The following is a 143,804-nucleotide window of genomic DNA, read 5'->3' on the forward strand; positions in this document are numbered from 1 at the left end:
ATCAATAAAATACTTAATATAGTATAAATATATACAAATGTAATCGCACTTGTAGTTATAACAACAAAAGTAAATCAAATACGCTATTACAGCATATAGCAAACTTTGGATTAATCTTATTTTTCCTACATACCAAACCAAAAGAGACCTCACTACTACTACTAATGAAATGCTGAGTTTAGGTTAATGGGAGGGGGTTGTTAAGTACCCCAATAAAATGTAGAAATGCCTTTGGTACCATTAGATTTGGGGCTCCAGCTTTAATTTATTATAATTCTGAGTTGTTGGGTCCATTGCTGGACTTGTTCTATTTATTTTGAAACTTTCTAGTTAAAGAACAAGAAAACCCCAACCAATAATTACAAAAACTAGACATAATTTATCCCTCCTCCCACATGTCTGCGTAAATTCCTCTATATATATGTAACCATATGTTAGGGCATTTGTTATCTATATACTATGACACCGGTGAAAATATGTCCTGTTATACAATCATAATAAAAACATGTAGTAATCCGACCTAGATCTGAACTGATGATCCTATTTGAAAACTCGTGATATTTAGTGCATCCAACACCCCCAAATATCATTCAGTTCATTGTAGGAATAACCCTGATGATCCACTATTTTTAATTAAATAATCCATTTTATTTTTGTTAAAAATTAAATTACCTATTACCGTTCCGTAACTTTTTATCTTTAAAAGAACTTAATAATGATTTATTTGGTTCTTCGACTTTACAAAAAAAATTATTTTAACTTTCTATTTAATTTTTTTTGTCTCTTTTAACCATTGAACTTGTATTACTTGTCAAATCACCCCATAGTTAGTAACCTTTGTAATTTGTGCTATCTCATTGTAAAAGTAATATGAAACATGCAAGTTAAGCTAGCTACGGTGTTGTTCGAATATTGAATAATAATAATGTTACGCTCATCTCAAATTTGATATGAGTGTTTGGAAGAAGTGACACGGAAGTGGTCACTTCATTGGCCAAATTTGGAAAGAAAAAACACAGAGAACACATAGGAATTGTTTAGGCAGTTCGATTTTCATACATTTGCGAAACCTAGCTTAGTGAGAAATATTCACTCTCTTCAATAGCCACAACAAGTGATTCTAACCTATCACACAATCCATGTTGATTCATCTCACTTTTGAACCTTAAAGAAGAATACTCTCACCACTATGAACTCAGCAAGTAAAACCAAAAACACAATCGATTTTACTAACAAATTGCCCTTTAAGAAAAGTTTCTTCACTTGAACAATATAAGTTGTAACACCCTGGATTTTGGGGTTAGAAGTTTTGTGATTTGTACATAAGGTCAGTGGCTAGGTCAGGCATTTGAAGTCGGTTCTACGTTTTAGTGTCAGAATGGGTCTGCTGGTCTGGTTGTGTGTTAGTTTAGCTTGGGGTTTTGGGTTCGAGTCCTCATGTGTGTAATTTAGGGAAATAATTTTAGTCTAATTTTGTTTTTGGGTTTTAAAATACTTATTTATTTTTTTATTGTTTTTGGAAAAGGAGAGTGATTTTTGAAACTTCTCAAAAATTTAGTTTCACATTCTTTTACTTTCTCTTCTACATTTTTCTTTTCTCTTTCTTTCTCTTTTCTCATTCTACTTTACTCTTATTTAGGATTTCAAATAAAATCTTGACATTTTCTCTGCCATTGAATTCTCTACTTTAATTTTCATTGTTGATGTTTGGGTAGTCCAAGAAATCGACCGGAGGTAAGTGGTGTTTTTGGTTTTGTAGAGCAATTTTTGGTTATTCATTTGTGTTAGATTGGTATGATGATAATATTGGTATTTTTGGGTAGTCGAGTTTTAGAATTGTGTTAAGGAGGCGATTTAGTCCGGTTCTGGTGCTAGAGAATCTTGTTAAGGTGTGTTTCTAAACCTGTGGTAATTAGGGATCTTTTTGTGGCTGCTAACTCATGATTTTTCAGTAATTCTAGTGTGATTCCATGACCACACAGGCGTGTATTTTAGGACACACAGCCGTGTTTGGTGGGCACACAAGCGTATGAGACCTTCATACGATCGTGTTTGTCCTGCACCCTAATTTAATGCACACGGATAGAGAGTTACATGGCTTATTCTGTAATACCCCATACCCGTACCTGAGACCGGGATAGGATACGAGGCATTACCAAGATTTTCAGAATAATTTCAATTAATTTATATTATTTAGTATTCATTTTCATGTTTCATGTAACATCCTTCAAATATTCAATTCAAACATCATATAAAATACTATACAATATTTAAATTGTCATATTTACATGCTCATTCAAGATATACGAACCTACCTGACTAAATTGCAGAAATACCAAGATTTAGGGGCATATTGGTAATTTACTATTTTCCCAAATTTCACCCAATCTTAAATTGATAATTTCATTCAATTTATTAATTTAGATAATAAAACAATTCATTCCATTCAATTTAGTCATCTTTGACATTTTTACAAAATTGCCCCCTAAAGTTTTACTTTTATTCAATTTAGTCCATGAGCTTAAAAGTTGCAAATTAGCCATGCTAACTGAATATTCATATATATTTTCCTCATCCTCCTCTCCATTCCACATCCTTAATGTACATATCATGCTTACAAGTAAAGTTATCAATAATTTCACTATTGACTTATATGTATATTCAAAGCTATCCATCTGTGTCATAGTCACTAAATTATTTATATCTGGAGCTATGGAACTCCAAATTAAGATTCGCTAATTTTCCCTGAAACTATACTCATATATATTCTTACCATAAAATTTTCAGAATTTTTGGTTTAGCCAATATGTACAGTTTATTCTTTAAATTTTCCCCTGATCTGCTGTCTAACAGTTCTGACCCTTCTTCACTAAAAATTAATTATCTCCTCGTTTATTTCTATTGAAAATAGACTCATTAAGGATTCTAAAAATATAAATTTAAGCCCCTACTTATTTTTATCCAATTTTTGATGATTTTCCAAAGTCAGAACAGGGGAACCCGAAATCATTCTAACATTGTCTCACAAAAGTTATTGTATCTCATGATTTACAATTACATTGCTTACATAATTTCTTTTATAAGAAACTAGGCTCAATAAGCTTTAATTTCATATTTTATTCATCCTCTAATTAGATTTCTACAATTTTTGGTGATTTTTCAAAGTTAAACTACTGCTGCTGCCCAAAACAGTTTTAGTGCAAAATGTTGACTTCCATTTTACCCCAAATTTCATAATTCATACAATTCAGTCATTGCTCAATTAACCCCTCAATTAAGATAATTTTCTCAATTAATACTTTTTCTAGACATTATAAGTTATTTCATAACTATTGAAATTCAAAATTTTCACATGAAACTCTAACTTCCAACTCATTTACAATTAGGTCCCAAACATTCACTTTTTATTCAATTCTTTCAAAAAAATCAGAATATAAACAATTTAAAGCTCTAATTCCATATTAAATCATCATATACTTCCAGCACTCATCCATAACAACTTCAAAAATTAGACATGGAATCAAAAACTAATGAAATAGTAAGTTGGACCCAATTGTAAAAGTCCAAAAACATAAAAATTTCAAGGAGAAAGGAAGAATTAAACTTACATGAAGCTAGAGTATGAAAACCAGCTTGAACCCTCCTCCATGGCTGTTTTTCAGCTGATGAATATGAAGAGAAATGAAGAGAATTCTAGATATTCCAATTTAGTCCCATTTTTATTTAGCCCATTTTGGCAATTTTCCAATTTTGCCCTTATTTCACCCATTTCCTGATTTTTCTCCGCTATTGCCGCCCAAAATATCTCCTTTGGGCTTATTTGCACTTTAGGTCATTCCTCATTTGACAATTGAGCTATTTAATTCTTTTAGCAACTTTTACACCCTTTTCAATTTAGTCCTTTTTATTTAATTAACCACCCAAACGTCAAAATTTTCTGACTAAATTTTATTACTACCTCACCAACACTCCATAAATATTTCTAAAAATATTTATGGCTCGATTTATGAAGTCGAGGTCTCGATACCTCATTCTCAACCCAATTTACATAATTAATTCTTTTAAATCACCAAATTCACTAATTCAAAAATGCTTTTATATTCACATTTGATTCATAGTATTAATTTATTAAATTTTTAACTCACCCATCGGATTTGGTGATCTCAAATCTCTATTCCCGATACCACTGAAAATTAGGATGTTACATATTCACACAGCCATGTCCCTGGGTCACACGGGCATATGCCTTAGCCACACAGCCGTGTGCCTCCTTTCACACAGGCATGCATATCGTTCACCTGGGCATGTGAACCTCCCACACAGCCGTGTGGCCCTATTTCGTAAATTTGTTACTCTGAGTTGTAAACTGACTTGTTCTAAATATCTGTGCATCCCACTGTCGATCAAGACTTTGTATCCAATTTAGATTTGTGTGTGTATTTGCAATTACCGGGAATACAACTAGTACTGCCACTTTTGATAAATGCGCGAGAGACGTTTACTCGTTAACGTATTTTGTGGGAAGTGTACAAACACAAATGGTTCTAAATCTTGTTGAATGATTATGTGCACATTTGATTCCATCAATCCGATGTATGATTGTTTGTATGTTGTTCTTGTGAGATTGTTTGCATACATGCATTTGCATAAACTAATGTTTGGGGTTGGTTGTGAAGAGAAGGAAGTTTGTATCCTGTTCTGATTTGGTAGTTTCAACTGCATTACATCAGTACGGCGGTTTATCGCACAGTACTGCACATATGTCAACTTTGCTGCATATTGATATTTGAGTGGCCTCATCCACATACGAGGTATGTAGGGTTGGATGGTCTTTTCAAGGTCCTATAGGGTGTGCATGTTTGGTTGAGCTTCATTAACTCTTATGGGAGATAGAGAGGTCTTTGGCTGGATGGGTGGGATTGTTTTCTGACATGTGACATATCATTTGAATCTGTGTACATATTGTTTGTCTGATTGTTGAAGGTTTTAGTACTATTGGGTATTAGCAATACTACTCTATTTCTGTGGTTAAGTATTGTATGTGCTTGAAATTTTGTAAGTGCGATTTATATGATCTTTGGTATGATTCGTATATATATATATATATATATATCTTACCGTATATAGGTTGGATCTTTAGTTACTTGTTTTCACTTCTGTTTAAACTCACATTGAGCTCGTGTAGGTTACCCTTTAGTTATTCCCTTTTTCAGGTACGCTTGTTTTGTGTAGCTGGATATAGCTTGCGTAGGTCTCGGAAGTGTCACTTTTTTTAAAACAGGCTATTAAGGTATCTTCTGTAAATCTAAATTTTTAATAAACGGTTTTGGACTGTAAATTCTGTTTTAAACATTGTGGTATGAATTTTGTGTTTTATGCACGTAAGCGTTATTTGGATTGATTTTTTAGTTATAAAGGGAATTTGATAACTGAGAATTTTTACGCAACTTAAATATTGTTTGATTTCTAGTTTGTTAAACTAAAATTTTTCTACGGCCACTTCGGTGATCAATGTAACCTCCGAGATTCGGTCAAACTTCGAGGCCGAGTTTTGGAGTGTTACATAAGTTATAAAAGCTCTCAGTAAAAAAACCTATAAGTCTCTTCCTTAAATAGAGTTTCATTCGAAACTTGCTAACTTAGAAGATTTATAACAAACTCATTAAAACTGTAATACAATAGAATAGTTACAATATAATAATAGAGAATAAAACAAATGTGGGCTATTGGCAACTAATCTCATAAAATTTCAATCCAATCCAAATGTCCATATTGTAATGGATTGTCTTGGGTGAGTTAATTTGATCCAACCATCCATGTGAGTTTCCCAAGTAATATTACCTTCATTGTTGGGGTTTAATATTCTCTAAATAATCAACACAATCCATTCAAATCATTCAATAAATAGGAAGTAACCACTTCCTTGACACTTAAAAATCAATTTCATATTTTCAATAACCACAATAACAAATTGTTTAAAATTTGTAAAAATATTCAAACAAATAAAAAAATAATATGAAGTATATATGGATTGACACGTAGGTTAACATGTTTAAGAAATTAAAGTTTCGGTCTATATTTCTGTTTAAGAAAAAGTAATTAGACTAGTTTTAAAAATTAAATACTCAAATTTAACTATTTTTAAAATGTTAGAAATAAAAATTGTTAAAAACTATAAACATTTTAAGGATTAAAATTGTGACTATTTGTTAAAGTACGTACATAAAAGTGTGGAATTGAGAAATTCAGATTAGATGGCAGTGAGCGAAGACGAAATAACTTGAAAGAAGGATGTGTTGTCCGCTTGTCTTTTCATTTCCTAATTTTCTTATACAATCTCATTTTCCAGGATTGGTTGTTTCCTTTGCCCATACATGCATTGTATTTTACGTACTACAAAATATCATTTTATAATCTATATGTTGTCTTTTGCTCAACGTATGAAGGAAAAGATTTGTATGAAGTATAGATATTATTGTTTTTTATAATTTATTGTTATATCAGTAATTTTATCTAGAATTTTAAAATTTTTATTTGAATTTATTTTTGTTTAGGATGAAAATATTAAAATTTAAGATGAAAATGTTGATGTAGCATTATACTATCGGAAAAAGGATATAAATAATGTGGCTTTACTATTTCATACAATCATTTCACATTTATGAATAAAGAAATTACATAATAATAAAAACAATATATTAATACACATCTTATTAATATTAAATATATGATTTGGTTAGGTTTTTTTATTTTTATTTTTAACTTTTACTCCTCTATCCATTTTAATATTTATTAATAAAATATATTTGTTAACTTTTCATCTTTAAATTTTGATTCTAGTCTGAATATATTCTAATTACAAACCGATAGCGCATTATGATTATTTGATTCTAATTTTAGTTGTTCAAACTTGTATTTGCAACGTTTTAGAAAAGAGAAAGAAAAAAAAAACATATTACTTTGCCTTTCTTTTCATTTTTTTACTAATATATTTGGAAATTTAAGAAAAAAATAGACATCAAATCAATGGCAAATCTTGACATTATGTTTTTGGGGTTAATTAAGATTTTCAGAACTTTTGGAAGGCTTAATAAATATTTTTAGAAGGCTTAACGAGAATTTTAAAAAATTTTGGGTGTCAAACTAACATTTTCAAGAAATTTAAGGAATTTAATGAACAAAATTTTGGGAGGCCAAGATCTCTGGTTCCAACAGTGCCATGCTCCAACATCAAATTGAATCCTAGTGTGTAACTCACATGTAAGTTCTTCCATAGAATTTATTGTAACGGAAGAAGTCTGCATTGAAGTTCGAGCCTTGTTAATCAAATTAGATTTTTTGGATGCTAAAGGTGCTTAATTTATTTTGGTCTCCATGGGGCATCTTTTTCTAACAATTACACAAGGGCTCTAAAAAGGAAGGTATCATGAAGATATAATTCGGAGCATAAGCCAACTCGTGGTCTAAGTGCTTAGATATGCAATGAAACTTACATTGGATATCTATTAGCTACGGCAAAGCCTACCTTTTTTTTTTAGCTCATTGTAGCAGGTTTTTAAAAAAAAAAAAAGGGATCAAATACGAAATAAATATATAAAAGCTTAGGAAAATACAACAGAACCCAAGACTTGCCTCGATGCCCCTGCATAGCAGGGGACGGGGAAAGCTTTGGGAGAGAGCGAGAGGTTATTGCAATTTGCCCAACGACACGCACGTCTCTGGCAGAGCCCATGTCATCGTAAAGTCCAAAATAAACGTCGAGACCACCACAACGTTGGTGAGAAAACCAAATGAAGAGGGAGCAACATCTAAGACAACGATAACAACATCCACAAAAAGTAGATTTGGTGATATTACGCCAAGTACCGTCGAGAAACGAAACCAGTGAGATCCCGAAGAGGTGCCATCATTAGACCACCATGAGAACAAAGGGTTCACCAAAATCAGAGGCAAAATACCAATGAAACTCCCAGAAGGAAAATGGAGCCCAGGTCCAATGAAGAGTGGAGGACCATGAGGAATCCATGAGACAAGTAAAAGGGGAGGAGGGCCTCAAACTTATCGTGCCGAAGATAAAAGGGAAGAAAAGGAAAGAAAGTAGGAAGGGAGGCCCGCAACGGTTGTTGCAAAGGCTGGTCGCGTTGACAGCGGTGACGAGGGATTATCCTTCCAGATAGGTGGTAGAGTAAAAAAAGAAGAAGAAGAGAGAGAATATAGCTTTTACCCTTAAGTAGCCCAAATTAAAGTGACGTAATAGTCAAAAATTTAATTTTATCTGTTGATTTGACATTTGATTACTTGATCACGTACTAAATTATTCTACTTTAAATTTTTACGATTAATTTTTATTTTGTATAAATAAAATTGTTGAGATAAAATCACAAAATCAAACTTCGAATAAACAAAAGTTGGCTTGTAAAGTCTACTTTTATATCTAAGAAAATAATAATCAACTAAATTTATGATTACCAAACATGTAAGATGCGATTACATGATTTAAACTCGTAAAATTCATAAGCAATTATATAAACCTATATTTATACATTCACATTTGATTAAATAATTACAAGTCTTTACGAAATATCAACCCTAAACAAACACAAATACTAAATCCCAAAATGAAAAAGTAAATACTTCATTATTCAGCCAACATTAATTAATTCAGGCCTAATTCAAGAATACTCTTCAAAAGTACTTAGAAAATAGAAAATAGAATTTTAATTTTAAAAAATTATTTTTAGATTAATTTTTATTTGAGAAATATTTTCTCTCAAAATTAATTTATTTAAAAATATTTTTATCCTAAAAAATTCTTTTATATCAAAAATATTTCTTAAAAACAGTACTAAACTCATCCTCAATTTCATACATTTTCACTCCTTTGAATAAATTCAGTGTAGCAATGCCTACAAAAACCAAAATCAAACCGAACCATACAGTACGTCCTATAAAGACAAACAAACGGTTGTGATTACGTATCAAGGCACCAATTAGTTGTTTGATTTGGTTCCAGTCATTTGTTTTGTATTGCCCCTAATTGTTTTACTTTTTATGCTGAGGTGTCCGCTTCTTTCAACTTTATTATCATTACACATGTTGCCTTTTTCCTCTAAAAAATATAAAATATAAAACAAAACAATTATTTTTCTTTAATAAAGCTTTGAATGAGGGGGTTATATTCCTTTAGAAATGATCTGACGGCGGTGGAATAAAATCATTCTATATCAACGGATGTGATGGATTTAATCTGGCGGGAAATTCAGGAAAGGGAAGTTGTGTTATCCCATACTGGATAAGACATCACCGACGGCCGGTACGCCTCTCCCGCCACATGGGTCCCGCTAATGTTTTTCTTTCCGGAATTCGTTACGGCTATTCGTTTAACCTGCGCTACGTTTTTATGACTTTTATCCGAGTTGGATCAGATTACCTGCTTAAGTTTGATGACATGGAAAAAAAAAAGACTCCGTCAAAATATTAGCCAGTTTTAAGTTTTAAATTCAATGCTTGAGTCGGATATAATCCGACCAATTTTTAAGTTTATGGTATATTAATTTTCATTTTATATTATTATAATATAAATAATAAAAGAATATTAAATTATTAATGTGTAAAATTTAAAAAAAACATATAAAGGAGTAAATGAATTTAGATTAATAATTTATTAATATGAATAAATTTAAATATTTATATTTCAATTGAGTTGTGCTTAAACAATTATATATATATATATATATATATGTTATTATCATATTGATACCGTATACATAGATCAAACGATCTAAACTTAATTCGATAATTTATGAAGACTTATATCATGATGGTGTTGTATTACTTTTTGTATATAATTTTTTCATAATTCATTAGATTAAAATATGCTATAAATCAGTGTACTATTTGTAAATTTAGAATTTAGTTTATGTACTTCCAATTTTAAGATTTTATTTTATTTTTTAGATTTTAAAATTTAGGTCAATTGTTAACATTGTTTTAGATTCATTATAACATTATTATTTTTAGTTTTATTGCTACTCTGGTGAATATTTTTATTTAAAAAATACTAATAAATTTAATAAAAATTAATAGACCAAAATTTTAAAATAAAAAATAAAAAAGTTTTAAACTTGTGAGATTATTATTTCATTGGTTTGGTTTACATTACAGGTTCCTTCCATTTGAATCTTTTCCTTTTCCTAAATCACATGTAATAATGTTATTTAGTTTTAGTTAAAGGATACCTTTTAATCCACCGTAAATTTGTAATTATGTGCCTAAAGAAACAAGTAGAATTAGAAACATCGGTTACTTAAAACTAAAGTTGTACTTGTTTGACATTGTGTAAGAAACAATTATTTTAGAATCAAGATTATGTTGTGCCTTCATTAACTTAATTATTTTTCAAGACTTTTTTATTTGGTAAGTCGTCTTCAAAATTAGTTAAATATTGATTAAAGTGTAATTAAATATATGGATTTCAAATTGGACAAACCTGTCATGTCCGAATTCCAGACCCCAAAAAGACACAAATATTAAATTGGCTCCAAAAACCCTTTTGCCTTTCTTTTTATTATTTTCAAATTTGAAATGTGAAACAAGGGTAAGACCGTCATTTCAGTTTTCCCGCAAACTCCATTTTGCCGCAAACCAAGCTGGCTTCTCTCTCCCTCTCTATGAAGCGCATGATTAAAGACAAACCTCTCGACCTTTTACGTGGCGTTGTATGATTGGTTCATTTCACGTCGTTGGGATTGACAACGTCACCAACCAATAAACAAACACCAGTCACTCTCAAATTTCTCTCACTAATGTAAACTGCTTCTTCATATGTGTTCTATCTTTATCCTTTGGCTGTTTCTCTCTCTAAACTGTGTTTTTTATCTCACCGAAATTCCTATATTTCGCCTTATTTTCCCTCTGTTTTGCTTACGAAAATCCGACATACGTATCCAGCGATGCATGACCTTCCGATCCATTGCAATTTCGGTCCTTAATGCTTCGGTTTTCGACCTTAGTTTGACCCCTGTTTGATTCACTGAGTTGGGCAATCATTTTAGTTTAGAAAAAAAGAGAAAGAAACATGCTGGAGGCAATGGAGAGTTCCGTCAATGGCGATGGTTTCTCCCAGTTACAGAGCTATGGAGACAGTAGCGAAGAAGAGCTGTCGGTATTACCCCGTCATACTAAGGTGGTCGTGACTGGCAATAACCGTACTAAATCGGTGCTCGTTGGTCTGCAAGGCGTGGTCAAGAAGGCTGTTGGACTTGGCGGGTGGCATTGGCTGGTAATTCCTTGGAATTTTTTTTCCGTTTTTCTAGAAATGGGAGGGGCCTGGAGTTTAGATTTTATCTGGGAATTGGAGGAACTTGAATTTCTTGTTTATAAAACTGGGGATTTTCATAGAGTTATATACGTGAACTCAAATTTGGTTTTATTTTTCAAGATAATGTGGATTCCATTTGAGGAATTTTGAAAGTTTAAAGGTTTTTATAATCAAATAAACCTTTTGCTTTTTGGCTAATTCAATGGTTATACATATTGTCTTGGTGGTTTTTGCGCATTGAATCCTTTTTAGCGTATTTAATAAATTTTATTTTCTAATGAAACTGGAAATTTAGTTGTCTCTTGTCTTAGTTTGGTTCAAGTTTGATGCTTATCCTTCCATCTAATAATAATAATAAGAATAATAATAATAAAAGGTTTCTTTATTTCTCAAAAATCGCAACTTCGGGTTCTCGGATGGTAGGTTTCGATTGCATGTAAGTTTCCGTCAATGGATCTGGCATGTTGATTTGTTTTAGGGATTGTACGATGCTGTTCTGATATTTGTAGAACGAGATTTGATTTCCTGGGGATTAATTTGTCCTTTCTTAAGAAAATAGATAAATTAGGAATTTATCTTATACTGAGCTTAGATTTTCAATTGCATGATTGTATTATTCATGTATTCTTGTTAGATTGATCTCAGAATGTTTCCCAACAAGAAACCCTTTTTTTTTCTTTGTTTTTCCATTGTTTCTTATGATTTTGGTTGCTGGAAACAATCATACTTTGATCTTGATTTTCTTTTTCTACTGTAGATGTGCTAGTGGATTGAAACACATTTTGACAGTGTCAATTCTAACTGATTATTTTAACAAAAACACTATTTTTTTTTTACTTCCGAAAATCTGGAAACTTGTCTCCATATGCGTCCCCTTATTGGACAATATTGGTAGATTAGGCATTCACCTTTTAGCTGATAGTGATATTTTGTTTCTCTACTCAATAAAACAACAGGTTCTTACCAATGGCATAGAAGTAAAACTACAGAGAAATGCCCTCAGTGTAATCGAAGCTCCTACTGGTAATGAAGAAGACGACGACATCGAATTTGAAAACGTGCAATGGAATGGATCAGACATGGGTGAGTTTGTTTTTTGACTTGTTTAATTCAAAATTTGCGTCTGCCTCTAAATTTTAGTTTCCTGTGTGAGTTTTTCAAGTCTAAAGCTTTCTTGTTGCCGTGTACTTTTCATTCAACTGTTAATTTGTTTAAAATTTCACTAGTAGGAAAGATATTTCTTTTACTTGTGCTGACTTTGGGGTACCGTCGATATTGTGCGTCTTGGGTCTTGTGTAAGACGTTTATATCTTGGAAGCAGAGTGCAGCAATTCTTAACGTTTTGATTGACTATTCTAATACCTAATACTTTTGGTGGTGTGATTTTGGATAATATTCTCTTTTGAGATGGAGTTCAGATTGTTGAATAGGATCCATTTCTGTTGCCACCTTTAGCTTTCACTATTTCTAAAAGCCTCAGTGTCTCATTTTCCTCATCTTTCTTCTTTTGGTCCCACTACACTTGGGTTTTTTTAATGTAGTTTGTTTGATCTTTCAATTTCCAGCATCTGATGACACTCAAAAGTCCCACAGATCAAGGCATAGAGCGCATAAATCGTCTGGGTCTTGTCACAAGACGATTAGTAGGTCTCTTTCTTGTGACTCGCAGTTGAAAGGGACTGTTTCTACATCGCGTGGGTCCATGGTAATTTTTTTTTTTAAAACTGTGCTTTCTTTTTATACAATCTTCAATCTTCGGGCGTATTGCAACATGATGTTAGCTATACATTATATTGTTTCCCCTGTAGAAAGTTGACCTCAGCAAACTAGAGATTGCTGCTTTATGGAGATATTGGCGACACTTCAATCTTGTAAGTTTTCCATGGAGAACTAATTAATTAGAACCATGGATGCTTGCCTGTACCACATTTACCGCCAAAGAAATAAATGGGTTAAATGTCATTTGTCTTTGGTATTGCTAGGTAGATACTATTCCCAATCCATCAAAAGAGCAACTAGTTGATGTCGTTCAAAGGCATTTCATGTCGCAGGTAACTTACTCAACCGCTCTTGCAGCTTCTCCTTCTTTTGACTTTGTTGCTTAAGACAACTGTGTTATAGTTTTTTCCACCTCGTGACTGAAAAGTAAGGACAATTTCTTATTACACCATGAAAATGCCATCTATTGTTGCAGCAAATGGATGAGCTGCAGGTAATTGTGGGATTTGTTCACGCAGCTAAGAGATTGAAGACGGTTTGTAAATGAGCTGGAGCATAATGATGGGATTCAGATGCCTCTGAGTTTGGTTGTCAACATCCCAAGGCCGCTAACAGAAATGCAGGTATCCTAATGACGTGTTCTGTTGTTGGTGATAACTGTGATGTATTTGTTGCTTGTTAATCATTTCGGGTATCTCTGTCTGTCAAGTAGGTTTAGTAATTCACCGAGTTATAGAGGTTCTTCCATTTTGGTAGACCGTAGACAAGTTTGTGTAGATATTTGATTCCAAAACTTGGTTACAATACAAGACCTCTTTCCTTTCTAAAGCTTGCCTCAATCTTCACCATACTGCTAACTTGGAGATGTGGATTTCTTTTTTTTGGGGAATGTATATTCTTCTTTCTTGCTTTGGCTGCTTCATATTGGTATTATTATTTTAATAAATAATTTATATTTTATTGATAAGCAATTGCTTAGTGGATTTAGTTTGAGCGGCCCAATTTCAAATCAATTTGGGTCTCGGCATGGTTTGCAAAATGGGTAATGGAAACCAACTTGGCCTAATTGATTAGAGTGAATTTTGGTTAAAAATATCTTCACATTAAAATGGGTTCTACACGCATGCATATTAGACTCTGAAATATTCAACAACAAACCCTTGCTTTAAAATTGGTTATGGTTCAAATACGATGTTAGTCCCTGTACTTGAATAGAATTTGAGATTTAATTTATTTATTTTAAAAGTTAAAATTAAGTTTTATTTTATTGATTTTAAAATCTTGGTTTAGTTGTTAAAATGAGAAGCATTTTTGTTAAAATTTGTCAATTTAAAACTGAGTTATCTTTTATATGATGAAACTTATGGTTGATGGTGACAAATTAATTATGGGGTTGAGATTTTAAATTTAAAAAATAGGAGATTGAATTTTAACTTCCAAAGTACAAGATTAAATTTGACTAATAACATATTTGAACCCTTAAAATTCTAGGAAAAGGAAAAGACTAAACAATAATTCAGGGTCTATAATTACATACAAGTAATTATATTGAACAAGTGTGTTTAAAATTTTCATTTTTAAATTACGGTCTTTATTAAAAGGAAACATATTCATATGTTCAACTAAATTAATTTAGCAGGGAGAAATTATTTTGATTGGTTATGATATTAGTGTTGTACTTAGAGATTTAGGTCATGTTTTTTAATTTTGAAAAATTCATGGTTAAATTCGGCTATTTGTAAGTAACTTTTAGCAATGACATAATTTAATGATTTTAATAACAACTTTTTTATAGGTATAGGGGCTAAAACTTAACTAATTATAGTGACTAAATTCATAGAGTAATAGCAGAATTAAGGGTATTTTTCTGTTTTATGATTTAGCTGCTCGTTTTAGACCTTTTAATTTGATAGTTCCAAGCTTGAACAGAAAAAGGCAAATGTAGGCGGCATCATGTCCAAAATTGTGGACAATCAGCTACCACTCAGACGTGTGTTGTTTAAATTAAATTAAAAGAGGTTTTCCCATTAATTGAGAAGTTTCAGCCTGTTTTAGTCAAAGATTCATTCTCAGATTCCACAATTCTAGGTCTTTCTTTGCGTCCAATCTTTGTCTTGTTTCTTGAAATTAACAAGTTTGTGTTGTCAGATTTATGGCCCCAGGTAGTTGGTCAAAAAGATGAAACCAATTTTCGCTATTATTCAACAAAAACTGCTTTTTTATTATTATTTTAATTCGATTGAATCAACTTCCTTCGATGGCAGTTTGTAATTAAATCAACAATCATGGAGAAGTGGGATAAAAATGATATAAAAAATCAGTCTCTCTTTGTTATAATGATTCATGCTGTAGAGTTAGAAGGGATTCAGAAAGATGAAAAGTGGGAATTTCTTAACAATTTGCATAAAGTGTTTGAACAAAAAATGATTATTTATTCATGCAGTGTAGGTATTAGTAATGGCAAGGATCATAATTGAAGGTGATGAAAGGAAAGAAATTGCGTGAGTATTATATTATATTCAAGCAACGATTATTTTAAATCAGCTTTTTCCCTTGATGGCGGTAAAGGAGTTGAAAAAGAGCCTTCACACTGCTCTCATTTTCTTTTATACCTCGCGTCATCAAGCATTTACATAAAGGCTTTTTCAGAAAGAGTTGCCCCCTCCCCTACTCTTATATCATGTTCAATACCAACATCTTCTAAATTGCATTATTATGCTTTGTTTCTTTTTAAATATTTTAATTAATTTTTTGTATAATAAAATTTGATTTTAGGGCGTTTAAAATTTTCAATTAAAATTTTATTTAATTTTTGTATATAGATATATTTATTATATGAGTGACATAAATATTCATTTTCAGATATCTTACATTTTCATTCACAAATCTATCCATGTTAAAAAGACAAAATGATGTGTATTAATTCTCTTATTTGCAAGTCATTAGAATATAGTTCATGCGTATCTTCCGGTAAAAGAATCATAGAGATTTATATATTAGAAATCAGATTGTATTTTGGTACTTCTACTAAAAAATTGGATAAAGTAATCATTGTACGTTAGACTAAAAAACAAATTGGTCTTTCTGATAAAAATTTTATCAATCTCTACTGTTAAAAATTGATTCTTGTGCATTAACATTTAGTACATGTGGCATGCCACATGTCACTATCTAGTTATTCTCTTGGCCATTCAAATTTTAAATAATACAAATGAATGAATTTTTTAATAAAAAAGAACAATTTACTTTTTAATCTAACATATAATGATTAATTGCTTATTTTTTGAATAAAGAGATGAGAATGCAATCTAACTTCAGTAGAAATAAAACAACAATTTACTTTTACCATATCTCCTTGTTTTGGATGATATGTTGCTAATGGTGATATACATAAATATATTAAGAAGTGTATTGGGCTAAAACAGTTGACAAGATATTTGACTTTAAATAAAAAAGATTGAATCAATCACCGAAATGGGACTTGCCTCAGAAACCACCATGCACGAGAATAAACACGCTTCGGATCCTAAAGGTATTGACATCCCCACCACAATTGTCCCCAAAGAATTATCTACAGTCCTTTTATAGATGACAACACGAAACTTGTATAAATGTTGGTGTTGGATATATTGTTGAACATAATTATGAAATTAACTGTATCTAATAATACTTATATTCTTCTAACGACATTTAAAAAGGGGGGGGGGGGGGGGCAGGAAGGCTTAAATTGCATCAAATGATGACAAGAGGAAGGGAAGTTTAAATTTGGTGGCCAAATGGAACGTCATATTTAAGCAGCCTATTGGATTAGAAAAGGATTCCAGCCTAACATCGCACGGATGCATGTTCTACCACTTGGGTGCCTACTTTTGCTTCCATCATCATCCCCACAAACAATGTCAAACCTCACTCGAGTCATTTTCGGATACGGATAAAATGATACTTGAAAAAACAAATGAACGTATTCATGGTTATAAATTCGACTACAGAAGCTGGGTTATGTGGCAGATTTGAGGGCAACTTGGCTGATACGCCAGTCCCTGTTACTGGAAGAATCGAATATCAAAACATCATTCTATTTTAGGCTCAATACTCTCTTTTATAGTTTGCTAACACGCATCGTGCCTGCCTTCTTCATGAGTTCAGAAGCTGATTCTCTCACAGCATTTTACCTCCAAATTAATTAGTATTACATTGTAACGAGTTTGAAATGGGGTAGTAGACTTCCCACTGCCACTAGCAGTAGTGCCCAAGAATCTCAACTACATCAGCTACTGATCTGATGTAATCATCAAATCCTAAAATTATTCTTCATTTTTTGTTCCAAGTTCCAACCCCCCCAAATTGCGGGGATTCTTAAATTCTTATTCAGTGATTAACACGAGATTCCTACCAGAGGGCTGCAATGATTCATGGATCCCTACATTAAGGCTAACTATGAATATCTAACCCACTTGCAGTAAGAATCTCCACATCCTCAGCCGCCCCACTGTCAATTTTTAAAAGTAAAAAAAGAAACAAATATCTACTGCAACGATAATAATTTAGTATCAGAAAGTTTCGTGAAAGAACTCTGCGCATACAAAGAAAGAAATAAAAGTGCATGTGTTTTGAAGCAAGAAGTTTTATTGGAAAAAGATTAATCAAGTTTCCACGCAAGCTTATTTAGCTGTCTAATTTTTTAAAAGCCAAAATACTGATATGTTGTTGTCTGATTGAGACATGGTCGGAATCATGATCTTCCATCCCCAATTTCAAATGTTTGGGTTCCATAACATGCATTACAATATGTGTTTTGGCTGGTTGAGATATATAACCTGGTGCTCCTGAAAAATATGAAACGAGGGTCCTAATCAATTAATAAGGGGCAAAACAGTGACCCTCTTTATCCACAATATACGCCTAGAATTTCCGAGAAACACTCGCCCAAGTTTCTGTCTCTCTCGTGCGATTTTGTGTGCAAATTGGCAAATTTGACAGGGCATGTGAATTTGTGAGGTTAATGTCTTCTTTCTAGTTCCACTCCCACCCAACACTCCAACAGGCTGTTGCCCTGCAATTCGTGGGTTTTCATTTTTTTTTCTCTTTTAACTTAATATTGTTCCAGCCTAAGTGAAATTAGGTAAAACCTTCTTAATAATATTAACTTCAATATTTAAATTTAATTTAAATACTGTGAAAGCAAATCCATCTTCACTTCTTACTTCTACTAATCACTTGAGGATACATTGAATTTTTTTCCTATATTTATAAAGAGAGAAGAAATAATGTTTTCATAATTACATCTGTGACCAAATTAATCAAATCATTAATTTTTTCTAAACACAATGTTACTTAAATCATAAATGTGTTTAATTCTCAATGTCTTTTAAATTAATGAATTATATGCCTTCTAAATCATAATTGAGATACTGGAAATTTGAAATTCAACCACTAAAATAAATATTAACAATTTTAATTCAAGTAAATAATATAATTAATCTGTAAGCATATATACAAAATCTAATTAAACAATAAATATATTAACAAAGTCCATAATTAATTAAGCAATAAAAAAATCTATATCTTGATGTGAATTTCTTTAAAACAAACTAAGTTGGTAACTTCATTCCAGCATTTTTTTTTAAGTCTTAAGCTTCACATCCAAATTTAGTGTAAAATATATTTATTCTATTGTTTTAAGAAGGTGTAATGATAAAATTTAGTCTCTAAATATTTATATTTTTGTCAATTTGATATTTATTCTATTTTTAATTAAATTTAAACATTAATCTTTTAGAATGAGTTAAATTATTTTTATTTAGCAGAAATTAGGATTAAAATATTCATTTTTAACAATGTTGGTGTGGCCAGTTGCGTAATAGTTCACGAGCACTTCACACTAACATGACAATATTTATTTTATGTTTTATATCAATAAATAATTTAAAATTATAAAATTTAAAAAACTTTAAAATTAAAAAAAATCACAATTAGACCTAAGCTTAATTTTTAAAAATTTTAAAAATATAATAATTCTATAAAGTTAAAAAAAATCAATATTGATAATGATTTTAAAGATAAAGTTATAAACAATTAGGCCCTTTTAATGGTAATGCTTAAAACTTTGAAACTTCAACTTCTTAAGTATAAGTCTCATTTTTTTATAAAATTATGTATGAATTCTCGATTTATATATTTTGAGTTTATATCTTATAGGGATTGAAATAAATATATTATCAATAAAATGATTATATATTAACTTAATAATAATTAGAATATTTTTGTAACTAATTAGATGTTTATTGTAAAAATTATTGAAGATAAAAATAGATAGAATAAGTAATTAAATAATTAAATACAAAATAATTAATTAATAAAGGGTAACATTATCCCTTTATTAAAAATTCATTTAATAAATCTTAGGAGGTTAGTATAATTTAATCAAATTTCATAGGCAAGTGGATATTTTAAGTTAACTGTGTTATTAGTCATTATATGGTAGGTAAATATTGAAAATTGTTACTATACTTTTTTTATTGATATTTATTATTATATTTTGAAATTATGAGTAAATTTTTATTCAACTCTTATGTGATTAAATTTTACCATTATACTTTGAATTTTATTAAAATTTTACGTCAAATTTAATTTTTTAAATTAAAACTTACCACTCAATATTAATTTTAATGATTTAAAATAAAGGTCTTTCAAATAAATTATTAACTAAATTAGAATTCCTATTTAATGAAATAAAACTCAAATATATATATATATATATATATTATAAAATAAAAATAGTTTATTTTATGAAATAATCATTTTATTTAATTTTAATATTATAATAATTAGCATATTATTGTTAAATATTAAAGTAAAATATAAAATTGTGTATTCAAATGATAGCAAAATTTAATAATTTTTTTATTTTAATCAATTAAATGTAGAGTTACAAAATTCAATATAAAGTTAAAGTATAGTGATGAATTTATCTCTAATTCATAAGGAAAATGAGAAATATCAAGTAAGTGAAGTAAAGTGGTAAATTTGCACATTTGATCCTATATTTTAGAAATGAATATTAAAATTTAAAATATTAAAATCATCATTGTTCATTAAAATAATAATAAATTTAAAGATATTCTTGAATACAATATATATATATATAAGGATTGTAAGAAAGCTTTTAACCACTTCTTAGTTAACAAGCCTTGGTAAAAATATATTCCTTTACTTTTCACAAATAAATATCAATTTTATGCAAAATTCCCCGTTGATTTAGTATTATTTTTAAACTATTAATTAGTATGTATTATTTTAATTAATTGGGATTTCAATTATAACTAAGAAACATAATATAAAAGATTCTCATTTTCGTAAGTTCATAATTTATCACAGGACCAAATTTAGCGTAGATTCTCTAAACATTCTCCTCAAACATTGGACTATAAATAAAGATCCTCTCACCCACCACCACCATCTCCCAGCTTCTCTCTTATACAAAACTCTCCTTTTCTATTCCTCATCAATGGCGCTCCGGAAAATTCTTGGGAAGCGTCCGTTGAGCTGTTATGGAATCACCTCATCGCTTGCCACCGTAGAGAACTCTCCGATCTCTCTCCATACCGCACCTCGCCGGGAGTACGTGGCCCTGCCCGATTCCGGTGAAAGAGGATTCTTCCGACGGTTCTTTCACCTGAGGCCTTTGGAACAGCCGTCGCCGGGATTTCCAAAGATCTTCTCGGTTCCTGTGGGTGAAAAGTTGATAGAAAAGCTTCGAGGCATAAACATTTCTGGAAATCAGCTTCGGTTGGAAGGAATAACTCAGCCTCGACCTCTACCAATGGATGCCAGGGCTAAGGTTTCTGTTGAAGATGCGAGGAAGCTATTGAGGGCTTCTCAAATCCAGAAGCTTAAAGCGAAGCTAAGAGAGATTCCAAAAAGTTCGATTTCTTATTACGAGTTTGTTCAGATCTGCCTTGATGGATGTGGAAATGAAGCTCAAGGTTTAGAACTAGCTAAATTGCTGGATCATTCGGGAAACGTCATCGTTTTAGGGAACGTCGTTTTCCTCCGCCCCGAAGAGGTATAAAATTTCTCTCCCTCCATTTTATTTATTTTAGGAATTATTCTTTAATATATTTTCAGTGACTGTGTCAATAAAAGCTTAAAAATAAATATAAATAATTCATTACTAGTCTTCCAAACTGTTTGGAGGAGTGCAATGCACGCGCTGTTGCGAAGTGGGTCTGGTTCAGCCGAATGGTCAGCTCCAGAGGACAGTCATAGTAAGCTAAACGAAGGCTTTTAAATGACCATTCTAATTTCTAAAACTCTAAAATTAGGTTCATGAATGACTAACCTAAAGCATGGGGGTATGAAATGAATATTGACTGAGTTTTATTCCCACAGTTGGCTAAATCAATGGAAAGCATGATTTCGGAATCGATGGCCCTCCCAGATGACCCAAGAAGAAAAGAGCTGGAAGAAATGGGGAAACAAAAGGCTGAAATAGACAAAAAGGCCAAGGCTCAGGTTCGTGGTGAGCTTTATTGTGGGCTGGGGTTCCTACTGCTTCAAACACTGGGATTCATGAGGCTTACGTTTTGGGAACTAAGTTGGGACGTGATGGAGCCCATATGCTTCTTCGTCACCTCCCTGCACTTTGCCTCTGCCTATGGTTTTTTCCTCACCACTTCCACCGAACCCTCCTTTGAAGGCTATTTTCAACGCCGTTTCAAAACTAAACAAAGGAAACTCATCAAGGCCCACAGCTTTGACATCGAAAAATACAATAAACTTCGTCAAGCCTTATATCCCAACATCTCTAATGCCTTGCCGAGCTTGGAGCGTTGCTCCTCTACCACCTTAAAACATGAAGACGAGGCATTCCTTTGACGCTCCTACAAAGGAAACTAATGGAGTTTTTTTCTTCTTCTTCTTCTAGCACTAGTTATATAATATTATGCGAAATAGAAAAAGGAACTGTGGATTCTATGATGTGGATCGCCAGTGACTTTGATATTTGAATCATAATTGTTCTTATCCAGTATCGATTCTTCTGACGATTGAGTACTATTAAGTAGAGTGCTGTAAAACCAAAATTAGCAAAGCAAGAAGCAAGATCCACATGCATAGTAGTCCTTAGATGTACAGCAATAGCCATCTGCTCGGCTACTATAGGTATATTATAGATGAACTAACTGGCTTTGTATTAGATCACGTGTCCTAGTTTTTGAGGGCGTGAGTTGATTTAGGTCTTTCTCCAATGATCTTCTAAATTGGTCCCAAGTCTTTTCTCAGGGAACTTTGTAAAGGGTAGTACTAGTATAAATTTCAAACGAGTAGCTTTTTTTTTTAAGAAAATAATAAATATTAATATAAATGTATTTCTTTTTGCTTTTATTATTTTTATATTATGTTTAAATCAGTTAAAATAAAATATCTAAAAATTCAACTTAAGCCTAAAAAGTTTTATTCATAAGTACTTTTATCATTCTACCTAACAACAAAAAAATGAATTTTCCTATAAACAAACAATGAAAAAAAACTAAAATGAAATGTTTAAATCATCTAAAAATCGAAGTTTTTGTAGTGAAAACAAAACCTATCAAATTAAAAGGTAATTTTTTGATGATTCTCTAAATGCTACTTGAATGAAAATGCATTACTAATATATCTATTTATAATGCTAAATCGTAATTTAATTTATATATAACTATAACACTAATTAATTGATACTTAGTTTAAAATAACAAATATGCACCCAAAATCTAAGTGATAATAATTGTAAAAATTGAATGTACAATTAGATTATTTATGTTTATCATTGTATAATAATTAATAATACATGCAATATTTATACATCAAACATGAATTGAGAGAAATTTTAAATGGACAATAATATTTTTATTGTTCATTATATTATATATTCGAATAATAATTATTAATGTATTACTAATTATTATGTGATAATAAAAATAATATTAATTAACTATTAGATCATTGAATGTATTTGAATAAATTAAGAATAATTAAACCCTTAAATAAATTATACATATATTATTGTTTAGCATATGTTAAAGCAATTTTTTTCACGTGCATTTTTAAATAAATTTATAAAATATTATTGGCATAAAATAAAAATAATTATAATTATTAGTGTTTTTATATAAAATATAAAATAATTTTAATTATTTTATTTTATTAATAATTTTCTGAACCATCATCAATATCTTTATTATTATGGATATTTAAAGTATTATGTAAACAATCCAACCATGTGTAACGGCTCAACTTTCAATGGTATTGAAAATGTAGTTTTAGAACCCTATTTTTGTAAATTGAGTCTGTAAATATAAATTAATAATAATTACATAATTAATATAAAAATATATTAAAGATTAGTCAAATAATTTTGTCAAATTAGTAGTTGAATAAGGTTCAAAGACTAAATTGTAAAACCCAATAACTATATATTTTTAATTGACAAAAAGCTTGAGGATCTATCTAGCAATTAACCTAATGTTCAAAATGGTGAACAAACCATTTTCCAATACGAATAAGTGGAGAGTGATGACATTTTCCATTATACAAATGATTAAGAGATAATTAAAGTAATTAAGGCATGATTAACTTAATTAAACTATGTTAATTAGTGATTAATCATGGTATACAAGTATAAGTTACTGCAGAAAAATGCATCATCTTTCTCTCCTTCACCATCCACCATTTTACAAACCAAATTTCGGCCAAGAAATAAATTGAAGGTAAATAAGTCATTTTTCATGTAATTTTTATAGATTTAGGGTCATGAGAACTTTATTTAGCTACCCATGAATCAATTTGATAAATTGTTTAAGTTTTAATGTTGCATGGTTTATTACTTGATGAATTATATTTGAAATTTATATATTTCAAGCTTAGATTGTAAAGTTAACTTAGCTTGTTCGTTAACTTGTTACATTAGGGACCAAATTGAATAAATGTAAAACATGTCATGAAATTATGTTAGGAATATAAAATATAACCAAATGAGAATAAATAAAATCAAATTTTAATACTGAAGCTAGGGATTGAAAGTTATGTCTATCCCACGTTTAGGGACTAAAATGAATAAAATGTAAAATATGTGGGAAAAATAAAAAAAATGGATTTACTAGGATCATGCATCTTATAATATTATATGATACTATTTGGTAATAATTTGCTAAACAAAATATTTATCTAGATCAATATTTGGATCAAATTGGAGTTAATAGAGGAAAAGCTAAATCTGCATATTAGTCTTTGAAGAATCTACTCATTTGTGTTTTGAATAAGTAAGTTCCTTTGGAACTTACATCTCATTTTGTATGATATGTGTACTTGTGTTTAATTTGATATATGTATGCTTGAGTATGCTTTAAAGTACTAGTGGATTAATAAATTAAATTGAAATGTTATGTGATGATTGACTATTACGCAATAATGCAAGGCATAAATGTGAAAATCTGAATGACTACAAGGTATAGAAATGAAGCATGTGATCATTTACAGGGTGTGATAAGTAAACGTGGATAATTACAAGGTATAACCGTGTGAAAATGATTGATTACAGGGATGATAATGAAATGTGTGTAATTAATGCCCATGTAAACTTGGCATACAATTAGCATGTCAATAGGGTCATATGCATGCTTGTACGGGATATGTGATTGTATGGAGATTATTATAAGTTATATTGACATCCAACATCTATTGTGGATCATCGAGCATTATATGTCTCTATGAAGACCTTGGTGTGGTGTAGTTCACTCGTGTATCCAACTCTGTTTTACTAAAGTTGTAATAACCTGAAAATTTCTATAGTAAGATATTATCCTTGATATAGAAAAATAAGGAAATAAGTGACAAAAAGAAAAGTTTTGAGTTATGACAATGTTGGGAAGTAAATTATGATATCTTGATCCAGGAAAGGACTAAATTGTAAAAATATGAAAAGTTTTGTTGCCTAAGAGTAAATACTTAAAACTTGAGGGGTTAAAGTGTAAATATGAAAATTTTGAACGGCCAATAGTAAATATTTTAAGGGTGGAATGATCTAGAAACTAAGGAAAATAGATGAATTAGGACCAAATTGAATAGGTGAAGAATTGTGAGGGACTAAATTGTAATTTTACCAAATTAAACGATGACTCAAGGATGGAATTTTAAAAGATAATAAAGGGAAAAATGGTCAATTGGAAGAGAGAGAAATCTAGAAAGTAATGATGATGTTGATGATATTTTATAATTATTTAATTGAGATAAATATTATTTTAATTTTAATGAGATATTTTATTATTTATTATTATTTTATTATTAATTTATTTAATATATAAGGAAGGAAAGATGAAGAATTTCTATCATTTTTTCATCCATGCAATTCATGTTAGAAGAAAGAAAGTTTTTTTTCTTTATAATTTGGTCCTTCCACCAAAAATCTACTATTTTCACTTAGAAATCAAAAGAATTTCCATAACTATCAAGAGAGAAAGATGACAAGTAGACCATGAGGAGCTATAATATCAAGTTAGATTCAAGAATTAGAAGCTGGAGGAGAGAGAAAATCAAGTTAAAGGTTGAAATCAATAAGACAAGGTAAGAACATCAAGATTTCAATATATTTTCAAATTTGATACTACTGAAAAAGCATGGAAATGATGTTAATGTAGAGTTTTCTCATATAACGTTTTATGTTCTTGATATGTTAGTGAAGAGAAAGTAATGAGAAATAGTGTAGAGAAAGAAAGTAAGGGTGTTATAAACATGGTAAATAAATATCTTGCACTAAAACAGTTTTGGACAGTAGCAGTAGGCTAACTTTGAAAAATCACCATAAATTTTGGAAATCGAATTAGAGGATGAAAAAAATAAGAAATTAAAGATTATTGAGTCAAGTTTCTTATAGAAGAAACTGTGTAAGCAAAGAAATTGTGAATTATGAGATATAATAAATTTTGTGAGACAAGATCAGAATTATTTCGGGTTCCCCTATTCTGACTTTGGAAAATCATAAAAAAATGGATAAAAATAATTAAGGGCTTAAATTTATATGTTTAAAATATTTAATGATATATTTTCAAGATAAATAAGCGAGAACATCATCTGAATCTCGTACGAGGAGATAATTAATTCTTAGAGAAGAAGGGTCAAAACTGTCAGACAGCAAAATAGGGGTAACTTTAAAAAATAAAATGTACTTATTGGCTAAATAAAAAATTATGAAAATTTTATGGTAATAATATATGTGAGTCTAGTTTCAGGGAAAATTATAATATCTTAATTTGGAGTTATTTATCTTAAGATAAAAATAATTTAGTGACTATGACACGGATGGATAGCTTTGAATATACATATAAGTAAATAGTGAAATTATAGATAATGTTACTTATAAGCATGTTATATACATTAAGGATGTGGAATGGAGAGGAGGAGGAGGAAAATATATATGAATATTCAGCTAATATGGTTAATTTGCATGTCATGTTTTAGGCTCAAGGACTAAATTGAATAAAAGTAAAACTTCAGCGAGTAATTTTGTAAACATGTCAAAAATGACCAAATTGAAGGGAATGAATTGTTTTATTATCTAAATTAATAAATTGAATGAAATTATTAATTTAAGATCGCGTGAAAATCTGGAAAATAATAAATTACTAAAATGCCCCTAAATCTTGGTATTTCTGCAATTTAGTCAGGTAAGTTCATATAACTTGAATGAGCATGTAAATATGTCAATTTAAATATTGTATTGTATTTTATATGATGTTTAAATTGAATATATGAAATGTATGGATGTTGAAATGAAAGAAATAATACATGTTCTAAAACTACTTGAAAGGGATAAAATCAGTTTGAATATTGGGTTCCGAATTGTAATAGGTGATTTCCCAAATGAAATAGTTCCTACATCTGTTACAGAAATAGATAACCCGGACGGTTAATATGACAAAAGCCTTCTCGAGAATATAAAGTGAATAGGATTCATCCCTGATTCACTATAATACCTCAAAGTGGATAGGATTTGTTCCTGATTCACTATGGTAATTTAAAGTGAATAGGATTTATTCCTAATTCACTACGGTAACTTAAGGCGGATAGGATTTGACCTGAAAAGGGTAATCCTGATTCGCTACGGTTACATAATATATGATTCATTATGGTAGCCTAAGGTGGATAGGATTTGACCTGAAAAAGGTAATCCTGATTCGCTACGGTTACACGATACATGATTCCTTATGATAACTTAAGATGGGTAGGATTTGACCTAAAAAGGTAATCTTGATTCACTACAGCTACATGAGATGTGACTCGAGAGAGTGCTTGATGATTAAAGTCCTAAGGGTCATTTCTGAATATGAATTGATTGAACATGGAAATGTACGCTTTGAGTTTACTGTTGAAAAATCCATCAGAACTCCAATGATTCAACGGATAGAATATTTGATATGATACGAAAATTATAATATGAAAAGGATGTTACATGAAACATGAAAATGAGTATTAAATGATATAAATTAATTGAAATTATTTTGAAAATTTCGATAATGCCTCAGATCCTATCCCGGTCTTGGGTACGAGTATAGGGTGGTACAAAAGTTCCATCGGGTGAAATATTATAATTGAAGTAAGAAACTTGAAAATGTGATGAAATAGATTTAGTAAACGAATTTGAAATGCATTGAAGTGAATTGTGTGTAATTGGTAGAATCTTATTGGTTGATAAGTTGATATGTCATTGAAATGAATTATGTTCAAATGGTATAACCTTATAGATTGATAATGGGATATTTCATTGAAATGTGTTAATTGTAATTGGTATAATCTTATGGATTGATGTTAGAATATGACATTGAGGTAAGCTATACGAAGGTGATTTAAATTGGTTATGTTTTTAATTTTGTTTATAATGTTTAAGGTGCATGAATGCTTGTTGCTCACCTTGTTGAAATTTTAATGTGTCATGTCCTAGTCAAACTAAGGTAGCTAATATGCTTGTATATGAACATGTTAAACATATTATTTTCCATTTGAACTTACTAAGCATTTATATGTTTATTCTAGTTGTTTTCTCTACTTGTAGATCATCATCTTGCGGAACTTATCAAACCGGTTTAGTGTGAAGCACACACTATCCACGAGATGATAGAATTATATTCATTTTGAGACCAAATATTTGTGACTAGAGGTGATCATGGGCTGGGCTGAGCTTCAACAAAATTTTAGACTTGTGTTCTAGGGTCGAGTGGGCCCACCCAAAAATGAGCCTAAAATTTTGCCCAAGCTCGACCCACTCATATTAATTTTTATAATATTATTTTCATGTAAAAATAAATTTAAAAATATAATATATCAAATGCACTAAAAACAATAAAATAAATGTTTCCCAACAGATTGAAAATAAATAAATAAAAATATACTTAAATAACACTAAAATAGATGTAACTTAACAAGCAAATGCCTCTAAAATAATAACAAAATTAACAATAAAATAATAATTATACAATATCCAAACAACAACAAAATAATAAAAATATAATAGTGAAATGACAACAAAACACATAAACAATTATTTATTTATTTATTTTGTAAATTCGAGTCGGGCCAAGTTTGGACAAAAAAAGCTTACCCGAGACCTAGTTAATTTAGAAAATTGATCTCATTTTTTGCCCAAACCCATTTTTTGAACTTATATTTTACTAAAACCTTCTAAAATTTTCGGATGGGTCTTCGGGTCGGGTGAAAGTTTCTTAGGAAAAAAGAAAAGAAAAGGGAGCTTAAAGAGAAATGGGCTTTGGAGCAGACTAAAGAGGAAATCGAGGTCCAAGGGGTTGATGGGCGGGCGCATACAATTCCACAAAATCAACAAATTTAGGCAGCTTTTTGTATTGAAGTTTTCAATTTATACGTTCACATCGGATAACCAGTGTTGGTTCTTTCTTAGCATTTGGACCAAGCAACATTAACATATGTTCTAAACCTCACCCACTTCTTATTTTTAAAGCAATATATATATATATATATATATATAAAATACACCCTCACAGTCTAACAGCTCACTTGCATATCATTATCCAGAGAAAAAGATGTTTGAACCCTTTCTACTGGGGCATGGAGTACAAAATTATTAGAGTTTGGTGCCCACTCCACATCGTTTTAGGAAGCTATGTAGCCATGTCCCATGCATATTGTGATATTTATTCATCATTATCCACTAACCCGACCCAAATCCAAATCCAAACCCTGCTCTGCTCTGCTCATTTTGTTTTCCCAATCCTGGACCTTAGCACTCACCACTCACCACTCACCCACCCTAACAAAGTACCCAACGTAATTCGATTAATGATTGCAAATATAGCTTTCTTTTGCAATTGGGCTATTCAGATAAATTAGACCTGCCTGTCTACCACTACCACTATACCGCCTGAAGCAGCATTCGGCTCTAGACTCGAGACCCAGCTAACACTTTTTGTTATCAAGAAAAAACAAACAGCTTTTTCTCTTTGGGAGCAAATCTAACGACTTGTATTGTGTCCAACTAATCCCACCAACTCTACTAGCTAAATTGAATCCCAACTTCACTTAATTATTTTCTAAAATTCAATATTTAATAAATTTTGTTCGAATTTCAATATTTATAATATTTTCCTATAACCCTTTCTCAGCCTAAAAAACCTAGTATTAGTTTCTAGTGGGTATTAGACCAAATATCAACCTTATTTGTCGGTTTCCATTCATTTTCAGTTCTTACTTTTTGAGTAGGTACGATTAGGTCATTGTTGTTGATGTTTGATTAACTAAATGTAATATTATTTTTGGTAATAGAATTATCAATATATATAATATTATTTGTCACAATATTTGGTGTTTTATATTATTTCTTTGATTTATTTAGTCGAAAATTCAAAATTTATTATTTTTATAGAAATCTATTCTATTTTTATTTTTACAGCACAACAATTTAAGTTTTATGATATTGATGATTTAATACATTTTTCTAGTAAAGTAGTTTAAATAAACTATGATTGACAAATAATAATAATTAGTTAGGACTTCTCTTTAATAAAAACATTTTGTATTAAATAATATTATTTGTTATCATTTAAATGTAAATTTGACCAAAATATAATAAATACAACGAAATATTAATTTTTCAACTTATAATAAAAATATATAATTGAAATATTACTTGAAAGTATATCAAAGAATGAGATAATTTAAATCATTAGAATTTATTCCTTTAAAAGTTTTATTATTATTTCATTTCGTATAAAGTAAAATGAATTGAAATCATTAAAAGTAAGAGGAAAATTGTCTAAAATCTCAATTTATATAAGATTACATAGAGAATATGTGGTTTTGATATTACTCCATATATCTCATCGTCTTAGCACTATCGGGAGCATAAGATTATCGTTACATGTAATCCTTGAAACCCAAGCAAGAACATATTATCTCCAATAATGTAAGATTATTCAATTAAATGATAATTCAAATTGATTTGATTCTTGATTTTTCCATACGAGTTTTGAATTTTAGACTTCTTTTAAGTTATTTTTATTATTTTAAATATTTGTTACATAAAAAATTAAATAAAAACAAAATTCAATTCAAATAAGTGTAAATTTTAAACATTTATTAAAAAAGACATAATAATTTATATAACCTTCTAACTTATAAAAAAGTTATTTTTACTGATTATTTAAATTTTTATCTTTTTAACCATTAAACTTATATTGTTTATAAAATTATTCTAAAATAAATAAAATGTGTTCCTTTAAAAAAAAACACTCAATTATACAAGCAATGTAATTTCGAATATATTGACTTTTCATGTAGGGCCTACAAATACAATGAACCCGATAAAAGGTCTTAATCCAGAATCTTTTTTAAATTAGAGTTGTGCTAATTAATTTATAAGCATGTTGGCCATTGGGGAATAATCTCCTTTGATAAGCATTCAAATCTTAACAAACATATATACTCCAATCCAAAAAAGAGCCTGCTCTGCTCAGCTTTTCCACCATTATTATTTATTACCTTCTGAATCAATTCACCAATCCAACGGTTTCTAGATGGCTTCCATGATCTCTTGTCATGTGACAGCCTTCCATCCTATAATTTCATCACTATAAGTTTTTCATAGTTGAGTGAAGGAGCTGGACTCCAACTTGTCTATATGTCTTAAATAACCAAAACTATATAATATAAACATCAAGTTGTAAGGAGCTCCTGACGTAATTAATGTCGGCAAAGAGGAAAACTGAAATTTAATGCTGTTCCGTTGTTTTCTAAGAATAAGGACCCCACTCCATGGAGTGAACTGAAAGCATTCTTCCATCTCACTGTAATGAATTAAAAATCCCAGATCTCTGGATTTGAATTACCTTTCTTAAATGATGGTATTCAATTTCTTGTAATTGCGAAATAAATGCAACGGCCATTTTACGGGACTAGTGTGCCAAAAAAAAAAAAAATTCTTAGATTAAATGACTTTCTTTTTATAGTTCTTCGGAAGAGCAATAAATAAGGTAGCAGTCGCTCCCAAAACCCAACAAAAGGCGTTTGGGCTAAAATTTGCTTGCCTTCATAATTAAAATACAAATCGTGAAAGATGCCATTATGGGTTAATAAATTTGTCTTCCAGGAAAATGATAAGAATAAGCTGAAAATTCAGTTCAACAGTGACCAACATAGACACGAATTTTGGGGGCCCCTTTTCCGTGTGGCGAATACTAAAAATGACGGTATGGATAAGTTAGCTTTACTTGTTTTGTTTGCCTTTAATAAAAAATCTCTTACTTGTTAATGATAAAGAAAATTACATAACGTGAGGAGTTACCAAGTTGTACAAATATAACCACTTGCTGTCTGATAAGCATGCATGAGAAAAACGTTGTTATTTTTATGAATTTATGCAGCCATTTTTTTTGGGTAATTGCCTTATTGGCTTATTAGTTGCTCTGTGTATGTAAGTACGTAATGATAGAATCATGGATGTTGATCAATTTTTATGACAAGCCGTACACAATAAGAAGTGCCATTTTCAATGCTTTTATTTATAAGCTTGATTTTGCTTGAATTGCGAATCAAACTCTCCCATTGACGAGTAATTTAAGAAATATATATATATATATATATAGAGAGAGAGAGAGAGAGAGAGAGAGAAAACACCTAAATTGTTATTTGTTACAATTTTAAACAAGTTATGAAAGTTAAAAAGTATATATTTCTATGAAATTGATTACAGTTAATTGAACATATATTATATTTATATTTATGATTATGATTATAGTTGTAAACTCATTAACAACATATTTATCACCACTTCATTTTCTTTTAAATAAATGGATCTACCTAAAATAAAAATAAGGATATATTTGCCACATATTATCCAGTCATCTAATTATGTCTCTTATCCAAACTGTAGGACCAAATATCTTCTGATAGATTGGCAACTAGATATAGGACACGCTGGCTTTAATATTAATTAATATATATGAGGGTATTTAATTTGAGATAATTTATTAATTAAATTAATCAGATATACCTATTTTCTTTATTAACTAATGTAGGAAAAGATTAAGCTATTGACTAATCATTTTATAATACAGAAAAGTTGCCAAGGCCATGCAATTTTATAATAAGCAAACCATGGAGGGCAAAAACAATTAATTTACCAGACGTCTACCTAAAATTACCATTTCCCCTTAATTTTATTTACAAAACTTGTGGAATATAATTCTGCCAGTCCCTATACTATTTAGACATTGTGGAAAACATTTAAACAAAGATAGTCCTTTTGTTGTTAATTTCATGAATTTATTTCTTTCTAGTTAAAAAATTATAAACTACAATTAATAATACTGCTTAATTATATTTAAATATTTATCATTAATTGGATTAATTGTTAATTTTAAAATCTCAAATATTCAAATTTAATAAAAAAATTATAAAGATTTTTATCAATTAGATTTGAACTTTCAAGCCTAAGACTTCCTTTAGCTTGTAGAAACATTGGTAGTTTTATTTTCTTGAAAAATGAAATACCATAAATTGGTTGAAAAATTATAAAAATAGTTTTAAGTAAATTAAAATATGTAAAAAATAGAAAATAATAAAATTATTTTTATTGTTTTCTTTTAAATATCAAATCTCTTACACTAGATAGAATCTATATAAATGTAGGAATTATTTTATTTTTTCTTATATTTCTATAGTATAAAAATAGGTAATAAACATGTTTTCTTATTTTATGTTTCAAATCAAATTTTATTATTATTTACCGGCTGTATTTTCAATTTTCAATTTCCAAGTAATAAAAATAAAAATATTTTTAGAAATGGAAAAGAATATTTTTCAAAATCAAACTAAACCTAAATTCTTGGAAAAAGAAATAGAAAGACTAAACCTTAAAAGCTAAAAGCCCAAAGTGTAGAAGGACTGAGAGCATATATAAACAATGAACAAAATAATAATAGAATAAAAAATGATCGTCTCTACCCACCCCCACCAACATCTGGTGATTTGTATATAATAATATATATCATTTCCTCTCCTCTCTCTTCATTTTCCTCTTTTTTTCTTCACTGTCACTGTTTCTCATCTCTCATAATAGAATAGAGAAAAACCCAGACACATGAGAAAGCCAGATAAAGAAAATTTAGAAATCTTGTCTTTCTAGCAGTGTTGATTCACTGCACTAGAATAATCCATTTTTTTGTTTTTTTAAAAAAATTGTAAGTTATTAATCATTATATTCCTTTCGATATTTTGTTTGTTTGGGCTTCTACAAATCGAAAGAGCTTCGTAAAATTGTTTTTTGTTGGGAAGGTTTTCGGATTGGATTTTGGTGTCGAAATGTGGATGGAAGGGTTGGTTTTATTGGTGGTAAACTCGATTGAAGAATCGATAGAGATTAGATGAGCTAGTGTCTACTTTTTAGATATTTAATGGAGCTCCTAATCCACTTTGGTTCAACAACCGTAGTCAGATTTGGTTTTAAGCTTCGATTTGCCGCCATTATATTCAAGGTAAAGTTCCCATTTCACTTTAATTTCTTTTTTGAAAAAAAAAAACTGTTTGAATAGTAAAAGGGTTGGAAGGTGTATGCTTTTGATTGTGGAAATAAATAAAAAATGTTGCAGAGCTTTTGGTGTCAAGGACAAATTAGTTCGACAAGGAAGAGATATTTCGAACATTACTGTTTATATGTATATCAAGAAAATTATTTGTTTGTTTCTTCGTATAAAGATGTTTCTTTTTGGTACTTCATAGTTTTATTTATATTTAGTTAATTCGTCGTAATTAGTTTCCCTTTTTGCTGCGCTTTCCTTTTCTGGAAGGTGTTTACTAAGGGTTAGTCGTTGGTAAAAATGTGAGCTCTTAGTTTAATGAAATCTGAAAAGTAGCTGGAACTCATACATTTACTGCTTTTTGCCATATCCCCAATTTATTACTTTTGAATTACTTGAAGTTGAAAGTTTTGGGGTCAACGTCACATCAAGCAAGTTAAATCGGAGCTCATGATTTGCAAAATATTAATTTCTGTGCTGGTATTAGCCACTCGTTGCTTTGTTTTAATTGATCCGTTGTTGCATAGAGTTCTTCGTTTTTAATTTTGGGGTTTCTTGTTTGTGCATTTCCCTTTAAACTCAAGCTTTTCTGGTTTCGACTGCAGATTTTATTGATATTCTTATGGTTTGAAGCTTCTACTGCAAAATTTAGGGAGAATCATCTGCAGTGGGAAGTCCCAGAAAGAGGAAGTAGTGAAAACATTGTCTCACATTCATGTATTCATGACCAGATAATTGAGCAGAGGACGCGACCAGGTCGTAATATTTACTCGGTTACCCCTCAGGTTTATGAACATTCCGATATCCCAGATCATGTCCACCACAAAGGAAGGTCGTTGCTTGGGGTTCCTGAATTGCTTGGGCATACAAAGGATGCTAAGCAACCTATAAGAATTTATTTAAATTATGATGCTGTTGGTCACTCACAGGATCGAGATTGTCGAAAAGTTGGGGACATTGTGAAGGTGGGTGCTATATGCTTCCTATAAATTCCATATTGCTGGTCTAGTCATGGCTGTGAATCTAATGTTGGATACTTGGTGTTTGTTTGTTCATTTCCAGCTTGGGGAGCCTCCTCTGAGTTTTCCTGGATTACCCTCCTGCAACCCCAATGGCGGTCCTCCGATTTATGGTGACTGTTGGTATAATTGCACTTTGGATGATATATCCGGGGAGGATAAACGTCATCGGCTTCGCGAGGTTTTACTTTGTATTTACAAATATGTTTTCTTTTCTTTGAGTTATGATTAATCAAATGCTGACTTTCAAAAGAAATTTTGTGAAGGCTCTAGGGCAGACAGCTGACTGGTTTAAGAGAGCCTTGGCTGTAGAGCCTGTGAAAGGGAATTTGAGATTGAGTGGATATTCTGCATGTGGACAAGATGGAGGTGTGCAACTTCCACGTGAATATATTGAAGGTATCTCATTGCAGTTCCATTTCTTTGTTCAGATTCTACTTTCATCTTGAATTTGGCCTCTAAGAGTATTTTCCTGTTAGGTTTGTTCTTTTGTATATGTTAAATCTTTAAATTTTCTTGCAGAGGGTGTTGTTGATGCGGACTTGGTCCTGCTTGTGACTACGAGACCTACCACTGGCAACACTTTGGCATGGGCGGTAGCATGTGAACGTGACCAATGGGGCCGTGCAATTGCTGGTAATTTCTTGTTTCTCCATCTCTAATCATGGAATATGTTGCTGTCATGTGCAGTAGAAATCTAAAATCAGAAGCAATTGCCAACTTCTGTTTTGTAGGCCATGTGAATGTTGCTCCTCGACATTTAACAGCTGAAGCAGAGACTTTACTTTCAGCTACTCTTATCCACGAGGTTTGATGATTTTATTTTCATTAGCATAGAAGGATAGAAGGAAATTTCATGTTCTAAACACCCTTCTAATCTTGTTCCAGGTTATGCATGTTCTTGGCTTTGACCCACATGCTTTTGCCCACTTTAGAGACGAGAGAAAAAGGAGGCGTAGTAAGGTAATTGCTTGACATCTACAATTAATATGCGCTTGATAAACTATTTGTGTGATAAACTTTCTCAAGTCAAAGCGCAAATCCTCAAGACTTGTTCTTTGCCTTTGAAAATGGAGTTTGACTTCATAGTTGTATGAATGCTTTTGAGACTCTGTTGCTTATGTCTTGTCACTACCAATAAGAAAAGCCTATGTTTCTTATTGTGTGAGTATTTCATGGATGTAATTTAGAACCTCACTATCACACGGTCATTTCCCTGCAATTTGCAGGTTACTGAACAGAGTATGGATGAAAAGCTTGGAAGGATGGTAACTCGTGTAGTGCTTCCACGTGTTGTCATGCACTCACGACATCATTATGGGGTATTGTTAACTTCTCAGTTGTGCTGAGTTTTGTGGCTTTAGATTACTGGAAAACAAAATAAGAAAATCAAACAATTAGTTGATAGTTTAATTGACAGGCATTCTCAGAAAATTTTACGGGCTTAGAGCTAGAAGATGGGGGAGGACGTGGTACATCAGGTATTGACTTCTGTCCCTGTTATTTTTGTCTCTTTCCACTTTATTGAGGTGCTGGTTTGGGATTTTTAACTCTTGGAAACCATCTAAAAACTAGTGTACAATACATAATATGGTTCTTAATTGAAGATGCAGCAGTTTGGTCCTAAATGCTTGAGTGATGACTTGGCTACAGGATCTCATTGGGAAAAGAGGCTTTTGATGAATGAAATAATGACAGGATCTGTGGATACAAGATCAGTGGTTTCAAAAATGACTTTGGCTTTGTTGGAGGATAGTGGATGGTATCAAGCTAACTATAGCATGGCAGATCATCTTGATTGGGGTCGCAACCAAGGAACTGATTTTATTACTTCTCCTTGCAATCTCTGGAAGGGGGCTTATCATTGCAACACAACCAATTTTTCTGGTTGTACATATAACAGGGAAGCAGAGGGTTACTGCCCGATTGTAACTTATAGTGGAGACCTACCTAAATGGGCTCGGTATTTTCCTCAGGCTAACAAGGGTATTTTTCTCATTTGGTTCTTTTTATCTGTCTCATTTATGTTTTGAGACTGTCTGAGCCCTAGAATTATTTGTGAAGATTGAAGAGTCACTGTATTGACATGAAATTTCGATTAGCTTGCACATAAAGAAAGTTATTTTTAATGTTGGTTTACATCAAAATGTACTTCCTAAACTGATGCTGATGTTCTTCATGCAACTCAAGTATGCTAGTCAATGAAATGGTTTCAAGATATGGGCATTTAGTGGAATACCATTAATGGTTATCAACATAGTTGGATTTTTAGTTTGGTCCGTGTAAGGTATATGAACTTCTATGTTTGACCTTTGCAGGTGGCCAGTCTTCTCTGGCTGATTATTGCACGTACTTTGTGGCTTACTCCGATGGATCTTGTACAGATACTAACAGTGCAAGGGCCCCAGACAGAATGTTAGGTGAAGTAAGAGGGAGTAACTCTAGGTGTGTTTTGACCTTATAAACTTCTGCAGGACATAAATTTTTCTTCTTACATGGGACACAGTTTGACCTAGTAAGGCAATGGCTGATGAATTTTCTTTTGTGATGAATAGGTGCATGGCTTCGTCCTTGGTACGTACTGGTTTTGTACGGGGTTCTATCACCCAAGGAAATGGTTGTTATCAGCACAGATGTGTAAATAACTCTTTAGAGGTATGGATTGGTGTTTGTGTAAAAAGCAGCCTTATAGCTTGAGAGTTATGACCTTTGTGGGCTGTCATTGTATTTTTTTCAAAATATAGTTCTTTGGCAAATGTTGATTTACTGCAATGTCCAAATTAAAACAAATCTTCTTTCAGTCATGCCATGGCTGAATGAAAATACCCTTTTTATTTATAACATTAAATGTTAAATTTCGAGCTTAAAAAAAAGAAGTTAAATTTGGCAAAGAAGCACTGGCTCATTGACGTTTATACTCTTTCCACCTCGGAGTTTATCATTAATTTTGTTAAATAATTGTTCTTTCTAGGTTGCTGTGGATGGTATTTGGAAGGCATGTCCTGAAGCTGGTGGACCAGTTCAGTTCCCTGGATTTAATGGTAATTTTGATCTTCTAACTTTTTAATCAATAAGATCCTATCTATATGCATTAGTAATTTCTTTTGATGTTTTATCTGTAGGAGAATTGATTTGTCCTGCTTACAAAGAACTCTGTAGCAATCGCCCTGTTTCTGTGTCAGAGCAATGTGCCAATTCTTGTAATTTTAATGGTGACTGTGTCAATGGAAAATGTCATTGCTTTCTTGGATTCCATGGTCATGATTGTAGTAAAAGTGAGCTCTCAAGGATCCATCTGTATTACATTATTTAGACATTGTGTTAGACAAAACTTCATATATGAACTCTCTTCCTAACTAATCCTTTTCAATAAATTGATCTTATTTTCCTTTGTCCTCTTGTCTTATAAATTCCAGGATCTTGCCCTAACGATTGCAATGGGCGTGGAAAGTGTCTGTCAAACGGAGTTTGTGAATGTGAAAATGGTCGTACCGGAGTTGATTGTTCTACAGGTAGTGTTATAAATATTTAAGTTGGAAAATATTCTTACAGTTACTGAATAGTTATTTATTTATGTAACTTTTGGAGTATGCATGTTTTATTCTATCCTATTAATGGTTTTCTGTAAGTTTCTGTGTTTGGGAGTAAACTTTGAGGGTTCTAGCTTGTGACATCGTTGCCTGGACCCTCTTTAAAGTGCGTTTATGTGCAGAATTAAGTGTACATATGAAAGATGCAGTCCTTGTTTTGAAGAAAAATAACTTTTAACTGTTGACTGCTGCTTCAACATACTAATGCATTCATAGATACCTTTTCATGCCTGCATGAGGGGATAAATACAGTCAGTTAATTACCTTTATTTTTCACTCATACTGTTTTACTTGGAATTTTATGCAGCTGTCTGCGATGAGCAATGCAGCCTACATGGGGGGGTCTGTGACAATGGAGTTTGTGAGTTCCGCTGTTCTGACTATGCAGGCTACACATGCCAGAACAGCTCCACACTCCTCTCCAGTCTTTCAGTATGCAAAAATGTGTTGGAGAGGGAGTTGTCTGGGCAACACTGTGCACCCAGTGAGGCAAGTATATTGCAGCAACTAGAAGAAGTTGTTGTCATGCCGAATTACTACCGTCTGTTCCCTGGCGGTGCTCAAAAATTATTTAATAATCTCTTTGGGAGCAGCTACTGTGATGCAGCTGCGAAGCAACTAGCCTGCTGGGTAAAGTTACTCATCCCTGCTCTTCTATTTCCAAGCATTTTTCTTTCGTAGTACCTATTTTCTCTCAGGAGCTAGACCCTAAAAAATGCTTAATCTATATGACACTAGATTTCTATCCAAAAATGTGATAATGATGGGGACAACAGATTACGAGTATGCCATTCAGCATGTCAGTCATATAATTTAGCATGTGGAGCTTCACTAGACTGCTCAGACCAAACACTTTTTAGTAGTGAGGAGGAAGGTAATGGCCAATGCACTGGCACTGGTGAGTTGAAGCTTTCATGGTTTAACTGGTTGCGAACTAGCTTATTTTCAAGCAATACATCTTTGGAAAGAACATCTATAGAATATAGTCAGTCATAGGCTCTAATTTTTGACTTGTAATTTTCTAGGATTCTAGCATGGTAAAGGTGGCACATAATACTGTGCCCCAGCTGTAGAGTTTGTTTGTGCTTGGCCCCAAAATCAATTAGAAAAATTGGACATCATTAGGCTTTGAAAGATCAAAGGCACTTGTAGAGAAAACAATACCCCACCCCCCCGGCCCCCCGGCCCCCCCAAAAAAAAAACCCTCATTTACCGTTGGCCGAAGGCCTTGAAAGGAAAGCAAAATTCTCATTAATTTTGTACTTATCTTAGTTTGTCCTTCACTTACGATGCGCAAAACTAGTTCATTTTAGTAATACAGGCGGTAATTGTTTCGTAATTTATTCAGAAAAAGGAAAAACAAGTACTCTTTTATTTGTTTCTAAAGCAAATTTATGGTTCTTCATTATGAAGGGCAAAAACGAGTGACGTAATAACCTTAAATTATGGTTTTAAACATTTTTAAAATTGGTTTCATCCATAAGTTTATCCGTTTAAAGTAAAACAATAAGTCGAGGTTTACTTGGATTCTCATTAAAAGCATAAGAACAACAACACTTTGTATTTGTCATATTTTCAAAAACCATACATCCTCCATAGAAGCTGTGGCTCACGCAAAGCTTATGACTTGTCTTCTTATTTCTCGGTTCTTTAATATTATCATTAGATTGGTGAATAATGCTTTTCATATTTATACACTAATTATTTTCTCACCAAACAAACCAAATCAAACCACAATCTTTATATCTACTCATAAATCGTTAATTAAAGGACCCAACTTATGCATCTATTCTAGACAGATGAAGCAAACTATCGGCTAAAATGTTTTAACTTTAAAACCTTGCAATCCAATCAGGTTTAAACGATAGAGTAATACGTAGTACCAAATAAAACATGGGTTATCAATCAAATCAAGATCATGTTCATCAGCTGGTTGGACAAAATGTGATCAGATAATCCGCCCCGGTGCAAGTCATGGTACTAGTGGCGTCATCGTAAGCATAACTGTAAGCCGTAGGGCATGCATTTTTGAACAATTGTGAGTACTTTGTCGGTGAGCAAGTCTGAGGCGTACCATGTGCGCCAGTGCAGCAATATTCCGGCGTGTTGAAGGCAGCACAGGCGCTTTTACAAGCGACGACAGAACCTGAGTCCGTCATCTGTAACTCGGCGGGGCAATTTGTGTTGAGGTCATTGACGCAACCTGCATATTGGCAAGTCCCTGTACCACCAACTGCCTTGACTGCTACGGCCATGTTGTAACCATCTACGAGACTAATGTCATAAAAGTCCTTATTGTCATGTCCATTAAGGGTGAACTCGATCAGGGAAACGGGTGGGATGCCACCGCCGTTGCACTTTAACGCGCCACCACAGTCACCGGTTACACATTTTCCTGAGCCAGAGTTGTCGAAATTGCAGCCAGTTCGACCCCAAAAGCGACCAGACCAACCAGGTGGAGGGTGGAGCCGGGATGATGAACCAGGAGCCAATGCAAAACCACCATCACCAAGGGGAGGGCCATTTGCGGTCAGGGAACCAGGCCATACTGTGAAACTACAACGATTTTCGAGTGTAAAGCTTGTTGCTGAAGAAAATATCGCCCCTGAAATCGTTGTTATAAGCAAAGTTCAGTCAATGTTATTTATTTGAATAAAAAATTTGAACCATCGACTAAGCATCGATTCTAAATACTCATCTTCAAGTGGAAAAGATAAAAGCTTTTATTACATAAACCATAAAATAAACAATGGAAAAGAAACAGAAAAGAATAATGTTCTAATGCAAATAAAGGGAATGCATTTACCAAATGAGAAGAAATTCAGTAGAAAAAGAAGATAAATCCCAAAGGAAATCGCCATTACTGCCTTGTGAAGAAGAAGAGGTTTGAGAAGAAAATGGGAAGGATTTAGAGTGACTTGATGCAAGGAGAATTGGGATGATGTGGGGGGAACTACATAGAATGTTATCGTATTTATAATAGGCCAGTTCGGGTTCTACTGCCCCCATAAATTTTGGTTGCAAATATATGAAGGTCGCCCTATCTTTTCGTGAACAAGATTAGATTTTTTTTGAAAAAAAAAACAAATTAACAAGATTTGATTTTTCAGTTTTGAAAGAATTATCAAAAACGTTACATTTTCTTTTACACATTAAAAGTTTTAACCCCATCTTTTCATGGTGGGTTGGGATAGTTCCAATTTGAATTTCCTACAGGCCTGGCCCTGGGCTTAACAGGTTGGGATCTTAACCGAGAATCAAGGTCCAAATCTTGAAAGAGTCATACAACATGTATATGTTCTTTCATTATCTTGGAAATCAATCAATAAAATTGCCTGAATTATTAGTAAATCTTTCCAAAATACTATCTTTACTTCATCTTTTTACTTTTTTCATTCACTGATTTAAGCATTAAAGTGAATCTTCATATACAAATAATTTAGATTTTAGAAAAAGAAATATCCAATGTTTTTATTATTGGGCATCATTAAGAGACAGTTTTAAACATACATAGGATGCAGAGAGAAAAAAGGGATTAAAGAGTGAGACGACTAGGTTGATTGGTGATCATGGTGTGCCGTGAAGCAACATAACATAAGAGATTTGATCTCACGCACGTGGCCAACATCAGCACAACCTCCCATTCTCAACACTCCCCACAATCCCCACGAGCTGCCTTTTCTATATTTTCCACCACCATTCCCTATTATCTTTCTTAATTAATCCATAATCACCCCCTCTTTAATCTCATTTTAACTCCACTCAAAATCCGTTTTTTTAATCATTATTATGGGACTTAATCATTGCATTTCCGGTAATATATTTCTTGGGTTTCGACTTTGTTCTCATTTTCCTTCAATCCAAACATGAAACACTTCTCTGCAGGTTTGTTTCCAATTTTGGCATATTGATACAGCTGATCGAAGCTTGTCTGATAATGCGGTGAATGGCAAACAACATCGAATCTAAATTTTTTGCAGACATTGCCATATTTGTTTTTGACAAGGAGACAGCAGAAGATACCTCCCTAAACCATAACCTCTTTTAGCACCATAATCATAATCCTAACCCTAACCCCAAGGGCTGAGATTAAAAACACATAACACGGAACAAACAAGTGATGCAATAATGGAGGTGGATGGGAACAGAGGAAAACCTAACACATGCAAAATAAAGTTGACAATAACCGGTAAAAGTGTCTCATTTGGCCACACCCTGATGATGAGAACTCAATAACCAACTTTTAATTACCTTTCAATCCACTTTGATTCAAAAATTTGACAATCAACTATTACTTAAAAAACAATAAAAACCCTTTTTCAAGGATATGAAATGTGTGAGAAACGATTTCATATTTGGTAGCTACGGATCGTATTATAACTAAAATAAATTCATGAGGATTCATTCATTTCCGTAAGAAGAAAATCCTGCTAAACCAAACCAACCCTTAACCTTCAAATTAATTAGGAAGCAATCAAGGCATCAGTTTTATACAGTAAACTCGTGAATGAATTGGATTGTTGCATGAAAATAGCGATTCTGGCAAACATCCTTGAAGCACAGGTAGGTAGAAATAATGAACGTAATCAATTTTCAAACTCTTTCTAAAATCCAATCGTACATTTGATACTTCCCCTGCTGCATGTTTAAGCAATATAAGGTTGATGACAGATTACTGCCATTCCTTTTAGGAGCCTAACTTTGCTTTCTATGTTCTGAATTCAATTCATTTGCATTCTTCAATTCTTACCAATTTTAAACATTTTTGACCTATTTTTTTTATTAGACTTAATTGTATCTTACGTAATTCATTCAACACATTCTAATCTAATCATTTAGTATCAATATTGTACCGATAATGATTTTTTTATTAGTTTTGTCATTAGCTTCAGCAACTCCAGTATCATGTTAGGCTTGTTTAAAATACGTGGGTGGATTAAATTGGTAATACTTATATTTACTTCATATATATATTTTTTTTAATTGTCAAATTCAAATTATCTATGTAATATATATATACAGGTTTACAAATTGATCTACATATTTTAAACATACTTCACATTGGTCTAAACCGATATTTAAAACTTAAATTGACAACTTAGCTAATAAAAAGATGATGAAACTTTTACAATTCAATTAAACATAATTAAAAAATATTTTACAAAGACCTTAGTGATGTAAAAGGATGAAGTGGATGCATTGGGGTTGGACCTAAAAATTTTAACAATGAATCCGGCCCGTGAGGCCTCCCATAGAAGTGGTTTTATTGGCACTGTAAAGGACCTATATGATAAAAATGAAGGTGGAGTCTTTTTTTCATAAACTACTTTGAGACACCCATCGCATGATTTGGCTGTTGATCATAGAGTTCTGCTTCGAGTACTAATTTTGTCCAAAGTACGTATGGGCTTCAATTGTTTTTTTCTTGTTCAAGTGGGCTTCAATTGTTGCTATCACTTATCAGTCATGTTTGAGATGTGGCCCCGTTTGATCGAAGAATCCTGCACTCATCTGATCCACCAGTTTCAAGATTTTTAATTTTTTATTGTGGCCCCATTTTGTTTGTAGGACTAAAGCTGTAAGTCGGGTTTTTTACTAAAATAGAACAAAAAAAAATAAAAAAATATCAAAATAATACAAAGTAAAAATTATGTACCAAAATAGTATATTTGGGGTGGTGCCGCCTATGGCAGAGACATGACCACACCATGTCAAATCAGAAATTATTGTAGCTGCCGATCAAATTGCGGTGCAGGACTAAAATGTAATAATATAAAGTATTTAGAGACCTGTTATGAATTGTTCCATTTATAATGCTGCTGAAAAAAGGGGGAAAGGGTGCCGCCTGACAGTGTGGCGGCACCAAACTTTAAATAGGGCTAATTTCCTTGTAAGCCCTCCTTATTTATTATTTTCTTTTTATTCCCCCTTCAACTCACTATATTATTTTTAAACAAGCCCTTAACCTATTTTTTAGTTAAATAAGCCCTTAACTTATAGTTTTTACTCATAAAAGCCCTTTATTTTAATATTAAAGTAAATATATGTAACACTCCTTACCCGAGACTGTTGCCAGAATCGAGCACGAGGCATTACTAAACTTATTCTATCCCTTAAATAGGTTTAAATTGTTTATTTAAGCATTTCGGAATGTGCTGCCATTCTGCGTCGTAGTCGCCTAAAAATTCATATCTTGAGTTCCGAAACTCAAAATTAAGATCCGTAAATTTTTCCTGAAACTAGACTCATATATCTATCTACTAATTTTTTTCATAGATTTTTGACTTGGCCAATTAGTACAGTTTATTAGTTAAAGTTTCCCCTGTTTCAAAACTCAACTGCACTAACCTCTTGTTACTACGAACCATGTTTATTCCTGTACAAAATTCATATCACTAAGCCGTTTGTTTCTCTTAAAACTAGACTCAACAAGGATTATAACCATATAAAGTATACCTTCTAATTAGTTTTGTACAATTTATGGTGAATTTCCAAAGTGGAAACAGGGGATCCAGAAATCGCTCTGACCCTGTTTCACTAAAACTCAGATATATCATAAAATATAATACTTTTACCTATTTTGCTTATTCCATAAGAAAATATATATAATAAGCTTTAATTTCATATATTATTCATCTTCAAACTATGTTTCTACAATTTTTAGTGATTTTTCAAAGTTACATCATTTCTGTTACTTGAATCTATTTTTAGGTTACTTTCACATTTTTCATAATTTTCATGTGATAATCACCATTCAATCATACATATTAATAAACATGCATATCATCGGCCATTTTATTAGCTAATCACTAGCAAGTATTTACACATCATTCATTGTTCATATTATACCAAAAGTAGCTAAGTTTCTATACATGCCATACCCAAAACAAAACGTCTAGTTATCTTGAGTTATTTCTTTGATAGTGTGATCGGCCTCCGACATTTCCTTCGATCCCGAGTGACTAGATAAGTACTATAAGAAGAAGAAAATAAAGAGATTAAGCACTAGGCTTAGTAAGCTTACAAGCAAATAAATCACAACATTCAACATAATGGATAATTATGCATAATATCATCTAACATCATAAATTTCTTTACTTCTCAATTTCTATCTTCTTCTTTATTCCCTTACCTTCTTTCTTACCTGACCTTTCCTTTTTCATAAGTATAATCTACTTTTCCTTTGCTGTTAATTCACTGTAATTTAACTAGTATCCTGACCCGTTGAACCACTCGGAATACTAAGGATACTAGGGTCGCTCTCGCTCATCAATATCCTGCCAATGCCATGTCTTTGACATGGACTTACATGAATTATTCCTGTCTCCAATGCCATATATAATATGGACTTACATGGCTCAATCCTGTCTCCAAAGCCATATTTCTAATATGGACTTACATGGCTCATTTCGTTCTGTCCTGTCAACCCTAATATCCTAACATTCCTAGGGTTCAACCGGGGCTTTCTAACACTTTTCCTCTGTCACTTCACCTTAAATTCGACTTTAAATATTTTCATAACATAAATATATAAATGCTGGAAATTGAAAATAATAATGTAAAATAAAAGAATATTGCATTTATTTACTGTAAACTTACCTTGATACAAAATGTGACTAAACCTTACAATTTAGTCCTTTACTTTTTCTTTTCCTCGTTCTTCTTTGGATTCTTGATCTATAATATAAAATATTTCTACTCATTAGCATTTATTTGATTTCTATTTCACTTCACAATTTATGCTGTTCAAAATTCGAAATTGCACTTTTACCCCAAAATTTACAGTTTTTACAATTTAGTCCCTGCTCAATTCACCCATCAATTGAACTAATTTTTATAAATTAACACTTTTATTTTATCATTATAAACTATTTCACAGCCTTTGATATTCTGAATTTCAACACCAACATCTAATTCACAATTTTGCTCACAATTAGGTCCTAAATACCATTTTCTATCAAAATGACTTAATAAAACAACCTTAATATGAAATTAGAACTTCAATTTCATAATAATTCATCATAAACTACCCTTACTCAGCCAGGGTAACTTCCAATTTCACCCACCAAATCAAAAACTAATGAATTAGATGATTGGACCTAATTGTAAAAGTTACAAAACATAAAATTACTAAGAAATAGTAAAAATTGAACTTACATGGTGCAAAAATATGAAAAACCAGCATAGGAGACCTGCTACGGCGTTTCGGCTGAGAAAGATGAAGAAATGTCTAGATTTTCAATTACATCATTTTTTAACTATTAACTTTTATGCTAATTCCAATTTTGTCCCTTGTTCACATTGTTTTCTTGCTTATTTCATACCCAAACCGTCCAGCCATTAACCTTTGGGTCTAATTGCTCTTTAAATCCATCTTTTAAATACTTAAGCTATTTACTCACAATTTAACAAATTTTGAGCTATTTTCGATTTAGTCTTTTTAATTAATTAGCTATCCAAACATCAAAATTTTCTAACGAAACTTTAATACTAACTCAATGACACTTCATAAATATTTATAAAAATATTTATAGCTCGATTTTCAAATTCGAGGTCTCGATACCTCGTTTTTGACCCGTCTGACCTAATAAATTATTTTAATTCACTAATTTCACCATTTCACAAATTCTTCTAAATTCTTACTTGACTCATAAATATTAAGTTACTATCTTGTTCAATCTTATTTGTCCGATTTAGTGATCTCAAATCACCATTTTTGACACCACTGAAAATTAGGCTGTTACATTCTACCTCGGATTTGTGGTTTCGCAACCACTGTTCCGTTTAGGCCCTATTTCGGGATGTTACAATATATTTTGAATTTCAAGCTTTTATCTTAAATTTTTTGTTGATGCAATAAAAATTATATACACTTTAACATCAACATAAAATCTAAAAAGTAATCAAAATTTTCGAAAGAGTAGTTAAGAATATCATGTATATAAGCACTCTCAAAAAATTTTAAAATTTTATTTTTATATAATAAACTATTCATATCAACCTAAAATGTGAATTAGTTTATATTTTTTAAATAGCTTTACTTTGGGTAAAATATATTTACTTTAATATTAAAATGAAGGGCTTTTATGAGTAAAAACCATAAGTTAAGGGCTTATTTAACGACAAAAATAGGTTAAGGGCTTGTTTAAAAATAATATAGTAATTTGAAGGGGAATAAAAAGAAAATAATAAATAAGGAGGGCTTGCAAGGAAATTAACCCTATTTAAAGTTTGTTGCAGCCACACTGTCAGGCGGCACCCTTTCCCTTTTTTTCAGTAGCATTATAAATGGAACAATTGCATAACAGGTCCCTAAATACTTTATATTATTACATTTTAGTCCTGCGCTAATTCCTGATTTGACATGGGGTGGTCATGCCTCTGCCATAGGCGGCACCACCCCAAATGTACCATTTTGGTACATAGTTTTTACTTTGTATTATTTTGATATTTTTTTTATTTTTTTTTTTGTCCTATTTTAGTAAAAAACCACTGTAAGTCATTAGGTTTCTCGGCTTAGAGTTTAGCGCTTCTTTTTTGTTTTTTTTCAAATAGATAATTTTGTTATAAAGCATTGCAATCAAGGAAAAGAGTACCAAGTTTCAAATACATTAAAATAAAATCCAAAACATACATATTAAAGAAAATTATATAAAAATTAAGCCATAGACAACAATGTTTGATCTTCAAGACATGCAAGCCATGATAATGTTGGAAAAAATAGATTTTTTTTAATGTTTTGAGATATATTTTCAATTAGTAAAGGTATATATTTGAATCATAAAATTATTATTTTATATTTTACTCCATGAGACCTTTACAATAGTATATCATATGCTCAAAATGGTTGAGTGATGAATGAGAAATTGAAGCTCAAAATAAGTCACTTGTGAATTATATTGAGGAAAATGGAAAGCTTAGTTCCACATTAGTTAGATATAAAGTGTAAAATATGTTTATATATGTGAATCAACTTATTAATTGTTAAATCACTAAATTAATGTTTTCTCTTGTGTGCAAGGGGATGCAAATCCAAATTGGGTGATGTGAAATGCTTGGATATTTTTCAAACTCTTCTCCAGTGTTAGACGAGTTCAATACTACTGAACGTTGATCACTGCAGCCGTGTTACTGCTGTGCTCATCATGTTGTTGTACCCTGGATGATAATCGATCGAGCATTTGTTTTACTAATGTTTTTACAATAGATAATTGGTCTTCACAAGCATTAATAGGCTACATTTCCTGAATTTGAACGTCTAAGCTCTCGATGGCGTCTTCATATAAGACAAAAACCGGGTCAATCATTACCAATATGAAACCTTATTATTAATTAATTATTTTTTCCATAAATTTTGACTTCTTTTAATTTTATGAGTGAAATTCCACATCTAAACAAAATGGGGACGTGTGCTTGAACTGAATCAAAACATACATTTGATGAGCTCTAAGCTCCTCATAATAGGGTCAGGCTTGCCTGGGTGTGTTTCCATCTTCCAAGCATTAAGTGACTATCAATTTACGGTTGAGTGACATAACATGGAGCAGTTTTTGTGCAAGTTGTTGCGGCTGAAATGGATAATCTTGGCCTAGGATTAACGAGTGCTTAATACTATTAAATTATTCAAAAATAAAATAGGCTATTTATTACACAGATTCGTATAATACTAAGAACCATTTGACATGAATCATGGTCCACGCTTATGTAAACTTTGGTGTGCTAGAAACTTCAGTCTCATGGTTGAAGAAGCTTCTCTATAAGTAGATGAAAATACACATATTTTATGCTTGCAGATAAAAATCAAACATTTATTTCTTTTAATGGATTAATTCAAAACGGGGAACACGCAAAATTTCAACTCCTATAAGATTTTAATTTATTCAAAAGGGTTAACGAGTTTGGACCCATTGTTCGTCCTGTTCCATAATTGTATTGAACTGAAACACGGTAGAACATATACCTTTTATAATACTTTTGGAATGACTTTGGATCCAAAAAATAGACAGATATGATTGAAGCATGTGCTGGGCAGCTCATTTGAGCCGACTTTTATGACCACTCTGGTCCGGAAGTTTGTCGGTGACCTTAGAATCTGCTTTTAAGTGTTTACCAAAGCTTAGGTTTAAGCGTTTGATTTAAACTTATATTAAAATTTGCATAATTATTTGATTAAAATGGAAATTCGAATCCTTTATTTTATGTTTTATCCCAACAATATCATATATCACTGCCTTGCGCTGCATGTTACATGCATATCCGTATTACAGCGGCATGTTACAGGGATGGATCGATAGTGTGATGAATGATGATGGCTATGATATGGGGGAATGACTACCCCCATTATTTCCCTAACTCAACTCAACCACTTCCAATTACTATGTTAAATCGTGTATACATTTATGCCAAAAGTTGGTGATGACAGGCAATTACTCATCCATCAATAAAGTTCAAAATCACTAAAAATTTGAGACACCACCTTAAAACAAAAAGGTATATAATCAAGTAATAAAATCTTAACCTTCCTTCTTTTTTTCTTTTTTTTTTTCCCAGTCGTGCGTGATAGCTGATAATATATATATATATATATAGCTTTTTAAATCAAATAGTATATCTATTTTAGCTACTTGTTTTGAATATAGATATACACATTCTTCAAGTCTTTGTAAGTATCAAGCAAGACTTTCATTAAAACAATACTGTAAGATTTAACTCTATGATGGCATCTCATATGCCAAGGTTCAAATCTATTCTCTTAAAAAATAAAATTGCAATGTACCAAAAAAGTTATGAAGATAGGTGATTTTCAATTAAGGATTCAATGTTTATTTTTGTGGGGATGGAAGGTAGCAAAAACATATAGAAGAGAGCATACTTGGTTACAAAGCATAATTGTTTTGCTGGTTGATGAACCATTGTTTTCTGGGACTGCGATTCTTTACCATATCTAAATACTTAAAATTTTCTTACAATGAAGAAGCATCAACAACCCTAGTATTGCTTTAATAGATTTTTATTTATTTCCTTTTTCTTAAACTTCAATCAAAATATATGTCCATGTCCATGCTTTCTTAAGTAAATACATTGAAAAGAAAAGCAATTTCATTTATTTAGACAATAATAAGGATTTATTTATAAAATACGAAATGTTTTCCATGTTAATTTTATAGTTTATTTTAGTTAATAAATATAATATATTTTATTAGCACTACATCTAATATTTATTAGGAAATTGAGATTTCATATTATTCACCAAATACCGTAATCAAACATAGCTATACAAACCTTTGCTTATTACTAAAAACATACAAATTTATAAACTATGATCAAAACCTCAATCAATTTGTTACCATCGGAGAGAAACTCTAATTCTTTACCAAAATGCAAAGCTTTCTTTATTGAGTGAAATGAGGAAATAGCATTTGAGAATTGATGGAAAAGGATGTAGGACCATAGTGTGGACCCTTTTGAATACATATATATAGAGAACAAAATTCAACGCATTATGCAAAGCAAAGCAAAATAATCTAGAATCAATGTGAACACAACAACTTCCCCTCAAAGAAAATTCTAAGACTAACCAGCCACCTTAAAAAGTCCCCTTCCGTAACCTCATTCTTCAGCCTTAGCCACCAATTTGCAGCTCACCCTTCCCTGTTTTCAAATCCTCTCCTGAAGTCCTTTACCGTACCATCCCTTTTTCACTAATGAGTAAACCACCACGCTTTGATTTGCTCCTTGTGTTACTCTTCACTGTCATTGCCTTGGCCTCTAATAGTGTCACCGTCGCTACACCAATAACCCAACAATTCAAAGAAGCCCCACAATTCTACAACTCTCCAGATTGTGCTGTGCCGGTTGATGAAGATGAATCAGACGGTGAAGCCTCCATTTTGTGCTCGGATCAAGCGGTTCATGTGGCAATGACTCTTGACACGGCTTACATCCGGGGATCCATGGCGGCTATTCTTTCGGTACTTCAACACTCCTCTTGCCCTCAGAACATCGCCTTCCATTTCATAGCCTCTGCCACGGCCAACGCGTCGTTTTTACGCGCCACCATCTCTTCCTCCTTCCCATACCTCAACTTCCGGGTCTACCCTTTTGATGACTCCTCTGTCTCGCGCCTCATTTCGACCTCCATCCGCTCAGCTCTGGATTGCCCTTTGAACTACGCTCGAAGCTACTTAGCCAATCTCCTTCCTCCATGCGTCCGCCGTGTCGTGTACCTTGACTCGGACCTCGTTCTCGTCGATGACATAGCTAAACTCGCCGCAACCCCACTTGGAGACGACTCAGTCTTGGCCGCACCAGAGCATTGCAATGCAAACTTCACCACCTATTTTACCCCGACGTTTTGGTCTAACCCTTCTTTATCCTTAACTTTTGCTAACCGCAAACCCTGTTACTTCAACACCGGAGTTATGGTAATCGAGCTTGATCGATGGAGAGAGGGAGACTACACCACAAAGATTGAAGAATGGATGGAGCTTCAGAAAAGAATAAGGATTTACGAATTGGGTTCTTTGCCACCATTTTTGTTAGTTTTCGCCGGAAATATAGTGCCGGTTGATCATAGATGGAACCAACATGGGCTCGGGGGAGATAATTTTAGAGGTTTGTGCAGAGATTTGCATCCTGGACCGGTTAGCCTTTTACATTGGAGTGGAAAAGGGAAACCTTGGGCGAGGCTTGATGCTAACAGACCCTGCCCTTTGGACGCTTTGTGGGCACCATATGATCTCCTGCAAACTCCATTCGCTTTAGATTCTTGATTGAATTGAAAGAAACGGGAAATGCTTGTTAATTTGCTGCTGGACTACAATTGGTTAGCTGCCAACTTTTCTGGGCAAGTGTTTGTTTGCTGAGAAAGTGACGGAATCATCAAGAAAGGGTGGAAGCGTAATGATGGGGAGAGAACAAGGGGGAGATGATAAAGTTGTTTGTTGTAGATTATAACAGGAATTATATTATACTGCATATAATCTTTTACACCTTGAACATGATGAAATTTTTTGTAAGAAGAATAAGGAGAAGAAAATCCAGAAAATGAGTTCCTGAAATCTTCATTTCGGATGTATGGTGATTACTGCAATCAAAATGTGTATAGCAAAAGAGCTGTTATCGGGCGTCTTGTGAATTTTCATGATTATTATTTTTTGTTTAATAAATATAAATATTGGCTTAATTTGTACATAATCAGTTTCTTGCTTTCTTTTTAATACTCCATGGTTTTCAATTTTCCTTTAGTACAAAGCATAATAAATAAGTTTTTATTCATAACATATATAAACAATCTATTCTTTTTTATTACATGTAGCAAAAAATTATGATTGCCAATTTCTGAAAAAAGACTCCATCTTTCTTCGACCTATATCCTGGGACATTAATGGATTTAATTCCAACTTTTGTTAAGCTTTAGTTGGGCAACGATAATTATATAAATAGAAATTTATATGTAATAATAATAATAATAAATGAAATTAAAATGCGATATGACATAAGAAGATAAATGATGGAATAGAATCCAATCCAACCAAAACCTTTCAAATCTAAAATTGAAATTGATAGTAAAACCAAAATCGGTGTTAATTGGGTATTTAAATGGGTGGAATTTGTCTTTTACGTGGAAATGGCTGGAAAGACATGTGCCAGCTGATGAGATTCTTTTAACCAATATGAATAAAGTATAGGGTTGACACTTCACAACTGCATATTATATAATGCATTCATTATAAGTGTTTCTTTTTTCACAAATTTTTTATTTCTATTTAATAAAAAAGGGAAATTTACCCTTATGATTAAGTTTTCCACCAAAATTTTCATTTGTTAATTAATTAGATAAAAATTACTAATTTAAGTGCATGCATTGGATAATTATATTCAAAGAAATGAGACCTCAGAATGATTATATTTAAAAAAAAAAAGAAAGAAAGAAAAACCAGTATTGGTCTACGGTTCAATTAATTAATTAATTAATTATGTGAATTAGAGGTTGGAAGCGATTCTGAAATGCCAGCATTCTTTGTTACGTTTTTTTTAGATTAATTTTGTGACATGGAAGAAAAGTAAAATGATTATTAGTATTATTTTTAAGAGAAGGGTGTCGGTAGATTAAGCATTTTGCGAGTACATGAAGGTCATTGGAGCTTCCTTGGTTACCACGTGGTAAAACTTGGAAAGTTGTGAAAATCTTACGGCTGGGATGAGGAAATTTTCAAAGCGTGTAGGTCCAGTTTTTCTGAAGCCGGCCTTGTACGGTTGATTTGATATGAAAGCGATTAGCGAGCATTAACCAATTTTTCTTTAAAATGATTTTGGAAACTGTTGCCTGTCGATTCAATTTTTGTTTCCTTTTTCTGAATTCGCTTCTTTTTTTAATTCCTTGATTTTAACGCGTTTTGTGTTTTATTATAAAAATATATATAGAAAATTTATTTTTAAAAAGTAATATTATTTTATAATAAAATATTTTTCTTTTGAAATTGATTCCATCATGACATATCCATGTTTCACTCTGCGTATTACACATAAATTACAGAAAAAGAAAATTAGGTTTTTGATGCCATGGCAGTCATTGGTGAAACTACTGCCGAACATGGTAGTTCACCATGTGACATTCAAATCAATTTTTTTAATTATTAACACGTAAATATATACACTTAAATACAATTTTAAACTTCAATAAATATTCAAATAAATATTTAAACTTTAATTAATAAGCAGCATTATTGAAATCTAAACTAAAAAAAAACATAATATAGAATATATACAAAAGTAACACAAACAAATGTACGAATATGTTAAATTGCACCCATTGAATATTAATTTAATTGATATCGAGATTGTTATTAGTACAATAAATCATAAATTCAAATGCACCAAAATATATTTTTATCTTATTTAAGGGTTGAGGAGAAGCTATGAGTAATTTTAGATATTATATAAAAAAACATATATAATAAAAATCTATAATAAATGTTTAAAATTCTTTTATATGAACACCTATTAAAGTTTAAAGACTTATTCGTGTAATATGAATATATTATATTAAGAAATCTATTAAGATATAAATTAAAGGTTAGTACTATTTTTGAATATAAGTTAAATATTAGGTTATTTGAGTATCAATTATTTATTTTTGAAGGCAAAGTATCAATTATTTATGGAATAAAAAGAAAAGTACCTTGTCAATTTATCAAATACTCCTCCTTAATTTTATTATGCATATTTTATTATTTCTATCAAATGTATATTTATGCTATTATTTAAGCTATTGACTGAGTTGATGTCACTCTTAACCCAGTCACCAACTCAGTTGAGTTGTACATATTTTATTTGTTATTATTAATCAATTTTAAACTGTACGTTTTATTATTTATTATATATTATTTTTAAACAAATACTTCACATTTATGTTCTATATTTATAGTTTCCATGTACATACATGTGTGATGAGATTTTTAATTTTTATTAACTTATCTGAAATGTAACACCCCTTACCCGTATTCGTCGCCGAAATAGGGTACGAGGCATTACCAGAGTTTACCGAATTAATTTTTTTCGTTAATACGAGTTAAATACTATTCATTTACTAAAACATGTCATGACGTCCTTTAGATGAGCCTCCAAAGCCCAAAACATACTTCGAGACCAAACCAGAATTAAATCAAAACCATAGGGAATTTTTCGCAAAATCCCAAAGTTTTTTTTTTTTGTTCAATATAACCCCTTTATAAATATCTAACCTTCCCTGCAAATTTTAAAACCGAGACCAATCCAACCAACCAATTTATATCAATCAATTTGATACCAAATTATACTTCTATTATAATCATACTATTTAACATATTCATCATTCTTTACTTTAATGTATATTCATTAAACAAGTCTTAGCATTTATATAATCATCAAACCTTATACATGCCATATAAATCAAAAAGGAAATTTACAAAAGCTACCGGAGATAATTTGGATAATGTGATCCTTTGTGTTGATCCGATCCTCCGTATACTTTCACGTCAATCTACAAGAGACATTGAATACACTCAAGTAAGCTTATAGAAGCTTAGTAAGTTCATAGGCATAAAACATAAATCTTACCAAATATTTATACACTTATACAATATACACAATTATTAAGTTCACCTGTCAACCACAGTCATCGGTGAGTTCCCTTGTATAAACTTACTACCACTTATGCATTTCCTTTAATTCTTTTGGGCCCATTTGTCACATATCATTCTTTAACCAAATTAGGGAACGGTTACGGAAAATTGAGTACTTCACTTTCACTTTGCCATAGTATAACTATGGTCTTGCGTATGATCACTTATCACTTTTTGAAGTCATAGTCCTGTCACGATCTTACACTGATCACATTTATCACTTGTCACTGATCAGATAAGTGTAGCTAAAACTACCACTTATCACTTATCACTTGTCACTGATCAGATAAGTGTAGCTAAAGCTACCACCTATCACTTGTCACTGATCAGAAGTACTCAAATCCGACGTTCCACTCAATTTGATCATTTATTCGATTTTTGGGTTGTTATTTTATTCTCTATTCATCAATAAATATATTTCATCATACATTATATATTTCATAAAATTAACATATAATCATTAAACTTCAACCATATGAACTTACCTGGGTCGATTTGCAAAATTTGTGAAAGTTCAGGGACTAATCAGCTACTTTTTCTTTTCCTCGACTTGCTTCGAGTTCTCGATCTATCATTGTAAAATCATTCACTTATCAGTATTGACTTCATCTTCAACCCGCTTATAAGTAATATTATCTATAATTTCATTATTTACTTATGTATATTCCAATGCTGTCCATCCGTGTCATAGTCACTAAATTATTTTTATCTTTTGCTACAGAACTCAAAATTAAGATCCGCTAATTTTTCATGAAACTAGACTCAATATCTTCTTACCATAAAAAATTCATGATTTTTGGTTGGGCCAATTAATACAGTTTATTCATTGAAGTCTCCCATGTTCTGCTGTCTGACAGTTCCAACCCTTCTTCACTAAAAATTAATTATCTCCTTGTACAGGATTCAAATGATTTTCCCGTTTGTTTCTCTTGAAAATAGACTCATTCAGGATTATAAACATATAAATTTAATCCCCTAATTATTTTTATTCAATTTTTTATGATTTTTCAAAGTCAGAACAGGGGAACCTGAATTCATTCTGATATTGTCTTACAAAATATATTATATTTCATGATTTACAATTCCGTTGCTTACACCGTTTCTTCTATAAGAAACTAGACTCGATAAGCTTTAATTTAATATTTTATTCATTCTATAATTCGATTTATACAATTTTTGGTGATTTTTCAAAGTTAGACTACTACTTCTGTCCAAAACTATTTTAGTGCAAATGTTGATTTCGATTTTTGCCCCAAATTTCACAGTTCATACAATTCAATCCTTGATCAATTAACCCGAAGCTAATTTTTCCCAATTAATGCTTTACCTAGACATTATAAGTTATTTCACAATTATTTAAATTCATAATTTCCACATAAAACCCTAACTTCAAACTCTTTCACCATTAAGTCCCAAACATTCACTTTCTATTCAATTCTTTCAATAAAATCAGCATATAAACAATTTAAAGCTCTAATTCCACGCTAAATAATCATATAATTCCAGAAAATATTCATAGAAACTTCCAATTTCTTTCATAAAATCAAAAACTAATGAATTCAATAAGTGGACCTAGTTGTAAAAGTCATAAAAACACAAAAATTTCAAGAAATAATCAAGAATTGAACTTACTTGCAGTAAAAATATGAAAAACCAGCTTAATAAAACCCTTCTATGGTGTTTTTTCTTATGAGAATGCAGAAAAATAATGAGAAATCTAGATAATTCCACTTTAGTCCTAGCTTTATTAAGTAAATTTTGCAATATTCTAATTTTGCCCTTAATTCATCAATTTTCCTGCTGATTTCATGCCCTTGCCGTCCAGCCCAAATAGACCTTGGGTTTATTTGCCTTTTAAACCCTCTTTTTTTTTAATCATTTAAGCTATTTAATCATTTCTCATAATTTTACATTTGTTACAATTTAGTCCTTTTTATTCAATTAACTATTGAAACTTTAAAATTTCTTGACGAAACTTTAATACTAACTTATTAACACTCCATAAATATTTATAAATATTTATGGCTCGTTTTAAAATTTTCAAACTCTCGATATCTTGTTTTCGATTCTAATTTTTTTAAATATTTATTTCTAGTACACTATTCGCTATTTCAAAAATTTTCCTAACTTCACATTTAATTTATATTCACTAAATTATTAATATTTTCTACTCATTTGTCGGATTTAGTGATCTCGAATCACTGTTCGACACCATTGAAAATTTAGGCTATTACATGAAATATCAAAATTTTATATAAATAAATAAATAATATGTTAACCATTATTATGATTTAGATATATCCTACTTGCCAAAATATGTTCATATTCTTAAATGAGATTAGTAAACATTTTATAACCTTTTAATTAAAATAACCAAGTTAGAATTATTACGAAATTATCATTTCATAATTAAAATAAGTATATTATTCAAAGGTATTATAACCTTTTAATTTTAAAAAAAGCCAATAAAAATATGAAAATGATGAGATTTGAAACCATACTAATTGAATTAACAAAATATTAAATTTACCACTCAACTAAAATTTTATTTTAATATATTTTATATAATTTTTACTAATAATTTTAATCTATTATTACTTTAATATCATTACATATTTTGTGTTGTTATGATTAATTAATTTTAAATTATATGTTTAATTGTTTATTGTACATTAAATCAATAAAATTTTTATTTCTAGTTTTCTATTATATATTTTGGGTTGATTTCTTTTTGTTTTATCTTCTAAAACAAAATTGGGATGTTTTGACACAATAATAATTGCATGAAAGTTTGTTTTTTTTTTTAAATATGAAAATTACACACATGACCAATCTTTGTCAAGGTAAAATCAAGGACAAGTTGGTGTGTCGTACAAGAATAAATGAGCTTTATTGCTAAATATCAATTATGGTGATGTAACCATGAATTCCCTTTCTCCATAAAGCAGTGGTGCTGCTCAACTTTGATTTTATAGCAATGTCATTCTAAAAGATTTTAACATTAATTACTTAAAAAAGAGAGAGAGAGAAACTTGGATCCACAAATTGTAATCTGCGTATAGAGAGTATTTGCTACACTGTTCGATACGGACCTCATTGAAAGAACTGTCTACACTCGGTATCTAATCGTCTTCGCCTTTTGTTAGATGAAGCGTTACATTTCAGCAATTCAATTTCAAGTTCCGTATTTGAATGAATTAAAAAAAAAAAAAAGATGATGTGTTACCAAATTCCAATGTATATATAAGCTGACTTCGGTTCTGATACAAAAAATTCTATATGACTTCATTTTCAAAGCTTGAAATGGACCTCCCTTACGTCTGATTGCCATTGAGCATGTTGGAAATGGACCTTCCGTGTGTCTGATTGCCATCACGAGTAAGATATAGTGGAAGCTCTAAAGCATTTCATGCACGTATCATCATCATCATCATCAGGGAATGCATGATATGCAACGAAAGCTTGAGTTTCCATCATAAAGAAGAAAACAAGGATGGCCAATCTTTAAAATCATTCCCATGATGAAAGCCATCCCGGTTAGTGCCTTAGTTGTGACTTCCGAGCTTCCATCAACATAGTTTCAAATGCGAAACATGAATTCTCTGATGCTTTAGGATCTGAGGACTCTATCAAGTCCATCCTGTTTGATGACGGCTTAAAATCAAGGAATGGATACACGAATTGCGTGAAGCTTGGTTATATCCATATATGTATCTCCACATTTCACATCATCCTAAGCAGCCAAAAGTTTCATAGCCTTCTCTTTCTCTTCTTGCTCACATAGGCCACTCACCAACGCAGAATTGGTGGCTAAAGATGGGGAAATCCCTTCTTCTATCATTTTTTCTGCCAAACTAGAGGCTTCAAAAGTTTTACCTACTTTAAGATATCCATCAATCAATGTATAATAGGTAACAACATTAGGAGCTAACCCCTTCAATGGGAGCTTATCGAAAAGTCTCCTTGCTCGATCTAGATTTCCTGATTTACACAGTCCATTAATTAGAGCATTGTAAGTAACAATGTTTGGTTTAAGATCCACTTTCAGCATCTCATCCCGTAACCTGAATGCTTCATTGACATCACCTGAGGCTGAATACCCATGAATCAAAGTGGTATATGTGAAATTGTCGGGATTGAATCCTCGTTGCAGTAAAGCTAAAAAAACCCTTCTAGCATCATCAACTTTCCCAGACTTGCACAATCCTGTAATAGCTATATTATACACCACATTGTTGGGCAGAGCAAAACATTTGGCATTTTCGTCAATAGTATTAGCAATATTCTGAATATTTACGCAACTAACATCGGCCCTCAGGCTATCCAAACCAAAGTGAGATAAAAGAGGATCAGTACCCACCATCTTCTGCAGGAGTATATTTGCATCATCTATCCTGCCAAGCCTGTATAGGCAACTGACTACTTTGCTGCAAATCTTTATGTTGGGTGCAAACCCTCTCTCAGTCATCTCAAAGAATATGCCAAAAGCTTTATTCGGGTTTCCTACATCACACCAACCAGAAATCAGAGCCCCATACGTAAAAAGATTAGGGGCTAGTCCCCTGGTATGCATTTCGGTAAGAAGATCCCCTAATTTACTCAGTTTTCTAGACTTGAAAATTCCACTAATAAGAGAATTATACATTCCAACTGTAGGAAGAATTGCTTCCCTTTCCATCTTATCTTTAAACTTAAAAGCTTCATCAATTTCTCCAATTCTACAGTACCCATCACTCAGGATTCTATATGTTATTCCATCTGGTAAGCACCCTAGTTCCATCATTTTTCCAAATATCTCTTTTGCATCATCCATTTTCCCAAATTTACACAGTCCATTAATCATTGTATTATAAATAACCCTATTTTTGGAAAAGCCCCATGCTAAAATACTTTTCCAAAATCCTAAAGCACTTTCAACATCTCCCATCTTGAAAAACACCCCAAGCAGTGTACAACAACCAACCTCATCAGGGGTCAACCCTTTTTTCAGCATCATACGCCAAAGGAACAAAGCATCATTAAAGGCACCTGCACAACATAAACCCTTGAGAAGGGTATTGTAAGTTAGAACACTTGGTTCAATTCCTTCTTGAAGCATTTCATCACAAAGCTTGAAAGCCTTGCTCATATGCCCCACCCTGCAATACCCGTCAACAAGAGTGTTATAACTAAATGAATCTGGCTTTATTTTCCAATCATCCATACACATAAAAATCCTCTCTGCTTCGTGAGTTTTACCGACCTTACAATACCCGTTGATCAATGAATTGCAAACAAACAAATTTGTCTTCAATCCCATTTTTAACATCTCTTCTCGAATCCTTACAGCATAATCAATTTTACCAACTTTACAGTAACCATCTAACAGCACACCATAAGCATAAGCATCTACCACCATCAACTCCTCTTCCATCTCTTTAATCACCTTCTCTGCTTCTTCCATCTCACTTTTTTTACAGTAACCTTTGACCAACATTGTATACGTTACGACATTCCTTGAAATCCCTTTTTCAATCATCAACTTCATCACCTTTTTCGCTCCCTCCATATCTCCCAAGCTAACAAACCCATCAATCAAACTATTATAACTAACCACATTCAACTCGAAACCTGAATTCTCCATTTCTTTCACAAACTCTACCGCTCTATTTACTCTCCCTTCCTTACAATACGCATTAGCAATAATGGAACACGTAAAAACATCTGGCACGATCCCAATCCTAATCATCTGCTCATAAATGAGTAAAGCCGTGTAACTTTCTCTATTCTTAACCAAATTACTCAGCAAAGAATTACATGACTTTAAACTAGGGACACTACCGTACTTCCCCATATTATCGAACACATTCAGAGCATCCTTGATCAATCCGTTTTCAGCAAAAATTTTCAGTAACATATCGAAAACCAAGGGTGAAAATCTAAATTCATCATAAACCCTGACGATTTCATTCCAAATTAAATAAGAAGAGCTATTGTTCTTACATGAAGCGACCAGTTCGGATAAATAAGCTCTGGTTTCATCGTACATGCGAGCTCGGGACAAGATGTGGACGATTTTGCAATACGAAGTGAGGTTGGGCCGGAACTTTTGTTGCCTGGAAGCTAATTTGAAAAAATACAAAGAGGCTTTTGGGTTTAATTTGAGGTTTTGGAGGACGGAATCGAGGAGGTCATCGGAGAAGTCGAAAGAGAGGTCGTTGAGGGCGTTGTAACGGCCTAGGATGAGGAGTCGGGTGATCCTGGGGAGGATTTCGGGTCGGGTGAGTTTGTATTCGTCCCGGAATTTCCAGAAGAGAGGAGAGGACACGTGGAAGGATTTGAGTGGGTGGTGGAGATGAGAAAGTAGAGGACGACGGTGGAGACGAGAGTGCCTGAACATTGGTTTAAAGTTTCTCAGTTACGGACTAATATCAGCATTTTCGGCCGCCGGCGATGAAACAAATATAGCATTCCGAGGTCATGGGTGATGCGCGATGACCGGGAATATGAACATTTTTGTAGCCAGCAAATTCTGCTTCTGTTTTCATGACTGGCATAGAGAAGATATTAGGCATTCGAGTTGGACACGGTAGTTGAAGACTTGGAAGTTGATTAGGTTCGGTTGGGCCGCTTGGCAGGCAATGCAATGGGCTTTTGGGTTCGGATATACGTTTGTTAAACTGAAAACTTAAGAATTTTCTGACAAACATATGGGCCGAAGTAAGAGTAAGTTTGTTTGTACTTTGTTGTTAGGGTAAACTGTTAAAATGGTCATTTTTGTTCGTTTCAAGTTACGTTTTAATTACTTATATTTGAAATGTTATATTTTAATCATTTACGTTATTATTTTGTTACAAAATGGTTACTCTACCGTTAAAATCTGTTACCTCACAAACGGTAGTCCAACGTGGCAGTTAAAATGAGTTTTAAATGCCAACGTGGATATCCAATCAAGTAAATTAATTAATTTTTTAATTAAATAAATTTAATTAATTGAATTTTCTAAATTAATTAAAGGAAAATGTTAATTTGGTTTCCCGAAATAATCAAAACTAGTCTAATCCCTAAATGCATCATATTAATCCTTGAACTAGAAAAAAAAAACCCTTGGTCTCCTACTTCTTTTAGTTTTTGTTTCTATTTTGATTGAAAAAACTATCCATTTTCATAGTCATCTTTGTTGAATTAAAACAGTAAAAATCCAATTGAGTACTCCATCAATCGGTTGGATTTCTTTATTCAAAATGGAAAAACAAAGAATCGATTCAATGGAGAGTCCAAGCATGATTTACAGTCAAAATTGAGTGCAAAAATAACTTAAAAAAAGTGACCATTTTGTAACAAAATGATAACATAAGTGACTAAAATATAACATTTCAAACATAAATGACTAAAATGTAACCTAAGACAAATAAAAGTGATTATTTTGGCAATTTACCCTTGTTGTTATCTTTTGTCTTGTTTCTGTCTAGCGGGAAACTCGGATGAATTTTGCATGGTTTGCCACGGCTTCCTCTAACAGGTTTCAATCCTGTACAAGGATTTTACCAAAGGCTAGTGACTGAATTTTCACACTTTCATTTTTTCTCGCATGGTTTGAGCAAGTACAATAGATTCATTTTAAGAGTTTAATGATTTTTAAAAAAAAAATAGAAATCTAATTAAAATTTTTACCAGATTAATAAATTTTTTTAAAAGTTTTAAGGGCTTAATTTATTTATTTTAAAAATTAAAGATATAATGAGAGTTTTAAAAATTTGTACAGAAACTGTTCTTAAACTCGCAAACAAAATTTGTGTTTTGCATATTTGTTGTTTGATTGGAGTAGAGATTTTGACTAATTCCTACTAGGCTCGACAAATAAACACCGCCCCCACACGCCCCATAAATTAGGCAAAAGTAATGGTCCTTGTAAGCTTCAATGATACTGAAACATAAATAAGATCTAATAACTGAAACATGAATAAGATTTGATATCCAAATCCCATGTCCCAGTCCACACGCTATCTGGAATCACGGGTTTGTTCTGGACTGTGGATCCAATCATATTTTGACATTGTATGAATACCGCTAACAAGAGTGTGTCCAGGAGCAGCATATTTTAAGTTACAACTTGGGACACTAAACTAATTTAAGTGGATCCTTTGAAAATGTGAAATTTGTTTTGTTTCTTTTTAACATAACATGAGGACTAGTTCTTGTACTTTTGCTAGTATGATTATTAAACTAATGAAGCAGCCTCAAAGAGTGGAAAGAAACAACTTTGTAGCTTTCTTAGGGCGTTGCCATTTGAGTCAACCAAACTCTGATTTATCTGTATTTTTTTATGATCCTTAAAACGCGTTTTATTCCAGCATTAATCCCTGCAGGCAGCAACTAGCAAGCATTCTTCAAGTTCCTTCTCTAACCAACAAACCATGTGCAACTTCACCATGAATCTGTTCCTTTTATGCTTCCTCATACTTGATGTTTTCATTGTATACATAAATGCTCAACAAAACTACTCAGGGAACTCAGCTTTGGAGTGCGATAACATTGATGATGAATCGGGCACTTCTTCAGCATTTCTTTACACTTGCAATGGCCAAGATCGAAATTGCCAAGCCTTTCTTATCTACAACGCTCAACCTCCTTTTAACTCAGTTCCCAGCATTTCGGTTCTCATGTCTTCGGACCCGGCTGAGATTGCTAGCATCAATAATGTAACTGAGGATGCAAAGTTCCCAACCGGGAAAGAGGTGATCATCCCTGTAAGCTGTTTTTGTTTAGGCCGGTATTATCAGGCAAACACCACGTTTAACATCTCAAACATCCATGGCACGTATTATACTGTAGGAACTGAGGCATACCAGGGATTAACCACATGCAGTTCCCTTATACGAGCTAATCCACAAAGTGAATACAAATTGGTTCCTGGAATTGAATTGAAAGTTCCACTTCGATGTGCATGTCCAACGAGTAATCAAACCGAGAGTGGAACAAAGTATCTACTGACTTTTTCTTTCAGCTTCGGGGATACTATTGCAGATATAAGTGATAGATTCAATGTGAGCAAAAACAGAATTGATGATGCAAATGGTTTGGAAGAGTTGCAACTTACTAACCCTTTCACAACAATCCTAATTCCTCTGCCAACAGCACCTTCAAGCTCCCAAACCATAATTCACAAGGATCAGCCACTTGATCCACCTCTTCCGTTTGAAGAATACTCGAAAAGCAGCAATGGATCGAAGCAGAAATTGTATGGAGTTGGAGTTGCAGCAGGTTGCTTTTTGCTTCTTCTTATCATCATCTTGTTCGCTGCTGTTAAGTTCAATAAGAAAGAGGATGGAGTTCTTCAAATTGGCAATGAAAGAAGTACAAATTATGTATTACCAGCTGACCTCCGTATCGAAATTGCGAGATTCGACCAAGGTTTAAGAGTGTTTACATTTAAGGAGATCAAGAAGGCTACATGGAATTTCAGTTCTAAGTATAGAATCAATGGTTCTGTCTATTCCGGCAGTTTTGATGGGAAGATCCTGGCTGTTAAAATAATGAGACAAAATGCATCCAAGGTGGTACAATTGCTGAAGAACATCAATCATTTCAATCTGATCAAGCTTCAAGGTGTATGTGAAAACCATGGAGTTTTCTATCTTCTTTTTGAGTATATGGAAAAAGGGTCTCTAAGGGATTGGCTTTGCAATCAAAGCACTGACGAGATTGGATGCTGGACGAGGAGGATTCAGATTGCTTTGGATGTTGCTAATGGGCTTCACTATCTTCACAGTTTCACCAAACCTGCCTATGTACATGGGGACATCAACAGCAGCAATATTCTGCTAAACGGTGGTTTAAGGGCCAAAATTGCAAACTTCAGCCTTGCAAGAGAAGTGGCGAGTGAAACGAGCAGTGTCACTTTTAGAACTCGGGTTACAGGGTCTAGAGGTTATCTGGCACCAGAGTTTGCACAGACAGGTCAGGTTACTTCCAAGATTGATGTCTTTGCTTTTGGGCTTGTGCTATTGGAACTGATCACCGGAAAACATGCCACCATTACGCTAGATAGAAGAGAAATACTGCTATCCAAAACCGTTGTTTCCATCATGGAAAAAGATAACGCAGAAGCTAAGAACTATTCCTTCATTGATCCTAGGCTTAACTGTGAGAGCCGGACAGAGTTGGCCCTGCGGATGGCTCAATTAAGTGTAGCCTGCTTGACAGAAGAACCAACAAAGACACCATGCATGGAGGAAGTAGTGTCAGTTCTGTCCAAAATTCGAGCAGATATATGTAAATAGGAGCCATTGTCAATTTACATGAAATGAAATTTCCTTACAATGAAATTGATTAAATAAATTTGTTCTCAAGGTGGGTCTAAAGACAAAAATAACTAATTATAAAAAAATGAAGAATAGCATTGAAAGCCACAAGGAATGAAAATTGGTAATGCTTCTAAAACTACACTTTAGAGATATCAAAATGATCGTATGTGCTCGGGCCTTCGGTTCTAAAAGGAAAAGGCCGAGCTTTATCTCTTCGAAAAAATGGAAACGTGTTTGAGAATTTGGGGCTTGGGATTTCAATGAGGGAACCTCCCTGTCATCCGAATATGTTCAAGGGTATTTCTAAGACCATATTTATAAACTGCCTGATGGCCTGCTCTGAAACCATCTCCATATACAGGGGAAGCATCTGATTCGATTTGGTGCTTGAAGAACTCCCCAAGCTTCCTCTCGAGTTGAGATCTTTTGCCCTTTTTTAATCTACTGCTCGAAGACGATGACGAAGTCCATGCACCGTTGCTGTCTGAAGCAGAGTCGAACTGGGTAAGTAACCACATGTGTGCTAATACCTGACAAATACCCTCCTCGACATCCTGACTAAGAGTCCGGAAACCTAACAGACAAACAGCATGTCTCACTGTTAGTGTCTACAAATGGAGAAATATAGCATATCCTTTTACTACTTATTATGACGGGAAATGGAATGCACCTTGAAGTCGCATCCATGCATGCATCATCTCATGGGCTAAGATTGACCCAGTCAATAACCTGCATATTCAAGATTTTCATGTTTGCATCAAATACATCAACCTTACTTAAAGTTGCAGTACTAAAAGCAATCAAAATTTGCATCAACTCCTACTGATATGCACGCTTTGTATAAGCGCAAGAAGGATTTGATAAATTAGAAAGATAAAGGAGAGGCTATAGGACTATAATTCTTTAATTCAGTCACCATTGACTGAATGAGAATAAACTCAAATGCAAAAGCAATTAAGGCAAATAAAACAATACCTTGGCAGGCCATAAAGAATGAGAATTGCAGTCACATCACATCGACGAGTTAATTTGTACGGCTCTGTTATCATGTCCGTAGAACGATTTCCTGTCCCCAATCTTGGTCGCCTTCGGATCTGATGATTTCAGGTTGAAGATAGTAAGAAACATTGAGAAATAGAAAAACGAACAATGAACATTTTGATGTTATCAAACATTAGCAAAGTAGAATTCCATATATTCTTACAGTGCTGACAGTTTGTTCCTCGGAAAGGCAGAGTCCTCTAGTCTCTGGCATATGATAATGGCCCTGCCCAAGATGAAGCTTTTAGAATGCAATCATATTAAGAAGAGTCAAATAACTTCTTGTGAGTATTCCCATCAAGCATTCAACATGAAATTTCCATGACATCTCTAGAAGCATGCTCACAGTGCTTCCATAGCAGTCAGACACAACTGAAAACAGATATTCTGCAGTAACATCTTATATAGCTAAGAAGAACAGTCCTAGAAAATACTTTTGATGTCGTTATTTCAGCATTTTTGTCCTTACATTCTTTTCTCCCTCTCTGGCATCATTCAAAGCTTGCCTTTCAACCAGGAGTAAGGGAACTTGCTGCTCCACTTTCATATCTAAGCTTTCATAAAATTCTTGTATATCCAGATAAAGGGGTTGGCATTGCTTAGTATCCATAACTGCAGAGTCCAGACACTCTAGGCAGAGCTTCCGCCCATCATTAAGGGCAACATATCCCGTGTCGTGTGGCTGCATATGATGAGCAAATGCGTCAAGCTTTTTCTCTTCTTCTCAGAAATAGTAGAAGGGTTTGGAAACTTAAATACGCTTAAAAAGATGTGCATGTTTTCATCATACTCACCTCCATTCGTTCGCAGCTACAGCATCGTGGAGTACCGTCATGCTCATGAGACGGGCAGTACTTTTGCATCCAAAAAGGATGTGCCCTATATTCAATAAGACCAGCAGGGTTTGTTGAAATCTGTCAAGAGATGAGTGAGCGCATAAGAGCATTAGAGTCACTTTTTTTTTTCCCTCTCTATTTCAATACTACTTAAAAACAGTACAGGATAGAGGATTTGGACATGCTATGCATACAGAGGTTTCCTGTATTTTGTAGTTCTTGTAATTCCCATTCTACTACTTCCAATCGTTAAAACTTGGAACTATATCCGAGGATATCAACCATAAACTACACTTCATTGAGGCTATATTACATGATATTGATAAGCATTTGTGTGACCAGATTTATTTAGCACTTGAAATTCATTATTAGGTAAGAAAAACTAAAAAAACATACTTGTGATTTGGCATTACCATAAGTTCATTATCAACATATATAATAAATGAACTGAAATATGCAGCAAATCACATGGCTTGAAAAATTCATGCATCGAATGAATTAAAAGCAATACAAATTTATAACAAAGCAAATATTAAACCAATGCAAGAAAAAAAGCTTACAAAGTGGTTGCAGACATCGCATTTTGGATGGTACTGCTCCTTGTAGCAAGATTTATGAAAACGGTAATTACCAGACATAGAGAACTGCAGAAGAAAGCATAAATCTAAATTAGCTTATTCATCAATCAAACATCTAGTGAAGGAACCACATATGGTAACATTGGTAGCCATCAAAATTTGTACCTCATAATCAGAAATTGGGAGATTGCAAGCATGGCAACGGAAACATTCTGGATGCCAAAATGCACTGAGGCAATTTAGAAATCTTCCACAACCAATCTCGGTATTGCAACCCGCACAAATCCTACTAAAAATAAATAAGTTCGTCAAGGGAGCAAAATGATATGGAATCTACGCTAGCAAATGTCTTTGCATGAAATGCAGCATAACTGATGCCAATGAAAGACAAAAGATAAATTAAGAGGCGCAATAATTCATATTTAAACCTTATTAAATGAGCTCGTATGAAATAGTTATAGTAGTTAATGGCATATTATTTACCTGTATCCCGTCGGAAAATGGACTGGCATAGGTTGATAAGTATTTACATTTTCGTATTGTGGAGGAGGTTCAAAATTCAAGCTTTCTTGTATAGCTCTTGCAAGTTGCTCATCATCCTCTAGTTGAGATTTATCATCTATCCAATAATTTAAGAAACTTAATAATTCGAATTATGACATGTTAGATAATAAGTAGGAAAGAAGATAAACATTTTATTGGGAACTTGTGGCTCATGCCATACGGTACAACTGAGAAGAACATTGACATAAAAACCAGGAAGACACACCTTTTACCCTTCTCCCCTTCTGACTTTCCTCGAGAAGAGATAGGGCAATAGCACGATCTATCCCTTCATTCTCATGCTCCCTCCAAGCATCCTACATCCAAGGTTGAGACAAAGTTATAACAGAAAATATATTAGAAGTGATAACTAAAGTAACTCAAATAATCCAATTGGTCAATTCCTTGATGCAACTACTGTTTTACAATCTAATTGGCCGCATATTTACTATGCAACTTTGCCAAGAGCCACTAAGTGATTTTATGCGCTTCACACCAGTGGCATTACAGGAAACAGGACGGGATAAAATCATAAAAAATAGTTGAGAACATAGAAAGGGAAACTGAAAACAGTAACAGATGTAAATACCCCTGAGCCTGAAGGTGCATAAAATTGACGATCCTCGGCATAATGTCCATGATAATGTCCCTCTGAAGATTTATGGGCACACCCCTTAAAAACTTTTTTAATCCAATTCATAATGCAGAATGTTATCTGCTCATAATCAATAAGATTTCCACCTGCAAATAGAACATACATTCAAACACAGATACGGCAAGATCTGCATAAATTTTTTTTAATGCAGTAAATATAAAATATAAGCCAAAATGAAGTTACACAATTCTTGCTAAGATAGATGAGATAAAAAATGGTTACTTCTAAGTTCTAATTGAAGAAATGAACAAAACTTGGCAGAAGATTCAGCATTCCAATATCAAACATTATTAAAGAAGCAAAAAAATATAATTGGAGAAATGCTAGTAACCGCTATTGTGTTGACTATTGAGCCAAAAGAATTAGTAAGGAATACGATCAAAGTGGATTAAAAGCAGCCAAGAACAGAAGAATACAAAAACAACAGGGGTTCATGCATAACGAACAATTGCCTACAAAAAGTTACATCAATTCAGCTGCATTTGTCTTCAATGCAAGTCAACCCAGGATCAATGATTGCAATCAAAATCACCCACCTGGCATTATTTAACCCCAGAATGTTTAAGCTAAAAACGAGTGAAAAAACGCATCAAATTTCTCGCTAGACCCAATTGCATATAAGGAGAGAGAGCCCAAAAAGAAAAACAGATTCTTTCCAGCTTAGGATGACCGCAAAATCCAGGACATGTAACGAGGGAATTGCAGGTATTTAAAGAACAAAAAGTGAAGAATCAAAACAAGTGGAGAAATGACTCACCTCAAACAAATCAATGACCAGCAGCAAAGGGTGGATGAAGACTGCAGAAGAGACCTATATCAGATAAGATCTCACGATTAACCAAAAAAAAGTTTCAAAATTTTCAGACCTATAAAGCTATTTATTCCCCTCTGACCCTTTTCCTCTTTTCTTTTCTTTAAAAAAAAAAATCTTTTTCGGTCTTTCTCTTTTGTGTATAAAAACGCAAAGGACAGGGAAGAACAGTGACGGCCTTTTTATTTCTTTGGCTCCAAAAAGAAGAATCTTACCACACCCAAGTCCCTCAAAGAAAAACTAAAGCAAATGAAAAAGAAAGACATGTCATTCGATACATCATTTAACACGGTGATTGGTGAGAACTAAGCTTAAGAAATATTGACAAAAAAAAAAAAAACTAAGCTTAAGAAAAGAGGTGTCTTCAAGTGTACGCAAATTCAAAGTCAAACATGCACACAAAGCGTACAAATTTGATGAGTTTTTGTCATAACCCCCAATGGATTGACGAAGATTCGTCAAACCCAATCGAGTATTTCACCTAATTTTTTTAATCCTAGTGATTAGAAACTTTATTTTTTACATGTAAGGTGCGGGTGCCTCTAATTCTTCCACTCGAAAAACCTCCCAAAAAAAGAAGCAAGCTTTCTTTGGGTGGCTTATGATGCTGAATTTGTAACATGGGTTTAAAGTGAATGCACCAAAAACAGATAAAAAGTTTGGAAGAGTGCACATTGTTTTTGGATTTCAATGAGACAGAGATCATTTATAGATAATAATAAAGAAAACATAAAAGTGCGAAAAGGATTAGTCTCTTTGGTAGAGATTCCAATCCCACTAGCTCTCAAAGAATATCTAAAGACTCCCAAAGTGATCGAAACTCCAATACTGAAACAACTTCTTTTCATCGTGTTTCTCTTTCTGTCATTAATCTCACTTATTTTTTTCTTGGTTAAATTTTAGAAACAGTTATTTCCCTGAAAATACTTAACAGTTTTATATGACTCACTAAAAAAAAGTATATTTTCCCCAGGTTGTATCATTAATGGAATAGCATGTGATTTCTGTTGATTAATATGCAATGATAGCTTCAAAAATATACAAAATTAGCTAGTAAGAACGTCAGCTTATAAGGGTAATGCCAAGGGCAATGATCATATAAACTTGATGATATCACATGCCTTTGTTCTTCAAAAATTTTTGACCGCACCAAATTTTAAAACAAGTGAACGGAAATGATATTCAAAACGAATGATTATGATAATCAAGTTAGGCCAGTGAATTTAAACACCATAAAAAAATGATTGAGGTTTCAAGCAGTGGTTGATAACAAATCATTGTCAACAAAGATGGCGTGGTTGAAACTATTGATAAGCTAATCTCTATTTCCCATTACCATTAACAATGTTTTTTTAGGTTTGGGTTTAAAGTTTACATGTAAGACAATTGTGAAATGTCCAAAAAAACATATGCTCCGCATGAGAAAGGGCAAATGGAAGGATCTAAGCTAAGAATGGAAAAAGTTTAAGCTGCCTTCTAGATATCTAGTACGGTAGTTGACCACTTCTCACATGTGGACTAAATGTTGTTAGGTTTCTAACTTTAATTTCCCAATATACATTGCTGGTGTGCTTTTATAAACGCGTAGTATAAAATAATCCAAGTCTTCATCATCTAAATTGACCGTTCTTCGATTGTGAATTATGGGCGGTGAATCATTTGGTTTTGCCAGGAACTTGCATGCTGACATGAAATGATACTGCAGGGAACTTACAGGTTCATCCATTTTCTCTGAAGGATCTAATATCCATTAGCTTGGCACTGCATTATGCTATGGCAGTGTTACCTTTGTTTACCCCACTAGGGAATTCGTAGTGGGTTATTATTTGCTAAGTTTGAAGCAAATGTGGGCTCTCACAGGCTTATGGTCTGAACTATAAATGTCATCAACTGGTTCATAACAGTGCAAGCTTGCACTGATTTCGTCAGGATCTTCTATCTTGAACAAGATTCGATCGGTCCATGACGGAACTCGAACTGTCAAAATTTTAATATTGCAGATGATCTATCATTTTGAAAGATTGAATCTAACAGAGACCATTATTCAGTTTATATTACCTTGTAACTTGTATCGTAGTTGCTACTTCCTATATTGAACTTATATGTTGGTTTGAATGTAAGTGTTCCTTCACAATATCCATTGAAAATCTGCCATCTCTGGGCCTCCTGAAGGAGTTGGTCTTTGCTTGTAAGCAGCTTCAAGGAATAAAACAGAGAAGTTCAGGCAAGAGCTATGATGAAAAGATAGATTGAGAATAAAATGGCAAGATGGAGCAGAGACCCGAGGAGGTTTCTTTGTATTAAGGTTCTAGCTGGATGTGTATCGATGCCTTGTAGCCTGTAATTGAGATCTCCCAACCAGATGGTGATTTGGGCGGGCCGGGCATAAGGGTTCCAATACTTTGCGAAGAGAGAGTGAGATATGTGCCTGCACTCTGAATTCCTTTCTTCTACATTTCGAGCATGAGCTGCTTAGAGGATAGTATGAATCGAATCACTACTGGCCCAAAATTTAAGGGCTTGGAATGAAAATTTGATATCTTTCTGGACCTAAAACGGGTTTTTACTATGTTAAATTACTATCACAAATCGGGTATGGAGAGTCGAAAATTTATCAAATCCCAAGAAATTAAAAATAGTGATAGTAATTAATTTTATTATTATAGTAATAAATTGAATAACCTAGAATTTAATCCCCAACATGTATTTGAATTCAAATACAATGATAATAATAGAATGAAAGTATAAAATGATTATTAATAACATAAAGTTACGTGTTTATGTAAAGAAATTTATTAAAATCATACTTGTATTAAATAATAAAGTATAATTATAATTTATATATTAATTTTAAATTTTATTAAAATTATTAAGTTAAAATTATATTATCTTCAAATTCATCAATGAAATATATTAAAATGATTTAATATTAAATAATTATTAAAATTATAGTTATGTTAAAATAATATAATAATTATAACTAAAAGGGTGGAATAGGGTAAAATGGAGATTATCGCTCTTCCACTAGGGGTGAGTTTATCCTACTAGAGGCCTTAAGCCTCAATCAAAATTTAATGCTCTCCACAGAGAGCGTATCAAACAACCTCACAAATGAACTTGTGATGAGATTAGAGGTAAGATAAGGCAAAATATTCTTAGAATCACAACGTATTAGAGGTTCAGTGGGATCGAAAGGGAGCTTAACGCTCTCTTTGAAGCACCACAATCATCTCTTTGAATGATTTTGGATTCATCCAGTGGAGGAAAGATTTCCACCACACCAGTGCTTGGATTTTTCACCGGAGCACTAGTTTTAAAAAATAAAAATAAAAAATCTAATGAGAATACTTTCCCACTTTAACCTTCGATCGGTTTTAAAAATTACATGTATTATAAAATAACTACAAATTTATTAATTATAAAAAAACAAATATATTATAAGTTTCATTATTTAAAAAACATAAGTTTTATTTTTAAAATAATCTAATTGATACATATTAACTTATTATCATAAACTAATTTTAATATATTTTAATATTCAATATTTAATATAATACATTTTAAAATATTATATAATAATTTGTTGCTTTTATTATATAAAATATATAGTTTTGAGCTTTATATAATTTAGTAAATATGTAAATTTGATTATTAGAAAATTTATATGAAATAATAGATATGTTAATAAAAAATATGTAAAATATAATTATTCATTTTACATAATAATTTAATTTGGTGTCATTATTAGTCATTTAATTTACAACCTCACTATTATAATTACATTTGAATTTAAGCACATATCATATAATTAATTTTAATCTCACCCTATAAAATTTAATTTAACTTTTACCATTATTTTTAATGTTATTGGAAACAATCTTATTGCCCATCTATATGAATGGAGCTAAGCTCCATTAAATCAAAGTAAATGGATTTGGATGTATTTCACATTTCATTTGTTTCATTATAATTGTAATTGTACCTACTCATAGATCGGATTATTTGTTTAAGTCCAAATGTCTGTCCGAAATTTGAGAGGATCCGGACAAAAATATTAGGCTTGAAAAATAAGTCTGGACAAAAAAATGATACCCTTTGGAGCTCGATCCATTTTTAATTTGTAATGTTTTTATATTATGTTATTTTTATATATTATGTAATTTATAACAAATAAAATTAAATCTATAATAATACTATAATATAAACATTAAAATATGTTAGTATAACTATATAGAAACTTTTAATAAATAAAATAACATAAAAATATTATTTATTTAAAAAAAGAATACAAGTGAGCTTAAAATGGGTTTGGGTTAACTATTTATAAATATGAATTGGTTTTGGCAAAATTTTAGGCCCATATTTTTAATAAACTTGGATAAGTATAAAATGTGTTAATATCATACCTAGAACCGACCCATAACCACTTCTAATTGTGCTATTATGGTTCTTATTTGTGCCTTTTATTTTGTTAGTTTCCTATATTTATCATAATTATTCATAATATTATATACTAGATTATGTTATATATGTATATATATATGCTGTGGATAGAAAAATTATGTAATAAATTTATTAAAATTAATATACAAATTAAATGCGGTTTTAAATGGAATGGTATGGTTGAGAAGATGGAGGTTTTTTGGATCAAGTTGAGAAGATGAAGTTGATGGTTTTTGGGTTTAAATTTCATATTGTTTATCACCGTGTATGTATCTTTTAGAATTGTAAAATTATAAAAGAAATAAATACTATTAAAATAATTGTATATTCAAAAATAAAGAATTTTTATGATTTCATAATTAAATAGAATTATCTTTGATACATTTATATTTGAATTAAGACTTGAATAATAATAGACACTAACTCAATTAACCATAAATGTAATAAAATGATATCTCTAGCATAACAAGCGTGAAAATACTGTTGGAGCATAGCCACCAACCCCTATCAACATGAGTGGTAAAATAGATCTGGAATTCTATGTTCTAATGTTGCCCATAATTGAATAAAAGAGGGAATAATACCGGAGAGATGGCAAGTAATAAACACCATCCTGAATCCTTTGTAGTTGATACGGATTGCCACGGCCCCTTTCTTTCTCCTCATCATTCCTCCGCAGCCTCCCATTGAATGTTTATCCACCTTCAGTTCTAAATTATGTCCGATTCCAGAAATAAGAATATCAATTACCCTCATCTAACATCTTATCTATCTTAATCTTGTATAACAATATAAAAATGAATGAACCTAACACCGGAAATGACAGTCTCTAACCTTTGATCAACAAGTCTGATTTCTTCGGTCCGAACACATACAGTTGCAGAGACTGCATGATTGCCTTCCTAACAAGCTGATACATATACAGCAGCTTCAAATGTCAGTTTATTTATTGATGTGTCGATGAAAATAAAACAAAAGATTTTGCATATGCTTACTCGTGTGTTTCAACTAGAGCATCCTGCAGCAATCGCGCAACATTGTTTCGAGGTACCTCTTGCAACCCGACAACAAGTAGGTCAAATCTCCGGTTGCTACCAACCAGCTCCACCAGATCTTCATATGAGACCTTAAAAGACGAGGATAGTATATATACTAATGAAATAGTAATTAATGTCGAAATATCTGCACTTATTGATTTGATTTTGCACCGTATATGTTGCTTTTTTTCTCCTTTCATTAATTCATAAGAATACACGATGTGATTCCAACCTGTCCATTCATGTTCCAAGTCACTATGCAAATGTAAAGGTCAGAATTTCTCAAGAATTCCCAAAGATTATCCGCCTCTACTGTCTTTATTCCTTCATGAGCTCGGTTGTTGAAAGAACCCAGAGATAGTTTTCTCTTGTAATTTGATCTTCTTCTGCAAAGCAAGGATATATCAGTAATCTCTTTTGTTTAAAAATAAGAAGTTCCATTTTACGTACTCTTTTCCAGCTTGAATTGTATTGAGATTTCCCATGTGTTGGTTAAGATTACCATCACCAGATGCAAGTACTGAAGACGATATGAATTTATGTGTGGACAAAAAAACTCAAAAATAAATGCGAGGGAGAGAAAGAGAGAGACAGCTATCTTGCTTGACTAGGGAACCATATGAGATGTAATGTATAAAGACAGAAACTTTTGGCTTTTTGGCCGTGAAGATTTGAAACCCCCTTCCCCCAAAAAAAGGTCAAAATATCTGAAATCTTATGCATGCATGGATCTCTTATCTGAAAGGCTCAATACCTTTTTCTGTACGAGTTAGGTTGGATGTATTTGACAATATCAGTTGACAACGACCGTACAACAATACCATATCTAACAAGCAAACCGTCGCAAAGACATGGATTGGTTGAAAAAACATATCTTAAACGTCTATACCTAATGAGCTGAAACTAGACTTTTAAGTGGGGGGTCACTGGTCACCCTAAAGCAGGCTCTCTGAATGCAGCTTTTTAATCGGTTTATCAACTTTCATTCTAATGAACCTTTTTTTTTTCTCTTGTTTGAACAATAATAGAACACAGTATAAAAAATATCACTAAGGGTTTTCTTTACGCTCATAGCTTGGATGCCCTCTTCTACCTACCAATTATCGGTTGTCATGTTTAATGGTATTTAAGCATGAGTCCAAGATATACCAAAAAAGAGCAGAGCCGTAATTAAAGTTGTTGTCAAAGTTATGATTTTCTTGCCAATCGATAGTTGAAAGGAAGGAACGAGAGGTCGATTGAGAGATGGGATTAAAACTGGAATTCAAGTAAACCTTTTGGGTTAAATTAAAACTTTGAAATTTCAACTGCTTACCCAACCCACCTGAGAATACTCTTACTAGGCCCAATTCAAGCCCGTCAAAGGTTATTTCGTCTCGTATACATGTACAAGAGTACGCCACGTCGCACAGCCCGCACCTACACCCACTGGGGTTTTGGGCTGCGGCTTCGAGCTTCCCCACAAGTTCTAAGTTCTAACCCATCTCTTCTGTAGCTCCGAACCAAGTAGCATCTGCTCCGACTTCCTTTTTCTTCCTGTTCTTTCCTCCATTTTTATCTCATTCCCTCTTCTCATCCTTTCCTTCTCTACCTTTTTTGTTCCATATCCATTTCTTCTTTTCCCATTACAACCGCAAAATATGAGCAACTACTTCAATTTAAGTTCCCATAAATAAAGTACCCCTTTTTTTGTTTTGCCATTTTTCTGATTTTCCATGTTTTCTTTCCCTTTTAGATTCTGTCTTGAAAAGTACCCTTTTTTTGTACTTTATAGAATATTTCAAATTCATGATTTTATTGACATTTAAACATTTTAGTCAAAGGATTGCTTAATTTGCGAACACGGGTTTATAGTTACTATTTAAAGTTTCAAACTTTATTCTGTCATGAATCATTGGAACAAATATCAGTCAAATGTACTTGTTTATATATTTTTTTCAGATTTCAGCTTGTAAATTATGCGGCGAATTCAGGTCGGCATGGAAAGCTTTTTATTTAGATGTGTTTATAATTTATAAAATTTAAATTAATAATAGTAAAAATTGATATTTGACCTAAAAATATAAAAATTTAATTTAATCTTTTAAAAATTATAAATATATAAATTTTAAGTTAACTATTATAAAATATATACAATTTAATTTCTCCAAAAGAAATTTCCATGGCTTCCCCTGAGTTTAACTATGCTTATAGGGCATTGAAAGGTAAAGCTTAAAATTGGCCAAATAACTAAACATTATAAGCAATGCAAATGGTAAGTGTTTTTTATTGTCTATATGTCGGCTCTTTTTCCTTATAAAATGTGTTGAACTTTCAGAAAAATGAAGTAGATTTCTCTTGCTGCTACGTTTCCATGTGTTGAACTTAGAATTTGATGCGCTTGAATAAATGAAGTAAATTTTGTGCAAGTTCTTTTACAGATATTGCATTTCTTTAAGGTGCCTAAGTATCTGTATTTAAAAAATAAATAAATAAATAAAACCACTCACGGTTGTGTTGTGCATTTGTGCTGGAGAATCCACATATGGTGACGCTGCCAATTTATGTTAGCTTGAAACTTTGGAACACTCTTGATTTGCGTCCAAGTTTAACAATTGAGGAAAGTGAGTATTAGCACCAGATTTACCCTCTTAAGATTTGCAATGGCTACCCTTTATAACGTCATGTGCCTCAGCTACATGACAATGTCCTTCAAAATTGTTCATCAGTTGGTTTAGTGATGTTTTCTCATTCTTGCTATCTTTAGGATATAGAGACTGCGTTTTGATCCTATCTCTTCAAATGACTGAATTCATAACTCGAAGAAGTGCAATTTGCTGTCATCACTGAGATTTAGAGGAAGCTAATCTGTTTTCTTGGCCTCTCATAGAATATATTTGCTTATGGTTGTTAATTATGTTTGTGCATGAGACTCCAATATGTTAGAAATATTACTAACGGCTGTAAGTATTATTTTGCTAACTTGCACAGAGAGAGCCACCAAGATTGCTTAGCAAAACAGAAGCAAAGCTAGATAAGATCAGCAACTTACTCGGATATGTTATTGATAAAATCTTGTCGAAATTTATCAATAAGGGATGCAGTAAGGACTAGTATTATGTCAAAGAAGTGAAGACACAAATGGGCTATGATACCGTATCTTGTGTTTGATGATCAGTGTCTTAATACACAAGGGTCCAATACACAAGTTCATACTTTCTTATCGAGACTTTTGGGAGTCACTGCCACTGATGGATTCTTTGTATATCAAGGAGCTGTATCAAAGATTTCATACTGGAAATATGGAAGGGCCAATGCTACAAGTCTCCATCTTGTTTATTTAATTGCCAGAATTTAATTCATTTGGAGCTATCTAATTGCTCTCTAAAACCTCTATTGACATTCAAAGGTTTCAAGAATTTGAGGAGCCTTGATCTTCAACATGTTACCATCATCCAGGATGTGTTTGAAAACCTCGTTTCTAACTGTTCCCTGCTTGAGAGATTGGCATTAATGAACTTCACTGGTGTCACACGTCTTGATGCACCTAATCTGCAATTCTTTGGCGTTAGTTGTATTTTTTAATGATGCTAGCTTTCGGCGTACATTCCATTTAGCTCTGGCCTCTATTGGTTTGTATGTAAATATCAATAATGATGAGAATGACACAGGAGAGCGTTCTAGTAGACTCAAATTCTTTGTTAATCTGCCCCATGTTAGAAGGCTGAGTCTGAGTTACTTCCTGAGTGTAATGGCTTATTGAACATCGCTGTTGAGTGCTAGCATGATAGGGTCTTATTGATATCAAACAAGTTTGTTGGTGTCCTGAGATGTTTCAATTGAGAGCCACCATTGTGTTTACTTTTATCATTTAGACACCTATATGCAGTTTTACAGCCTTTATGGGATTCTACAAGCACCAATGTCGATGCTTCTTTGCTGATTTAAAGAAACTCCATTCAAGTCCTCTAGCGTGTCCTTATGCCACCTGAATATATCTGTTTGTGGCTTTAATTTATACTGTTCTTCCTTTTTCCAATTCAGTATTCGGCTACTGGAAATATGCCAAGCAGGTTGCCTAACCCATGTGTAGATCTGATTTATCTATCCATTTGCATAGATTTTGATGATTTCAGGGAAAATGCAGCTGCTCTATGCCTCCTCAGAACTTGTTCAAATCTCCAAGAACTGGAAGTTCTGGTGAGTTTTGCTTTATTTACTCGCTTAGGTTTTTATGACGATCTACATAGTTGTATCACCAGCTTTTACATCGCATTAATGATTTTAGCTTGAACTGTTAAACTAAAAAGGTTAAATGTATGTTAAACTTCCTGATTTGGAAGTCGGTTAGCTATTTTAAAGCTCTCCTGTTTTATTTAGGCTCAACCAAAGGAGCAAACATCTGTGGAAAGATCCAATAACTTTTGGGAAGATGATCACTATGAGCTTGCTGTTTGGCCACCTGAGATTAGCAACGGTACCAGTTATCTCTGGTGTGAAATCAGAAATTGGATTTCATCAAGTTCTTGCTTTCCAGTTCTCTTGTGCTCGAGCGGTTGACTGTTAAATCTGCTTCCCTGGAAGGCGAAAGGGAGTTGATGAAGGAACTGCTTCGGTTCCGCCAAGCCTCAGTGTACACAGAAGTCATTTATTTGGAGCCATGATTATCTTAGTCATGGCTAACGTATCAAAGAAATACTGGAATATGTAAAGTATAATGCGAATTGATGTCTTGTTGTGTATATTATACCTTGTCAGGAAGAATTCTTGCAATTTATGATTATTATGATTGAATCCTTCAGTTCAAAGTGTGAATCTCAGAGTTTATTCTTTATTTTAGTGGACAAATTTAGTAAAGATCATGAGCTTTTTTGGTGATGGTTTAGAGTTTAAAGCATGAACCTGACGTAATTTGACCTTCTTTGACCCTACCTTGATGTACTCTGACGTTGACTGTATTGCAGTTTATTGTTCATAAACCCTTTAAATGCAGTTTATTGTTCATAAACCCTTCAAATGATGAAAATAGTCAAAAGGTTTTAATTTTATCTACTAAAGGTCCAACCAACTCAATTGCAGGAACTTCATTGGTTTAGGTTTTTAAAGCTGAAGAAGTGAATTAGGTGGCCTAAAGCATTTAGCATTCTAGAACAGGTTTGTTTCACCATCTAGTGTATTAAAGTGATCTCAGAATATGCAACTATCTATGCAAGCAATATAGATTTGAGGCTGATTCAATTCTACAAAAATGCTACCCAGAATCATCTTTTGCTTTGCAGTTGTTATAGCCATTGCGGTGGTTGTCCTATTGGCCTTGCTCTCACCGGTAAGCCACAGAAGTTCATCAAAGAACCCTTCCAGACCTTGGCTGGCCCTCTCCATGTACATTCAACACCCACACATCTCAAGGTCTAGTGTCCAACCTGTTGCCCAGTCAGATGCCGGAGCCTTCGTCTTTCACCGTGCCCTCACGGAGGGACCGAAGAACACGTCTCGAATAGTCGGGAAAGCCCAAGGCTTCATTATTCCGATTGAACATTTCGCCGATTCCGCATTCAACATAATTTATCTCACTTTCGAAACACCCAAGCTCAATGGGAGCCTGAGTATCCAGGCCAATAATGTGGAACACGAGGATAGGCAAGAACTAACAGTGGTTGGAGGAACAGGTTATTTTGCATTTGCACGTGGGCTTGCAGTGTTCATGCAGACTAAATCCCAATCATCTGAAGCTGATCCCACTTATCATGTAAAGCTTCAGCTTAGATTTCCCAATAGATCTCAGACCATTCCAGGGTGAGGCAGCAAAAGTAGAACCATCTGTTGGGCATGATCCTTGTTTTAAAAGATCCAAATTTACAATGATAAATTTTGAACTGCCTAAATTAAACAAAACCCAGCATAAGGAAGATGATTTCCAAGTCCAAGATCTGGTAAAAAGGACATGAACCAGGATTCAAAATGCTTAATAGTTGAGGAATGGTTGCAGCCCGTGGAAACGGAAGTTAGGCTTTAGAGTTAATTTTATTTTATGGAGTTTGAGTTTTGATACAATTAATATTTCCAGTTATTGGATTGGTTAGAGTTTGCAGTGTAATTAATACGAAATTATAGTGTTTAAATAATAAAAGAAGCAAAAGCTAATTATGTGTTTTTAAAAATGTTAAAGAGACCTTACTTCCAACCCGGTTTATACAGAGAAATCGGGCCGAGCCTCTCGGTTTATAATTTTCGTCCATAAATAGCCGGCTCATATTACTTTCCTTTCTTTTTCCTAATTTATTTTTTTATTTGGACTGTGTCTGGTAAAGAGCTAGTCAAGCAATTTTCACATTTTATCTCTTGCTTTATTTCTATCTATCTCTTGGAGATTCGGCAACTGGCGAGCTTCCGTCGGTTGAAGGAATACGAAATGGCAAAGTCGAGCGCGGACGATGAGGAGTTAAGGCGAGCTTGCGAGGCCGCAATCGAAGGCACGAAGCAGAAGATCGTGATGTCGATTCGCGTCGCTAAAAGCCGCGGGATCTGGGGTAAATCTGGCAGATTGGGTCGCAACATGGCTAAACCTAGAGTCCTTGCTCTCTCCGGTACGTCTTTTTCCACTTGCAATGTTTTCTTTACTTCAATTTAGAAAAACTGATAACCTTTTTACTTATTTTCGACTGAAAACTTGTTGATCATGCTAGAATCGTGTTAAATATGGACTAGTGAACTAATCTTTACGGTTGTAGAATTGTGAAAAACTGTTAGGTCGGTTCAAGTTCTAGGAGTATTAGCTATGCTTTGGAAAGGTTTTTGAATTAAAATAATATGATTGGATTTGAAGTGGCATGTCTCTTATTCGTCTTGTGGGGTTCTTGTTTAGAATAATACTGGATCCTTGTAGCCTTTTTTTGTTGCTTGTGCTTACGAAGAACTATCATTTGTGCAGTGAAATCAAAAGGTCAGGAAACTGAAGCTTTTCTGCGAGTTTTGAAGTATTCTTCAGGAGGAGTTCTTGAGGTAATTATCTCTTGTTATGATATTTCAGAAAACGTGTGTTAGGACAGGCAAGAATAAGTGCATAAACGTTATCCTATGAGTTTGTTATTCTTTATTGAGTAAGCCTTGTAATAGTGTTACTACGTGGTAGCTTACTACAGCTGAACTTGGAATGATGGGGGCAGTCGTCATGAGGTTGCATTTGGCTTAGCTGTAATAATTTCTTTACCTCGGCGGCTGTGCTGGCTTGTGTTACCAAAATTTGTTACCTAACTATGAATTGAGAATTGAATCATAAGATCCAAATCCTGGATCTTTTGCAATCTATTTCTCTAATTCTGATGATCCTTCTATTCACAAAAGAAGCATGGCATTCTAGAATAAAGAAAAAGTCAACAATGAATTGCAATTGATGAGAGGAAAAACTGGGAAGAAAAATAGTCACCAGAAAATAGCTGTGAAGTATGGATCTTAGAATCCAGACTTAAATATGTTTTGGGGCTTTTAATTTTTGTTCTCTTATAGAAGTTTAATGATATTATTTTTATTTTTGACCTTTTAAATTTTTATATCAATCTAGGTTTAATGTTTTTTAACCATGGTTATGTATTTATTTTTACATTTATGAAAACTAATTATATTTATTAGTAATTTATATTATTTTAATTAAGGTGAACTGTATGTATTTTCTGAAAACGTTGTGTTCCAATTAATTGTACTATGTATCTGTTAAGCAAACTAAAGAAGATTACCCATATCAAATTATGTTCCAAATAAGTTACGATTTATGTCCCTGTTCTTTGTACCAGACTGATCCATATACCTGGTACCATTGGTGCTGGCCCATTTATTTTTTGTTAGGCCTTGGTATTACAGTTGCCTGCCCCTCTGGCTTCATTATACTAATTTAGTTGATTATTATTCATCATACATCAGGCTTATATGTTACCAGAATGATATCAATGTGTGATTATTTGGCTTTTGCAGATATTAGTGTTGAATCAAGAGTCATAAGATGAAGAAAGTAGGATGTAGTGTTCTTCGTTGTTCTTATGGATCATATCTTTCCTTTTCTTACTTAAGTTTGCTTTTGATGAAAATAAAGATAAACATAATTTAAGCTAGCCATTTATCTACCTCTTCAAGTGAAACATGGAATAAATTTATACAATCACTTTTAGCATCACTGAGAAGAGAATGTTACTGGTATAAGCTTAAAGCAAAATTTGTTAATTTTTAGTTCAAAGGGCAGGGAACTATTTGATTAAGGATGAAGTTCTTAAGTCTTAACTGGTCGGTATTCTAGATTTATTGATTTTAAGATTATATTTTGGCATAAGAATTAATTGAAATTTTGCAGCCTGCAAAGTTATACAAGCTGAAGCATCTTTCAAAGGTGGAGGTTGTGACTAATGACCCTAGTGGATGCACTTTTACTTTGGTAACCCCTTTCTTGTGTTCTTTTTCTATTGGTTATTGAATTAAGATTTTGTGTTGAAAGCTGTATGTTGTTTGATCCTTGTCTATGTGATTTAGAGAAGCAACTGAGCAAAAGTAGAATACATTACTTCTTTTCTTTGCTCTCCTTGCACGGGGTATTTCTCCAACTTCTAACTGCACTTCTTATAGGGATTTGATAATCTCAGAAGCCAAAGTGTTGCTCCACCTCAGTGGACTATGCGCAATATTGATGACAGGTAATTGAAATATCTCTGGACTGAAGATATCACCCTTTTTCTGTTGGCCGTTTCTTTTGCCCCTTCTTTGGATCCTTTCTTTTGGTACTTCAACAAAAATGTTTATCTTCTTTTCTTAATTGTTCCTTAAATTTACTCTTTTCTTAATTGTTCCTTAAATTTATTCTTAAATATTTTTGCAGGAACCGCCTTTTATTATGTATCTTAAACATCTGCAAAGATGTACTGGGTTGTCTTCCCAAAGTTGTTGGTGTAGATATTGTGGAAATGGCTCTTTGGGCTAAGGTAAGCTAGATCATTTTATTCTTTCCAATTTCTTGACTCTTAAATTGATGCTAAATATTTTTTGTAAAGCAAATTAGAGGTCCTTCATGGAACTCAGAAAAGCTGTAATTATGCAGAGCGTAACATAAGCTTTTAGTTGCTGATAAAAGCTTAAGGATATTTTAACTTATTGGCCCTTGTGGATTGGTGGTCATTCTGAGGAGTATAATTTCATTTGTTAAGTCTGATTTTGCTTAGAATTTCTAGCAAATTTGTTTTCCCCTAAAATTTAAAATGCCCATGTCAATAGTTTTGTCAAATCTATCTTTTCTTTATTGGTTTGACTTGTATATTGTATCTAGGAAAATACACCCTCAGTCACTACTCAAAGAAATCTACAAGATGGACCAGTTGCAACTACAGTACCAGAAAGTGGCATGAAAGTGACTGTTGAAAAGGAACTCGTCTCTCAAGTAGAGGAAGAGGACATTGAGGCTCTCTTGGGCACGTATGTTCTTTTATTCTGTTCTAACGTTCTTCAGTGAATATCAAATGCCCATACCTATATGTTGCATTTGCATTTAATAATAATAATAATTATTCTTGAACCACCTGCCAAATTATTGAGATGGTTAGATCACAGCTAGTGTTATAGTTCTATCTACTTCTCTAGAAGGAGATAAGAAAGGGGGGGTATCCTAGCAGTAATATCTGCCATTTCTTGGTAATGGAGCCAAAAAATTTGAATATATGGGTTGGTCCTTGTAGTGGTCATAGTTCGTAGTTAGTATATGATTCTTGATTTCTTTTTCTTCATCTGTTTCATTGCATAATTGAAAAGGCAATATACCATTTATTGTGTTTGGTAATTGTTGAAGCCCCTCAATCCTGTTGTAATGTTTTTTTATCATAACATGGTACACAGCTATGTCATGGGCATTGGTGAAGCAGAAGCATTTTCTGAACGGTTGAAGCGAGAGCTTCATGCCCTGGAAGCAGCAAATGTGCATGCCATTTTGGAAAGTGAACCTCTAGTAGATGAGGTATTTCCTTCTATTTTTGCTTTTTGATTGTGTTTTTCTTCTCCTTAATTTTATTCTCAGATCTCACTTTCAGCATGCTGGGATTTTTAGGAATCAATAGCCTGCATTGTTCCCTTTCTTTAGGGCTCATCTGGTCCAGGCCCACCCCCTTATGCATTAGGCATCAAACAGGCTTATCAGATATTCTATGCAGTCTTGTTTACTCCCATTTCTGATACACTCAAGTAAACCAATTCTACTTTGATTTCTAATCATTCTTCTACGAGAGCTCCTCATTATGTTTGCCTACTCCTGAGTCCTGAGTAGTTCCTATGAATATGTTGCTGTGCTTGAAGAACTTTTGTTATCTTTCATCTTTTCTTTTGACATTTTTAATTGCTTTAGGTGTTTAGGATATCCTTTGAACTTTTTGTGTGAAAAATCTTGATTAAACTTAGTGGTGCTGATATTCACCTCCATTAACTATATGCTTCTTACTAAGCTAACTAATTATTATGTTAACTTTCAGGTCTTGCAAGGGCTAGAGGCAGCAACAAGTTGTGTTGATGACATGGATGACTGGTTAGGCATGTTCAATGTCAAATTACGACATATGAGAGAAGACATTGAATCGGTAGGGAAGCTTTTGTATGGTCTATTAATATGTAGGATCTGTTTTCATCCTTTCTAGTCATTATTCGATCATTCACATGCTTCTAGTTTGCTGCTAGTTTTTTCATGAAACTAAATTATAAAGATTAAACTGTATATATTCTTTACTTCAACATTTGACCTCGAATGCTGTTGTGAACTCTATTTCACAACATACCAGATAGAGAGCCGCAACAACAAGTTAGAGATGCAATCTGTAAATAATAAATCACTCATTGAAGAACTTGATAAGCTTCTTGAACGACTGCGTGTCCCTTCTGAGGTATGTTATCCATTACCATGTTTTGTTTAGATTCAGCCTATGTATGTAGCCTGTATTCACCTTAACAATGTTTTTATTGGTTGTAGTATGCAGCATGTCTGACAGGAGGCTCGTTTGATGAGGCTCGCATGCTTCAAAATGTTGAAGCATGTGAGTGGTTAACTGGTGCTTTGCGTGGCCTTCAAGTACCTAACTTGGATCCCAGTTATGCAAAAATGCGAGCTGTATGGACCCTTGTCTCATTCCTCCAGTTTTAAAGTTTGTAGTTAGGCAAATAATTCAGTAGATCATGTGGCACATGGTATTGCTATTGGGCTAGGTTTCTGAAGTTCTGAAGTACCTAATTCTGATCCTACTTTTCTTTTTTTATCTTTGTTTTAGGTTAAAGATAAGCGGGCAGAACTCGAAAAACTAAAAGCTACATTTGTCCGGAGAGCTTCTGAGTTTTTGAGAAACTACTTTGCCAGTTTGGTGGATTTTATGATTGGTGACAAAAGCTATTTCTCTCAGGTTTTTCCTTCATTTTGTTTTCAGTTTTGATAACAAGTATAAACTATGATACTAGGGTTCCTAACTGTTGTTCATCTGCTTGCTTTAAACAGCGGGGACAGTTGAAGAGGCCTGATCATGCTGACTTGCGGTATAAATGCAGGACGTATGCTCGCCTTCTGCAACATTTAAAGGTCAAATTACTGATCAAGTCTAACATCTGTAAAATATTTGGTCTCAATATTTCTAATAATTTTGTTTCTGCTTGTTCTCAGAGTCTTGATAAGAGCTGCTTGGGTCCTTTAAGGAAAGCTTATTGTAGCTCCCTTAACTTACTTCTGCGCCGTGAGGTTGGTAATTCAAAATAAGATTTTCCATTATTCAATAACAAGAAATGTCTTTCTCATTCAAGCTTTATGTTGGTTACAACGCTTCATAAATGGTTAAATTCTGTTTAGGCTCGTGAATTTGCCAATGAGCTTCGTGCTAGTACAAAAGCATCAAGAAATCCAACTGTATGGCTGGAGGCTTCCACAGGTGGCAGTCAAAGTGGGAATAGTGCAGACACTTCAGCGGTTTCTGATGCTTATGCCAAAATGCTGACAATTTTTATTCCCCTACTTGTAGATGAGGTAGTCCTTCCCTGCACTATTAGTACAAGAGGTTACATGCATTCCCTAGTCTTGATTTATTGAAAATTTATTCCTTCATGGCTCAAACTGCAGAGTTCTTTCTTTGCACACTTCATGTGCTTTGAAGTTCCTGCACTTGCTCCCCCTGGAGGTGTTGCTAATGGTAGTAAAAGTGGATCCTATGATGATGATACCAATGATGATGATCTGGGCATTATGGATATTGATGACAATGATAGTAAAGCTGGTAATCATTTCTCTTGTGACTTTATAATTTGTGGTAATAAATCTCCCTTAATTTCAAACTGAAGAATGTTGTAACTATTTTATTTTACTAGGTAAAACTTATGCTGATCTTCAATCACTAAATGAGTCACTACAGGATTTGCTCGATGGAATTCAAGTATGTAAGCTATTGCAGTCTTTTGCAGATAGATTTTCTGTCATTCGTTATAGTTTCTGACTTTCTGGAACCAGAATGTCTTCCCAAATTTCGGTGCTTTTTGTGCATGCTCATTATTGTAGAGTTTGCATGTTCTTTTCATTCATTGTACTTTGTTCTCCTTGTTTATATCATTATGCCTTTATAATGTTGCTTGGTAGGCACTCTCTTGTTTGCAATCCCAATTTCTGTTTTTTTTCTGGATTACAGGAAGACTTTTATGCTGTAGTTGATTGGGCATACAAGATTGACCCTCTGCGTTGCATATCCATGCATGGTATAACAGAGCGCTATCTATCTGGCCAGAAAGCTGATGCGGCAGGATTTGTGCGTCTCCTGCTTGGTGCTCTTGAATCAAAAATTTCTATGCAGTTCAGCCGGGTAAGTTTGTATGGAAACTGAAATTTTTATGACCTTTTGTATTTAGTATGAATCTAACTGGTTTAAGCTGCAACTGGATTTGCAGTTTGTTGACGAGGCTTGCCATCAAATTGAAAGAAATGAACGCAACGTGCGACAAATGGGAGTCTTGTCTTACATCCCTCGGTAAAGTGAACCATAGCCTTTATAAGATTTCAGAGTGCACATTTGAGATCAAAGCTGATAAAAATTTTAAGAGAAAAAAGCTACAAGTAGCTGTTTCCCTTTATGGTTTGAAAATGTTTTGCCTTTTCAGGCATATATTATCAACATGCTATCAATATTATCTCCAACATAGCTAGGTTCCACATTATTATGTGATGCTTGCTTGTCATGTTTTACTTCAGTTGGTTTTAAACAGTTCATATGTATTTATGCACAGGTTTGCAACTCTAGCCACCCGCATGGAACAGTACATTCAAGGACAATCACGGGACTTGGTTGATCAAGCATACACCAAATTTGTAAGTCCTATCTTCAGCTTGATATCCTTGTTATTTTGGATTAGTTGTAGTGTGGTTAAGTGAGCTCTTGATGGATCATATTGTAGTCTTAGCATTGTGACGAGACTTAAGCATGTAAAGAGTTCTAGTGTTGCTACTATTTAGCAAATTGTTGCATGAAATAGAATGATAAGTCACTAAGCATTCTTTCAAGCTACTTATGCTGATGGTTAATAAGCAAGGCCGTCTTCCATGTACTTATGATCTGTTTAGCTGCTTCTTTTATTCTTGCTTTCTTGATAAGATTTAGTTCATTGTGGTGACAAATCAACTCTTTTTATTTTTTTATTTTTTCCATGTTATTATCTTCTGAATATGCTTTCCTGAAAGAATATTGTCATTGCAAATATTGTTTGGCAGGTTAGCGTTATGTTTGCTACTCTTGAAAAACTGGCACAAACGGATCCAAAATATGCTGATATATTTCTTTTAGAAAATTATGCAGCATTCCAGAATAGGTCTGCATCTTTTTCCTATGGCTAAGGGTATGGGTATAATATTTCTTTTGTTTCTTGAGGCTAATTTTTTCCCTCTCCATGCATACTTTACAGCTTGTATGATCTGGCCAATGTTGTGCCCACCTTAGCCAAATTTTATCACCAAGCAAGTGAAGCATATGAACAAGCATGTACACGTCATATCAGCATGATAATATACTATGTAAGTAATCCACCTTGGTGGCTTTTTAGTTGCTTCACTCATTATTGTTAAGCAGTGATGTTAAATGGTTGTGGAGATACTGATAAGTGTTCCATGTTACGATTCAGTCTTTACAATTGTTTTCTTTTTGCAGCAATTTGAACGACTGTTCCAATTTGCTCGAAAGATTGAGGATTTAATGTTTACAATTTCAGCGGAAGAGGTTAGCATGTTACTGATTGTACTTTCCCAGGTTCATAATTTATGCAGGGTTTTATCAGATCGCTCCTCAAGAGCGTCTGTTCCACTTTTGACTAAATTTACATAACAAGCCATAATATGCTTTGCATTACCCTCTCATCTTTAGCAAAGTCAGAATCCCATGATAAATTGGAAAAACAAAGCCTTTTTTTTTTAAATAATGAAATTACTGCCAGTGGTCATCTCCAGACTTTTGCAGATTGTTATCAAATGAATGATTTGGCTGACTTTGTCCTCCACAAATTTCAGATACCTTTTCAGCTTGGATTGTCTAAAATGGATCTCCGGAAGATGTTAAAATCCAGTTTATCTGGGGTGAGTTGAACATCAACTTTTGGAACACATTGTCCTTAGTTTCAAATGGTGGAATTTAAATCTAGATCTGTCTCTTACAGGTTGACAAATCTATTACTGCAATGTATAAGAAGTTGCAGAAGAACTTGACATCTGAGGAGCTGTTACCCTCTTTGTGGGACAAGTGCAAGGTAAGCTAACTTCTTCTATTTCTAAAACCGATCAAGGCTTTAGTGTTTTTGCCAAAGTATTATGCATTGTGCATCGTTAATCAATGCTATGGGAAAGAGCATTAGAACAACCCAGGTGGATTATGAGGTTGAAGGAAGAAGGGAGGGAATTTGAGTTGGTTGGTTTGGTGATATATTGCTGGTTTCTTACTAGTTTTATTTCTTGTAAATTTGACAGAAAGAGTTTCTGGACAAGTACGATAGCTTTGCCCAACTCGTTGCCAAAATTTACCCCACGGAAACCATCCCATCGGTTAGTGAAATGAGAGACCTGCTTGCTTCCATGTAAAAGGGACAGATTTTGCCTTCTGTATAATCTTCTGTATTTTCCATTTGGAGCGGAGAGCCGTATTAGCTTGCTCTAATTATTAAAGTTGTAATATAATAGACAATCGCCCCTCCAAAACCCATATTTCAATTTATTTGAAACTTACCCATTATATTCATTCATTATCGGATAGAAGTTGCTGTTGTATCATGTTCAATGTAAAATTGTTTTATTTGTCTGCTCTACATTTCGTAAGGTTTAATAGAGTTTTTGGAATTCCATTCTTTAATTCTCAAAAATCTCCACATAGTTGGTGCGCAGAGTCGATGTTTGTTCTATTCCATTCCTCATATGCCAGCCAACGTATTAATATGATTGGTTTATGACATCATGGATTGCACTCTTGATGGGCGTTGAATTTTCTTTCCTAGCTGGTTTCTTTTCTCTTAGAAGTACGCTTGCTTATCAAGGAAATGGCAACGAAGATATTCATTAGGGTCAAGCACATTGATGGATGCAGCTTCCATGTTAGCTATAAAGTACTTGCTGATTCGAAGGATCCATAAATAAACTCTCATCAACGTCCACGCAGTCTATTTATCAAACTCACGCCTACCCTAATGAACTTAGGAGTCGACTTCATGATGTGGCAAGTTGCTTTCATTGTTTGAATTGAGACCACTGAATTTGAATCTCTCTGCAGCATATTTTTCCCTAAGAACCTTCCTCTCTCTCTTTGTCTCTGTGCTTCATGATAATAGTTGGATAAATTTCATATTTTAATAATTTTGCCAAAACTAATAAAATACTTTTATAGCTCTGTATTCAGAATTGATAGCAAAAAAATAAAAATCTTGGGTAAAGGTTTTATGTCACTATGTCTAATTAACCAAATCACATCCAATCTGTATCGTTAAACCGTCGTTTATTATTTTATTATTCGGTTTATCATTTTATTATTATTTGTGGGTGTTGTGAGCATATATATATATATATAAGTAGATGACTCACAGGATTCCGTTTTCCTTTTCTTTCTTTTTTATATTTTTTTACTAGCGATTGCGTGAATTACTTAACCAGGAGCAGTTTACTAGGGTTTATCGCCTTATATTGTATACATACAGAATCCCTTCCCCTTGGGATTTTATTATATTAAGCAATCAATAAATAAGTCTCATTCTCAGTCTTTTCATCATATCATAGGCTTTGGCTTTGGAGTTTGCAAAACCAAAGAAGGGTTTTCAATTTTCAAGCTGCCTTCCACTTGTAATATCTTCTCCTAGGTTTTTCAGTTTTCTTTTGTCTATGGCTGCTTCTGATTCTGACGATGTGAACCTTGCCTATGACGATACTGCTGACGACTACTTCTATCTCGACGATACGGATGATGACTTACATCCACCCCAAGCCAGCGACAGCCTTGATGACGATCAACTCCAAGGCAGCGACAGCCATAATGACGATGATGACGATCTACTCCAAAACAGCGACTGGCATGATGACGGTGATCATGATTGTGACGATAACGATGATGGTGATGAGAATGCACTTGAAGAAGATGAACATGATTCCCCAATATCTGGCCAAAACTATAGTGTTTTAACTGAAGCAGATATACGCCATCGTATAAAAGATAACATCGCTGAAGTCTCTTCTGTCCTGTCTATATCGAAAAACGAGGCAAGTAGCTTACTCCTTCACTATAATTGGAGTGTTAATAATATGTTTGATTCATGGTTTGCCGATGAAAAAGCAGCCCGTGAAAAGGCAGGCTTGTTTCTCGAACCCTTGATCGGGTCACCTGATCATGACAGCAGTATTTGTGTAATCTGCTTTGAAGATTACCCTTGTGATGGGACCAAGTCCACATCTTGTGGACATCGTTATTGCAATGATTGCTGGAGTTCCTACATTAAAACAGCCATTGCTGATGGCCCTCAAAGTTTATTGCTAACGTGTCCCCATCCATCTTGCCGTGCTGCTGTGGGTGAAGACATGGTGGGTTTGTTTGCGTCGGAGAAAGAGAAAAACAAGTATTCTAGCTACATTGTTATGTCATATATTGAATCAAAAAAGATGATCAAGTGGTGCCCAGGCCCAGGCTGTGAAAACGCTATTGACTTTGTCGCCGGGAGTGAAAATCTTGATGTTTCTTGCCTTTGCTCCCATTCCTTTTGCTGGAATTGTACTCAAGATGCTCATCGTCCCGTGGACTGTGAAACCGTGACGAAATGGATGTCGAAGAACAGCTCGGAGTCTGAGAATGTAAATTACATACTAGCTTTTACCAAGCCTTGTCCCAAATGCAAAAGGCCAATTGAGAAAAACATGGGATGTTCGCATATGACATGTAGGGCGCCTTGCCTTTACGAGTTCTGCTGGCTCTGCCTTGGAGATTGGAAAAACCATGGCACTTGCAATCGTTTCAAGGGGAACCCCGAGGAGGAAAAAAGAGAAAAGGCGAAGCAATATGTGATGAAATACACCCATTACTTCGAACGTTGGGCCACCAATCAGAACTCAATGAAAAAGGGTGCTGCCGAATTGCAAAAAGTGCAAACCGAACAGATTGAGGTTCTTAGTCGTATTCAAGCACAACCTTTGGCTCAAATCAGTTTCGTAACAGAGGCCTGGAAACAGATAATCGAATGTAGGAGGGTACTTGCATGGACCTATGCATATGGTTTTTATTTGCCTGAGGAATGCGAGGCTAAAAGGAACTTGTTCGAGTACTTGCAAGGTCAGGCTGAGTCTGGCTTGGAGAGGCTTCACGATTGTGCGGAAAAGGAGCTGCTACCATACCTGAAAGACGAGATCTCGGTGGAGGGATTCATAGAGTTCCGAAAAAAGCTTACATTGCTTACCAGGGTGACTAGAAATTACTTTGACAACTTGGTTACCGCCTTGCAGAATGGACTATCTGATGTAAACACAGGTTCGTCAAGTGTTTCAAAGAAACGAAAGTCGAATTGGGCTGCTGCTGCTGTTAATGCAGCTCCAGTCTTGGATACAAATATAAACGATAACTCTGCCACTGCCCCTGCCGCCGCTGCCAGTGCTATGGAACCATGGGCTTGTGCATATTGTTCCTACGAAAATCAGAGTTCTGCCACTAATTGTGCAATGTGTGGGCGAGGGTCTTGGACTTGTGATGTCTGTACTTATGCCAATTCCAGGACCTCGGCTACATGCGCAATGTGTACTGATGCACCGGAACCTTAGACGACTCCAAACAGGGTGAGTTTAATTTATCTTTTCGTCATTTTGCTAGTTACAAACATTTTAGGATTTCATCCATGGAGATGATGAGGAATTGTATTTCATGTTCCAGATTAACAAGGAATCGTATTTAAATAAAGAATATCTCTTTCTTCTATTTCATTTTCCAGATTTCATCCATAGCGATGATTTCATACATAACGCAATAGCATTTTATGTTGCAGATATGCGTACCAGTACCCCCACTTTATATTTGCATAGTGGGATGCTTGTATAAATTAATATTTTGAGTTGAGTTTAATCAATTTGGGTAAGATTCACCAAAGATTTTTCTTCTTTTTCAGGGAAAGCTAATGGATTAATAACTCAGCACTAAAGTTTAATCTTTGTTTAGAATAGATTGAATGTACTGGAGGATTACCTTAATTAAATTGGTTCACTTGTAGCTCACTTCTCATGCAATTTGATTACCAAATACAATAACTGCTTTACAATGAATAGGAAGATTTGGTATTGGTTGAGCTGTGCCTATCGAATATCACATGCCCCTTTCTTGGTTTATTAAATTCACGTGGTGCTTTTCAGGGCCCAGAAAAACCGTTCAAATCCAACCTATAATTCGGTTTGGGTTTTTTTATAATTTAGTTTCATTAAACCGTTGGATTTTAGTTTATTTTATTGGACACTAAAAATTCTAAAAAATATTTAAAAAACTCGAAGTTAATACATAAATCCATTTAAAACTTAAAACAAAACTCATTATTTTTAAATTCTAAATATAGTTTCTATTATATTTTTACATATTTTATAATTAAATTCATCTCTTTTATCCTTATGATGTATTGTGTTCTTTTTCTCTTATTATTGTTCCTCTCCTTTCCTTATCATGTATTGTGTACTTTTTTCTCTAAAATTTTAGTTATCATTAAAAATTTTAACTTTTTCTCTTACTATTAAAAATTTTAAAATTTTGATTATCATTATTGATTTTTATTGTAATTATACATTAAGAATTTTAAAATATAAATAATTTAACATTACACATCAAGAATGCTAAAACAAATAATTTTAAATTTGATTAAACCTTTGACTATCTTCTGTGAATATTAAATGTGATTAAGTTAAGGTTGAATTAGATTTTTAATAAACATTTATAATTATAGATTTTATAAATTATTTTTAAATAAATGTATTAATTATTTAACATTTAACTATTGAATGAAGATTGAGAGTGATTAAATTAATGTTTAATTAGATTTTTAATAAAATTTATAATTATAGATTTTATAAATTATTTTAAATAAATATATTAATTGAGATTTTATATATAAATGTAAAAAAATTAAAATTGTTAAATAGTGTCTAATAAATATAAAACACTCCTATTCAGTTTCTTTAAAAGATATTAATATGATTTTTATTTATTTTATAAAAAACAAAATTGAATTATTGATTAACTGTTTATTGAATTTTTTTTTAAATATGAAATTGAAGGTTTTATTCATTGACAGTTCTACCATAACTTAATCTTAGAGAAGCATTAAAAAATGGGGAACCAAAGAGACTCCTAAAGACACCGGCTAAGAAGTGATTGGCTCACAGCAAAATAGAATCAATTTTATTTAAATAAAATTTAATATGAAAATTCGAATTGAACTAATTAATTTAGTACAATTCGATAATAACCAATTTTCTATATCCACAAAATCCATGTACCCCTAATTTTGATGGGAGTGGACTGATCACTTCTTAGCCCATTTTTTAATACTCCTCTAAGATTAAGGATGATAGGACCTTCAATTTCATCAAAAATGAAAAACTTCAATAAATAGTTAATCAATAGTTCGATTTTTTCTTTTTATATATATTTTATAAAATAAGTAAATAAAAGTCATATTAATAATAAAGTTGATTTTTTAAAGAAAATGAAAATGGAACAAATCATAGCTAATTCATTTATGTTAAATTAAAATTCGTTTAATCAATTATTATTACTCATGTGTGTATTTTATTTTTATTGGAAAAGAAAAAAATATGTTTATTTATTATTTAAGTTAATAACAAGCAAAACCTTCAACTTCTCTTTTTCTAAAAAATTGAAACCCCTAAAACAGAAATGAAAGTAAGTCTTCATATCCTTTTTTTGCATGGTTTCCTTCTATTTTCTAGATACCCAAACCCTTCCTTAGTGTCAGCGTCTTGAAACATGATGAAGCATCAATAAAATAAGAGCATGCTAACTCAAAAAGGAAAAAAAAGTGAAGAGATTTTCAGTAAAAGAATGTGTATGTCTTTTAACTATTCGTCTCCTCTTCTCTTTTAGAAACCAATCCTTTTTAAAATCAATTTTTTTAGATTCAAACCTAACACGTCTGATATATTTTTTATTTTAAATCCTTTTTTACAATTTATCTTACTATTTTATTTGTTTTGAACATCATCTTGCTATTTTATTTTAATATATATATATATATATATATATATATCTAATAATCACCTAAATGATATCATATTAATTCTAAAGTAAACCCTAATGAAATATTAATCTCTAATATCAATCTAATATTTATCCTATCATCTCACCTAATTCAACTTTAAAAATAAACCTAAAAATTATTTAAAATTCCAATTAGATATTATTTGTTTACATGTTTAAAACACGTGAGTGGAGTAGGAATCCTAAATTGATTAAATAAATTAACAATGTTATAGTAAGTGACTTAAATTGTTAAATAATTAAAGTTAAATGATGTAAGCTGACTATTTGAAAGTTGAGGTTAAATTTAATGATTTATAATGTATTAAAAGTTAAAATTTTATAGTAGTAGTGATTAATAATAATTTTGTCATTTTCTTTAACTTGTTGGCATATGGAAGAAATTTATATATTTTTAATTTTTCTATATTTTTAAAACTTTTAATAACTAAAGCAAAAATAAAAATGAGTGAGGGCTCTATTGACAAAAACGGTAAATATTGAGGGGTTAAATTTACTATTGTAACTAATTTTTTTAACAAAGTTAACAAAAAGAAAAGTTACTTGAGGGACCAATTTTTAGCAAATAAAATTGTACAAGACTATCTTCAAATTTTAACTTTGGTCTCATCTTGAAGCTAAGGATAGACAGGTTGGCTCTTTTCCTTGGATTCTCGGGGGAGATTTTAATGTTTCTCTTTCTCTTGAGGAGAGTTCTTGCTTTAATGGTTCTCAAGGTAGTACTTCTGACATGAGAGATTTCCAGGAATTTGTCCGCAGTATAGGTATTGTTGACCATGCTTTTGAAGGTCCCAGATATACCTGGTCTAATCATCAGAGTGATACTTTCATGGCAAGGAAACTTGATAGGGTGATGATCAATAGTCAATACCAATTGGTTGCAATATTTTCCTGGCTCTAAGGTTGAATTCCTCGCGCCTGGTTCATCTGCTTATTGTCCTTCTATTGTTTAGCTTGATCAGCCTGTCTACTCTCCTCTCAAACTCTTTTAAGTTTTTCAACTTTTGGGTTAAACATAAGGACTTCATGAATATTGTTGCTGAGTCTTGGGGTAAGGAAGTTCATGGTGATCCTAACCCTATGCTTAGGCTCTTCATTAAGCTAAAAAGACTTAAAGCTCCTTTGAGAGCCTTGAATGTTGCTGCTTTTGGTCAGATTCCTGAGAGGGTAAAGAAGAAGAGAGCTAAGTTAGAGGAGTTACAATTGATTGAACTTGCTGAGGGTTCTTCTTCGCATTCTTTTCAACTACTTTAGCTGCTTCATGGTGAGTTTAAAGCTTTGCAGGATGCTGAGGAGCAGTTTTACAGACAAAAGGCAAGGGTTCATTGGATTCGAGAGGGTGATCAATATACTAAATTTTTTCATAGGACTCTGGCTGTTAAAAGGAGCAAGGTTACCATCCGTGCTCTTGTTGAAGGTGATGGGAATCGATTATAAAGTCATTATCTTATTGTCAATTAGATTTGTAAGTTCTATCAGGGACTTCTTGGGGTTGTTGATAGCAAGGTTGTCGGTTGGTCTTATCAGGTTCTTAGAGAACTGCTTCCTTGTTCTCTGTAAACTGCTGCTCAAGTTGACTTGGCCCGTCCTATCTCTAATGCTGAAATTAAGACTGCCCTTTTTGAGCAAGGAAATTATAAATCTCCTGGCACTGATGGGTACACTGCCTATTTTTTTAAAGCTGCTTGAAGCATTATTGGTGTTAATTTCCTTGCAGCAGCTCAGTTCCATCTCTCAGTTATTGCCTGCCTTTAATGCTACTGCAATCACTTTTGTCCCTATATGCGAACATCCTAAGCATGTTAAAGAGTTCAGGCCTATTGCTTGCTATACTACTGTTTATAAAAAGTTTTGGTGAACAGGATTACTCTTTATTTGCTTGGTCTTATTTTAAAAAGCCAGAGTGCTTTCATCAAGGGGAGGAACATTAATGATAAATATCCTGCTGGCCTATGAACTGATGAGAGGCTACAATAGGAAGCAAATCTCTCCTTAGATGTCCCCTTAAGGTTGATTTGCAGAAGGCCTTTGACTCAGTTAACTGGGAATCTCTTCCTCCGTGCTTAGGGCTTTAAATTTTCTTGATGCTTTGATTGGATGGATTGCAGCTTGTGTTACTTCTCCTAATTCCTCTATTTCTATAAATGGTGGTCTGGTTGGATTGTTCAAAGGTGCAAAGGGACTGAGACAAGGGGATCCTCTCTCACCCTATTTGTTTGTCATTGTAATGAATGTTCTCTCTCGGTTGCTAGAGATTGCGGCAAATCATGATTGATGTCTTTAATTTTCACCTTAAATGCCACAAAATCCAGCTCACTCATTTATCATTTGCGGATGACCTCCTTATCTTTGCGAAGGGTAATTCTGATTCAGTGGTTGGTATATGGTGTTTATTGTAGCTCTACTTGTTTTCAGGCTTGCAACTAAATACTTCAAAGAGTGAATTATTTGCTGCTGAAGTCTTAGAAGATGAGTTGGATTCTATGATTTCAGATCACTGGGTTCAAGGTAGCAGGTTACTGGTTCGATATCTTGGACTTCCTCCTGTTGCTAGGAAGCTTTCTATTCCTGATTGCAAGGCTTTGATTGAGAAGATTGTTGCCAAAATCAATCATTGGTCTTGCAGTTATGTAATAATATCAGTCGAGCGATTGGTACGTGGCAGCAAGAGTTGAATTGGGTTGTTACTTTTCTCAAAGTCAAGTCCCTATTGTTTGCATTTAGAAGCTGACATGGAATGCTGATATCCGTGCTATTTGGTGTGAAAGGAATGGAAGGGTTTTTGGGAAGGCACATACCACTGCTCTGTTTATTTGTTCTTATGTAAAGAGTTTTGCTGCTTCTTGGGCAATAAAATTACAACTATTAAAAAAAAAAAAAACTGGAGATGTATGATGCAATTAACTATGTTTATTATTTACTAATGCACATATTTAACTGTTATATGTTCCTGACTAGAACATGTTATAATATTTGTCGAAATCATTTTTTTTAAAAACGGGAATCGACTTTATTTTAAAAATGAAAACGAGAAAATGGGAGTCGCCACCAATCCTTTTTGATGAGGTGTGATCGAGTCACCTCGTAAAAGCAGTTGTTTTTAATAAATGATTTGATTTATTTAAACAACGATTTCGGTCCGCGAAATTCAGAAAAACGGGTTCGGGAGTCTGTTACGCACGAGGAAGGATTAGCATCTTCGTAACGCTCAAAATTGGTACCTAGTTGATTAATTAGTGTCTGAGTGTCGAAAATTTGAAAACTTGAAAGACTTTAAAATCCAATCCCTCTTTTTATAAAAACACTCAAATGTTAAAAACCTTTTCGTCTCGAAGTAATAAAATGTCACGTCCAGTAAGTTAGGATACGATATCTCGAACTTTGAGAATGAGCTTGCCTTTATTTAAAATTCATGTATTTTAACTTTTTAAAAAGATGTTTGGTTATTTAGGGTAAATGAGAAAAGTCGAAACCTAATAAGTTAGGGCACGTTTTCTTGAATTTTTAAATACCAAATATTGCCTTTATTTGCAAAAATTCTTATCTCAAGGTAACAAGATGTCATATGCAGTAAGTTAGGATACAACATCTCATATTTCCGTGAGTAAGCATCTTATTCAAAACTCGTATTACAAATTAAAAGAATATTCCGTAATTTAGGTTAAATGAGAAAAATCGAAACCCAGTAAGTTAAGGCATGATTTCCTCGAATTTCTAAATATGGAATATTACTTTTATGAAAGAGTTATTTTAATGTATCAAGTAAAAATATGACGTGATTTATAGTGACATATAAAAGCAAATTATGGTACTAATATGTTTAATAATGTAATTATAGGTGCGACGAAGTGTCAATAACAATAATATGAGCAATTATAAAAGATGAAATAAAAGCAAGGTTAGTAATATAAAAATATACAACAAATGCATAAGGAAAATGAAATAATCAAACACATAAATAAATAAAAATATAAAACATGGCAAAATAAAAATGACAATAATAATGAAAACAATAATAATAATAATAATATTGATAATAATAATAATAGTGGTAAAAAATAATAATACTAATGATAATAATAAGAATATTAATAATAGTATTAATAATAATGATAATAGTAATACAAAATAAAAATAAAAATAATATAGTAATAGTAATAATAATGGTAATAATAAATAAGAATAATAACAATAATACAAATAATAAATAATCTAAAGTTTGAAATTCTTTGGAAAGGTATAAATAAAATAAATGATAAAATGATAATTATAAGAGTAATGATATATAAATAAAATAAATGTGCTAAATATATATATATATATATATATATTAAATTAGTTAATATAAAATAATAGCGTATAAGTAAATACGAAAAGAAAGAAAATATAATAATAATAATAGTAATAATATAATAGTAATAATAATAAGAAGGAATAATAATATATTAGATAGTAAATAATAATAATAATAATAACAGTAATAAAAATGATAATAGTGATATTAGTAATAATAATAATAACAATGTATTAATAATAGTATATATTAATAATGACAGGTGTTGAAACCATTTTTATTTTGAAAAACGGGAATCGACTTTAAAACGAGGTATGGAGTCGCCACCAATCCTTTTTGTTCAGGTGTGATCCGGTCACCCTGTGATCGATCATTTTAATAAAGTATTTTGGTTTATTAAAACAACGTTTTTTGGTCTGCGAAAAACTAGAAAACTGATTCGGGAGTCGGTTATGCGCGAGGAAGGATCAGCACCCTCGCAATGCCCAAAATTGGTACCGTACTGATCAATTAACGTCCTAATGTTGGAAATTTGAAAAAGATTTTAAAATGCGATTCCTTTAAAAACGTTTAGGTTGAAAGTCGAGATTCTCTCGTTCAGAAGGAATAAAATATCATATCCAGCACTATTGGATACAACATTTCAAACCCTCAATATAAGATCATCTCATAATTTCTGAAACTCATGCATTTGAAATTTAAAAAGGATATTTAGCTATTTGGCCAAACGATAAATTGAAACTCAGCACGATTGGACACGATTTATCGATTTTCCAATACGGAATATTGCCTCATTTTAATTTAAGAAAACATAGATGAAATTTCAAAAGGATATTTTGAACTTTTGTCGAATGAAAAATCGAAACCCAGCACGATTGGGCACGATCTCTCAAACTCCCAAACACAAAATATTGTCTCGTTTTAATTTAAGAAAAGGTGGACGAAATTTCACAAGGGTATTCCATATTTCAGTTGAATGAAAAAAAATCAAAACCCAACACAATTGGGCACGATCTCTCAAACTTCCAAACACGAAATATTTCCTTATGTTGAGAGGTTTTTTTTTTAAACGCGAGCGGTTATAAAATGAATGAAAATAAAAATAAAATATAGAAAATACTAATTGATGAGAGTGCTTAAAATCTGGTAAAATAGGGTTTTTAAAAGAAACAGATGGTATATAAGTAAATTCTTAAGAGAATACAAATATGAAACAATATGAGATTTATAATGTATGTAGATAAAGCTAATATAAATTTTGTGTATGTAATAATACATAAAGGTGACCTAATTAAATATCATACATAATTTTAAGACCACATCATATGAAAGGTTTTTAAAACAATAAGAATAACGAAAAATGATAGTAATATTAAAGAAACACTTTAGCATATATAAAAATGATAGTAAAATAATAGTAAAAAATAGTTAAAATAATAATAATGAAATAGTAATAATAATGTAAATAGTAATAAAAATAATAACGAAAATAGTAATGATAATAATAATATCTAATAGTAACGATAATAGCAATAATATATGATAGCAAGAATAATATTAATAATGATAATATATTAGCAATTCAATGTTGAAAAGCATGTAAAAACGTGAAATAGTAAACAAAAACAAAATAATAATAATGGAAGTAATGCGATAACTAATAAAATGTTTAATAAGCACAACAAAAAAAATGAAAATAATTGGAGTTATAAAAAGTTTGGGATTTAATCATAATCAAAACAAAACATGGGGTACAAGTCATAAAATGCCAAGAAATAACAAATCATGAACTGGGACCAAAGTAGGCACGCGTGCAAAGGGGAAGGACCGATAGGGAAAATATCCTAAGCCCACAAAACGCAGCATTCAGGCGTGGATTAAAATGAGTTTATGCGCAACATCCACGAGTAATTTAAAAAAACAAATAGGATTCAAATAGGGCCAAATTAAAAACTAGCGCAAATGGGAAGGACTGGGCGCGAAAATTACCCATTTAAGGTAAAAATGCGCGGACCCAGCCTATTAATTGGGTCACCACGCTTTCTTTCTTCCCTCCCCACCCCACCAAAATATGGCTATTTCAAAATTTAAGAAAAAAACCTTTATTTTATATATATTTTTTCAAACATTTAAGAAGCTTTTAGAAAACCCTAAAAGTGTTTTTATTATTTTCTCCATTCCCTCACTCTCCTTGTTTCCTAGCCGAAAGGCTAGTTTTCAGGCCTTCAACCCCCTTACTTGTAACCGGCGAAGCAAGGTCCTTCAACGGTGTGAGCACAACGCACGGTAAGCCTCTTCCTCTCTCCGATCCTTCGTATGTGCTGTGGATTTAAATGGAAAAAGAGAAAAAAAGAAAAAAAGAACAAAATTGCAGCAAATAATCACTTTAGAAATATTCTTGGTCGCTTTTCTACTGATTTTTGTGTGTATCTTGTATTTTATTTCGTATTTTATTTCTCTTGTTTATTTTTTTGTAAAAAAAATCGATCCCCTTTTACAAATGTTTTCGAAGGCTTTTATAGCCTTTTTTACAACTGTTTCTTGCTTGTTCACAGGTGCGTGATCGAGCATGACTCTGACGTGGCGTGATAGAGTAGCGCACGTTGCGGGGTGATGGCGTCCGGCGCGCGAGGGAGGCGTGTGGCCTGTTGGAACGGCGCAAGAAAGGGTTAGGGTTGGGGTTTGTTTTGGGTTTAGGGTTTGGGTTTCTATTTTTTTTTTGTATTTTGGGCTTAAAAATTGGACTGTTTTGGTCTCTTTTTTGTTTATTGTTTATGGGTCTTGGGCTGGGCTGTAACACCCCGTACCCGAGACCGTTGCCGGATTCGAACACGAGGTGCTAACCGACTTAATTCATTTACTCTCACAGTCCATTTAAAAATTTTTCAGACAACTGGCTAACTGCGTCACTGTCACCTTAAAAATCATAACTTGAGTTCCACAACTCGAAAATCAGTTTCGTAATTTTTTCCCGAAACTAGACTCATATATCCATCTACATATTTTTTTCTAGAATTTTTGGTTAGGAAAATTAGTACATTTTATTAGTTAAAGTCTCCCCTATTACAGGGTGCGACTACACTGACCTTCATGCATTACGACTTGGATATCTCCCTGTACAGGGCTTCAATACTGATGCCGTTTGTTTCTGTAGAAACTAGACTAAAAAAGGAATCTATACATATATGGCATGACTTCTAAATGTCTCTGGTTAATTTATAATGAATTTCAAAAGTCAGATCAGGGAATCCAGAAACCGTTCTGGCCCTGTCTCACGAAAACTTTAACATCTCATAATATACTGTTCATATGAATGTTTCGTTACTTTCCTATGAAAATAGATTCATTAAGGTTCGATTACATAATTTATTCACTATTTAATTCCATTTATACTATTTTTAGTGATTTTTCACATCCACATCACTGCTGCTGCCAGCATCTATTTTTTTAAGGTAAACCTTACCTATTTCATGATCCTCCACGGATCAACTAGAGTTTGTCATACATATACCAAAAGTGATCATGAATAACCATTCCCATGACTAACCGTTACCAACATTTCCATACCTCTCGACGGACAACATACAAAACGATTATAATGCTATGATCAAAGTATACTTAAGCCATTTTTGCATGGCTATCCAAATTTACACAAAACCGAAAGGTACATGACCTACAACAAAAGGGTAGTCCTATACATGCCATTTCAAAGTTCAACCAAAAGTATACCAAAAGGAGCTTTGATAGTGTGGGCGACTTCGACTTCAAAATCCCGAGTCCGATAGCTGAAGAACCAAAATCTATAAAACAGAGAATTAAATAAACGGAGTAAGCATTAAATGCTTAGTAAGTTTTGAGCAAAGAATTTAAGCGCAACTAAAGTATAGCATTCATATAACTAAACGGATAATTCCATATATACATATTCTCAAATCATTCCTACTTCACATTCCAACCCCTATATTCATACATAAGGGATCATCTTAGCCAAATACCGGAAGCTCATTACTCGACTGAGCGAAAATTATTCGAAGGGAATCAACTATTCCAATGCACATACGAAACATACCTCATTGCTGGGATTTTACAAGCGTATTAACTGAAATTTTACAGCAAGATTGCTCATTCCCGAATCACGTACCTTCGGAATTTAACCGGATATAGCTACTCGTTCAAATGCCTTCGGGACATAGCCCGGTTATAGTAACTCGCACAAATGCCTTCGGGACTTAACCCGGATTTAGTAACTCGCACAAATGCCTTCGGGCTTAGCCCGGAATTAGTAACTCGCACAAATGCCTTCGGATCTTAGTCCGGATATAGTCACTTAGCACAAAGCCTTCGGGACTTAGCCCGGATATCATTCGAATAACCAAGCACATATATCAATAAATCATGACACATCCGTATTTCATTTTCATTACCAAAGCTCAAACACAAGACACTTATCACACTTGCAATTTCGGCTCAATAGCCACATACAAAGAGCATGATTTTGATTTGCTTAAAACATGATCTAATCAAATCATAATCTAAGTTCCATTACTCGAAAACTTACCTCGAATGTTGTCGTACGGCTTCAACGGCTATTCAATCACTTTTTCCTTCCCTTTATCGGATCTAGTTCCCCTTTGCTCTTGAGCTTAATTTTAACAAATAAATTGATTTAATCATTTGAGCATCGAAAAGAGGAACTCAAGGTACTTAGCCCATATATATTCATTAGACATTAAAGTCACATACATATGAAATCATGAATCAACTCGACATATTATCCCACACTTCCTTTTAGCCGATTGTCTAAGCCAAAATAAAAGCATCGATATGCTTGCCTCTAACCGAATACATGCAACGCCAATCCATCTCATGTGGCCGAATATGCATGTCTACGTTGAGGCCAATTATATACTTAGTACCACATATAAATGACATACATTTTACTAACTAATGCATTACATATTATAACTCAATACGCATCCATCATTTACTCCATAACTAAAACACCACCATATATAAACATATACCTTGAGATGATATATATATATGTCATACCAATACATCATGTGCAAATATATATATATATATATGCAAGAGCCGAATCACAAGGCTGATTATAACCATCTCATATATTTTCATCCCATACCCGAATGCACAAGTACATTATAATAGCTTCCAACTTAATTCGTCATAAATTTTCTTTTTTTTTTTTTTCATGGCCGAATGCTCCTTCTACACCATTTACCTTCACAAAGCATGAATTTCATCATCCAACTTACAAGCTTACAATCTCATAAAGTTTAACCTCATAGTATCTATCAAACTCTCACTCATTAGCTTCTATCATAAACCTCCAACAACACCAAATAAACATATACTTCGTGGGTCTATGGTAGAACCAAGAAAGGAACTCATAGATATCAAGATGTAAGCAAACTACCTTTATTCATCTAAGTTTAGCATGAAACACAACCATCACCCTTATTAATCTTTTATAGCCGAAAACCATACTCAACCCAAAAATCAAAATTTCAACATGGTTTACAAAAATCACTTGATATCTCACTCAATATCAACTAAAATTTCAAGAGCTAGTACAAACTTCCTTACCTTAATAGTGACCTAAGATGACCGATTGCTTCACTCCTTCTTCTTCCTTTCAATTCGCCAAGAAGAACCAAAGAACACAACTTGTTTTTCTTTCTTCCTTAGAACATTCGGCCAAGAGAAATGAAGAAAGATGGACACTTTTTTTTTTCTTTCTTACATTCACGGCAATGGGGAGGGGGAGAAACAATCACACACCTTCTTTCCTTTTTCTATTTCTTTATTACCCATACTTCTTATTTTATTGTTCCTAACATACATCACTAACATAACATGTTTGTGACATGTTTCCACTCATAGCATGGCCGGCCACTAGCTCAAATATTGGGCAATTTGACATGCAAACCCACCATTTCTATAACATGCATTAATAGGCCACTTTACATTTGCCTAGCACATTTCTAAATTTTCTCACATAAGTCCTATTTACTAAAATTCACTTACAATTAACAAAATTCAAACATGAAATTTTCACACATGCATAAGTACATATAATGAGCATCAACTAGGACGGTTAATTATTTTTTTATGACTCGGTTTAGTGGTCCTGAAACCACTTTTCGACTAGGGTCAATTTAGGGCTGTCACACGGGCAATTTTGGCCCATTACAATAGTAATAGAAAACAATAGAAATAATATACTGTGTTAATAGTAATAGCAATGAAACAATAATAGTGATAAATAGAATAATAGAAAATAATAATAAAAATAGTTAATTTGAAAATACAATAGCAAAATAATGAAAAGGGACTAAATTGGGCTTTAAAATAGGAGTTTTGGGGCCAATCTGAAATAAAATGAAAAGGGGAGGTTCGTATTGCAATGCGCGAAAGAAGTGGGGGGCCAAAAGGGCAATATTCCTTCCTTCAAACTTCATGACATAAGGAGGACCAAAATGAAATAAAAATAAAATTTCGGGGCAAAATTAAAAAATAACGAAAGATTTAATTATAAAACTATAAAAAAGTGGAAGGACCAAAAGTGGAATTAGCCCTTCCATAAAAAAACATGCGGATCTTCCACTAGAGCGGGTCGGGTCGCGCAGGTCAGGCATGAAACGACACCTTTTTGGGGTTTAAAGACCCAGATCAAAACGACGTCGTTTTAGTCCTCTATAAAAGTAAATTTTTTTTTTAAATTTCATTTTCCACATTCCTTAAAAAAAAACTGAAATCTCTCTCCTCAAAACCTCTCAAGCCCTTCCCCTTCGGTGGAGTCTCGGTCACCGGACCACCGTCGTTCACCACCGTCGCCGACCACCGGGCGCGGTTGCCGGACCTCTAAAAAGGTGCCCTTTTTTATATATATTTTTTATTTTTAGATTTTTTTTATATACGTATATAAATATGAGGAAGTAGATTCGAAAATAAAACAAAAATAAAAAACTAAAATCTTCTTAGGCCTTTGATTACGATATTGGTGTTTTGGTTGCTTGATTTGGTGCTATTCTCATGCTATGATATTGCTAGAGTTGCTGTTTTTTTTTTTTTTGCTCTTAAAAAGAAATCGAATGTTTTTTTTTATTCTTCAAATTGTCGAATGTTACAAATGTTTTTAGCTTAACTTTTTAAAGCCATTTTACATGCTTTGTTTATCTTCTTCATTTAATTTTGCAAGTGCAAGTGGGCGACAAAGCAGTGGAGCAGGTGGACGACTGGCATGGGGCGATGGGACAGAGGGCAGAGGCGGCAACAACTTAGGTTAATTTAGCATTTTTTGTTTTGTTTTCTAATAAATGTATTAGGCTAGAATTAGGCTGAAAATGGGCCTTACTTTGTAATTGGGTTTAAATGGGTTTAGGGTTTTATTTTAGCCCAGGCAGAATTTGAACTGTACAATATTTATAAATAAGTTCATCTAATTTAACACAAACACACGAATTCGTTACTCTAGTGCAATGGGGCTGCTAGACTTTTCTGGGTGTTTAGTGCTCAAACAAGACATTATTTTGAAGTAGACATATATCCTCTCAACACTCGAAAAGGTACCGTTGTTGTTTTATCCCAGAAGGGGGGGAATTACAACTGTTAAATGTATGCAGAATATCTATCCTTCACAACTGTCAACATGAATATAATGTTGATCATTAGCCCAAAACTCAAAAAAAGAAAAAAAAAGAAAAGAAAAAGCTGCTTAGAAGATGGAACTGTAATTGTCAAAACAGTTCATGTGCCCAGAATTCGTGGTGAAGCGAAATTGCCATTTCATGCAAAATCAGGGTATTGAATTTTTTTTAGATAAACAGCCTTTTCTTGCAATGAAAGATGCGGCTCAGAAGTGCTTGAGACTCTATCATAAGGACATGCCTAAGAAAATAAAAGGTCGTTTTGAGATCATCATCGCCGCTATTTCACTGCAATTCCATCCACTCTAAATAAAAAGGGTTCCTTTTGCAGCCTTCATCTTTCATTTCATTTCACAAAAATTTCCTTGGAAATCAAACAAAATATGCAATTAGAAACAGAAGTTATAGAAAATAAGTGGCAAAAGGGAGTAGCTGGTTTCTCATCATGACAAGAAATAATAAAATGATAGAAAAAAGAAGAAGAAGGCATTGATTTCTCTAGTTAATCACAACGCTGCAAATAAGACGCAGCCGAAGCAAGCAGCTAATTGAAGAACTTAAAGGTTGCATTAATTTTAAAAAAAAATTCAGTGATCCTCATCAGGTAGCTTTATATATATAGTCAGTGAGGCTTTGGAGTTAGGGCTTACATGGTATCACCTGAAAAGACAAAATAGCCCAGAAATTAGCCAAATGACTGACTTGACCTTAACATCCTCAACAAATTGCCGAGTTGCATTCGCGCATCAATTTTGGAACTTCGGTTTCTTCGCCCGCCGTGAGGAATTAGTAATTCAGTAAAATTCCAATGTTCTACGATCATTCTTGATTACAGATATTTATAAGATATGATTGTCGCAACGAATCTGTGTTTCAGAACTATCCCAACAACATGCACAACCGTAAAGCAACAAAAGGATCCTCCTCACCAACTCAACCTAGTAATTCCAACAAAAACAAAGGCGTAAGTTCCTCCGTCTTTCTCAGGCATTTTCACAAACAAACTCCATTCATTCCCTTTCCCCAAAACTCAAAGCTTTTAAACTTAAATTCCATAGGTGCGAGTGTTTTGATTTGCACAAGGAGCTTATTCCATATGAAAAGGCATGGTCTTGGCAGAAACAGATCGTTAAACAGAAGAAATCATTGCTACAAGAACATGAGGATTGCCCAGATACATTAATTGTTCTTCAGCATAACCCTGTTTATACAATGGGCACTGGCAGCTCGGAAAACTATTTGAATTTTGACGTAAAGGAAGCTCCTTTTGATGTTTATCGAACTGAACGCGGCGGGGAAGTTACATACCATGGGCCTGGACAGGTATAGTTCCAAAACGTAGATGGATAAGAAATAAGAATGTGAAATTAATTTGATTTCAGTGGAGATTTTCTTTTTGGACTAACTTATCTCCTTCTTCTTCTTCTTTTTATATACTACCTGTATTTAAATGTAGCTGGTTATGTATCCTATTATTAATCTTCGGAATCACAAGATGGATCTTCATTGGTATCTTAGGACACTTGAGGAGGTGGTGATTCGTGTTCTTTCATCTACATTTTCTATCAAAGCTTCTAGGATTGAAGGGTTAACGGGTGTTTGGGTTGGTAAGATTTCTTATCTTGTTTCTTTTGATGCTTGATCTGTTTCCACTTATTGAATGGCTAAGCAAACCTGTTTTTCTAAGTTTGTCAGCAATGTTTTAACAATTTGTTCCCTTTGAAATTGAATATTTACAGTAGGGGATTGCAGGCAGAGGAAATAGGCATCCCCTGCTAGCCTACATGGCTCCTTAAGTCTCTCTCTCTTTTTTTGGTTATTTTGTTATATTGAATTAGATATCTTTTGCTGGTAACTATAACTAAAGGGGACAAAGAGGTTTTATAGATTCACCCCATTAATATTAGGCCTTCAAATAAAGATAGAGCAATCATTGTGGTTTGATTATTTTCATAACCGATTGAGGAGGGTCATGGCACATGGGGACCAAGTCCCGGACAGTGCAGTTTTTGTGTTGTCTAGCAGCTTGGACCTGCACATGGTGATGATTTCGCTATTGTCTACGGGAATAGCACTTATACCGATAGTACAATATCATTTTCTAATGTAATTACATTAGAAGAAAATAAGGTTGGCCTCTTTGATTGTCTTTGATCTTTTCAAAATTTTGCTACAGGAAATCAGAAATTGGCTGCAATTGGTATAAGGGTATCCAAGTGGATAACCTACCATGGGTTGGCACTTAATGTCACCACAGACCTAACTCCCTTCAGCTGGATAGTTCCCTGTGGGTTACGTCATCGTCAAGTCGGAAGCATAAAGGGGTTGCTTCAAGAATTTCAGTCATCTAGACAATATGCTGAGGCAATTAAACCGTTTCCTGATGATTACCAGTTGATTGATATCTCCTACAGGTCCTTGATTAAGGAGTTTTCTGAAGTTTTCAATCTTGAAATCCATCAAAAGGCCATCACTGTGCCTGAATTTTGGAGAGAGGACCATTAAGCAGATGGGAGAGCCTGAAAGAAGAGTAAATTGCCTTATGACAACAAGATATTTATTAATGCTTCTTTACCCTGCAAGTCATGAACAAGTTACCTCTTCTCAGTTCCCAGAGCAGAAGCGTGTAAGATTTGCTTATCCTATAACATTATATGTCCAAATATGCAGATTATAGAATTGAATAATTCTAGAAATTTCTATTTTTGTTTTATATGATTGAAATTCCATAAAGAAAAAGAAAAGAATGAATTGTTTATGACGAGGATTCAATAGCTTTTCGCCTTTTTCAGTCATAAATAATGATTGCTTCTTTATTGAACTATGACAAAGGATAAAATAAATAAACAAAAATAAATGCTACCCTCAATTTCCCCTTTTATGTACTTCAGACGAACATGCCTTGGGCCCTGAAATTTCATGGATATCCAAGGAGTATACTTGGAAGATTCAAATGTCAAAATCCACAAAGAACCATAGATAGCAATAATATACCACCCTTGCAATCATCAATATTTCTCTGCAACCGGTCTGGAAAGAAAAGGCCGTTGGAGAAATGTCATCAACGACCAAAGGCAAACCACAGCTAGGACCTGGAAAGTGACTACCATCCCAGCAGTTGCACCGCCTCGCTTGAACATTTCCAGGGTTCTCTGAGTCTTTCATCCAGAACGTGAAGTTCTGAATGAGTTGAATAGCTCTGGTCAACTGATACAATCTATACACCTGTAAAATCAACTGCAAAGTTGTCAATAATCTTATTTGGTCTTTAGAATGAATATGAATCCTGTAAAAAGACCAAATACCTAAAAAATGATAGGAATCAGGGGCCAACAAGATGATTGATGCTTATCAAGAATCGTCTTGAATGCATGTTGAGCAGCACAGCCTATAAGGAAAGGAGCCACTGCAACCAAGGCTTGGAAGCCAAGCGCTGGCCAAGTTAAAAAGACGGCAAGTAAAGGAGCAACAACTTTGAAACCCATTGTGAAGAAAGATGATGATAGGTAAACCCTGAGTCCTGTAATGAGACCCCACCTCTTGGCACTGAATTGCAAATAAGGCCTTTGAACATGATCAGTCACAAGAAGGAACACCCCAAGACCAAGGAAAAAGAGTACACAATTTCTGCATATTATAACCATGCAAAACAATTACATGTTTTTGTTTCCACACACACCGCAGTACTACTAATAGTATTTTGACTCAATAGTTGTGAAAAGAATGTATAAAAGGAAAATATAAAGTTGAAATAGAAAACCAAAGAGTGTGTCGTCCTTGAAGAAAGCCTCAATTGCAGAGCTAAAGAAAAACTGTGCAAGGATCAATGAAGAAATCAATGCAATAGGTGCCATCACCCAGAGGAATGATCCTTTGTCTTCTTGGAAAGAAGCTGACATCAATTTGCTCTCTTCCACTAGCTCGTGAGTTGGCCCGTGAAAGGAAATTGAACCCGATTTACCATGACACGATTCGACCCCACAAAATGTATTAAAAGCCACAACAGAGTTCTCCCTCACAGTCCCAGTATGGTTCTAACTTGAGAGTTTTGATCAGACCCAAAAGCATACACTATTCCCCAAGTGCTCAATCTCCACAATCTATGCTCCTCATTTAACTTTTCTACTTCAGACATAAAATACCCAGCATTATTTTTTTAAAAAAGGAAAACGTTCTATTTGTTGAAATAAAGCAGGAAGAATATATGTTAATACATGCAAAAGTCCAACAAAAAAGAGCTGAAAGATGTACTCTTTCATAAATCTATACCTAATCATTGGTTGGGTGATTTGACTTAATCCGAAGGCCCATTTGAAAAGTGAAAGAATTTGAATAAAAATATATACTCGAAAAATAGATTTAAATAAAAAAAATAATGTCCATTTTTTAAACGGGACGAACCTCAAGTTAGTTTTTTTTGGCTTAAGCTTAGCCCAAATTTATAAAATGAAAATTTAGTATTGTTTCTACTATTTTGTTGTAATTTTGCTATTAGATTTAATTATTATTGTTTGAATATTGTATAACTTTTGTTTTATTATTAATTTTGCTATTATTTTAAAGACATTTGCTTGCTAAGTTGCACCTATCTTAGTGTTATTTATTTTTAGTGTATTTAATGCATTATATTTTTAAAATTTGTTTTTTTATGAAAATAATAATATAAAAAAAATTAATACGGACGAACCTGATTGGCCTCAAGTTTTAGTAATTTTATTCAAGTTAGATTTAGATAAAATTTTAGTCTCATTTTTTAGACCGAATCCGGACGTAGAAAATGAATCTAAAATTATGTTGAGGCTAGATCATGATCACCTCTGGTTGCATCTCCAAGCCCAACACTTTCATTTCTTAAAACGATGTCGCTTGCAGGAGCTTTCAGAATTTGAGAAATGTAGATGAAAGTGATATTCCTGAATTTAATGAAAGAACATTTTAACATCAAGAAAGTAACAAACTTGAGCAAATTTTAGGAGAGATATACTTACGGAATGAATAAAGAGTCGATGATAGTTGAAAATTTGAACTTTGGGACAGGAAATCCACGCACACGGTTTGAAGTTCCTTTTTTTTTAATGGTTATAGCAAGATGATTGAAGTTGCTGGTCTTCCGTCACCGCTTGAACCTCAAGTTCTCCGTCGGTACAACTACGAGGTGGTTTTCAGTTATTGGGCAATTAGAAAGCAACCCGACGCAAAGTTGGTTAGCTGTTGGACCCTTTCCACGGGCAAAAAGCCCCATAATTAGTTTATTAGTTTTCTATGGATTTAATTTTAACAATATAGGCCTAACAAATTATCAAGCCTTCAATATTAACTTAAACAAGGCAAAGGCTTTGAGGAATGGAATCATGGATACATGTCAAGCTAATTATAGAAGAAATAAACTTATTTTTGACGAGAAAATAAGGTGGTGTTTATCTTACATATGACAATCCGATTCAACCTTGTACCCTGTCGTGGTATATAATTCAAAATTGTTTCCACGGAGAGGTGCACAAATGACGCTATTACTATTGGATGATAAAGTCATTGATGATAATTAGTGAATAGCATCTGCCTTTTCATCTGTCACTCAGGTCTTATATCCACACCCCTAACCAACATTTTTATGATACATTAAAGTGAGAAAAAGAGAATGATGGAAGCATTTTCGGCTGTTTCTACAGACATATATACAATGAGAAGGAAATATTAGAAACTATACGCATAGGGACAAAACTTTGACCGAATTGATAGAACTAAGTATATATTAACAGGCTGAGATGAAGTTGAAATCCAAAGAAAGACCGACTTATGGTTAATGGGTTGCATTATTCAGCAAACTGCTCGATGAAGGTGAGCTTTGTTCACTCAACCATAGGTCCTGGATTAACACTGGAGAATTATCCTTCGATTTTCCGGTCAAGTTCACGCAACCAACGTTAGTCATCTGAAACATGAATAGGCCTTTATTTTCCAGTCCATCTTTATTATTGACTGACATGCTCAGCGGTTGCTCGCTTATATTGGATGAGGAGGAGCAAGGTGATACTTCTGATGAAGCTGCACAAGTGATTTCTTCTGCAGGAACCCATCTACTTAGCCTGATTTGTTCCAATTCCACTGCTACTTCCATCATTGTGGGTCTCATCTCCCTCTGAAATGATAAGCATCTAAAAGCCAGCTCTGCCACCTTGTGGATTGTAGATAACGTCCAAGAATCACTGTTTGGCTCTAGGAATGGATCTATGATCTCATCTAAACGCCCTTTGCTGATTCTGTCAGTAGCAACAGAAGCCAAATTAACTTCATTATAAGGCCTAGAAAAGTCCACTACCTTTTGTGCTGTTATGATCTCAATGAGAACGACCCCAAAACTATAAACATCGCTTTTGTCCGAAAGATGGAAATTTTGATGGTACTGAGGATCAAGGTATCCCGGGGTTCCTTGAGGAGCTGTTGAGATGTGTGATATTTCAGTAATTCCAAGTCTAGAAAGACCAAAATCTGCTACTTTGGACCTGAAATTGTAATCTAGAAGAATGTTGCTTGATTTGATGTCCCTGTGGTATATTGGGGGGTCTATAGCAGAATGCAGATGAGCAATGGCTTGTGAAGTTTCAGCAGCAATGGTAAGGCGAACTGGCCAGGCAAGTCCATCACCCCTCTCTCTTTGTAAATGCTGGCATAACGTACCATTGGGCATAAACTCATACACAAGTATTTGTTCACCATTTTCTACGGAGCAACCCAAGAGGCGAACTAAGTTTTGGTGGCTGACAGATGAAATTAGCTTGATCTCATTCACGACTTGTTCAATGCAATCAGTGTCTCCATGCTTGATCCTCTTAATAGCAACCCATGAATTGTTGTGGAGTTTCCCTGCATACACTGTTCCAAAGGCCCCAGTTCCAAGGCGTTGTTTCTCTGAGAAACCATTTGTAGCTTTCTCTATTTCTTTGTATGTATAAATGGGGATGCTGATATGTGAAGCTTCCGATAAGAGGCGTTTCGTGCTGTGTCTGTCTTTTGAATTGGATTGCCTCTTCATACAACAGCATATCAGAACTGCACAGATCATCAAAAAAGCTCCTGTTGCAATGCCTGAGAGATATGAATACCAATATGAGTGCTGCATGGGATACCCCATAATTCCAATTGTTTTTATTCATTGTATGAGTAACGTGATAAGTCATCCAGTCATACCATATGGCAATAAAATATGAATGTTTGATGTTAAATTATGATTACCTCCAACCATAAGAGCGACTCTAGTCGTTCCTCTACATTTTCCAGAAATGAATCTTGCAAGGTTGCACTTTGAAGATGCTGTTTAGTTTCACATGTCAACAAACACATAAGAACTAACAATAAGACAAAAAAAGGTTTGCAGTTCCTACATAAAATACACAATTTAAACAGATAGCGACATTCTAATTAACAAAATCATACGCAATTTTACTAAGAATTTATGTTATTTGCTATCCATCAATTTTAAATGATCATTTTCTGCTCTAAATTTACAAATTTCGCCTAGTCAGTCAATGCATGAAATGGACCGTTATACTTGATCACTTCCTTTTTCACCATAAAGAGATAAGCTCTCGTCTTTGCACCATCAGAAGCCAAGAGCTACCTAATACCATTGGATTCTAATGCCGTTGCTTTCTCTATCGTTTTTTCCTTGCTTGTAAATGAATTATATATAGGAAAATTAGCTTTTTACTAATATAAATTTCATTGTAATCTTGTTTCTAGCTTCGGCGATGAACTGCCCATATGTCAAATTACTAAAAAGTTTACCATTGGGTCCCTCAACGGCGTTAGGTGTAACCACCCATTTCAGGTTACTCTCTTACTACCGCATCTTGCGGTTTTTCATCGTATAAAAAAAAAAAAGAGAAAAAAAGAGTCTATATCTCTCTATGTTATCAGCGTGATATATGATGATAGAAAACTTGGTTCCTTTTGAGCCAAACAGTAAGGTTTTGGACTAGCCTTTCCTCCAACAAAATGACGACTGGCAACATAACTATATACCGAGCAAAACGATCATTGTTCCTAATATCTTGTTCTTTTAGCCAACTCTTCGTGTTTAGAGCTTCGTTTTGCAACAATGTCAGACCATTTCAAAGTATTTCTAAAAGAGTTGAAAAAAAAACTGCTGAAAGATATCATTTGATTATTCTTATTCTCCAAAGACTTCTATTTTGGCATTGGCAAAGGTGTGGGTTTTAACTGCAGTGTTTGAATGCAGCATCAAAACAAAGAAAAATAAATAAATAAAATCAAGTTGAATAAAAATTTAAAAGTAGAACTTCCAAAGAAATTCGGAATAAAAGAACTGACCTTTCCGGCAACCAGCGGCAGCACGATATCCATCACCAATGAACCCATGTTTGCAGCTGCAACGGACTCCTGGCTGTCCGTTGAACGGCGGAATGACTTCATCACAAGTTGCATTTTCAGAACAAATATCTGAGCACCGTCCTTGGAGCCACCACCCTAGCTCAACCACCTGGACCTCCAGTACGCCTGATTCATTGAAAGATTCAGCCGATATGGACGATAAAAAGGACTTGCAATTGGTGCGAGTTACGTTGTGGTAATCAACGAAGCCATTAATTATGTTCTCCGAATAACAACTTATATTGTTTGTATTAGGAGAACAAGCAATCTCCTCAAAATGAGTGTAAACCGTGGTAGTTGGAATCATGCATGGCTTCGGCAAGCTGCAGTTCTGCAATAGAATTGCGTTCTGGGATGTTGGGGCGTAGTTGAGGCCATATAGACGGTGAAAGACTTGGAGTGGACGGTTGCAAGTGGCTTCAATACTGATCTTTATACGATCAGCGTTTATCGTTAGGACCCGAAAATCAGCAATAAGCTGTTGGTTATTGGGGCTGCAGTTTAGAGGGATTTGACAGCCGGCAGAGAATCCAAATGGGAAAGGAACAAACTTGTCACCGCATGATCGATTACACTTGGATGATTGAGCTGTGATTGATGAAAGTAGAAAGATTGCCATGAAGAAAAAGACGGGATCTTTGAGAATCATGTTTTTTGCAGATAAGAAACTTGTAAACCAAAAGAAAGAACGTATTGATCAAACAGAGTTTTATTGAAAAACAAAAGGAAATTCTGTTTTCTTTTCTCAGAGGTCATGCGCTTACCCTAGAAAGAAAGACTGGTTGAATAATACAAGGAATTTAATGCAGTTGCTTGTGAGACTGAAACTTTGGTGTGATCTCTTTTTTTTCATCAATGATCAACAGTTTGACTGCAAAAGGAACACATGGAACAGTGATCAACTAATCCTGTCTTATTATCCTAGTTCTATAGATAAACCAAACTTTAAATAATATATATTCATTTGATTGACCAGAATCCATTGAAAGTTAACTTGGCTAGGAAGCTGGGGAATGAGACCCTGAGATGCCTGGTTAGAAATTTTGCCTCGTTGAACATCAAGTTCGGTGTTCACCTTTTCAAAAGCTATTTTAGGTATGAAACGGAGTTGTACTTACTGAAATTTATTTATACTAATTGTGTGTGATTTGTTAAAAAAAAAAAAAAGTCTCGTTGGGTTTATTTACCAATTTGGCTTCTATTTTATGATCATTTATTAGAACTAAAGTATTTAAAGTATTAAACTTAAATTTTGATAGGTTATAGTATTAATATATTTATACAGCATTTAGATTTCACAAATTTTCACAAGTTAGAAGGAATTCATCAAATTGCTTCGATCTAAAATCATCCCCTTTATATGATCACCTATACGGATCTACTAGTGATCCGCTTGCCCCGAAATGACCCGGCCCAATAGGGAAATCCCAATTCATTTGGCCTTTCGATACAATCAAATAGAAAGCCCCAAGGGCGCCATATCCTAGGAGCCCAAACTATGTGATTGAATAAATCCTCCTCTATCTGCTATGGGTTGAGTACTCCTTCTCCTTCCCTTCTTCAAACTCCGATTCGTATTTTTATAGAGATTTCTCCGATCAACGATAGAACAAGATCCATTTTGCATCATATATAAGGATTCCCAACTCGGACGTAAGAAGCAATGTCACTCGATCATTATCAAACCGACTGGATACTAGGCGTCAGCGTATTGACCTGCAAGGTCAGAGCTAACGCTTAAGTATCCCGCTTGGGAGTACGCTCGCAAGAATGAAACTCAAAGGAATTGACGGGGGCCCGCACAAGCGGTGGAGCATGTGGTTTAATCCGATGCAAAGCGAAGAAGAAAGAGGATATTTAACAAGTGTCTCATAAAAATATAATATTAAAAAAAGACAGAAAATAATTTTTTAAAATTATTTATAAAATAAAAAATACACTACCAAATTATCAAATACTAACTCTTAATATTTTAATCATTTAAAATCTTTATTCTTTTAAAATAATTCATATTCAATATTTATTACAAATATCTGAACATAATGTAAATATAATTTTTCAAATTGTGAAAAATTATAAAATATACGTTTCTTATAAATAAGTGAGAGGGGTGGGAAGTGCAATATTAGCGTTTTATTACGGCTTGTTACCGGCATGCAAATCATGTCTGCCACAGTGCATACTCCATAATGTTCTAAAATCATCAAGTAAAAATGTGTTTTTCTCTCTTTCCCGTTGCATATAAAATGTATTTGGTCGTATAAACGTCAAAATTAGAAGCGACGGTGAAACTATTACCAACACTTCTTGATAATCTTAGTTGATTGATGTTAATTTTAACACTGCCATTAATTATGATGTAAAGTCAAATTGGGGTACTATAGTTTTAGTTTTTTTTTTTCTTTAATTTTCAAATACACGCAAATGAAAAAAATTGGGTTATCTTGCAAATTTATACAAGTAGTAGTTTGTGTCGTTTTTTACATGTGAATGACATAATAAAAGCGTAAACGGTACAGAAAAGTCAAAATACAGAATCATGCTGGTTCCCCATTGTCAACTAGCTATAGTCATAAGGTTGGATTGGCTTTTTTGTGGGACCATTCCCTTTGAACGACATAACAAATTATCCAATCCAATTTGGGTCCATGGCTGCTTCTTGGTTTTATTATTATATTGAGGATGGATGAGCTCAAACTCAACTTTGGATGATGCACAATCCCTTTTTCGATTGTTAGCTGCTTGATAATTACTTCAATCTTCTAAAGTTTAAATGTGCAGAAGAATCAGTTTGTTTTATCAAGGTATGTTTCAATGAAAAATTTTAAAATTTTGGATTTCTTTTAATTATTAATTCAAAGTGTTAGTTATTATAATTGTATTGTTTGGATAAATAATTATTTATGAAAAATTTATGAATTTAGAACATAATTATAAAATAAATAATAAATTTTTACCTTCAAATTTATCCCATAATAAAACCCACATTTTTTCCTAGTTACCTCCATTTTAGTAAAATCTAATTTTGTTTCTATAAAGAAGACAACATGGGGATTATAGTTCTTCAGCATGTGCTGAAGTCTTCTCACTGCTCATGGACTCCCCAAGCCACAAACATTTCATCATAAAATCTTCATTGCTCCTAGTTGACCTGTCCATTGGCGACTGCTGATATAATTGGTTGACTCACATAATGTTGTTCATCATTATACTTCGAAGAATCTGGTTCCACATAAACAGAGGCGAAGTCAGGGGGCTGGCATGGGCCCTGACCCCCCTAAAATGTAAAAGTTTATTTTAGGCCCTTAAATTTTTTTAAAAACTTTAAATTAGTAAAGGTAAAATTACACTTTGGCCCCCCTAAAATTATAAAAATTTGATTTAATCCTTTATAAGTTATAAAGATATAAACTATAAAAAATTAAAATTTCATCCGCCCCTAAAAATTTTTTCTGACTTTGCCCTGTACAGAAACAATCGGACCAAATTTGGAAACTCTAGGGTTTTTTTCCCCCTCCAAATCTTTAATGGAATTATTTTCAAGTATCTTCCTCGATGGACAAAAACTATATCCACGCCCAAGTCGACCAAAAGAAAAACAGAATAAGACAATATCTCATATTGAAATCTAGCATAAACTTGTGATATAAAGTTTTTTATATATATAATATGATTACATTTGCAAAAATTATAAATATTTTTAATCATATAAAGTTTGTAATATATATTATAATTAAATAAAATGATATTTTCAGATTTAAGTTTTTTTTAGTTTTATATTGGAACCATTTGTATCAAATGAAATAAGATGATGAGAAAATTTGAAAAACAAATTATCTGAGTTTCTTAAACTTTTAGAATTTAACAAATTTTGATTAAATGAAATATTCTCTTAAATCCCTTATCTAAACACACTTTAAATATAAATAAATAATAATAATCTATAATCGGTTTTAGTGTATTTTTGACTCAATGATATGAATTTAATTGAGAATTGATAAAAAAAATTAAAATTAATGATATGAAAGTCTTCTCACTTAAAAATAAATAAATTTATATTTATTCAAAAGCATGTATAAATTTTTTATACCGTTAAACTTTAGAATTTGATTATTTATAGCAAAATGAAAAAAGGAAATGTGTTGAAGGGTTTAATAAATTAGTAGTTAAAAGCAAAATTTCCATTTTCTTACAAAATAATGAATAAAAACAATTCAGTAGCGTGATAATTTTAATGAAGATGGAGTTTTAAGAAACTAAAAACAATCAAATGTAGAATGTAGAGTCACAATATTGGGTATGTTAGCCAGGTAATAAATCATTTATTTATGCCCAAACAGCGAGTGATTATAGCAGGAATTAGGGGAGTTCATAATTGATTATTATTTGCATTACTTTCTTTGTCTGATAACACGTTTTATCTCTTTAAAAAACCTAAGCCCTAAGCTATGGCTGCCGTTGCTTCTAACAGAATAAAAAGATGGCGGACGTCAGAAGCATCGGAAATGAGATACGGACAATTTCAGGGCTGCAATTTAAGCTGACTTCCGCTCTGCTCTGCTTTGCCTTGTCCCCTTTTTTATTTTATTAGAGTTGCCTTGGATCTTTCAAAGCAAATAATGACTATAATCATTGTGGTTGAAAAAAAACGTTGTTTCCTTTTTGCCATCTCTCCAAGTTGTCATAATGAATGAGATTATATATGTTTTTTTTTTTTTGAAAAATAAACAAAATAACAACTTAAAACCTTATAAGAGATTTTAAAAGCTTTGTCTTGCTGAATAGTTGTAGCAACCAAATCAGGAGATATTTCAAAAAGTTTGAGAGGTGATTTCCAAGAAAGACTAAGCTTTGCCAAATGATCAGCAATTAAATTACATTCACTAGTGACATATTTAATTTCCCACTAGCCTTCAGAATGCAAAAGCCGTTTAACTCTTCTGAGCACGGTAATGCTTGAATCCATTGTTACTTCCATGGACAATGCCTTTAACACTTCAAGATTATCAGTTTGAATCCGGAATTTTTTATAACCCTTGCTTAATAAAATAAGAACTCCATCAAGGATGCCTCAGAGTTTTGCCTCCAGAGGTGAACATCTACCCAGATAATGAGTGAACCCCAAAATCCAATTGCCTCTTCAATCTCTAACCACACCTCCTGCTAAGGCATTTCCTGAGACTCTAGCAACTGCTCCATTAGAAAATAGATGAACCCAATTATCAGCCAAATGGTGACAAATTCCAGAATTAGTTGTAGTAGATTTTCCTACGAGTAGAAACGGTTCAAAATGTTGAGCCCAACTGAGAGAGGTTTTAATGATCTTATATACTGTCCAATTAATGTTTTGGAAGATGAAAAGATTTCTATTCTTCCAAAGTCTCCAAGCAACTATCCCAAATAGACACGACCAAGAAACTTTCTTATCCTGCAACTTATCATGACAACCAAGATTAGTGGAAAATAAAATTTGAAAGGGTTCAAAAAAAAAAAACCTGGAAAGCTTTTCTGCGAGAACAACGAGCCTCCAAGCTTCTTTAGCCATCGAGCAGTCATAGAGAACATGCAGAATATCCTCAGTGTCATGCCCACAAAGAAGACACGCACTACTTTGTCCAAATCCTCTCCTAGTTCGTTTTGAATTAGTAAGGATCCTCTGTTTGGCTACAAGCCATAGAAAAAGACGAACTCTCTCTGGGCCTTGGTACTTCCAAACGGGCTTCCAATCATCATCATTAGGATTCTATGAACTCTCGCCCAGTAAGGACTTCGCACGGAAAAAGACCTTGAAGCAGATCGAGCCCAAATGATTTTATCCACTCCCCCATCAAGATGAGGAGGGGGAATACTTACTATACGCTTAATCATGATGTCAGGTAGCCATAAACGGAGCAGTTCCAAATTCTAAGTACCATCAAAGAGCAACCAATCTCTTAGAGTACACTCCAAATCAAGACTAGAATGAGCCGAGACATAAGGATAAAGGGGACCAACATCAGGAATCCAAGAATCTTTCTAGCCATGGATTGTTGTGCCATCACCAACAGACCATATGAGATTCTCACAAAAAAGGGACCTCACCTTAAAAAGGGAACGCCAAAGATAAGAACAATTACTTCTGTAAATGATGTTAGGAAGCTGATTCTTTCATCCATATTTCGAATGAAGAACACGAACCTAAAAAGCATCCTTCCGAGACACAAGATTAAACCCAATTTTTATAAGGAAAGAGTTATTCTGATCATGAAGATGCTGAAACCCAAGTCCTCCACGAGATCTAGGTTGACAAATGGACTCTCATCCAACTTAAGCACTTTTAGGGTGTCCAGTAAAACCTACCCAAATGAACTGTCTAGCAATCTTTTCAATCTCATCACACACCCCTTTCAGAACTAGCATGGACTGCATGAAATAGTTAGGAATAGCGAGAAGAACTGATTGGGCAAGTGTGACATGCCCCGCAAAAGACAATTTTCTAACTTCCCAATTCTGGAGTTTACTCATCACTTTTTCAACTATAAAATTCATAGTGCTTTTAGTAACCCGATCATGGAAGAGTGGCACCCCCAAATCCCTCCCTAGGTTAAGAACCTTTTGGAATTCAAAGAATGAGTCTATGATCCGATTTAATATGTGGGAGGTGATAAACTAAAGTATGCAGAAAGTTTGAGATCCAAGAATCATTTGCTAATGCCCAATCAATTTGTTCATATGTATTAATTCTTTGCCAAGTAAATGCTGGACCTCTGAATCCAAGATCCTGCAAATTACAAGATTCAACAAAATTACCAAATACCTTGCATCTCTTACCCGTGGATCAATCACTTTTTTTTTTTATCCTTAGGAGAGAGGATAGCATTAAAATCCTCCAAAATAAGCCAAGGTATAGGATCAAGAGGTAAGACTTCCATTAAGTCAGCCTAAAGAGGCTTCCTTTTAACTCTGTCAGGGCTACCATACACAACAAAGATAAAAAAACAGAGTTATAAACAGTGTTGCCCTGAATACAAAGAAATATAAATTGAGGGTGATTATGAATAATATTAATACAAAATTATCCTTCCATCCAACCTATATGGCACTTAAAAAACCAATAGACTCAATGCGATGAGAAAAATCAAAAACCAATTTATCAATGACAGCATTAGCTTTTTTACCATTAACTCTCGGTTCCAAAAGGCACACAATATCTGGTTTATGCTCAAAATAATACTCAAGGAAAGCCCGTAGAAACTACTACTCGTACAACCTTGACAATTCTAAGAAAAAATTGATAAATTTAAATCCATAAAAATAAACAAGAAAATAGTAATAAAAATAAAATAACACCAAAGAACTTTACTGTGCAAAACATAAAAAATCATTCTTGAATTCTTTTTACCAGGATCTGGGACAATAACTTTCGAGTCAATACTTCGTAATGTGGAGACTGTCTGAGCCAACATAGACATAGAATCACTCAAAGGAATTTTAGAATTATTTTTAGGTTTAAAATTAACCCCTTTTTCCCATGCGTAATTTTATTAATCTTTTTAGTAGCTCGAAAACCCCCATCTTTACTGCCCATCGATTTTCCCAAGTTTGTCTCTTATTACCACCAGAAGGTGACACATTAATCTTCCTTATAAGGTCCCCTCCAACTGTTCCTTCCTCATTGAAGGAGATAGCAGTGTGCCTATTTGAATTTAAACCACCAGAGGAATCAGCCACTTGAATATCGAACAGTTCTGGCACCGAAGAATTAGACTTGGTTTGCATATTTGAGCCATCTCCCTCGCTCTCCTCCTGTCCAACAAAGACTAGATTAAAACAAGAGATATTCATGGGTGATAAAATTTTTCTAATTGGATGGTGATTTAGAACTTTCAGCGCCAGTCGAATTATTAAAAGCAGAAATATTCAATAGATTAGAGTAACCCCCTACTTCTTTATTTTGAAGAATTGGCTCTGCGCTAGATGGACCCAGCACGCCATTGGGCTGGCTTAACACACTACAATCCATGTCCGTCTTGGACACTGTTGGGCCAGCCGCTCCATTATCAAAGTCTATAACAGTAGGTAGCCGGCCCACTGGTCCATTCTCAGTTGGCTTGTCCCGATTAGTATTTAACAGCTCGAAATCCACTCTAGCTCCCCCTATTTGCTCGTTTCTCTTAGGAGTAGGGTTTCCCCAATTTTTAAGCCTCAATTGCACAATAAATTTCCAGCCTTCAAGGTATCCTTTAATTCTGCCGTCTGACCCTCTTTTTCCTTATTAATTTCATCTTCCAAATCCAAAGCTTCCATGTTTACCCCGATTTTCCTCTATCCTGAAAATCTACTGTGCTGAGATTTCTGCTCCTAGAGTTACGCCTGATTTTCTTCTCAACAACCATCCATGGCCCGTAAATGGCACTTTCACCTTCGCTAACCTCCATTGCCAGAGTTGCACCTGATTGATCCTTCCCCGATGAAATCTCTAGTTGCAGCGACACGCATAGCTCTTTGGTGTGACCATATTTCCCACAGGTAAAGAAAATCGTGGGTAGACCTTCATATTCTACCTTTTAATGCAAACCGTTCACAATAACTTGAGCAATCAGGGGCTTATCCAAGTTAACATAGACGACCATCCTAGTAAATCTGCCTTTAGTTCTACTGTCTGTGTTAAAGTCCAACCGAACCACTTTGCCGATGGTCTCTCCTATTTGTTCAAGTATTTTCTTTTTGTACAGAAACCCTAGAAAGCCTGGTAATCTTATCCAAGCCAGCACCATGCTTGGATATGGCTGTGATGGGGTAAATTCTTTTGTCCAAGGTTGGACAGTCAAATATTGTCCATAAATCAACCAAGGCCCTTGCGACAGAACCTTAGCATAATCATCAATGGGCTGAAACTTAGCCAGAAAATATTCATTCTCTATGTCCATGAGATGGAAGGGCTTAGATGGATTCCATAGGCTACTGATACGCCTATGTAGTGCCCCATACCAAATATTTCGTCCAAGCAATTTTAAAACAACCGTGAACTCCATTTCTTTGAACAAATTTGTTGGATCCTCTCAGAAAAATCGATAGCAGGAATTCCGTTAACAATAGATCTGTGTATATCTCCTTCCAAAAATTCCATATCTTCATCAGCACTAACACCAGAAAAGTCCAACCCTTTCTTGTCCAATGCTCCAGGATTAACCCCCAGAAGTTTGTCCTTCCAAGAAATCGTAGGGCCAAATCTGGATTCAACCAACATATCAGTAGTTACCTCGTCATTACCATCTTTGAAACGAACCTTCTTTGTATTACGATCAACAACCGCCCGAGCACCACCACCATCTTCAGCTTCCGGCAGAGAAGAAATAGCGTCGATGTTCAGAGAGCTTTCCATAATTTAAAAAATTATTACTATACTATTTATGTATGTAATTTAAATAAGCATTTTAAGAATTAACTTAGAAAGTGTAATTAAATTTCTTTAACTAAATAATACTTAGATTAAAAAGGCTAATATTTAAATTAAGGAAAATGGTAAGTTTATTTGTTGCATTTGAATTGTCAAAACTATTTTATTAATTATTGGCACCCAACTAAGCAAATAATTATGGAAATGGTCTATATTTAATGAAAAATTCATACAATTGTGTCCTTAGTGAAAATTACATATTACTATACATTTGTTATAAAAATATAAATTATATTGGAAGTGTAAAATAAAATAAATTGATATATACTAAACTAAGGTTTATACACAAAATAGGAAAGTAAGCTTAATTAGCAAAGTCCATTAGTTGACAATTGGCAGCAAAATGAATGACAGATGGAAAATTAATATCATTAAAATTAGAAAGAGAGAATCTATTAATTCCCTTTGTTGATTTTACTGTGTGAAGTTAAAAATATTTCCATGCATCCTTAAATAAGACGAAATAATATCTCATAATATCCTTAAATTTATTTTGGCTGCTTATGTTTGTCCTTTGATTTCTCCTTTAAATAACTACAAATAGCATATAATATAATTTGAATATTTTTATCAATTGCATAATTACGGGAAATTGTTTGATATTTAAATTAATTATATTGAATACATTAAATAAAATATTTTTGCATTCACCATTCCAATTATAACATTTTCATTTTACCTATATATACCATTCCTATCTTATAAATAAATATCAACAGCAAAAAGAATATTAAGATATTACTAATGCATTCTCCTTTCTAACCTTTTTTTTTTTGCATTTTAATGTATAAATTATTTCATTTTATTATTTCATAAATGTTAAAAATATGATTGTCGAAACCATTTTTTTTGAAAGAGGGGGTCGACTTTATTTTAAAAACGAAAACGAAAAAACGAGAGTTGCCACCAATCCTTTTTGATGAGGTGTGATCGGGTCACCTCGTAAAATTGGTTGTTTTTAATAAATGATTTGATTTTTTTAAACCACGATTTTGGTCCACGAAATTTAGAAAGATGGGTTCGGGAATCGGTTAAGCACGAGGAAGGATTAGCACCCTCGTAACGCCCAAAATTGGTACCTAATTGATTAATTAGTGTCTTAGTGTCGAAAATTTGAAAACTTGAAAGACTTTAAAATATGATCCCTCTTTTTGTAAAAACACTCGAATGTTAAAGACATTCTCGTCTCGAAGTAATAAAATGTCACATCCAGTAAGTTAGGACACGACATCTTGAACTTTTGAGAATGAGCTTACCTTTTATTTAAAATTCGTGTATTTTAGCTTTTTTACAAGGATACTCGATTATTTAGGGTAAACGAGAAAAAATCGAAACCCAGTAAGTTAGGGCACGATCTCTCGAACTTTCAAATACCAAATATTGCCTTTATTTGCAAAAATCTTATCTCGAGGTAACAAGATGTCATATCCAGTAAGTTAGGGTACAACACCTCGAATCTCGGAGAGTAAACATTTTATTCAAAACTCGTATTGCGATTTAAAAGAATGTTCCGTTATTTAGGTTAAATGAGAAAAACCAAAACCCAGTAAGTTAGGACACGATTTTCTCGAATTTCCAAATACGGATCATTGCCTTTATAAAAGAATCGATTTTGGGTCGGGTGAAGGTTAATATAACATAAGTTGTAATAAAATGAGATAATAAAGAATGCATAAACAAATTCAAATTTCGATATTAACAGACATAACAGAATATACATAGACACGAATGTGAATGATAATGATAAGAGCAAAAATAAAATAAATAAAGAAAACGAATAAGTTAAAATAAAAAGGAAATAATAAATAAGCTAAAAATATTTGAAATTAAAAAAGAACTAGTAGTAAATAAATAAATATTATGTAAGACTATTTAAAAAAATGATAGTAATAGTAATGATAATAATATTTGTAACACCCCCTTAACCCCGTCCCGTTGCCAGAACAGGATTACGGAGCATTACTAGTCCTTTCAATACTTTTATGCATTAAACAAGGATAATTATGATACGTAAATTAAAATTATGTCATTTTGTATCTTAAATGGGCCTATATTGATTACTATAAACATTTGAATTCAACCGGGGTTCGATAGGAAGCTTATAAAAATTTTCATGAAAACTTAAAAATTCCCTTTTATGAACAGTGTCACACGCCCGTGAGACCTAGGGGACACGCCCGTGTTCCTTTCTTACACGTCCGTGTGGGAACACCATGTTGTTTTTCTTTAGAATCTGTTAATTTCGCACGGCCAAAGCACACGCCTGTGTGTTGAGCCCGTGTAGCATTTCCAATATACTAGTTAGAGAACATTTTGGGTGCAAGGGACACACGGTCTAACGACACGCTTGTGTGTGAGCTGGGTGTCTCACACAATCTGATCACACGCCCGTGTGACCTGGCCGTGTGGACCTATGATAAGCTTCGTTTTGCAAGTTACTAACCCTGAAAATTTCAATCCACAACCAATACAAATACCACTCCAAACGCATTTTATATATTATCCAATACTTAACTTTAAACACTTATCACGTATCATTATCAATTATCAATTTACTTATTTCACTATTACAATCACGATTCAATATGACACACTTAAGACATCCTAGGTACATGCCATTACCGATAATTAACATGCTTTACCTTTTTGAGTTCGGGATCGGTTTAAGATACTGATTTGACGATCTGTCTTTAACCTAACCTGCACACGGAAACAAACCGTACGCTGAGAATAAACTCAGTGGTATTTCTATAAATGTAATTCATCGAATAAAGGTAAGAAATTTAACATTTATTTAAGTCATATAATAATCATAGTAACTTGTAAATCACTAAATAATAATACTTGTCATTCATATATATACATTCGAGCTTTAAAAAGAAATTTAACATTTACTTAAGTCATATAATAATCATAGTAACTTGTAAATCACTAAATAATAATACTTGTCATTCATATATATACATTCGAGCTTTAAACTTTAACTTCATAGTCTCTATACTTCAGTCATTTAATTTAAATCTCCTAACATATATACTTTACCATTTGGATCGGTCTACCTTCATTGTCCATTTGTACCTTTCATTTCATCATTCAACAATTAGTATAACATTTACTTTCATTAGCAGTCAACATTCATGTATTCACTTTAAACATTACTTTAGAATCTTAATACTTCAACCATTTACTCTTCATTGTTTAGCTTTAAAACTTTATTAATCGATCTTCAATATACTTTTATTACTATACAGTAATCTTCATCTGTCATGAAATCAAGCAATCTTTTTAGACATAACAGTCAATAAATAATAAATTAGTAACATTCATTCTTTGATATCCTTGATTATTCACCTTTCATTCAATATTCTGTACTATCTTATTTCAATAACAGTCAATATTTGATAACAACCAATTGATCCTTATTGTTCAGTACCAGTCAGTCAACAGTAATAATCGGTTAATCAGTAATATTCATTTATTTATTATCAGTCGTTTGTTCTCAGATCACCAATTATTCAAGAGCGCATGCTTTTAATACTTTTCATTATCCCTATTAACATGACTCGGACCTGGACGGATACACGAATCCAAATCCAACCCACATACCAGGGATATAATACAGTGTTTCATCGGCCGAAGCCGGAATACACCGTAACGGTAACACTAATAAAGAATAGAGTGGTACACAAAGTACCTCATCGAACAAATCCAAACAAGAATAAAGAATAAATCACGATTAGGTACAGTAGTACCTCTTCGTAACTAATCCTAATAGTCACAGTCTGGTGACACATAAAGTGTCTCATCGACACAGAGTCGGAATATCCCTAACTCCATTGATCCTATAGCATGCCAACTATATCCGACTAGCCCGACGTTGTTAATAGGGTTTTCAGTCTTCTTTTAAATAATAGTCTTTTTTTTTTCGATGTTTAAAATTAGTAAATATTTCAATTCATTTCTCAATAATCACACACTAATCACACATTCAATCCAATATCAATAATCACATATAATTCATGAATTTTTATTCTATTCAATACCATAATAATAATTATTATTACCATTCATACTAAATAATAGATTCAACAAATAATTATTAAATCCGGTTCATAGAAATACAAACCGTAATTCTCGAGTCCACTCGATATCCTCGTCCATTTTCTTTTTCCCTTTCCTCGATGACACTTTCGGCGCTATATTAGCTACGGAAAAATTAACACAACATTTAAGATCATTAATATCACATTCTTAAGATTTCCATGTAACTTTTCCAAAAATTCCAATTTAGTCCTTCTACCATAACCATTCTTTTTCTTCAAAATTAACTTAAGTTTTCATCTTCATACTTGGTTAAAATAAATTCCAGCATTTCATGTTCAACATAAAACTTAAATTCTGAATTTCTTTCAACTTAGTCCTTACTATATCAAAACTTAACTCTCTCTTTACGATTTAATCCTTATATCATTTCTAACTTGAATTTCTATCAATTTAGCCTTTAATTCATCTTTTTATTCAACATGAACAATATTTAGAAATCTAATAACTTTCAAAATATCAACTTAATTTCATCAAAACTTTGTTCTAAAGCTTTTAAAACATCAAAATTAAGTAAAAGGGCTAAATTGACTTACCTATTAAAGTTTAAAACTTTAAAACCTTGATTTCTCCTTTTTCTTTTCTTTTCTCTTTTCTTCCTTCTTTCCCTGCTAACCGTGGCCTTCTTTCTTTCCTTTTTCTTTATTTCATTTCTTTATTTCTTTTGTTTCTTTATTTAGCTATTATAATATTGTATTATTACTAAATAATACTTATTTATTATTTATACATGTGTATATTATTAGTGCATATGTATCCATATATCACCATACACTTGTATTTTATTTATTATATTTTATATTATTATATTAATATAATATACTTTAATTATTATTATTATTTTACTTATATATTAAGTAAATACACATGTATAATACATGTGTACCATTTATATTTGTATACATTTAACTTATTTTATCCATACATTTGTCACCCATTTTTGGCTTATTTCCTATCTAATCCCTTCACTTTTCTTTATTCTATAATTAAACTTTTATTCTTTATTCAATTTAATCCTTCTACTTAATTATTCCTAATTACGCTAAATTCATTTTATTAGACTTTAATTAATCACTTACTCAACTTTGTAAATATTTTTAATAAATATTTAGAATCCATTTTTCATAAACGGAGACCAAATTACACTTTTCCAAAGATCGGTAAAAATTCGGTCATTACAATATTAATGGTAATCATGCAAGGAATAAATATTTTTAAATTTGAAATGATGTAAAAGATATATAAATAAATAAATAATATATAATGCAAGTGAGGAATAAAGATAAAATGAGTGTATTTAAAGAGTAATAGGTAAAAATAATAAAATAATAATATAATAGTAATAATAACAATATAATAATAGTAATAAAAATAATAGTAATAATAATAATAATAATAATAATAATATATTTATAATTATAATAATAGTTAATGATAATAAAATAATAGTAAAGAAAAGAAAAGTAAAATTAATAATAACGAATATAAGTAGTAATAATAATAATAATAATAATAATAATAATAATAATAATAATAATAATAATAATAATAATAATAATGAAAATAAAAGTAATAATAATAGTGATAATAATAATATATTAAATTATTTAATTTAATATAAAATATTGAAATTAACAAAAAGAAAGACTAAATTGAACCTAAAATGAAAGTTTGGGGCCAATTTGAAAATAAATAAAGAAGAAGAAGACCAAATCGAACGTGCAAACAACAAGGAGGGACCAAATCGGGCAATAAACCCTCCCTCTAAAAACGCATAACATCAAGTAGGACCCAATTGAAATCTAAGCACAAGTTCGGGGTAAAATTAAAACCAAAAAAACTTAATTGCAAAGTAATGAAAAAGCGCAAAGGCTAAAAGTGCAATTAGCCCTTCCGTTAAAAAAGACTCGAATCCTGAGGCGGGTCAGGTCGGATCGGGTCGGACCAAGGGCAAAACGACGTCGTTTTGGGGCTTATGGACGCCGGCCAAAACGACGTCGTTTTATATGGCCTATATAAGTTAAAACTAATAATAATAAAAAATCATTTGGTATCAGTTCTTAAAAAAAAATCTTTCTTTCATTTTCTTTGCAGGTCTCCTAATCCGTGAGGTTCCGCCACCGCCACCGTCCTCCGCAGCGTTTCTCTCTGCCATCACTGTACTGGCGGTTGGAGGTCAAAATTTCCCCTTTTTCCGGCGCTTTGAAAAGTATTCGTTTCTTTTGTCTTTATGCTTCTTATTTTATGCGTGTATAAATATGACGGGGAATAGATTCGAAAATAAGACAGAAATAAAAAAAAAATCACCTTAGGCTTTCGATTTCGATTTTTGGTATTTTGGTTCCCTGATTTGGTGCTATTCTCGTGCTTTTGGTATCACTGGAATCACTATTTTTTGTTTGTGTTTTAAAACCGAATGCTTGTATTTATGAAAATTCCCCCAATGTTACAATGGATTTTGGCTTGGCTTTTTATAGCCATTTTACATGCTTTTTTTTTATTGTTTGCTGTCTCTTTCTCTTTAAATCCTTACAGGTGCAAGTGGAGGTGGATGTGACAAGGCGGTAGCAGCAGAGGCGGTGGCCAGGCTCTGACAGTGGCTAGGGTAGGCTGCGGCGCCACTTGGGTTAGAAGGTTTATTTTTTGTTAAGGTTTTGGGCTAGTTTAGTGGGCTTGGGGTTTTTAGTGGGTCTGGGTAGCTTTAGGTTTTGGTGGTTTGGACTTTGTTTTGGCCAAGGCCAAAATTGGACTGAACAATGATTTATTTCTATATAAAGCTTATTATTATTATTATTATTTTTGTATTTTTGTCGAGGTGTTTTATTACAGGGGTTTTAACTTTTGTAATGTAAAGACACGAGGTTTTCAAAGAGATTTGTAATGTCCGATTTCCAAGCAATTTTAATTTTTTTTTTTTGGTAATGAAAGTGGGCAAAATCCTAAGATGAATAATATTGTTCAAATATAATCAACAGAACCTGCAGGAAGATCATCTTGCAAAAGTGAAGTAATACTGGAAGGGGGTGTCTGAAACATCTGCATATCATACCCATCTATCAACAGTACAGCCTTCGCCACCTTGTCAGCCTTACGCAGGACGTGTTCTATAGAGACTTGCCATTGCCATGGTTGCCGACACAGCTCTCGGATAACTCGTACAGATGGAAAAGGACTGATAAACTCAGCTACAATATCGTTGAGTTTTTAGACACCAAAGATGTTATCACATTCAAAACGACATTTCTATATCCAAACTACCACGTTAAACTAAGCGCCCACAAATACTTGATACATATTACATAGGGATCGATTAAGATATTGTACATATTCCACTTTTTTTTATTTTTTTATTTTACGGATTTGGTCCTTCACATACCTTGTTGACAAGTCTAATTGTTAATGCTACCAAGAAACAAAGTATATATTTTATAAAATTTTTCCCTTGATTTTTTAATATAAATAAGACATTTTTTATTTTATTATATGTTTTGATTATATCTGCTTTTTTGACACAATATCTAGAACTACCAATACCTTCTCTCCAACCTATAAATATAAAGATAATATTCTTCAGCACACTTGAACCCACGTCCTTCTGCATTGACATCAATACTTATATCAATCGAGTGAAGACTCAATCAACAAATATATATTATTAAAAAACCACTCTCTTGATTTTAAAAAAGATCACTCTCAAAATAATAAAAAGGTGTATCTTATTGATTATTCACTAATCATAGATGAATTAATCTACTATAAACAAAAATAGACGAATTAATGCATAGCCATGAACCCATACAAAATAGTGGAATATGCCACCAAATCGAGCAGCTGTTAATACCTAAAGATGCATACTTAAGTAAATTATGAGCCGGTTGGTTACTGGACCTCAAGACATGCTTAACCGAGATATAATTAAAGTTAGTTTTGTTAATATCACTATTTACACTCCAAGCTTCACATATTTAAAATATTAACTTATTTTTAATTTAATATTTAACAATTTTTTTTTTATTCTCTACATCTGCTTAACGATCTATGATTGAAGTTTGAGCTTAACTCTCTTAATAATGTCGTCTCCAAAGTTTAAACTTATATTCTCTCTTTAAAATGTCATATGTCTTACTACTACACTTAATACTTGTTGATATATGTTTTTTAATGTTTATATTATAGTAATATGTATTATTTTACATATATTTTTTATGTGATATACATCACATAATACATAAAAATAGTATAAAATAAAATAAATATTATAAGGTTAAAAACGGATTTGACTTTAAAAATATGGGTATAATTATTTTGTTAAAATACAATATTTTTATCAAAATTCTTTTAAATTTCAGATCAATAAATTTAAGTTTAGATGAATAATCTAAATGGATTTAGATACGTTACAATGACTAACTCGATACAAGGATGACATTTTAGTTTCGGTAATTAAATTGCAATCTCCCCCTATCTAAAATACATAACTAATCACTTTAAATTAGGGTAAGGTTTCGGATTTTAAAGGCCTGGGTGTGAGTCCCATTATTTGCATTTGCAACGTGCGGATATTTTTTCCCATCATGTGCATAGACCTTATGTAGATATTTTCCGATTTTTTATTTGTTGTGTATTATATTGATTAATTCTATATACTATTACAATTGATCGGATATGTATTTACACTCATACTTCTAATTGTATTTTCTTATATTAGTAAAACTTTCTAACAAAAAAAAGTATTATTTTGAAAAAGACTTTACCAAAAAGAATAATAAAATGAAGATGTCTAAAAGAATTGTAGTTTGCAACAAAATAGGTCCTACTCGTTTCCTTGCTTGGCAACTGGTCTGGTGAGACTAAAAACTAAATAATGATTTTTAATCACACTTATAAAATTAAAAAACTTCAATAATTATCCAATTCGTAGTTTCTCCCTTTTAGTTTTCGTATGTCATTTCAGGCAAAAGCTGTTTTATAGCTAACAAGTTAAATCCTAATTTTATAAACAATTTTTTATCATTAATCTTTGAAGTTAAAAATAAATAAAAAAATTTATCCAAAACAGCAATAAATAGCAAGTTAAATCCTAAAACAACGAAGCAAGAGGCTATTAGGAAACCGACCCCTGATTCCTTGGAGCATGGTTCCTGTTTCTATATGCTCGGTCCAACAGTTATCAAAAATCTGACAGCTCTAAATCCGCTCTACAGTTCCTCTCCCACATTTGTAATTGCAATATATGTATGCCCGCGATGCAAATGCAATCATTTCCATTGCCTCTCTTCGTATTTGAATTAATTAATTAATAATCCTCTCAAATCTCTTCTACGCATTTTTTCTTTATCTTTTTTTTTTTTTGTATTTCTAGAATTTGGGCACAATGTTCGCAGAGGCTGATAGCTTTCCGAGATCCAAGTTTGGAAACATTATGCATTCCGATCCTAACATGTCCATACCTGGTTCTGGGAGTGAAGATGATTTGTACGTGCGGTATAGCCGCGCATCCACTTCCGGTCCTGCCTACGAAGCCCATAGGACGAGTCTGGAAGGCTCGCCCATAACCATGTCACCGTGGAACCAAACCACTTCTTTCATGAAACCTTCAACTGCCATTTCCGATAATGATGTTCCAGCTAACAGCCTCATCGGCTCGCTTACACGTGAAGAGGGTCATATTTATTCCTTGGCAGCCACAAAGGATCTCCTTTACACCGGCTCCGATAGTAAGAACATTCGGGTGTGGAAGAATCTAAAAGAATTTACGGGCTTTAAATCTAACAGTGGATTGGTTAAGGCCATTGTGATATCTGGCGAAAAGATTTTTACCGGCCATCAAGATGGGAAGATTCGCGTTTGGAAAATCTCTCCTAAGGACCCTAGCATTTATAAACGAGCTGGAACTTTGCCCACTCTCAAAGACGTCCTTAAAAGCTCCATTAAACCCAGCAATTATGTGGAAGTGAAGCATAAGCGGGCTCTATGGATCAAACACGCAGATGCGGTGACGTGTTTGAGCCTGAACGTGGAACAAGGTCTTCTTTACTCTGCTTCATGGGATAGGACATTCAAAGTCTGGAGAATTTCAGATTCCAAATGCCTTGAATCGATTCGTGCACACGATGACGCTGTTAACTCTGTGGTTTCGATCATGAGTGGAATGGTTTTCACTGGCTCCGCTGATGGTACCGTTAAAGTGTGGAAAAGGGAACAACAGCGGAAAGGAGCGAAGCATGTGTTGTCCCAAACTCTTTTACAACAAGATTCTGCAGTTACGGCATTAGCAATCAACACCCAGGGTTCAGTTCTGTACTGTGGCTCCAGTGACGGCTTGGTCAATCTCTGGGAAGTTGAAAAGCAATTATCCCACGGCGGGGTCCTAAAAGGGCACAAGCAGGCCGTTCTTTGCCTTGAGGCTACTGAGAATTTGATGTTTAGCGGATCGGCTGATAAGAATATATGCGTTTGGAGGAAGGACGGCAACATCCACACATGCCTCTCGGTGCTGACGGGGCACATGGGGCCTGTCAAGTGCTTGGCTGTGGAAAAGAACCAAGAATCCAGGAGCGAGCAGCGGTGGATCGTGTACAGTGGAAGCCTTGATAATTCGGTCAAGGTATGGAGCGTTGCGGAGTTTGCCCAGATAGGAGCGACCAACAAGAACCAGCAACATGCCTGTTTCGAATTCGATTCAGTGTCTGCCCCATTCGCATCTGATGAGACCGCCTGTTCCACCAGCTCAAGCAGCCAGAGTAGGTGGCACTGACCCACAATGTTTTGATGCCACGTGTAATTCTCAAAAAAAAACTTATTAAGATTCACCACGTGGAACGTTAAGGAGATACAGGATTCTGTGTATGATGCCACGTGTAGTAGAGAGATGGAAGAGATCGTTCATTTTGTGTTTTTTGAATGGGTAATAGTTTATGATCATGGATCATTAACATAAAAAATTGAAATTTTTGTTTTGGGTTTTTATTAAAACTCATTTATTATTATTAAGTATTTTCAAACATTTTTAATGCAAACACAAAATTTAACTCATTTATCAACTTATATATTTACAATGCATCAGATAAAAACCAACAATTTTTTTCCGTCTTTATATATTTACAATGCCTTTATCTACTCTAGTTGTATAATTGAAATATTACTAAAATATTTATTTTTATTTTTATAAAATAAAATCATAATTCGAGGTCCACGTCCAGACATTTGACTTTCTTGAAAACCAACATGGCCTTCATTTCCTGTCAATTCAGGATACCCAACGTCAAAGTGAAACCCTCCTGCATTTTGAATGGAATTTTATGTAACTTCCAAAGAGAAGAAAAAGTTGGGAAGAAGATTTGTTTATAATCTTTTATAAAATTTGTTTATTTTATGATAATTTTAAAAATTTTAAAATAATTAATTGATTATTTTTAATTTGTTATTAAAGATTTTTACCCTTTAATCTTATTAGTTTTCTATTTTACTTTCAATAAAATATGAGTCAAATTGAATAAATCTTTATATATAAAACACTAAAATAAACATTTAAAATGTTCACTTTTCTATTTGCCTATTTTTTCAATAAAAAACTAAAAATATAATCCAAGTTATAATATAGAATGTTTTGTGATAATTCTTTTTTACACTTGTACTAAATTAGTTTGCAGAGGAAGTTGCTGACTGTAATGTGATGAAAGATGGGTATGTTATTTTGGTTGAAAGTTCCGTATTTCTTCATCTTCAAAGTGCCTTACAGTTTAAAATATTAGGTAGCAATTTTATCCCCAGGAAAAAATTATGGAATTGAAGTAAAAAATTTAATTTCTTGATTCACTCATTTAATGTACCTCAATCTTTTGATTCATATCAAAGAAATTAATAAATCTTCTACTCTAACTTCCGTTTTTGTTTTTTTACTTTAAATTATCTGAAGTAAAGAAAAAAAGAAAAACGTGTTAAGAGATTATAAGTGGGGGAGACAAGATTTTTATTCCACAAAAATCCTACACTAAAAATATCACAAAAATTATTTTCAAACATCCATGATTTGATGAACCAAAGCAGGTGGAACCACCACCAAAGCCACATACATGGCTCTAACATGGAAATATTTTTATAATACTCTTCCTATTAATAATCAAAGCTCTTTTTCTTTTTAAATATTAATAATCAAACATGATTAGCTCCTAGTGTCGTAAACAGAAGCTGGAAGGCGTGGAGTGATGTGGACTTCAAGTGGAGTAGCTTTGAAAATTGTCAAAGCTGGTCCTTGGCGCATATCAACCGCTTCATCTAACGGGGTTGCAAAGTCGAACTGGTGCAGCAAATTAGCAACCGTGAGGTGCAACACTTGGAGTGCAAATGAAACCCCGGGGCACATTCTTCTTCCACTGCTAAACGGTATCAACGAGAAATTTTGCCCTTTCACGTCAACATGTTTGTGGGTTGTCATGAACCTTTCGGGTCTAAACTCCTCTGGGTCTGACCATATTCCTGGGTCCCGATGAAGCTTATAAAGATTGGTGATCAGCCATGTGCCTGCCGCCACTTGGTAACCACTAACCCTACAATCCTCAGTGGCTGCATGAATCAACGAGAGTGGTGCAGCAGGGTACAAACGCATTGTTTCCTTGATGACTGCTTGAAGGTATACTAAATTTTTCATGTCGGATTCCTCCACTAGCCTATTGTTGCCGATATGGATGTCGAGTTCATTTACTACCTTGTTTAATGCATGACGGTTGTTGAGTAACAAAGATAAGACCCATGTCAATGTAACCGCTGTGGTATCTTCAGCCGCCAAAACCAGAGCCTGCAAAATCAGGCAAGGCTCTTTAACGTTTGCCATAAACAATCAAAATCTAACATCAGTTATACTATAAATGAAGTAAAATCTACCAGACAGGTGGCTTTGTTGATGGTATCTGCATGGTGATCCCCTTCATCTTTGAGGTTAGAAAGTATCACATCCATGAAATCTTCCCCGCCCTTGCACTGACCTGACGATTTCCTTCGCTTGTGCTCTTCTAGCCATCCCTCGGCGTATCGGTCTAGGTCTTCGCCTACCTTCTCCATGGCCCTCTTATCGCCTCCTATGTCTAACCATCTCAGAAACGGCAAAGCATCAGACACGCACAAACTTCCCACTCAACACAGTAAAGTTCTTCAAGGCCGTCTTCAGCACCTGACTCTCTTCATCGTTGCCGAAACTCGGAATTCGCTTCCCTATAGTCATCCTTAGAATCACGTTAAGAGTTAAATCCCAAAACCATCTCTTCATTTCTACCAACACCTTATCAGATCCAATAGTTTTGCTTTTGTTCCGATGCTGATACAACTCTTGCACGGACAACTTTATCTCGGATTCTCGAACGTGCTTGAGCTTATCAAGGCGGCAGTTGGAGAGGAGCTCAAGACTAACGAACTTGCGCATTCGACGCCAATGAGGTCCATGTGGGGCGAAACCAAGCATGGTGTTGTTGTAGCAAATGAGAACCGAGGCAGTAAGATTCGGACGAGTGGCAAAGGCTTTATCGTTGGTGGTAAGACACTCTTTAATTGTTTCAGTATTGCTCACCACCAAAGCTCTCCGCACACCGAGCTTAATAGTGAAGATTGGTCCATTTTTGTCCGCCATGTTGGCCAGGGTAATGTGGATTGGTTGGGAACCTCCTAGAAGGTGGAGATGACCGATAACCGGCCATGCGCCGCTAGCTTCTGGTGGTTTAGGCTTTCGTTTTGTGTTTCTGGAGACGACTTTGGAAATCCATCCAAGAGAGAGAAGAAAGAGTGGAAAGCTAAATACTATAACAGTTGAAGTTGCTGATAATAAATGAAAAATATCCATTGTTAAGCTATAAACACTCAGATATACAATTGGATTTTACCCATGATATATTGAACTCCATCTTAAGAAGATGGGGGAAAGAGTCAAACAAAGAAAACTTACACGCCTTTCTGAAAATGAAAGGAGAACGAACAATTGTGCGAACCAGAAAAGTGTGCTGTGGCTAGTTTATGATTGTTTTTGAAAATTTTAAAAATGTTTTTGAAAATTTTGCTTTAAAATCTAACTTTTGATATCACTGTAAAAGAAGTTTTTAAAATAAATAAAATATTTAAATTTAAATATTTTTAAATTAGTTAATATTATAATATTTTAATAAGAATATAAAAATATTTTATTATAATTTCTTGTTAATATTTTAATATATAAAATATAAATTTTAAATATTTTTAAACAATTAATATTAATTATTTTAGATTTTAATTAGAATATATAAACCTTTAAGCAACATTAAAATACCATTCGGACACCATTAATTCCAACCAGAGGCGGATACAAGGGAGGCTGGCAGTGGCCCTGGCCCCCCTTAAAAAGGAAAATTTATATTTAGGCCATTAAATTTTTTTTAAATTTTAAATTAATAAATATAAAATTATATTTTGGCCTCCCTAAAATTATAAAAATTTGATTTAATCCTTTAAAAATTATAAAGATATAGACTATAAAAAATTAAATTTTCATTCGCACCCTTAAAAATTTGTTCTAGCTTCACCCCTGATTCCAACCTTAAGAAAGTTTCCAACATCATAAATTCACAACATTTTAATCCTTCGTTAACAACAGTGTATAGACACCATAAATACCATCTAAAGCAACCAAATTAATTTATTTTCAGACATCAAAATTTCGTGAACGAGATGCACATGTAATAGAGCTTTTAGCCATCTTTTTCTATTTTCTGTAGATACAATCCAGCAACAGAATCAATGTCAACAACCAAATAAAAAATTTAAGAGAAAAAAAAAAGAAAAAGAAGGCAAGCAAAAAGAGCTTAACTTGAAATTCAGGAAAACAAAGAGAAAGTTAAAGAGGGAGTTGAATTGATAAGACCGGATTAGACGAGTAGAGAGAGAGAGAGAGAGAGAGAGAGAGCAACTAAAATGAATAAGAAGAAAATAAAAAAGGAAAAAGAAAGCACACCTTGAAAAAGAAGGGCAACTCCAAGCAGGTAATTCAAAGAAAATGAAAAAGCAAATAAAATGAAAGAAGGAATAACCAAATAAAAAAAAGGGAAAGTATCGTTGGACGAGGGATGCAAAAGTAATTAAATATTTAAAAGTGTTTTTGGGAGAAAAAAAATATTTAAAAATGTTTTTGGAAGAAAAAAAAACTAAAAATTTTAGCTTAACCATTTGACTAATAATGGTTTTGAAAAGTTAAAAATTTCACAAATAAATTACTTATTTAACCTTAACTTTTCTCTCAAAAATGTTTTTTTATGCCAAAATTGCTTCTGCATGGTAGTACTTGACAAGCCCTTACCATCTGAGGTAAACATTTGATTCTTTTATTATTTCAAAGATTTTTACTTTTTATTGTACGCTTTTTGTTTTGATTGGTTGAATTTGTTAAAAGCCCTTGTGAATCTTTTTTACTGTCGTTCATAGTAGTTTGTCTTTTCTTAAAAAAGTAAATTATCAAAATAGTTATTTTTATTTGTTTCAGATTACATTTTAGTCACTTGGTTTGAAATATTACACTTTAATCAATTACTTTATCGTATTGTATATTTTAGTCACTGAGCATTAATTGTCATTAACAATGTAATGGGAAGCTGATATAACACATTAAATCATCATTTCAAACAAAAAATTTAGTTATATTATACAGTTGGTCCATATATTTTTACGTTTTGAGAATTTAATTTTTTCTTTTATATTCTTTGAATTTTTTTTCTTTATTTTCCATGCGATTTTCTTTCTCCCTTTATTTCCCCCCTTCTCTATTTTTTAATATAGTTTTTTAATATTTTCTATTTGTTAAAACTAGTTCCTATACTTTTTTTTAACAATTAATTTTCTTTTTATTTCTTTATTTTCCTTTTCTTCTTCCCCTTTATTTTTCTCTCTTATCATATTCTTCACTGCAGAAACATAATATTTGCCCACCAAATAAACCAAGTCATTGTTTCTTTCGCATGATTCCTAAATTGAATTTCACTCAAAACCGAATATCAATCATTTTTAATCAGATCTCGATTTGAATATAACCTAATTTTAAAACTAAAATTGGATCTAAGTAATCATAAAAAAAAAACCATATTCTTAATCAAATCTAAACATAAATTGAATTCTTTATATTCAAAACAATATTTTTCCATTTCCAAACTTTTACAAAATCGTGTAGATTATTCATTTTCTTTTCTTTTCTTTTTCTGACGAATAAAATTAAGCGAATGATAAAATTGATCTACACCTTCTTGGATATTCCCAAGCAAGCTTGATTGGAAAGTTGAGCATGGATGAATCGAAGAGAGAAAAGGAGCATGGAACCAAACTGGTTTGGATAAAGTTGAGGGTAAGTTTCGTATGGTGGTCGTTTTAGTCATTGAGACTGTAGAGCTCGTTTGAAGAATCCGTAAAACAACATAATTTTGAGAGGGAGAGAATATTGTAGGTAAGATAAATAAGGTGGTCGTGGAGATTGGTTAGGAGGTTAAGGGAACGGGTTCAAGAAACTTTGTTGAAGGTGAACTGCCATAATTAAGTCACAACTAGCGAGATCTTTGATTGAGGCAAGCTTGTGGACTAAGTCATTGAGAGATCCAAATTGGTTAATTAAAACGATGATGAACGATGATGGTTTATAATTGTCGGTGAGAATATGTGAAGCAAGTTTTATTTTGGTTTCAGCTCTCACATTTTCTTTTTTTTCATAAACATTATAAAGTTTTAAGAATGAAAAACATAAAAAATTTATGTTAAAAGAGATAGAGAAGGAGGAAAACAAAGGGAGAAGCATAAGAGAATGGAAAATAAAGAAAAAAAAAGTTAAAAGAATAGAAAAGAAAAAAATAAATTGTTCAAAACGTAAAAATATGATGCCCAATTGTATAATTTAACCTAAAATTTTTGTTTGAAATGATGATTTATCCTGCCATGTCAGCTTATATATCGTTAACGACAATTAACGACTCAATGACTAAAATATTATAACACGTTAATGTAACTAGCTAAAATTCTATAA

General features: G+C 33.1%; 14 protein-coding genes and 4 pseudogenes across 18 annotated transcripts; 11 read left to right on the forward strand and 7 right to left on the reverse strand.

The window, feature by feature from the left end:
- Positions 1-10,768: 10,768 nt before the first annotated feature.
- On the forward strand, positions 10,769-13,867 carry LOC108483984 (uncharacterized). The gene is made up of 6 exons (XM_017787565.2): positions 10,769-11,281; positions 12,277-12,403; positions 12,886-13,025; positions 13,129-13,191; positions 13,303-13,371; positions 13,515-13,867. The coding sequence occupies exons 1-6, from the start codon at positions 11,078-11,080 to the stop codon at positions 13,584-13,586; spliced, it is 675 nt and encodes a 224-aa protein (XP_017643054.1). The 5' UTR covers positions 10,769-11,077; the 3' UTR covers positions 13,587-13,867.
- A 6,509-nt stretch (positions 13,868-20,376) lies between these two features.
- On the forward strand, positions 20,377-22,403 carry LOC108485852 (calcium uniporter protein 4, mitochondrial). The gene is made up of 2 exons (XM_017789699.2): positions 20,377-21,104; positions 21,431-22,403. The coding sequence occupies exons 1-2, from the start codon at positions 20,547-20,549 to the stop codon at positions 21,914-21,916; spliced, it is 1,044 nt and encodes a 347-aa protein (XP_017645188.1). The 5' UTR covers positions 20,377-20,546; the 3' UTR covers positions 21,917-22,403.
- An 11,070-nt stretch (positions 22,404-33,473) lies between these two features.
- Positions 33,474-39,866, forward strand: LOC108484368 (uncharacterized). 2 transcript variants are annotated; one of them, XM_017788133.2, is made up of 17 exons: positions 33,474-34,074; positions 34,722-35,081; positions 35,179-35,316; positions 35,402-35,534; positions 35,658-35,771; positions 35,870-35,943; positions 36,024-36,098; positions 36,365-36,457; positions 36,556-36,616; positions 36,789-37,121; positions 37,454-37,580; positions 37,691-37,790; positions 38,107-38,176; positions 38,258-38,410; positions 38,552-38,647; positions 39,033-39,355; positions 39,464-39,866. In XM_017788133.2, exons 1-17 carry the CDS (start codon positions 33,994-33,996, stop codon positions 39,719-39,721), a joined length of 2,589 nt encoding a protein of 862 aa, XP_017643622.1. In that variant the 5' UTR covers positions 33,474-33,993; the 3' UTR covers positions 39,722-39,866. The 2 variants fall into 2 exon arrangements, with proteins under 2 accessions (XP_017643622.1, XP_052883944.1); XM_053027984.1 differs by lacking the exon at positions 33,474-34,074 and adding an exon at positions 34,093-34,596.
- A 486-nt stretch (positions 39,867-40,352) lies between these two features.
- Positions 40,353-41,762, reverse strand: LOC108484525 (pathogenesis-related thaumatin-like protein 3.5). Its single transcript, XM_017788345.2, has 2 exons — positions 41,532-41,762; positions 40,353-41,330 (listed from the first exon to the last, which is right to left on the reverse strand). Exons 1-2 carry the CDS (start codon positions 41,584-41,586, stop codon positions 40,651-40,653), a joined length of 735 nt encoding a protein of 244 aa, XP_017643834.1. The 5' UTR covers positions 41,587-41,762; the 3' UTR covers positions 40,353-40,650.
- A 9,462-nt stretch (positions 41,763-51,224) lies between these two features.
- Positions 51,225-52,921, forward strand: LOC108484351 (probable galacturonosyltransferase-like 1). Its single transcript, XM_017788107.2, has one exon. It carries the CDS (start codon positions 51,430-51,432, stop codon positions 52,495-52,497), a length of 1,068 nt encoding a protein of 355 aa, XP_017643596.1. The 5' UTR covers positions 51,225-51,429; the 3' UTR covers positions 52,498-52,921.
- Positions 52,922-58,922: 6,001 nt separating this feature from the next.
- Positions 58,923-62,479, reverse strand: LOC108484414 (putative pentatricopeptide repeat-containing protein At1g19290). The gene has a single exon (XM_017788189.2). It carries the CDS (start codon positions 62,267-62,269, stop codon positions 59,624-59,626), a length of 2,646 nt encoding a protein of 881 aa, XP_017643678.1. The 5' UTR covers positions 62,270-62,479; the 3' UTR covers positions 58,923-59,623.
- Positions 62,480-63,967: 1,488 nt separating this feature from the next.
- On the forward strand, positions 63,968-66,210 carry LOC108484806 (protein LYK5-like). The gene has a single exon (XM_017788703.2). It carries the CDS (start codon positions 64,287-64,289, stop codon positions 66,150-66,152), a length of 1,866 nt encoding a protein of 621 aa, XP_017644192.1. The 5' UTR covers positions 63,968-64,286; the 3' UTR covers positions 66,153-66,210.
- Positions 66,166-71,545, reverse strand: LOC108484473 (protein DA1-like). 4 transcript variants are annotated; one of them, XM_017788271.2, is made up of 13 exons: positions 70,856-71,545; positions 70,587-70,640; positions 69,764-69,915; positions 69,401-69,491; positions 69,115-69,250; positions 68,797-68,920; positions 68,614-68,697; positions 68,012-68,131; positions 67,687-67,899; positions 67,381-67,443; positions 67,152-67,270; positions 66,847-66,905; positions 66,166-66,750 (listed from the first exon to the last, which is right to left on the reverse strand). In XM_017788271.2, the coding sequence occupies exons 3-13, from the start codon at positions 69,872-69,874 to the stop codon at positions 66,434-66,436; spliced, it is 1,437 nt and encodes a 478-aa protein (XP_017643760.1). In that variant the 5' UTR covers positions 69,875-69,915; positions 70,587-70,640; positions 70,856-71,545; the 3' UTR covers positions 66,166-66,433. The 4 variants fall into 4 exon arrangements, with proteins under 4 accessions (XP_017643760.1, XP_017643757.1, XP_017643756.1 ...); XM_017788268.2 differs by lacking the exons at positions 70,587-70,640; positions 70,856-71,545 and adding an exon at positions 70,366-70,575 and having other exon boundaries at positions 68,797-68,917; XM_017788267.2 differs by lacking the exons at positions 70,587-70,640; positions 70,856-71,545 and adding an exon at positions 70,366-70,575.
- Positions 71,546-72,820: 1,275 nt separating this feature from the next.
- Positions 72,821-76,719, reverse strand: LOC108484805 (type IV inositol polyphosphate 5-phosphatase 11-like; annotated as a pseudogene).
- Positions 76,720-78,365: 1,646 nt separating this feature from the next.
- Positions 78,366-80,914, forward strand: LOC108485919 (F-box/FBD/LRR-repeat protein At1g13570-like; annotated as a pseudogene).
- A 391-nt stretch (positions 80,915-81,305) lies between these two features.
- Positions 81,306-91,474, forward strand: LOC108486682 (exocyst complex component SEC3A). Its single transcript, XM_017790857.2, has 25 exons — positions 81,306-82,686; positions 83,031-83,101; positions 84,441-84,521; positions 84,710-84,777; positions 84,960-85,062; positions 85,404-85,549; positions 85,967-86,084; positions 86,593-86,697; positions 86,896-86,997; positions 87,084-87,221; positions 87,379-87,507; positions 87,600-87,680; positions 87,762-87,836; positions 87,945-88,118; positions 88,212-88,365; positions 88,457-88,521; positions 88,771-88,941; positions 89,027-89,106; positions 89,363-89,444; positions 89,844-89,941; positions 90,035-90,143; positions 90,277-90,345; positions 90,633-90,698; positions 90,779-90,868; positions 91,086-91,474. The coding sequence occupies exons 1-25, from the start codon at positions 82,512-82,514 to the stop codon at positions 91,194-91,196; spliced, it is 2,661 nt and encodes an 886-aa protein (XP_017646346.1). The 5' UTR covers positions 81,306-82,511; the 3' UTR covers positions 91,197-91,474.
- LOC108485886 (dirigent protein 1) lies at positions 81,348-82,260 on the forward strand. Its single transcript, XM_017789732.2, has one exon. It carries the CDS (start codon positions 81,348-81,350, stop codon positions 81,897-81,899), a length of 552 nt encoding a protein of 183 aa, XP_017645221.1. The 3' UTR covers positions 81,900-82,260.
- A 656-nt stretch (positions 91,475-92,130) lies between the features above and the next one.
- Positions 92,131-94,536, forward strand: LOC108484706 (probable E3 ubiquitin-protein ligase ARI8). The gene has a single exon (XM_017788595.2). The coding sequence runs from the start codon at positions 92,481-92,483 to the stop codon at positions 94,395-94,397; it is 1,917 nt and encodes a 638-aa protein (XP_017644084.1). The 5' UTR covers positions 92,131-92,480; the 3' UTR covers positions 94,398-94,536.
- A 14,937-nt stretch (positions 94,537-109,473) lies between these two features.
- Positions 109,474-111,551, forward strand: LOC108484634 (octanoyltransferase LIP2p, chloroplastic-like). Its single transcript, XM_017788495.2, has 4 exons — positions 109,474-109,819; positions 109,914-110,178; positions 110,312-110,462; positions 111,032-111,551. The coding sequence occupies exons 1-4, from the start codon at positions 109,704-109,706 to the stop codon at positions 111,358-111,360; spliced, it is 861 nt and encodes a 286-aa protein (XP_017643984.1). The 5' UTR covers positions 109,474-109,703; the 3' UTR covers positions 111,361-111,551.
- On the reverse strand, positions 111,155-113,075 carry LOC108484804 (uncharacterized; annotated as a pseudogene).
- A 1,296-nt stretch (positions 113,076-114,371) lies between these two features.
- On the reverse strand, positions 114,372-118,163 carry LOC108485859 (wall-associated receptor kinase-like 14). The gene is made up of 3 exons (XM_017789704.2): positions 117,187-118,163; positions 116,089-116,166; positions 114,372-115,941 (listed from the first exon to the last, which is right to left on the reverse strand). The coding sequence occupies exons 1-3, from the start codon at positions 117,893-117,895 to the stop codon at positions 114,656-114,658; spliced, it is 2,073 nt and encodes a 690-aa protein (XP_017645193.1). The 5' UTR covers positions 117,896-118,163; the 3' UTR covers positions 114,372-114,655.
- Positions 118,164-135,848: 17,685 nt separating this feature from the next.
- LOC108484803 (protein JINGUBANG-like) lies at positions 135,849-137,819 on the forward strand. The gene is made up of 2 exons (XM_053028287.1): positions 135,849-136,021; positions 136,149-137,819. The coding sequence occupies exons 1-2, from the start codon at positions 135,938-135,940 to the stop codon at positions 137,541-137,543; spliced, it is 1,479 nt and encodes a 492-aa protein (XP_052884247.1). The 5' UTR covers positions 135,849-135,937; the 3' UTR covers positions 137,544-137,819.
- A 913-nt stretch (positions 137,820-138,732) lies between these two features.
- On the reverse strand, positions 138,733-140,768 carry LOC108484802 (cytochrome P450 CYP82D47-like; annotated as a pseudogene).
- Between the last annotated feature and the right edge of the window lie 3,036 nt (positions 140,769-143,804).

Source organism: Gossypium arboreum, chromosome 5, assembly GCF_025698485.1.
Source record: "Gossypium arboreum isolate Shixiya-1 chromosome 5, ASM2569848v2, whole genome shotgun sequence".
NCBI classification, from domain to species: Eukaryota; Viridiplantae; Streptophyta; class Magnoliopsida; order Malvales; family Malvaceae; genus Gossypium; species Gossypium arboreum.

What these genes read in the sequence shown, in the direction of transcription:
- LOC108484634 (XM_017788495.2), top strand. Translation starts at nt 109,704, where the DNA reads ATGATTGTCGCAACGAATCTGTGTTTCAGAACTATCCCAACAACATGC. An exon ending in ATTCCAACAAAAACAAAGGC is followed by an intron (nt 109,820 to 109,913) that starts GTAAGTTCCTCC and finishes TAAATTCCATAG; the next exon opens with GTGCGAGTGTTTTGATTTGC. An exon ending in CATACCATGGGCCTGGACAG is followed by an intron (nt 110,179 to 110,311) that starts GTATAGTTCCAA and finishes ATTTAAATGTAG; the next exon opens with CTGGTTATGTATCCTATTAT.
- LOC108485859 (XM_017789704.2), bottom strand. Translation starts at nt 117,895, where the DNA reads ATGATTCTCAAAGATCCCGTCTTTTTCTTCATGGCAATCTTTCTACTT. An exon ending in TGCCGCTGGTTGCCGGAAAG is followed by an intron (nt 116,167 to 117,186) that starts GTCAGTTCTTTT and finishes GAAACTAAACAG; the next exon opens with CATCTTCAAAGTGCAACCTT. An exon ending in AGTCGCTCTTATGGTTGGAG is followed by an intron (nt 115,942 to 116,088) that starts GTAATCATAATT and finishes CATATCTCTCAG; the next exon opens with GCATTGCAACAGGAGCTTTT.
- LOC108485852 (XM_017789699.2), top strand. Translation starts at nt 20,547, where the DNA reads ATGGCGCTCCGGAAAATTCTTGGGAAGCGTCCGTTGAGCTGTTATGGA. An exon ending in TTTTCCTCCGCCCCGAAGAG is followed by an intron (nt 21,105 to 21,430) that starts GTATAAAATTTC and finishes TTATTCCCACAG; the next exon opens with TTGGCTAAATCAATGGAAAG.
- LOC108484473 (XM_017788267.2), bottom strand. An exon ending in GAAGGGGAGAAGGGTAAAAG is followed by an intron (nt 69,251 to 69,400) that starts GTGTGTCTTCCT and finishes ATTATTGGATAG; the next exon opens with ATGATAAATCTCAACTAGAG. An exon ending in TGCATGGATGCGACTTCAAG is followed by an intron (nt 66,751 to 66,846) that starts GTGCATTCCATT and finishes TTTGTCTGTTAG; the next exon opens with GTTTCCGGACTCTTAGTCAG.
- LOC108484368 (XM_017788133.2), top strand. Translation starts at nt 33,994, where the DNA reads ATGGAGCTCCTAATCCACTTTGGTTCAACAACCGTAGTCAGATTTGGT. An exon ending in CAGCTACTCTTATCCACGAG is followed by an intron (nt 35,944 to 36,023) that starts GTTTGATGATTT and finishes ATCTTGTTCCAG; the next exon opens with GTTATGCATGTTCTTGGCTT. An exon ending in GTGTAAATAACTCTTTAGAG is followed by an intron (nt 37,791 to 38,106) that starts GTATGGATTGGT and finishes TGTTCTTTCTAG; the next exon opens with GTTGCTGTGGATGGTATTTG.
- LOC108484806 (XM_017788703.2), top strand. Translation starts at nt 64,287, where the DNA reads ATGTGCAACTTCACCATGAATCTGTTCCTTTTATGCTTCCTCATACTT.
- LOC108484803 (XM_053028287.1), top strand. Translation starts at nt 135,938, where the DNA reads ATGCTCGGTCCAACAGTTATCAAAAATCTGACAGCTCTAAATCCGCTC. An exon ending in CATTTGTAATTGCAATATAT is followed by an intron (nt 136,022 to 136,148) that starts GTATGCCCGCGA and finishes TTGTATTTCTAG; the next exon opens with AATTTGGGCACAATGTTCGC.
- LOC108483984 (XM_017787565.2), top strand. Translation starts at nt 11,078, where the DNA reads ATGCTGGAGGCAATGGAGAGTTCCGTCAATGGCGATGGTTTCTCCCAG. An exon ending in ATGGAATGGATCAGACATGG is followed by an intron (nt 12,404 to 12,885) that starts GTGAGTTTGTTT and finishes TTCAATTTCCAG; the next exon opens with CATCTGATGACACTCAAAAG. An exon ending in CTACATCGCGTGGGTCCATG is followed by an intron (nt 13,026 to 13,128) that starts GTAATTTTTTTT and finishes TTTCCCCTGTAG; the next exon opens with AAAGTTGACCTCAGCAAACT.
- LOC108486682 (XM_017790857.2), top strand. Translation starts at nt 82,512, where the DNA reads ATGGCAAAGTCGAGCGCGGACGATGAGGAGTTAAGGCGAGCTTGCGAG. An exon ending in GTTATGCAAAAATGCGAGCT is followed by an intron (nt 87,222 to 87,378) that starts GTATGGACCCTT and finishes TCTTTGTTTTAG; the next exon opens with GTTAAAGATAAGCGGGCAGA. An exon ending in TATGCAGCATTCCAGAATAG is followed by an intron (nt 89,942 to 90,034) that starts GTCTGCATCTTT and finishes CATACTTTACAG; the next exon opens with CTTGTATGATCTGGCCAATG.
- LOC108484351 (XM_017788107.2), top strand. Translation starts at nt 51,430, where the DNA reads ATGAGTAAACCACCACGCTTTGATTTGCTCCTTGTGTTACTCTTCACT.
- LOC108485886 (XM_017789732.2), top strand. Translation starts at nt 81,348, where the DNA reads ATGCTACCCAGAATCATCTTTTGCTTTGCAGTTGTTATAGCCATTGCG.
- LOC108484525 (XM_017788345.2), bottom strand. Translation starts at nt 41,586, where the DNA reads ATGGCGATTTCCTTTGGGATTTATCTTCTTTTTCTACTGAATTTCTTC. An exon ending in ACTGAATTTCTTCTCATTTG is followed by an intron (nt 41,331 to 41,531) that starts GTAAATGCATTC and finishes CAACGATTTCAG; the next exon opens with GGGCGATATTTTCTTCAGCA.
- LOC108484414 (XM_017788189.2), bottom strand. Translation starts at nt 62,269, where the DNA reads ATGTTCAGGCACTCTCGTCTCCACCGTCGTCCTCTACTTTCTCATCTC.
- LOC108484706 (XM_017788595.2), top strand. Translation starts at nt 92,481, where the DNA reads ATGGCTGCTTCTGATTCTGACGATGTGAACCTTGCCTATGACGATACT.